Source organism: Perognathus longimembris, chromosome 22, assembly GCF_023159225.1.
Source record: "Perognathus longimembris pacificus isolate PPM17 chromosome 22, ASM2315922v1, whole genome shotgun sequence".
NCBI lineage: Eukaryota > Metazoa > Chordata > Mammalia > Rodentia > Heteromyidae > Perognathus > Perognathus longimembris.
Window position 1 is genome coordinate 36,974,034 of NC_063182.1, and position 144,179 is coordinate 37,118,212.

General features: G+C 39.1%; 3 protein-coding genes and 1 long non-coding RNA gene across 21 annotated transcripts in view; 3 read left to right on the plus strand and 1 right to left on the minus strand.

Moving 5' to 3' along the window:
- Positions 1 to 4,078: 4,078 nt before the first annotated feature.
- Positions 4,079 to 98,302, plus strand: Apc (APC regulator of WNT signaling pathway). 17 transcript variants are annotated; one of them, XM_048331527.1, is made up of 17 exons: positions 4,356 to 4,473; positions 40,836 to 40,988; positions 49,418 to 49,502; positions 50,673 to 50,874; positions 53,885 to 53,993; positions 57,377 to 57,490; positions 62,950 to 63,033; positions 68,197 to 68,301; positions 71,438 to 71,536; positions 74,730 to 75,108; positions 76,831 to 76,926; positions 78,165 to 78,218; positions 82,723 to 82,862; positions 83,744 to 83,821; positions 84,643 to 84,759; positions 89,177 to 89,391; positions 91,056 to 98,302. In XM_048331527.1, exons 2-17 carry the CDS (start codon positions 40,854 to 40,856, stop codon positions 97,624 to 97,626), a joined length of 8,583 nt encoding a protein of 2,860 aa, XP_048187484.1. In that variant the 5' UTR covers positions 4,356 to 4,473; positions 40,836 to 40,853; the 3' UTR covers positions 97,627 to 98,302. The 17 variants fall into 17 exon arrangements, with proteins under 17 accessions (XP_048187485.1, XP_048187482.1, XP_048187494.1 ...); XM_048331526.1 differs by lacking the exon at positions 4,356 to 4,473 and adding an exon at positions 26,501 to 26,634; XM_048331538.1 differs by lacking the exon at positions 4,356 to 4,473 and adding an exon at positions 26,501 to 26,634 and having other exon boundaries at positions 75,033 to 75,108.
- Positions 98,303 to 106,207: 7,905 nt separating this feature from the next.
- Positions 106,208 to 114,634, plus strand: Srp19 (signal recognition particle 19). 2 transcript variants are annotated; one of them, XM_048331402.1, is made up of 5 exons: positions 106,208 to 106,315; positions 106,851 to 106,926; positions 110,998 to 111,069; positions 111,193 to 111,304; positions 114,356 to 114,634. In XM_048331402.1, the coding sequence occupies exons 1-5, from the start codon at positions 106,275 to 106,277 to the stop codon at positions 114,487 to 114,489; spliced, it is 435 nt and encodes a 144-aa protein (XP_048187359.1). In that variant the 5' UTR covers positions 106,208 to 106,274; the 3' UTR covers positions 114,490 to 114,634. The 2 variants fall into 2 exon arrangements, with proteins under 2 accessions (XP_048187359.1, XP_048187360.1); XM_048331403.1 differs by lacking the exon at positions 110,998 to 111,069.
- An 8,181-nt stretch (positions 114,635 to 122,815) lies between these two features.
- The window catches only part of Reep5 (receptor accessory protein 5), a 30,046-nt gene continuing 8,682 nt past the window's right edge, over positions 122,816 to 144,179 (minus strand). Inside the window, exons 3-5 of the mRNA XM_048331288.1 lie at positions 137,500 to 137,638; positions 125,964 to 126,132; positions 122,816 to 123,144 (exon numbers count right to left, since the gene is read on the minus strand). Coding sequence (XP_048187245.1) covers positions 123,095 to 123,144; positions 125,964 to 126,132; positions 137,500 to 137,638 — 358 coding nt within the window. The 3' untranslated portion in view covers positions 122,816 to 123,094. The remainder of the gene's footprint in view (positions 123,145 to 125,963; positions 126,133 to 137,499; positions 137,639 to 144,179) is intronic.
- On the plus strand, positions 131,944 to 132,740 carry LOC125339916. Its single transcript, XR_007208657.1, has 2 exons — positions 131,944 to 131,996; positions 132,219 to 132,740. It is a non-coding gene; the product is annotated as an uncharacterized LOC125339916 (long non-coding RNA).

Consider the following 144,179-nt stretch of genomic DNA (forward strand, 5'->3'; position numbering starts at 1 on the left):
GAGGGAGGAGGAGTGCACAAATGTCAACCTGCTATTCAGTATGTGGAAAACGCACTATGTAACTTGTGAGCAGGGACGGGAGGTGGAAACTGAGGGAAGGTCAAAGAAGAGGAGACACTGTCCAAAAAAAAGTACTCATTATCTGACTTATAAAATAGTAACACCTCTGTAAAACAACTTAATAATAATAAAATTATATTAAAATTTTTTTTCGTTTACCATTTTCTCTTCTCCATAGTCCAGTCTTGTGTTAACTTTATCTTCCACTTATAAGATTACATGTGAACTCATGCCCTCCTCATGAAACAGAACATACCTCTCACGATGGAAACTAAATGTCTATTTATTGTACTCATTTTCCAAACATGCCTATCCATTACAGCTGTGCTGCTAAATATGCTACTGAGCCCTTGAAGTATGTGTAATGTCCATGCTAAAATGACAATGTTTTTTTTAAATGAAATTATTAGAATTAATTTCACCTGTTTTTCAAATCTTGGTTAACATGGCCACTAGAAAAATTTAAATTACACATGTAGCTTGCATTATGTTTCCATTAAAGAGCACGCAGGTAAATTGTTTAACTACGACTTTACGGTGTCAATCATTAACCCTCATGCCAGGCTTGTTAGTGTGTGAAGATCAAATGACTGTCCATTCTGTTGAGAGAAGTGACAGCAATGGTAATTATACCTGTTTCCCAGGAGCAGCAGTGACATCATCCAGAATCTAGGTTAATTGTATTGGCCTTTTAGTTTTGGGGTGGCTTCTTGGGACCATTTGTGGGCCTAACGTTCAGCATTGTTCCCCCAAATCCTGTGGGTATCTAAGATCGTGCTAATAAATACTTTCTCTGTGAGGGCCCTTAATGAAGTTGCCCTCTCTATCAGTCTACAAGGTCTTTTCTTGTTTCAGCATCAAAAGTGAATAAGATCCAAACCACAAAATTGGTGCTTGGCCTTATCATAGAAAAATGCCTGTCTTCTCAGCCAGAATGTAGAATTCCCTGAAGCAGGAGCCCTGATTTTTGCATAATTATTTCTTAGTCTCTGTCAGACTCTTTTTGTCATAGCATCACTGGACAAATACGTGTTAGTTATCATTGTAGATCTCCAAGGTAGGCAGGGCAGCTATTATTATCCTTGTTTGTACAGATGAGAAAGGCGTTATTAGCCTGAGGTTTTAGAGCTGGTTTGCTGCCAAATTGGGGCAATAGTCCAGATATTCTCGCTGTCTGCCCTGTATGCTTCCTCTGTTCTAGGCCTTGCATATATATTGCATGTATATATGTGTATGTATATATATATATACACATATACACATACATACACACATATATACAATATATACATATATACCCATATATGCATATATATACACATATATGGTATATTAATATACTGGCACCACTATAATAAAGTACCGATTGGTTGGATTAAAACAAGAGAAATTTATTGACTTACAGTCCTAAAGGATATAAATCCAAAATTGGGTGTCATCAAACCATGTTTCCTCTGAAACTTGTGGGAAAATCCTTAGTTGCCTTTCCTTAAAAGCAAGCAAGCAAGAATTGTTTGTTGATAACATTTGGTATTCCTTGGCTTGCAGCTGGCCTGACTTCAATCTCTGCCTTTGTCCTCACTTTAATTTTCTCTGTCTCCACACAGTAATCTTCTATGGACAATAGTCCTATTGGGTTACTTTCTCTACTGTGTTGTGACCTAGTTTTAACTTAATTATATCTGTAATGAACATATTTCCGATTAGGGTCACATGCTTTGGTGCTAATGATAGGACTATCTCTTTTGAAGAATAAAGCAATTCAACTGTAACAGATGGTAAACCTAAGAGAAGAACACAAGGGAAACTAAAGACATTGTCATGTTCTTAGGATTTAGTCCAAGGATTATTCTATAGTGAGAATGCAATAAAGAGTTTTGTAAGGTAAATAGTCCCACCTTACTGATTTGATTGATGAACATGTGTCATAATTTTTTTTTTTTTTTGTCAGTCATGGGGCTTGAAGTCAGGGCTGAGGCATTGTCCCTGAGCTCTTTTGCTCAAGGCTAGTGCTTTGCCACTTTGAGCCACAGCTTCACTTCTGGTTTTTTGGTGGTAAATTAGAGATAAGAGTCTCACAGACTTCCCTGTCCAGGCTGTCAGATCTGAGCCTCCTGAGTAGCTAGGATTACAGGTGTGAGATACCAGCATCTGGCTCATCATGGGTTTAATGTTGCTCTTACTTCCTTTACGAACTGGATGGATCCTAACATAAGGCAGCAGCTCCATCCTTTTTTTAGCAGGTCCTCCCAGCCATCTTGAGGCAGCTAACCTATATAGAGGGAAATAAGATGTATAATTCAGGAAATGTCAATAGAACAATACATGGAAGAAACATAGATGGGGGAGTTAGTGAGACACATTTTACACATATTTCTTCTTTTCCTATACTCAAATGCATATGCAATAATAAAAAAAATACAGCATTTTAAAAAAGGAAATGGTTTTAAAAAGAATTCTAAAGAATGACAGAAATTTCCAATTAGGCCTTTGAGACTGTACACAAGAATAACAATATGGCTGGAATTCATAAGTGCAGTAGTTGAAATCTCTAATGGAAGCTTTTTAGTGACACAGAACCAAATCACCAAATAAGACTACCATCAAATTCGATTTCTCTAAATGGGAAGGGGATTGGCTTTAGGGCCAGCCCTCTCTCTCCATGGATCCCTTGGGCAAGGGACTCAAATCACTGTACTTGCCTACCTATAAAATAAGGGTAACCATCTGGCAGAGGTGTGGTGAGGATTAGGTTTCTAGAATAGCATACAGTACCAAAGACTGACGTTCCATCAACACTCACGAATGAGTGTGGCAGGTAACAGGAGCAGAAAGAGCAAGCCGCACAGACAAGGCAGGAGGCGAGCGGAGGCAGGCAGGGCTGGGATCAAGGAGGTCCTTGAAGCCCAGGAAGCAGTTGGATTTAATTCCAGTAGGCCCCTCTAATTTGGCACTGCTCTCCATGATTCATGTTCAAACCCTTTTCGCTCCCGAGGCCTTACTGCTTTGTACATGTGATTTGACTACCTATAAAACCTTCCATTAGTTCTTTATATGTATAACTGCTTGTTATCCTTTAGGTCTCATTTAAATGTCACCTCCAAAAGGCCATCCTTTCCTAAGTCAGTCTCCTTCTGGCTCTCCCCCACTGTTCTTTGATAGCACTCAATATGATTTTGAACATGAGAGAGTGTGTATCTGTGTGTGCATGTGTTTTAATACAGGGCTCACAATGTACCCCAAGCTGGCCTAGAACTTGCCATCAGTCTGCCTTAGCTTCCCAAACGCTGACATTACAGGCGCACATCACCATCCTTAGCACCTCAATGCACTTCTAAGTCATGTATTTATTAATATTTTACTGTCTCTCCACTAAGCAATGAATTCTGTACCAGGGAGATGATTCACCCGTGAATACATAATGCTTAGAACTGTGTCTGATATACGTGGTAAATGTTGGCATTCAGCAAATGTTGCTGGACTTAATGATCTGCCCTCATCGAAGCAGTATGCACTATTGTTTTGTCCATTTGTGTATTTTTTTTAAATTAAATGCAAGTAATTCCTATTTATAGATCTTCCCCACTAGATTCTAAATATAAGCCTTAGACAGAAAAAGAAACTAGGATGGAGAAGGGTGGGACAGTAGGCAGAGATTATGTTGCACATTGTTTTAGAGCTAGGAAAAGGAATGATTGAAGTGAACCAGAAGAGCAGCCCCCAGACAAGAAGGACGCTCGTCATCGTCCTTTCCACTCTCTCAGGTGTTCCTTAAATGCCGGCTAGGTTTTATTCTTTTCCCATGGTCAGCCCTTAGCTCGGGCCCGGGCCACATGGATGTCTGCACCTGCAGCGTGCACCCAGAGGTTTCCCGAGGGGACTGCCGGCAGCCCAGCCCGGGGAGGGCGGGCCGGGGCCCGCGGGCCCGCGGCGGCGCGCGGCCGGCGCGCATGCGCACCGCGTCCGTCCACGCCGGGCCGCGGAAGGCCGCGCGCTCCCGCGCGCGCGCCTGCGCGTGGCGCTCTGCCCGCCTCCGGCAAGATGGCGGAGGCCAAATAGCGAGGGGGCGGAGTGCGGCCGCCGGAAACCCCGCCGCTGCTGGAGGCGGGGGAGCTTCGGGCCCAGGCCCGGGAGCAGCGGGCCGCGGCGGGCAGGATGCTGTTCCCGGGGAGCGCGCTCGGCCGCTCGTGAGGAAGGGGAAGCGCGGAGCTGCCTTTCGCGGGCCCCCGGCGCCCCCCTATGTTCGCCTTTCTGCGCTCGGGGCCGGCGGCCGCTTTCCCTGGGTCGCTTCCGTCCTCGGCTCCCGGGTCCTGGAACTCCGGCGGCGGCGGCGGCGGCGGGGGCCGCGGCGGGACGGAGGGGAAGCGCCGCGGCGGCGCCCGGGCTTGGGGCTGCGGAGCGCGCGTCTGGCAGGTGAGTGAGGCCGCGGGCCTCGCCGTCCCCCCGCCCGGCCGGGGGCCCCGCTGCTCGGCCTCGCCCGGCCCGGCCCCCCGCGCCCCCCGTCCCCGCGGCTCGGCCTCGCCCGGCCCGGCCCCCCGCGCCCCCCGCCGCTCCCCGTCCCCGCGGCTCGGCCTCGCCCGGCCCGGCCCCCCGCGCCCCCGCGGCTCCCCGGGCGGCTCGGGGTCCCCGCCCGCCGTGCGGGAAGCTTCACCTTCGCGAACCTTCCTAAGCCCTTCGCCTTAGGTGGGTGGGTCGAATGCCCCGAGGTGTGTTCTTCGTCGCCCCCTCCATCTCCCGGGTTTTGGTCTTCTTGCTTCCTTGATCTTCTCTCGGTCTCTGTCTCTCTCTGTCTCTCTGTCTGTCCCTCTGTCTGTCTCTCCCCTGTCTGTCTCTGTCTCTATCTGTCTCTCTGTCTCTCTCTCCCCTCTCTGTCTCTGTCTGTCTGTCTGTCTCTCTGTCTCTCCCTTCTCTGTCTCTGTCTCTCTCCCCCCTCTCTGTCTGTCCCCTCTCTGTCTGTCGGTCTGTCTGTCTCTCTCTCTCTGCCCCCCCCCCCCCCCCCCCTCGTTGTATATTTTGGAGGTTTTTCCGGCTATATTCCTCTAGCCGAGATTCCCGGACAACATGTGCAGTTCTCCAGAAGTCGGTGGGTTCTGTTCACCTGGAGGAGAGAATCACATCCTCGGCAGGGTGGGGTGGAGAATCTGATTCTTTGACCCTGAGAACCCCTGCAGAGTGGAGGAGCCGTGCTGGTCGTGGCAAAAATGATTGTTCGCTTAAATCTTTCAGCTCTTTCTGAGCTTTTGAGGTGGCGGTGTAAGCATTATAGGTCCAGAGAGAGAATTGAAAAGTGTTACTGTGTTCCTTAAAAAAAAAACAAAAACACCAAAAAACAACTACATGTAACACGATCAAGTAATGACACAAGAAAGGACAAGTGATCTATTCAATGTTAGCATAAATTGCAGACTGAGGCTTTAAAATCCGTACTGTACAAGCTCTTTGTTTTGTTTAGAAAGGACAAAAGTGGAGAAAAGCTTTTTAAGCTTAAGACTTCTCAAATTTCCTATAGTCTCAATCGTGGCAGTGTTTTAACAATTCTTATATGTAGTATTTGATATTTTTTATAAACTGTAAGCTTGTACCTGTCTCAGCCCTTTTTCTTCCCTGTAATCACAATTATTGATACAGAAAGTGTAATAAAGTAGTTCCTTGCCAAAAGCTTCTAAGCGTTCAAACTGCAGAATCAAAGTGGCTTTGGAGGGCTGGGGATGTAACTTCACTGGTAGAGCATTTACACGTGCTTGACAATGCTTGGTTGGATCACTGGCAAAACAATCACCAGCAGCAACATAAACATATCAACTTCCTGAGGAAGTTGCCTTGGCTGAAGGTCACTGTTTAGTTGGATAATATGTCAAGAGCCTCAAAATTAGAGAAATGGGTCTAAAAACATAAATGATACCGTTCGCTCTTTAAGATGGCAAATATGGGGCCCTTTGCCCTTAAAAGAAGAGATTTTCACTTTATTTTTGTAGTTAGTAGTCTTTACTTATCCACAACCAAAGCTTACATATTTTTAGCTCTTGTAGGGTATGTCAGTTATCTGATTTCAATTTGAAGAAACAGTAGGAAGGTTGGAGATGCTGAGCTTAAGTCAGTGGTGAGAAAATCTCCACCATTGTTTTCTTTATATTATCTCCTATTTACTCATATCTCAGCGGAAGTAAGGTGTTTGCTTCTTTTCAAAAGCAGTTACTCCAGATATATCCATGCCCATGTCTTTCTCTCTCCACTTGTAAAAATTCATTCTTTCATCTCAGGTGCCTGGTAGTTTGAGCCAACTAGACTTTTCAGATTTGGTTTTGAAGTCTGTTAAAAACCACTTACTAATTATGTGGCTGTGATCATGTTACTACTGAGGCTATTCTGTATCTATAAAGTAGGATGAAATTCTTAACTCACTAAGTGGATATTGAATAAGGTGATAGATGTCAAATGTCCACTTCAGTGTTTTGGTACATTGTGGATGTTTTGTGCCAGTTCTGTGGCACAAAGTTCTAGCTGAATTTAGGGCCTGGGCACTTTTTTTTTAAGTCAGTCATGGGGTTTGAACTTAGGACATGTGTCCTGTCCCTGAGCTTTTTCACTTAAAGCTAGTGCTCTAGCACTTTGAGCCACAGTGCCACTTCTGATTTTCTGGTGATTAGTTGGAGTGTCTCACCAGGCGTTCCTGCCTGGGCTGACTTTGGACCACAACCCTCAGATCTCAGCCTCTAGAGTAGATAGGATTACAGGTGTGAGCCACTGGTGCCTTGGTGTTACTGAACATTTTTGCTCAAGGCTGTCATTCTACTTCTGGCCTTTTTATTTTTTATATTTCATTTTATTTTTGTTGGTTAATTGGAGATAATCGTTTTCAAACTACGATCCTCAAATCTCAGCCTCCTGAATAGATAGGATTACATATATGAGCATTGGCATCTGGCACATTGTGGTTCTTAATAAATTCATCATTCCTTTTCATTATGACTTTACATTTTTACAAATGGAACTACTATCTTAAAAGTCACCTCTGGCCAAGATGTTCAGAAAGACTCTTACCTCCAATCAACCACCAAAAAGAGGATAAGAGGGTGGAAGTGGAGCTGTTTCTCAAGTGGGAAGAGTGCTAGCCTTGAGCAGAAAAGCTCAGAGACAGTACCCAGGCCCCGAGTTCAAGTCCCAGGACCAGTACATACACAGTTACCTGTGACTTACTCATTACTAAATCCAATGGCCTTTGTGTGTTATCTTTAGTTTCCTTATTATTTGTAAATACTTTGTTGTACAGTAATAAAAGGACTTATTTCCTTTGTTTTTCATTTTACTTCCTGATTTCCCATGTCTCTGAAGCTTTCTTCATTTTTTACAGTCTTGATTTTATTCTTTCCTATAAATATAGTTTCCTATATCAGGTAGGCTGCAAACAATTTATAAATGCTAGTAGTGTACAGTTCATGTAATTAGCAAGTACATAGAGATGACTGGAATCATGGTTTGTTCAAAGATCATGTCATCAGGCCTGAGATCCTGCTATTTTCTTAACATTGTCCTGTTTGGGCTTCATGCTCAGACTGGCTTCCCTCCTAATAAAAGGAAGCTACCAGCAATATTCATGTCATAGTTACCTTCATCTACTTCCAAAGAAGAGAGGACTTCTTTCCTAGCATGCCTTAAAATCCTCAAATCTCCTCTCATTGAACATAGACTATCAAGCTGCCAGGTCTGTAGCAATATCTTCGTCCAGAGTCTAGCCTGTGGAGTGAATTATCTAAAAATAATTACTGCAGTATAGTGTTCACAAGGTGAAATGGGTGGTAGGAACGTAACCAGTGTCCTCAAGGTTCTATGTTTTTCACTTTGCTTTCTTAGTGGTCCTGTTCTTTTTTTCTTTTTTCCATTTCTTTATTGTCAGAGTGATGTACAGAGGGGTTACAGTTTGATATGTAAGGCAGTGAGTACATTTCTTAACTAACTTGTTACCTCTTCCCTCATTCCCCCCCTTCCCATTTCTTCTTCTCCCCATGAGTTGTGCAGTTTGTTTACACCATGTAGTTTTGTAAGTATTGCTGTTGCATTGGTTTGTCTTTTTATCTTTTGTTTCTCCATTTTGGTATTCCTTTTCCCTAGTTACAATACATGTATATATCCAAGGTACTAAAATCAGTTACAGTGGTATCAGAGGTAAAACCATGGGAAAGAAATACAGAAGAAAGGGGCTGGGAATATGGCCTAGTGCCAAGAGTGCTTGCATATACATGAAGCCCTGGGTTCAGTTCCTCAGCACCACATATATAGAAAATGGCCAGAAGTGGCGCTGTGGCTCAAGTGGCAGAGTGCTAGCCTTGAGCAAAAAGAAACCAGGGATAGTCCTCAGGCCCTGAGTTCAAGGCCTAGGACTGGCAAAAAAAGAAAAAAAGAAATACAGAAGAAAAAGGGCATAATTTCACATGGCATGTTGAAAATAACAAGAACAATGCTATACCACTTATTTCTATAACTTGGAATTCATTTCGCTTAGTATCATTTTATGTGTTTATATAGACATAGTTATTTAGCTATTGTGATCTGCTAGAACTATCTCTTTCCATTTCCTTACGAATGGGGCAATATCATTCTTTCTGATAGAGGCATAAAATTCCATTGTGTGTATGTGCCACATTTTAGTGTGTTTTAGTGTGGTCTTTCTTTTTTTGTTCTTTATGAAGTACTTCATTTCTGTGTGGATGTTTCTTATTTCTATAACTGGACTTCCCACTTCCATTGTTTGCTGTTATGTCTTTATTAAATGTACTGCTTTAGTTGTAACTCATACTACACTGAATCAGTTTGATCCATATCCCCCAGCCTCCACTTTATATGCACATTTATATGTTTGTGTTCTTCTTATTCCTGATTTACAAATACCTTTCAGCTATTCAGTCTTGAAAACCTTAAAGTAATCTTGGTTCTTCTTCCACTGTCAGTATCAGATCTTAAATATACATTAGGCCTCAAGCTATACAATACTTACCTAACTGATTTAACCTGTATCTCACATAAAAATATGTTCAAGGGCTGGGAATATGTCATAGTGGTAGAGTGCTTGCCTCGCTTACTTGAATCCCTGGGTTCAGTTACTCAGCACCACATACAGAAAAGGCCAGAAGTGGCAAATGTGGCTCAAGTGGTAGAGTGCTAACCTTGAGCAAAAAGAAGCCAGGGACAGTGCTCAGGCCCTGAGTTCAAGCCCCAGACCCCCACACACAATAGGAATAATATAATAATAATAATATAGGAATAATAAAAACATGTTCAAAATTGGATAACACATTATAATAATCTAATGATGATATAGGAATAATAAAAACATTCAAAATTGGAGGATTCCATGAGTAGTCAATTCTGGTGCTTTCCATCTTCAAGCTTCACTCTCCTTGGTGTGCTGATCTTCACATTTAAGACTTGTCATATCGGGGTTGCGGCTTTCTACCCCAGGCATCACCTCAGAAAGCTACCAAAAATAGGTGGTTGTTTGCCTTTTCATCTTTCGGTTAGCCAAATTAACCTCCCAGAGAAGGTGCAGATGTACATCCTACTACAACCATGCCCTACTTGGAAGGAGGCAGGAAAGCTAATATATGGCTTTTAAGTAAAGGAAGCAAGTAGACGGATGACTGAGGGGAAGATAGCAAAACATTTTCTGTGAAATGACAATAGTATTATACAGAGAAGAAAGTTTAAATAAATGAGAATTTTCTAACAGTAGTAGTAAACTTAAAGCATTATTTGCCCCAAGAGTTGATGTAAGTATTTACGTATTTATTAGTACTGGGGTTTCAGGGCTTTGTGATTGCTTGGTAGGCACTCTGACCCTTGAGCCATGCCAATGGCCCTTTATACTCTTGCTATTTTTGAGGTAGGGTTTTGCTTTTTGCCTGGCCCACCCTATACCTTGACTTTTTAATTTATTCTTTGCATGGTAGCTGGGATAACAGGAACAAACTTCCATACCCAAATTTTCTGTTAAGATGGTATCTTTTTTGTTTCTTTTTGCCAGTCCTGGGCCTTGTACTCAGGGCCTGAGCACTGTCCCTGGCTTCTTTTTGCTCAAGGCTAGCACTCTGCCATTTGAGCCACAGCGCCACTTCTGGCCGTTTTCTATATATGGTGCTGAGGAATTGAACCCAGGGCTTCATGTATATGAGGCGAGCACTCTTGCCATATTCGTAGCCCTTTAAGATGGTATCTTACAAACATTTCTACCCCTGGTTGGCCTAGAATGGAATCCTTATGATCTTACTCTTCTTCATAGCTAGGATGACAAGAGCATCTCATCATGCTGAGCTATTGATTGAAATGGGGCTTCATGGACTTTTCCTCTTAATCCTCTCTACTTCTATCTTCCAAAGAGCTAATATTACAGACAAGAACCACTGGTACCTGGCTTAAGATTGGGTATTAAATACCTTTAAGCATACCCAGTGGAGCCACAATGAGAAACACATGTGTAACGATTATTACAAAATAGATTTGTGGTTCTCTCTTGGGTAAGATATTTGGAAACACATGGGGACAATTTGGTGTCATAGTAACTGTCAGGTCCCACTAACAGTGAGTAGAGATTACATTTGCTGTTTGATATAGTCCTACAGAACAAAGAATATTCATCATCCATCTACATGTCTATACATTGAAATAGGTGACTATTTTGCCTTTTGGGATAATTTGCTGAGATTCATCTACATTATTATTATTCCTATTGTGTGTGTGCTCGTCCTGGGACTTGAAGTTAGGGCATGGACACTGCCCCTGTGCTTTTTTGCTCACACAGCTAGCACTCTTACCACAGGAGCTAAGCTATAGCTCCACTTTAGGCTTTTTAGTTGTCAGTTGGGAGATGAGAGTCTCATGGACTTTCCTGCTGGGGCTGGCTTCAAGCTCCTGTCCTCAGATCTCAGCCACCTGAATATTTAGGAATACAGGTATGAGCTGCTGGTACTGTTATGTTTGAAGTGACATAGAATTAAAATCAATCTAGCTTCACAATAAAAGGGAATGATTAGATCTTGTAGTTCAAACTTTAGCTAAGGTATCATCCAGTAGCTTATAGGAAACCATCAAGAAGAACTTGGCTGAATTTCTCTGAGATTTGTTCTGTTCTGTCATTCTCTTTGTTTGGATTTCATTCTTGGGCTAGTCTATTTCATGGTAGCAAATTCCTGTAGCACTTTCAGACTTTCATTAACACTTTCATTTTCAAAGTAAAGTAAATCTCTTACTTGATTTTGTTAGTATTCGTTGAATGTGAACAATGCAGAAACTTTGTCTAGACACTGTTCCTAAAAAACTGATAAACTCTTCCATCATGCTACAATTTTGCAACTGTGCTTTTATTACGTATCAGACTCTAGAGGTATTGTCTATGTCTCATGCATTACTGTACCTTGTCTTAATTACCTTTTTGCTCTTAAAGTCTGTTGTCCAGAATATTCTCTGGATTAGTAGTATTGCCATGTAATGGACAGAATTAATGATTTCCTGCATAACACAGAAAGGAAGGTTGTAGAAGAGCAATGAAATAGAATTCTCTCATTCCTCCAGAAGTTGTTACTGAACTCTGAATTATATACATGGTACCCTTAAGCATGAATGTGATATTCTAGTGGTTAATACAGTATAAGTTTTTTTGACAGCTTCTCTGAATTCTAGTAGTGGTTTTGTCATTAGTCATCCTTTGGTATCTGGAGGGATTTGTTCCTAGACTTTTCCTTAAGTCTCATATGAAGTGGTATAGAATTTGCAGACAACCCATGTATGTCATCCTGTACTTTAACTTTTCTCTAGCTTACTTATAGTGTATTGGTAAGCATCCTTGATTTGAATACCTGAGATCACATGCTCTAAAATCTGAAACTTATTTTGCATATAAGCATGACACCAGCAGTGGAATTCTACCTCTGACCTCATGTGTCACAGGCAAAATGTGGTTGCACTAAAAATTGTGTAAAATAAACTTTGGCTTGTTTGTATAAGGTGTGTAACACATAAATAAGTTTTATGTTTAGACTTTGATCCCATTCCCTAAGATGTTTCATGCATGTATAAATACTCTAAAATCGGAAATCTGAAACACTCAAACCATTTTGGATAAGGGGTAGTCCTCCTGTACCTAATACTATGTAGTTACTAGACTATATTATTTAGGTAATAATGGCGAGAAAAAAAGCTGTAGATGTTCTGTGCAGATGCAGTTTTTCCCCAAATATTTTAAATCTAAAGGTTTGTTAATCCCAAGGATATAAACCCTGTGTGTATATATAGTGAGAGCTAACTGTTTTTTCAATTAACAAAACTAAACACAAATGTAATTCGTGTAACAGATAGTTTTAAGGATTTAAGGTATAGCTTACATGCAAGACCATGGAATCCATCGTTAATGACCACAAAAAAACCCTTAAATATTATTTTTATAATTCACTTAAAATGTTTTTGAGTTTTTTTATGGTTTGACTTTTGGGCTATTTGGAAATACTATAGTCTCAATTTCTAAACATACAGAGATTTTCTGCTTACTTTGTTTTTAAATTCTGTTAGAAGTAGCCCGGGATGTTGGGGTGTCACATAGGAATAAAAACACCAACTTGAAAGAAATCAGCAAGGCAAAGTTTGTTTCTGCAAAAGGGTGCTCCAATGGCCAAAAATTTGGCAAGCAAGCAGACAAAGGTGGCAGTCTGCTCCCTTTTTATTCCTAACCTAGCAGGCCCTGCCCCTGTGCTTATAGTAGCTGCAAAAGGATGTGGCTTAATTATAGGATATAATTAAAATTCAAGGAACTTCTAGCAGGTCAAGGTGTTCAGGAAAAGGATGTGTGTAACTAAAATGTAATTAACAAGGGCCAAACCACCTGACCAAAGCAGGAACCTTTCAGAAAAACAATTCTCTCAAGATTACCAGAAAGGAAGCAAACTACTTTTGTAGAAAAAACATTTTTCTCATATAACATCATTACAGTGTAGTCCACAGGTATACCGTGTTTCAGACTTTGATCTCTGTGTTGTGGCCGCAGTTCAATGCAGTCCTTGCCAGTTATCTGTAGGAATTGGTTCCTATGTTCAAGTTCCTATGTAAAAATGGTATAGTATTGGCATATAATTTTGGCACATCCAGCTACATACTTTAAATCATCTCTAGATTACTTGTAATACCTAATATGATGCTGAATATATAATACCTAATAGGTTAATGCTATTTAACTACTTGTTACACTATATTTAGGGAATAGGGACAGAAAAAATATCTGTGCAAATTCAGTTACAGACATAATTTTTTTTCATATAGTTTTGATTCATGGGTGCAGAATCCATGAATACAGAAAGCTAGTTATATCTTTTTCCCTCATAACCATTGCAGGTAATGTTCTGTATTTTTTTTTAAATCAGGTTATGTCTGTTAATCTAGTGAAGAGTATTTTGAGATATTTTATATGATTAAGGATTTTATTTACGCTTGTAATTTTTCCAACTTTTACTTTATAGATATTAGAGGCTGTGCTTGCACAGAATTGTATAATACTTACATCTTGTCAGTGACTTAATGTTATTAAATACTCTTTCTAATTTTGGTAGTGCTTTTTTCACTAGTCTAGTTTAACTAGGATTAGTTTAACTCTAACATGGTATGTGTTTATTGTGTATGTATGTATTTTTATATTCTTGTACGTCTCCAATCTTTCTGTATTCTGATGTTTTAGATAGGTCTCTTACATGATATAGTTGAATTTAAATTTTGCATATTATATACTTTATGTTTGCATTGTCTGTTAGTTTTTTCACCTTTTTAGCTGTTTCATCGTTCAGATTTTTGTCTTCATTTAGAGGTTGTGACCTTTTTTATCTTCATATAAAGTCTCATGTTAATTGGTAGCTTTATCCTTTCCCAGATGACACATGTAGTTCTGTTTACTCTAGCTTTATATTTTACATTTTTACTATTCTCCTCCCTTATTATTGCTGTTACTCTTTTAGACTGTCAGTATTTTGGTAAACTGACAGTATAACAACTATTTACATAACATTGACATATTAGGTATGATATATTAGGTATTCTATTAGGAATTATAAGTAATGTAGAGCTGATTGATTTGGTTGGATGTGCCTGTTGTACATGCCAATTCTTGTCTCTTTGTATTCTTAGAGTGCAGCCCTGGAGAATCTTAATCTTAGTTCAGAACCTAAAGCTATTTTCATTGTAGTCTTCACCCGTGGTGGGTCTGGAACTCTTAAATATGGCTCCCAGTCTTTCAGTGCAAACTGCAAATAGTTACTTTTCATTGATAAATTCAAAAGGCAAAAATTAATAGAAGTTGGTTCCTGACTTATAGTGGATTTCAACCGGTTATTAATTTCTCATTATGTTGTCAGCTATTTGGTACTTTTAAGATGGTTTAGTATCTGACCTAGCTTTTTAAATTGTTTTCAGAACGATAGTTGATTGTAATCAACCTGACTTGCTGTTTTTACAAGCAGAAATCCAGTAATTTCCTTTGATTATTCAAGGAAGACTAACATGTCTACATTAGTTTTTCTTTGTGTTAGTGCTTCTTTTGTGGCATACGTTATTTACCTTAGAGGTTAAACAATTATGTTATGGTTGTTTTAAAATACTTTAACATATATTATTTACCAGATGAGGTCCTTTTTGTTTTCAGAGGCGTAAGGGAAGAAGGCAGAGGGCATTTTAATTGAGGAAGTTAAAAATATTTGTAATGTAGCAGAGATGGAGGCCCGGCTCAGTAGAACACCTACCTGCTTAGCAAGTGCGAGGCTGTGAGTTTAATCTTTAGTATGGCCAACACAAAAAACATATGCATGTATATATTACATCTATGTGTATACATATATTTGTAATGTGAAATTGTAGCATGTGAGTAGTACATCACATCTGGGCAAGCATTGTCTTCCATGTGAGCAAGCAGAACAGTATGAACTTCCTCTCTGCCACTTAAGCTCCCTCTCAGTCCTCTGTGCTTCAGGTATTTTAAAAATAGGGTCTGTGTTTATGCCCAGGGCAGCCCTGAACTGCAGGGGTATGCCATTAGGCCCTGCTTTTTATTGGCCGAGATGGGGATCTCAGGTGTGAGCCCAGCAGCTGGCACTGAGCTGAGAGAGGACTACAAACTTGTTTCTTGGTGTTTTTGTTGGAAATCTGATTTTATTTTCAATAATTTAATGTTAGGACTTTATGCTATGTAGATGTTACAGTTTTTATTTTTTTAACATTTCAGGGACAAAATGTGATTTTTAAATCTTACATGTATTTTAAATGTTCTATTTATTATTTGCTTTCTGAGTTAAGTCCATTAAATTAGGTGTTCAAACCTATAGGTAAAAATTTTAGGCAAAACAAGTTATGGTTGTCTTTACATTAATGCACATTCTCCTGTGTTTGGGCAGTGTTGTTGGTAAGGGATAAAGAGCCTAACAGCTTAATACTATGCCCTTATGAATGCATAAGATCATGCTAAGTGAAATGAACTCCATGTTATATCACTGTTGTAATTACTTTCAACATATCATGTGAAACCATAGCTTCTATTGTTGATGATCCTCTTGTATCCCCTTCCTGTGGTTGTACCCGCACTATCACTGTATCATATCTGAGTACATTGGAAACTGTATATACTGGTATTAGAACTAGAGAGGTGAAAGGGAATATCAAAATCGAGAGAGAAAGGATAAAAAGACAAACAACTACAAAAGCAATACTTGCAAAACTGTTTGGTGTAAACCAACTGAACAACTTATGGGAGGAGAGGGAAAGGAGGAGGGGGGAGGGGGGAATGAGGGAGGAGGTAACAAACAGTACAAGAAATGTACCCAAGGCCTAATGTATGAAACTGTAACCTCTCTGTACATCACTTTGACAATAAATGAGAGAGAGAGAGAGAGAGAGGAAGTACAAGAGGCCAGGCACCAGTAGCATATGCCTGTTATCCTAGCTACACAGGAGGCTGACATCTGAGGATTGTCATTGAAAGTCAACCCAGGCAGGAAAGTCCGTGAAACACCTATCTTCATTTAACCACCCAAATGCCAGAAGTAGAGCTGTGACTCACGTGGTAGAGCATTAGCTTTGAGCAAAAAAAATGCTCAGGGACAGCACCCAGAACCAGAACACACACACACACACACACACACACACACACACACACACACACACTATAAATTATAAAGCTTGATGCTGGTGGCTCATGCCTCTAACGCTAGCTACTCAGGAGGCTGTGTCCTAGAGGATCTTGGTTTGAAGCCAGTGAGGACAGAAAGTTCCCAAGACTCTCCAATTAACCAGAAAAGGCCAAGCTGGAAGCATGGCTCAAGTGGTACGGTGCCAGCCATGAGCAAGCAAGCTGAGTGAGTTCAAGCCCTGTTACCACCCAAAAAACCCCAATGAATTAGAGGGGGCTGAGCATGGTGGCACACACCTTTAATCTGAGAATTTAAAAGACTGAGACAGGAAGATACAAGTTCAAGGACACCATAGGCTACATGGTGAGACCTTGTCTCAAAACAGGAAAAAAAGAATTAGAGATGAGAAACTGAAGGGGTGAAATGGAAGCCACTTAATCAAGATATCTTGATGTGAAATTGAATCAGGAAAGATGAGTGATACTAGGGCATGACTGTTTGTGACAGTGATCCAGTGGAGAAAAAAATGTATGAGAGGGAGTAATGAAAGTTGACTTAAAAATTATCTTTAGTTGTACAAAGGAAGTGTCACTTAACAAAGCAGTACATAAATACAATGCATCTTGATCTGTGTTACCCCCTTCAATCTCATCCCTTTGGATCCACACTTTCCCTTGCCTTTCTTAAGGAAGTTGACTTCTTAAAAAAAAAAAAGTGGTTGGAATTCATTGCACAGACCTAAGCACTGAACTTTGATAGGAGCATGAGAACTTTAGAGGGAAGGTACATAGAAGAAATGTAAGAGAATCTTCCCAGTAATTTTTGTGTTCTCAGTGACGTAGATCTTTAACTGAGTGTGCCAAAGGTAGTAAAATCATATGTTGTGGGTTTGAGGAGATATAAAAGGACATGAAAAAACTTAGAATGTAGGAAAGCAAATGTGCTAAGAAGTAGAGTATTTCTGCTGTCAATATGGAGTATCTTTTCATGATGGTAGTCTTGAGCTCAGGGCCTCATATTCTCCCCCTACTTGCTTGCTCATGGCTGATAGTCTACCATTTGACCACACCTCCAGCTTGGCTTTTTACTGTTAGTTGAAGAGTGTCCTGGCTACCTAGGCTGGCTTCAAGCTATGATCCTCCAAGTCTTGCCTTCTGATTAGCTAGGACTACAGGTGTGAGCTACTGCTTGGCTTCTATTACCGGATTTTTTATACCTCTTGATTTGTGATAAGTTCCTCTGGTGCTAGCATGCAAAAGTAGAACAGTTCAACTAGAGTTGTGACATTACCATGTAGTAGAGGAAAAGAGGAGAGTATGGTGTATGCTTTGAAAGGGAGAGGTTACTGTTGGGTTTAAAGAGGAAAGTATGTTGCATACTTTGGTTTGCTTGCTTGTTTTGTTGTTGTTGTTCACATTTTTTTGCAGTTCTAGGAAGGAACCCAGGGCCTTAGGCATGCTAGGCAAGAGCTCTGCCATTGAGCTACACCCTACTCCCAAGGAAAAGAAAGAGAAAAGTACTGAACAGTGAAAAATGATGCGAACATTTTTTATTTGATTAAAAAACTTAACAAAGTCAAAGAAGGTTGAATGTGCAGATGGTAAATGAATTCTAGAGGGCAGTAAGTATGGTTCAAAGACCAGAGATTTGATTTTTTACTTTGGGTTAAGATTTTAAGAGTTGGTACAGTTACTGATGACAGCGTCCTCAGTGGATCACAGGAGTGTTAGGGATACAGAACTTAGGAGAAAATGAAGCTATTAGAGATAATGCATACAAACTTTGAAGTCACTGATAGTGATGATGTGGTTAAGAATGGAGAGAGAAAAGTGCTGAGGGAATAGAGTGTACATAACTTATTACCCTCATTACCAAAAGAGCGTAGGAAGGGGCTAGCAACTAGCTGAGTGGTACTGTACTTGCCTAGCATGAGTGGGGTCCTGGGTTCAGTCCCTTGCACTGGAGAAAAAAATTCTTGGGTGTTTAAGGAAGTAGTAGAAATGGCTTACCTAGTATTAAGAAGCCAGCCTGTGCAGACAAATTGAAGAGACTTATCTCCAATTAACTAGCAAAAGGCCCGAAGTGGAGGTGTGGCCCAGGTGGAGAGCACTAACCTTGTGTAGAAAAGCAGAACAAGAGTTGCATTGAGGGCTGGGGATTATAGCCTAGTGGCAAGAGTGCCTGCCTCAGATACATGAGGCCCTAGGTTCGATTCCCCAGCACCACATATACAGAAAACGGCCAGAAGCGGCGCTGTGGCTGAAGTGGCAGAGTGCTAGCCTTGAGCGGGAAGAAGCCAGGGACAGTGCTCAGGCCCTGAGTCCAAGGCCCAGGACTGGCCAAAAAAAAAAAGAGTTGCATTGAGGTTTAGGTCTCAGTATTGGCCTGTTTTTTTTTTGTTTTTTTTTAAGTGGTAATTGGAATCAAGGAACATTCCTCCTAGACTCTTTGAGCCTTCCTCTATTCCTGTCTCCTTGACTAAAGTGCATTTGATACAAGAGAAAGCTCAAAAGAGAATGTTGTCAGATTTCAAATAAGATACATAGATAAATAGATTCATTGAATAGTTTAAAGTTATAAGGATGTTAGTTGATATAATATGGTAGTACTAAAGTATGTTGTTTTATGAGTTACATAAATTGCTATTTTATTAAATACTATAATAGCAGTATGTCCATAATAGCATTAAGTATTATATTAAACCTGTTATGAAATTCCTGCCTGTGCTGGCTTTGATTCACGATCCTCAGTACTCAGCCTCCTGATTAGCTAGGATTACAGGTGTGAGCCACCGAGTGTCTGGCTTTACATTTTTTAGGGTTTCAGTTCAACAACTCAGTTCTTAAAATTTTTTTAAGGTGTGTTCTTTTGCTCACCAAATATTTAATTTCTACTGGGTCCTTGGAACAGTGCTGGTTATTTTACAAAAATGAAGGCAGAACTGCTTGTTCAGGAGCTCACAATCTAATGAAGAAAAATAGGAATCGTTGCCTTGGCGTTTGATTTGCATTCCATTGAAGCATTGAGGGAGAAGCACCTGACTGCTTGGAATAGAGACAGCTTCTTAGTGTTTGGATTTCTACGAACCAGGCAGAATAGACCACTGTTGACAATATTATGATGGCATTACAGGAGTCTTGATCTCAGTAGGTTAGTGAGAAAGACAAATATGTAATCTGAAGTGTGTGATAAATGAAGGAGCTGTTGGGGTGGAGGTGTGGCTCAGGTTGTAGAATGCCAGCCAATGAGCAAAAGGGAACATCAGCTATCAAGTTCAAGTTCTGGTCTCAGACAAAAAACATAAACAAACCAAAACCGATAGCTGGAAAATTGTGCTGGAAGCGTACCGGAAAGATCTATAAACTCTAGCAACATAAGGGAAAGCTTTGGAGAAATAGCAACTAAACTTAGTCTTATAAATGTGTCAGCACTAGACAAAAAGCAGGAGTAAGAACCTTCCAGTAATTAAATATTGAGTATATTAAGTACAAGTGTGGCCAGAGTACTTAGGTGACCATAGAAAAGGGTGGAGAGGTATGAAGGACCAAATCATAAAGGACCTTGTTTGTGCTACAGGACTTCAGATTTTTACGTTTTATGGTTATTTTTTCCAGTAGCTGATAATTACGGATGATTATTTCTTTTACTTAGTACAGGCAATACTTATTTCTAGCTCTGTGTTGTTAATGTAATAATATACTATCCAGGCAACAAAGATTTAAACAATAAAAAAAAGGACCACTCAATTCTATTTCTCATTGGAAACCAAGTTTCCTGAGTATTCTGAAAAATATTTGAAGTATCATACTGTTCTTAACACCAGCGTAATATTAGAAAGAAAAAAGAAACTATTTCAAAATGAGCAAAAAAGTATTCTGGCTTTTGGGCCAGTGAGATTTTATATAGGCTGTTTCTATAAAATAGTTACCAAATCTAACCAAATTGTCATCACTGCATACAAGCCCTTCCTGCCTGTCCTTCCTTCCCTCCCTCCCTCCCTTTCTCTCTCCCTCCCTCCCTTCCTCTCTCTCTCTCTCCCTCCCCCCCTCTCTCTCTCTCTCTCTCTCTCTCTCTCTCTCACTCACTTATAATTATCTGTAAGTGGTTGTAAAAAAAAAAAGTGTTTGGGGGCTGGTAATGTGCTTGCCTAGCGTGCATAAAGCCCTGAGTTCGATTCCTTAATACCATATAAACAGAAAAGGCTGGAAGTGGTGCTGTGGCTCAAGTGATAGAGTGCTAGCCTTGAGCAAAAGAAGCTCAGAGACATTGCCTAGGCCTTGAGCCCCAGGACTAGCAAAAAAAAAAAAAAAAAAAAAAAGGAGAGGGGTTTGAATTCAACATGTCAGTTTATGAGTATAATGCATCTTGATCATTGTCACCCCTTCCATCAGTCTCCCTCCATCTGTTTTCTTAAAAAAAATAACTTTGTTTCCTATTATAAAAGAAGATATATTGAAAACATCTTTTTCTGTATTTATTGAGAAAACCTAGTTGTAGTTAAATAACAGACCATCAGATTGAGAAAAGGCCTTTTATCATATTGTATGAAGTACAAAAATTTCAAGATCAGGATGCTTCTTGATAGAATGAATTGAGAAACATAGTTGAATGTGAAATGATGCTTTTAATTTTATTATTATAGTTTCTTTTGCTTTTATAAGAGCAGTGTGGTAGCAGGTGCTAAAGGCTCATACACTGTAATCCTAGCTATTCATGAAGCTGAGATCTGAGGATCCTAGTTCAAACCCAGATAGAGCAGAAAATTCCTTGAGACTCTTATTCCGAATTAACCAGTAAAAAATCAGACTTGAGGCAAATAGTAGAGCACTAGCTGTGAGAGGAAAATGCCTAGTAAGAGCTCAAGAGTCCCTAGTTCAAGTCCCTGTACCAGCACACACAAGCTATGAGATGAAGATAATTCTGCCCAGTCTTGGAATACTGGGTTGGGGGTGTTATAGTGGTAAAGTACATGCTTAGCATTCAAGAGATGCTGGGTTTAGTACCAAAAGAATTTAATCATCATCTATACTAAAAAATTCTGTATATTTATTAGGTTGCCTTGATTTTTCTCCTCTCTCATAATGTAATATTAAATATTCAGTATGAAATCAGTGATTAGGTTACTTGGCCTCCTAGTTCCTAAAATGAACCCATATATTAAGTAGTACTACTAGAGGTAGTCCATGTGACCAAGAGGTTTCTTATTTAATTGACAAAATCCAGTAATGCGAAGTACACTTTTTATTTGAAGATAAGTGTGGCTGGGTGGTAGAGCTCAAAAGGTTAATATATATAAAATAATCCTTTTTATTATCACATGAATTATGTAATTTTGTCATATTATCTTCTATAACATTTTAATCAGAAGTATATACTGAAGTACATAAATCAAGCTCTTGTTAATAGTTATGAAATCCAAACATTTCAATAGTGTAAGTAATGCTGAATATCTTTGACTTTCGAGTTTTAGTGCATGTATTTTATTATACATGGGCTAATTTATTATAACTGGTCATGCTTAGTATAAGCATTTTAAAAATCTTCGAAAGGTAGATAATGCCTAGTTTCATGTACATTCAGTGACCCTACAGTATTATTTTAAAATATGTTTACTTAAAAATAAAAATGGTACTCTCATTTTTATTTCTTTGGTTTCTTAATACAATGAATCATTCTCTCTCTCTTTCTCTTTCTCTCTTTTTCTCTTTCCCTTTCTGTGTGTGTGTGTGTGTGTGTGTGTGTGTGTGTGTGTGTGTGTGTGTGTGTGTGTGGGGGGGTATGGATTGAACTCAGTGCCTTGTGCTTGCTAGTCAGGCCCACTACCCCTTGAGCCATACCTCTGGGCCTTTGGCATTGGTTATTTTTATGGCAATGTTTTACTTTGGGCCTGGGCTGGCTGACTGTAATTCTCCTACTTCGACTTCCCTACTGCTCTTATTTATGCTTCTCTCTCATTACTGGGGATAACAGGCATGCACTACTGCAACCAGGCATTGATTGAAATGGAGTCTCTTGAACTTTCCTGCCTCAGCTGACTTCAGACTACAATCCACCAATCTCCACCTCCCCAGTCTACATATTTATTTTCATGTTAATTGCCCATATGTTCACAAGATACCTTGAAAGCTTTTTGAGAGGAGAAAGTCAGGGTTTTTTTTTCCTCTTGTAACCAGGGAGTAAGACTGTGTAGCACTTTAAAAGGTATTTCAGACCGGTTTCCTGTGGGGGACTTTGAAGCATAATCTAGAGCAGGGCTTGGTACTTCTCACCCCGGTACATACCAGTGATTGAGCCTTATTCTCAGTGATCACCACTTAGATGTATTTTAAAGTCTCCTCAAGCTACTAAAGGGATTCTGCCAGTGCAGGCTCTTAAACTTAGTTTCATAGCTGTAACATTTTTTTTTTCACCTACAGGGGCCAGAGTTTTATTCTAAAATCCTGTTCTAGAATTTAGCACTTGCTTAGCAGTTGCTTTACTTTTATTCTATAAATGTGTCTTCACTAGACACTTACAACTTGTAAGATTAATTTAAAATTATCTCTTAAACCAGTACCACCATTTTTTACTTTATCATTTGAATCTAATTTCAAAATTACATGTAGTCTGCTTAAGAACTCTTTTACTAAATAATAGCTTGAATTATAATCTTGATTCATAACATCTCCTACAGTTAGAATAATAGACTTAATTGTTTCTTAGGGTACCATGAAGTTATTTTAAGCAACTTGTTCTTTATTTTCAAATGATGCTTTCTTATAAGTTGTAGGCTTTACGAGAAATCCTGGGCTTATCATAAATGATGACTTTATAACAAATCCTGTGCACTGAATCATGCACTGTGAGTAACAGAAACTTGAAAGCCTTTTGTAAAACTAAATCATTGTCGTAAGAGTTATTTCAGATGGAGAAAAATGTATTCATGTTCCTCTTTTTTTCAGATATGAAAGGAAGACAGACACTGTGGCTATATTTCTATAACTATAATTCTAGTTAATTTGGGAGGCTAAGACTGAGGATTGCAGTTTGAGGCCAGCCCAGGCAAAAAATTCAGAAGACCCTGTATCTCAGTCAATAGCTAGCACAGATTGGAAAGATTGCAGTGCTAGGAAAGCCAAGGCAAATAAGTTTGTGAGACTCTATCTCAGTGAAAGAAGCTGAGCATGGTTTTGCGCACCTGTCATCTAAGCTGTGACAGGAAGCTTAAACAGAATTATTATCCAGGTGTTGAACCTGGGCAAAAAGTGAGAGCCTATCTCCAAACAGCCAGTGTTAGAAAGGGCTGAGGCCGGGTGCCAATGCTTGTGTCTGTAATCCTAGCAACTTAGGAGGCTGAGGTCTGAGGATCTCAGTTTGAAGCCAGCTAGGGCAGGAAAGTCTGCGAGAGTCTTTAAAAAAAAAATTTATTGTCAAAGTGATGTATACAGGGGTTACAGTTTCATACGTAAGGTCTTAGGTACTTAGGTACATTTCATGTACTATTTATTACCTCCTTCCTCATTCCCCCCTCTTTCCTCCCCCTTCCCTCCTCCCCCACATGAGTTGTTCAGTTGATTTACACCAAATGGTTTTGCAAGTATTGCTTTTGTAGTCGTTTGTCTTTTTATCCGTTGTCTCTTGATTTTTGATATTCCCTTTCACTCCCCTAGTTCTAATACCAGTATATACAGTATCCAGGATACTCAGATGAGATACAGTGACAGCGCAGGGACAACCACAGGAAGGGGACACGAGGATCATCAACAAAAGAAGCTATGGTTTCACATGGCATGTTGACAGTAATTACAACAGTGATATAACACTCAGTTCCATAACATGGAGTTCATTCCACTTAGCATCATCTTATGTGTTCATAAGGGCATAGCTATTGGGCTCTTGTGATTCTCTGCTGTGACTAACCTAAACCTGTGCTAATTATTCCTTATGAGGGAAACCATAGAGTCCATGTTTCTTTGGGTCTGGCTCACTTCACTTAGTATAATTTTCTCCAAGTCTTTACATTTCCTTATGAATGGGACAATGTCATTCTTTCTGATAGGGGCATAAAATTCCATTGTGTATATGCACCACATTTTGCTGATCCATTCGTCTACTGAGGGCTTCCATATTTTAGCAATGACAAATTGTGCTGTGATGAACATTGTTGTGCTGGAGGACCAATGCAACAGAAGTGTGAGACTCTTACCTCCAGTTAAGCACCCAAAAAGACGGAAGTGGAGCTGTGGCTCCAGTGTTAGTGTTTTAGCCTCAAGCACAGAAGTTCAGAGACAGGGGCCCTGAGTTCAAGCTCCAGGACTAGCACCAAAACAAAAAACAGGACTGGAGGCATAGGTCAGTGGTAGAGTACATACCTAGTAAGCTCATGGCTCTTGAGTTCAAACCCAAGACCCACTCCCCTTTCCCCCAAAATGAAAGGAAATTTAAGTCCAGTTATAGTGATACGTGGCAACTGGGAATCATGAATTTGTTCATTCAGCAGATACATGGGTTACAGTATGTAACCCACACATACAGTATGTGTGTTTGTTTATGCATGTATTAGAGGTTTATAACGGAGAAAAAAATCCAGAGTACATCATACCTTCCAAACGAGACCCCTGAAGTATTTTGATATGTCTTTTGTTTTTCATATACCCATTTTTTTGTTTGAGGACAAAGTCTGGCTATGTAGCTCAAGCCATTCTAGAACTATATAGGCCAGGTTTACCTTGAACTCATGATGTTCCTGTCTCAATCTTCTAAATTTTGGGAGTATAGGTATGTACCACAATGCCTGGCTATAAATAATCTTTAATAACTGTCTCTAACATACTATTCAGTAGTTTGCTTCTTGCCATACTATTAGTTTGAAAATATCAGATTTTAGTAAATATGTTTCATTTTAAGTGCTGTTTGGTATTCTTTCAGGTTATAAATAGTGGAAATCTGCCCGTCCCCATGTTTAAAAGTTAAAATCAAACTTTATATTTTCTTCTAAGTTTAGATCTGGTCATAATTCATGAAATTAGTCATTTAAATTTCATGTGGTTAGATTTAAATGAAATGTAGAATTTGCATTAAAATAGTACATTTAATAGAACAGTAAGACCTGTTGAAATTGTTGTGAGAAGGGAGAGGATGCAGGAGGGAGGTGGAGCAGGTAAAGTTGATCAGGGTCTATTATGTATGGGAAAATCACAAGGAAACTCCTTAAGCAACTAATGTGTGCTAATAAACTATTTAAGCCTCAAATTTATGTATCAAGAGCTGCTCTAAATATTGTCCTATTTATATTGCTCCTGTATTTTGTGCTTCTATTTTCATTTGTATAGGACGGTATTGACCTAGGGTTAGGTGAAGTGACTGGCGCCGCCCGAGGGGCAATGAGCAGATTTAACCCTGGCTAACCCGCCAAGGTTCTGGCCCCAGTCGCTGGGCTGGGCTGGGCTGGGCTGGGCTGGGCTGGGCTGTGCGGTGCGGTGCTGGGCTGCGCTGGGCTGGGCTGGGCTGTGCGGTGCTGGGCTGTGCTGGGCTGTGCGGGGCTGTGCGGGGCTGTGCGGGGCTGGGCTGTGCGGGGCTGTGCGGTGCGGTGCTGGGCTGGGCTGGGCTGCGCTGGGCTGGGCTGGGCTGGGCTGTGCGGGGCGGTGCGGTGCTGGGCTGTGCTGCGCTGCGCTGTGCTGGGCTGGGCTGGGCGGTGCGGTGCTGTGCGGTGCGGGGCTGGGCTGGGCTGGGCTGTGCTGTGCTGCGCTGGGCTGGGCTGGGCTGTGCGGGGCTGTGCGGGGCGGGGCGGTGCGGTGCGGTGCTGGGCTGGGCTGTGCTGGGCGGTGCTGGGCTGGGCTGGGCTGGGCTGTGCTGGGCTGTGTGGTGCGGTGCGGTGCTGGGCTGTGCTGTGCGGTGCTGTGCTGCGCTGGGCTGGGCTGGGCTGTGCGGTGCTGGGCTGGGCTGGGCGGTGCGGGGCTGGGCTGGGCTGTGCGGTGCGGTGCGGTGCGGTGCGGTGCTGCGCTGTGCCGCGCTGCGCTGCGCTGCTGTCAGGCCTTTTCAAGCATAGCTGGATTGGATGCCCTTCCCGGGGCTGTGGTTTTCTCTGACACACTCGAGCCAGTCATCCCTGGATGAGGTTTCATTGGCTGCGGTCCTGCTCACCTCCGCACCACCTCACCGGGCTCTGCGGGTCAGCCGCCGTCGGGCTCCCGGGCTCGCCTCGCCTCGCGCGGGGCCTGGCGGGTCTCGCCGCCCTGCGGTGGAGGGGTGCGTGCGCGGGCGGTGGGGTCGGGGGACTCGGGGTCTGGAAGCCGAGCTTCGCCGCGCGCGGGCCCGGCGCGCCCCCTCCCGGGAGCGAGCCCGCGGATTGGCTGGGCGCGAGCTCACGTGACCCCCGTGGCCGTCGCGGCGCAGCCCGCCGGGGTGTCACTGGAGACGGAATGGAGGCGCTGCGGGGCTCGGCGATGGGGTAGGTGCTGGAGCGCCGGTGGCCAGGCGTGCTCGGAGAGGAGGGAGGAGGCCGTTTTCCACGGACTGCCTTCCACGAGCGGCCTTCCCCTGGCGCGGTGTCCGCGGCCACCGGCCAAGCCCCAGAGGCAGGGGCGTCGCCCCGCTCCGCTCCCCACCCCCACTGCAGCTCGGGAGAGCGGTTTCCGGGGCTTCCGACCCTGGGCTCTTGACAGCAGAGGGAGATAGGGGGAAGGGTGGCGTGTTCCAGGGAGGCCCTGGAGAAAGCTGGCCTTAAAGCCAGCAGGGGTTTTGTTTTTGTAATGCCTGTTGACAGTGAAGTAGAATAACAGTATCTAAGGAGACCAGTGGAGGACAACAAAGAATGGAGGATATTCATGGCGAGGAGCAAAAAAAGCTTGAGTCCATTCAAAGGCTGCCTTTCCTCCCATGCCTGGGTAGCCGAAAGCGGGGATACAAAGCAGCTCTTCGGATGGCTGATGTGGAGTCGATGGAAAGGCTGCTGGGGTGGGAAGAAAAGGAGACAGGTACTGCCGAGCTTCGGTGATGTTTGGTTGACCGGTGAGGTATGGGTCACTAGTAATGTTCCTGCTTTTGGAAAACATCTGAGAAAACTCCTGGCAAATAGGGTGTGGAAAAGGTACCAGTGTCTTTGTTAGTTACAACCGCAGTGGTAGTGGCTTTTTGCAGATGACTGCAGCAGCGCTTTTCTCCCCGTGTCAGGCCGAAAGGACAACTGCAGAGGAATAAGAAACCTTGCAGTAAATGCTAGGGATAGAAGTCTATTTATGAGAAACCATAAGTTTATAATTGCAGCCTAAAAGGGGGGGGGGAATGTGTTTTTTCTAGTAGGAAAAATAGGCTATGAATGTTTTGATCATGAACTGCATCACACTTTGATTCGACATCACAAAAGAGATGCTCATGCTTGAGTTCTTTGATTTAACACAAATCTTATAGTAAATCTTAATAAATTATGTATGAAACAATGAGTCTTTTCCTTTGTAGCTTTTATTGCCATTAATTAAATCATTCCTGAGCAAAACACTTCATAATATAAATTACTTTGTAATTTTTTGGTGAAAATTTTTATGATAAATTTTTCATAGGCCTGATGTTTAATATTGTATTTGTTAAGTAATTTTCTTATTCCTCTTTTGTCACTCTAGATATCAATGAATAGTCTACAGGAAAATATTTCAAATCATAGCACCATTCTTTTTCTTTTAGGTGACTAAATTTCTGTTTAGTGAATACTTATAAGATACAATCTTGATATAAAGTGTTTTTCATTGCTTATTTGGGCCTTTAGTTGAATGTCTACAAATGAATGTTTTCAGATGGAACATAATTTTAATGCCTTATTTTTAATGCATATTTATGGTAGCCTGTCTACCACACCTCCTCACTCCCTGACCTATAATGACACCACGTTTCATTGTAAAGCCCTCCAGGATCTGTGACAAGAGTCTCTTAAATAATGTTTGTATAATAGTGCAAAGAGACCATATCATTTGATTGCAAAAAATTTTAAGATAATAAATTGGATATACAATTTTTAAAATTATTTCTGCTTAAAATTAATCATAGATTAATTAAGCTAGAATTAAAGATGTCACATTGAAATTTGTAATATAGCTGGTATTCAGTCCTTTGAGTCACAGTTTTTGGTGTTTATAAAATTCTTTTACATTAATTTTGTCATTCAACCTATTTAATGTGGCATTATTTTCATTTGACTCTTGAGTATGCTGTGACTTTTTCCAAGGTCATATATTCTGTAAGGATGTGAAGGACTTAAGCCTTCTGTTTTTAGTTCTATAAAATTGTTTTATAATGCCTCTTATTATATAGCATACAAAATGTATAACAAATCATTTGAAAAACATAAGTTGCTGACATCATTCAAGTGAATAAGAAGTTCATGATTGTGGGTTTTTTAGCTACAATATAAAAATCCTTTAATAAAATACTTGGTAGCTATGCAAATGAGGATGCAGCAGTTTTCACAATGATATTCATGAATACATCTTTAAGGATTATTTTATTAATCCTGTAATGTTAGATTGAAATATTTTTCCAAAGTGAAGAAATAAAGGATTAAACCTTTAAAAAGTTTATTTCATTTTTTCAGAGAGTAAAATATCTTACACGTGACAGAGTTGGTGGCTTTAGTGGTCTTTGAAATTATTTGTTTCATTTTTGCCATTTTCTCTGCTTTTTAAGTACCGAGATTTATTTTATTTATTTATTTATTTATTTTTTGGCCAGTCCTGGGCCTTGGACTCAGGGCCTGAGCACTGTCCCTGGCTTCTTCCCGCTCAAGGCTAGCACTCCGCCACTTGAGCCACAGCGCCGCTTCTGGCCGTTTTCTGTATATGTGGTGCTGGGGAATCGAACCTAGGGCCTCGTGTATCCGAGGCAGGCACTCTTGCCACTAGGCTATATCCCCAGCCCCAAGTACCGAGATTTAAATCAAGAGTCTGCTTGCCAGGTAATGCTCTACTACTTGAGAACTACATTGCGAGTTCTTTTGCATTTAGGTGTTTTTTGTTTGTTTTTTCAGATACAGTCTTGTACTTTTGTCCAGGAGGTCCTTGGACCAAGATTCTCTTACCTCCACTTCTCCAAGTAGCTGTGTCTATGGGCATGCCTCCCCACACCAAGCTTATTTTTCTGTTAGGGCTTGCTCATGCTGGCCTTGAACCAGAATTCTCCTGTTGGCCTTTTGAATAGCTGGAATCACAAGCATATACCATCACTCCCCGTCCTTAATTTCATGTAATTTATATTTTTATGTGTTTACTTTTTTCTTCAATTTTAATTCCTCCACACCGTCATTTTTTAAATTAGAATACAATGAAACTTCATTGAACAAACACATAAGATGGGGTAGAACAATATGATTTAGAAAAGGTGAATACTGGGAGAATTGTATTCACTACTTATTTATCCGAATTACCTATCAAATGCCAAATCTATGAAAAGCGATGAAGAATAAAAATGATACATGATAACTGAGAAACTCACATAGAATTATGTGAGTACTGATTTTTTGCAGGTTCAACATTGATTACTATGGCTACTTCTAGAAACTTCAGATTTCTTAAGTCTGAAATATTTTCTAATTTGGGAGTGAAATATTTTCTAATTTGGGAGGGGGTTATCTTTTGAAATAGTGTGCCTTTTTGTAAAAATCTACTGTCCTGGGGCTGAACTCAGGGCCTGGGCACTGTTGCTGAACCTCTTTTGTGTTCAAGACTAGGGCTCTACCACTTGAGCCACAGTGCCACTTCTGTTTTTTTTCTGAATAGTTTATTGGAGATAAGAATCTCACAGACTTTTCTGCCCAGGCTAGCTTCGAAACAAGATTCTCAGATCTTAGCCTGTCTAGTAGCTAGAATTACAGGTGTGAGCCACTGGCACCCAACTACATCTTTCAATTCTAATAGTCAATAGTAATATATGTTATGTCTTATCTCTTTAGTGTTAACTATTATAAGGATAGGTATATACTAATTCTTATTTTGATAAAGGTGACATTTATGCTTATTTAGTTTTTACTTTTTTTGTTTTTCAAATTTTTTGTTTTTGTAAATTTGACGATGACATTAGTACATAAGAGAAAACCTCTCCTTTATTCTTATATCCGCCTTCTCCCCTTGTAGGCATTCACTCAAATGAGGGTTTTGTTTGTTTATTTATTGTTGGGGTTTAATTGGGTTGGTTTCTCTTCAGCAATGCTGCAAATTAAACCCAGACCTTTGTATATTCTATATAAGTCTCTGCCACGGATGCACAACCCATGCCCCAGAATGTATTTTTTTATTTGTGATACTGGGGTTTGAACTCAGTACTTTGTACGTGATAAGCGGGCTCTCTACTACTTACTTCCTTTTGTAATTTTCCAAATAGAGTCTCACTTTTTACTCAGGCTGAAATGGACTATGGTCCTCCTATTTAAGTTTCTGATGTAGTTGGGATGACAGGCTTGAGCCACTAAGCCCAGCTTTCATTGGTTGAGATGGGGTTTTGTGAACTTTTTTTTAAGCTTGGACTAGTGAATTCTGATCTCAGGTTTCTGAGTAGGATTGCAGGCATGATCCACTTCTCCCAGCTTTTTATGCATTTTTTAAAAAAATCAGTTACTTTTGTATCTTTCAAAAATATTTTACTGTGATAAAATAAAATTCACCATCATAACTACATGTAGTGGTACATTTATATTATACAGCTATAATCACCATCCATCTCTAGGGCTTTCTTATGTTTCCCAGTTGAAATTGTAAGAACAAGAACTCCTAGTTTCCCCCTTTCCTCATGGGAGGCAGCCACACTCCATATCTCTATAAACTTGGCAATTCTAGGAACTTCAAATAAGGTTTATATAATGTTGATCCTTTTATGCTGGTATATTTGACAGCATCATATTTCCAAGGTTCATTCATTTTGTAATTATATATGTATTAACTTTTCAAGGCTGAATGATATTCTGTTGCTTGCATATAACACATTATCTATTTTAAATTTATCTTTTGAGTTCATGGTGTTAATACTGCTATAAAGTATACCATTGCATTTATCACTACTTTAGTGGTGCATTCGAATCCTTTTCTCCATAAACACTGTAATGGTGTTAAGTCCTTGTTCATGACTTCTTATGGATTTAGTTACAAGTCACTGTATAACACATCATACTAAAACTTGGTGGATTAAACAATAAACACTTATTTCAGAGCTTCTTTGAGGCAAGAATTCAGGAATATCTTAGTTGGGTTGTCTAATACATGATCTCTCATGAAATTGCAGTCAAGATGTGAGCCAGGGCTGCAGTCATCTGAAAGACTGGATCTGTTTCCATGATGGCTCATTGGCATTGTCTCAGTTTCTCCCTTGCTCTCAGCAAGAGGCTTTAGTTCCCTCCTGTGGCCTCTCGTCCTCTCAATGGGGCTGCATGAATGTGTTCGTGACCTGGTAGCCTTCTTCCCCTAAGGAACACAACAAGAACTTGAAAGAAGACATTTCTGACCTAGTTTCAAGCTGCACACCATCATTTCTACCCATATTATCTTCATTTGGAGTCACCAAGTCTGGGCCAAAAAAGAAATGAAGTAGGCTCTACCTCTTAAAAGAGTAGAATCAGCAAATTTGTATTTAAGTTTTAAGATCATCTTATAGACCAGTAAGAGGATTCACTGGGATTTAGCCCTAAAAGAGGAGCCCTGTGTTGGCATTGCTTTCTGTTACTGTTGTAACAAGTGACCACAAAGTTTATGGTTTAAATAAAAATAAACATACTGTTTTCCATTCCTGGAGGTCAGAAGTTGAAAATGATTTTCACCAAACCAAAATCCAGTTATCAGTAGCAGTACCTTTGTGTAAAGGTTATAGAGAATAATCCTTTTTTTTTTCTTTTTCTACCTTCTAGAAGCCTCCTGGGTTTCTTAGCCCATGGTGCCTTATGAATGGGGCAGTGTCATTTTTTCTGATAGAGGCATAGAATTCCATTGTGTATATGTACCACATTTTCCTGATCTCATGTACTGAGGGGCATCTGGGTCGGTTCCATAGTTTAGCAATGACAAATTGTGCTGCGATGAACATAGTTGTGCTGGTGGCTTTAGTGTGGTCTTGCTTGTAATCTTTTGGGTAGATGCCCAAAAGTGGGACTGCTGGGTCGTAGGGGAGCTCTATGTTTAGCCTTCTGAGGAATCTCCATACTGCTTTCCAGAGTGGTTGAACCAGTTTACACTCCCACCAACAATTTAGTAGGGTTCCCTTTTGGCCACATCCCCTCCAGCATTTGTTATTGTTAGTTTTCCTGATATGGACATTCTTACTGGGGTGAGGTGGAATCTCAGTGTTATTTTGATATAGAGCACTTCTTCATGTGTCTCTTGGCCATTCTTATTTCCTCTTCAGAGAAGTCTCTTTTTAGGTCTTTAGCCCATTTGTTGAGGGGACTGTTGGTTCTTTGAGGATTTGTTTTGGAGGAATTTCATTTTTTGAGTTCTGCATATATTTTAGATATGAGGCTTTTGTCTGTTGTATGGCCGGTAAAGACCTCCCAATCTGTGGGCTTTCTGTTTATCTTGAAAGCTATTTTTAGGTTACTGGTTTTATCTTCATTTAATTTATGTAAAGTATATTATCTACTTCTGACATAGTCTGTAATAATTGTTGAGAAATGTTAAAGCAAAATGCCCTTACATAGTTTCCCTTTGTAATTTTTAGGTCTGTTACAATACTCCTTCTGTGGATACTCTATTCAAATCCTAGCCTCCTGAAAATGGTGCTGTGGCTCAAATGGTAGAGTGCTAGCCTTGAGCTGTAGAGATCAGGGACAGTGGCCAGGTCCAGAGTTCAAGCCCCCAGGACTGACAAAAACAAAAACAAAAAAACAAGTCTTAGCCTCCTTACACTACCTAGTCAACCTAGCCATGTTGTTTCAATTCACACTTAAACCTTTACCTCCCCGATTACTTTATACTATCTTTTACTTAAAATCATGTTTGTCCACAGTTTTGATGTGTGTTCTTTTTTTTGCTGGAATACTGTCTTGTACTCTCTTTCGAGTTGGTCCACAACTACGTTATAGCCGGATGTGGTAGTAGTTATAATTCTAGCACTTGGGAGATTAAGTCAGAAAGATTTCAAGTTATAGAATAGCCTAGGCTACATAATAAGACCCTGTATCAAAAACCATGTATTCAGCCAGGCACCAGTGGCTCATGCCTAAAATCCTAGTTACTCAGGAGGCTGAGATTTAAGAATCTTGGTTCCAAGCTAACCCAGGCAGAAAAGTCTATGAAACTCTCATCTCCAGTTCACCACCAAAAATTGGAAGTGGAGCTGTGGCTTAAGTAAATGGTAGAGTGCTGGCAGTGCTCAGGCCCTGAGTTCAAGCTCCAGGACTGGCACTAAAAAATAATTTACTCAAGGCCAAGTTTCTAGTGGCTTATTCCAGTAATCCTAAATACAGGCTGAGAACAGGAGGACCACATTTGAAGGCCAGACGGTGCAGGAAGAGTCACAAAACCTCTCCTCCATCCATAGCTGGGCATGCCTGTCATCCTAGGTACATGGAGGCTGAGCTTGGCAGGATTGAGGTCTCAGGCACAAGTCCAGAGATAAAGTCAGAGTGATTCATCGTAAAGGAAAAATGGGAAGAAAAAAAGAGTGAATAAGGACTTATATTGGTTGTTAAGGAGAAAAAAAATATTAAAATGACTTATGTATAAGGGCATTTGGCATTAAAACCTTTTTTAATGGTGTATTTATTTAGAATGGGGTAAATTGTTCAGTTTTTGTATTTGTTAAGATTCTTGTTTTGTTCCTTTTCTAGTCAATCATTTGCACTTTAAGATCTTAATTGTGATTACTAGAATTGCTAGGATTGTGGTAAATAAAAATGGTGGTGATTGAACTAGGAATGTGACTTAAAGTGCTTGCCTAGTATGCATGAGACCATTGGGTCTGATTCCACAGTACCACATAAAAAATAATATTAAAAAATTGTGATATTTTGAAGAGAATGCCTCTTCATTTTAAAGAGAATGTGTCTGATATTTTAATGTTAAGAATAATGCTTAGGGGCTGGGGATATAGCCTAGTGGCAAGAGTGCCTGCCTCGGATACACGAGGCCCTAGGTTCGATTCCCCAGCACCACATATACAGAAAACGGCCAGAAGCGGCGCTGTGGCTCAAGTGGCAGAGTGCTAGCCTTGAGCGGGAAGAAGCCAGGGACAGTGCTCAGGCTCTGAGTCCAAGGCCCAGGACAGGCAAAAAAAAAAAAAAAAAAAAAAAAAAAAAAAAAAAAAAAAAAGAATAATGCTTATTGTAGGTTTAGGTGTCTCCTTCATGGTTCTGTTTTACCTTATAAACAGTGTTCATTGTGGATATTGACTTTTGTCAAATTTTTTCTTTACCTGTAGCTTTTTTCTTTATTTAATGTAGTAATGACACTGGCATTAATCTATGTTTGCATTATTAGAATAATCTTACTTTATTTCTGTGCAGCAGTTTCTTTACTCTGTATTGTATATTTGTTTTCTGATTTTTGTTCACATACAATAATACCCTATAATTCTTTCGTGTAACTTTTGACTTTTATATCATAATTATATTGGCAGTATTAAATGCACTATAGAATATTCTTTATTTCTTCTAAGAAGACTTTAAGGCTAGAATTATTTTTGCCTTAAAATTTTGGATAGAGAGCTGGGCACTGATGGCTCATGCCTGTAATCCTAGATACTCAGGAAGCTGAGATCTGAGGATTGCAAGTTGGGGTGGGAAAGTCCATGAGATTCTTATCTTCAGTTAGCCACCAGAAACCAAGAAGTAGAGCTGTGGCTTAAAGTGGTAGAACACTAGCTTTGAGCACAAAAGCTCATGGATACAACCAGGCTCTGAGTTTCAGCTCCATGATTGACATCCCCCCCCCCCCAAAAAAAAAAAATTGGTAGAAAGTGTCTATGACACTTATTTCCCTCATGTTTTGGGAGATTGGGAGAATGGGGGGAAATGTCCACTGCATCTAGAACTATATAGAACTGTAAAGACTTAAAAAAAATTTCTTCTGGGGTCAGTTTCTCTTCCTTTAAATTTCATTTATTTTGTTTGTTTTAATTTTTATTACAGTTACATATGTAAGGTGTAGTAAGTACATTTCTTGTCAAACTTGTTACCTCCTCCATCAAAATTTCATTTATTTTGTATCTTTTGGCTGCCCGCTCTACTGAACAAACTTTTCATTTTGATCTTCAAACTCTACAAAAGGGTATACAATAAAAAGGAACACTTCTTATGATACCTCAGACCTCCTTTCTAGAAGCAGTTTCTACTTATGTGTAGCTTTTTTAAAGTAATTTTTTTATCCTTATTAATCCTCTCATCTTTATTTAAGATGGATGTTATATAAGACTCTAATGGTTGCCATCCTTCACTTAAAAAAAACAGTCTGTATTTAAAATATGCTGGGAATTGAATCCAAGACCTTGAACATGCTAAATAAGCAAGTACTCTTACCACTGAGCTTCACCTCCATTCCTGTCCTCTTGTGGTGGTGGTGGTAGTGGTGGTGGTGGTGGTCCAGGACCAGCCATTCTTTTATTTTATTCTATTTAAATTTTTTTTTTACTTTATTTGGCAGTACTGGGGTTTGGTCCTCAGGACTTTGTGCTTGCTAGGTAGGCATACCTCCAGTCCTGAAATCTAAATAGCTAGGATGACAAGTGTGTATCACCACACTTAGCCTTTGTTTGTTGATAGGAAGTCTTGTGCACTTTTTGTTCAGGCTGGCTTTGATCTTTACCTCGTAAGTAGCAAGGATTAAAGGAACGAGCCACCTTGACTGGTTCAACCTCGTTTTTCAAATGTTTTTGTACCTTACAGCAACCTTTCGGTTTGAAGGATCCTAAGAATTCAACTGTTCTAATCTAGTCAGAGACATCCTCACTTCAGAAAACTCCATTTGGGCCATACACCCAGTTAATAACAAAATAATTAACATAATGCTCCAAACCACCAGAAGAAGGTCTATGCCATTTGACTGTCTTTATTTAAAAAGAAACCTATTGCCACAATTAAAGTTAAATGATTTTATTTTGTCAGTTGTGGGGCTTGAACTCAGGGCCTGTGTGCTGTCCTTGGAGCTCTTTTGCTGAAGGCTAGTGCTCTACCACTTTCCAACAAAGCACCACCTCCAGGTTTTGAGTAGTTAATTGGAGATACGAGTCTCATGAGAAGACTTTTCTGCCCAGCTGGCTTTGAACCAGGATCCTCAGATTTCAGCCTTCTGGGTAGTTAGCATTACAGGTGTGAGGCACCAGCACAAATTATTTGTTTTCAGTACTGAGGATTAAACCTAGGGACTTACACATTCTAGGCAAGCATTCTACCACTTGAACTACACCTTTTCTTTTTTCTTTTTTGTTTATGAGACAGGGTCTTTCCACTCTTATCTTCACTGTGGCTGGCCTTGAACTCTAGATCCTCCTTCCTGTGCCTCCCAAGTAGCTGAGACTGCAGGCCTGAACCACCACGTCAAACCATTATGTCCATTTCCTAGGATTGTAGGTGTGGCCACCCATGCCTGGCTGAAATGAAATATTTTTAAACATTTAAATCTGTTCCAGGGATGTAGATGAGTAATAGGTGATTTTTTTTTCTTTTTCCTCATGGCATCTGTTTCAATACCACTCATTTAAACTTCCATCTTTTCATAGGTATTTGAGATTGTTATCTTTATCATACTAAATTTACATTTATTCTTGGATTTTTAATGTTCTGGTAGTTACCCGTTTACATGTTAATATTGCAGCTTTTAAAAGTTTTTGAGTATCATTGGACTTAAAGAAGATAGAAAAAATAGTATGAAGTGTTTGTACTTTCACGGATATTAACATCTTACATATCCCAGTTATAATCTACAAAATGGAGACGTTAACCTATTAGTACAATATAGTTAACTATATACTATTTTAATTATATAGGCTTGTACTGTGTTTTAATATGTAGCAGGTGTACTATGATGGGTCTTTTTCTTTTTCCTCACTTTTTTTTTTGAGTTTGAACTCAAGGCCTCGTCCTTACTATGCAGTCACTCATGACACTTGAGCATACTCCCAGCCCTTTTGATTTAGTTAGCCCTGGCTTGCCTGAACTTCCGTCCTCCTATTAACACTTCCCATGTATACCCAACTTATTGGTGGAGATGGGGTCTCAATGTTTTGCCCTGACTTCCTTCATACTCAAGTCTTTCTGATCTATGCCTAGGATGACAAGCTTGAGCCACCTGACTTTTGTCCTATTTGTTAGGCTTTTTGTTTTTTTTGGAGTTGGGAGGAAGACAACACAATATAGTTACTGATTCTGTAAAACTTAGTTTTACAGGAAAAAAAACTGCCAACTGTTCTTTTTTATTTCATAATTACAACAAAAATTGCTATTGAATTTGTAAAACTTTTTTTCATCATTTTCAGAATGATCATTTTTTTTCTGTATAGATATGTTAATATGTCAAGTAATACTAATCAGTTTTCTAGTAGTACAGCTTATTACTATAAAACTTATTAGAATTCTTTCATTTGTTTATGGGGTCAGTTTTGGTTGTGCTAATGATCTTAAATTGTATTAATCACCTTAAGTTGCAGTAAGTTGTGTTAAATATCTTTATATGTAGGTTTTCCATATTGTTTGCATAGAGTTAAGTGGTCTCTGAGGATTCATCTGGTTTCCTGCCTTTCTATTTGTATTTTCTTATTTTAGGGCAGTCTGAAAGTGCTGACAGATATATCTTTGTTTTTTCACCCAAACAATAAAAACAGTTCTAATAAAAGAAAAAAAAAAATCCAGGCCCATTGCTGGTGGCTCACACCTGTAATCTTAGCTATTCAGGAATTTGAGATCTAAGGATCACAGTTTGAAGCCAGGCCAGGCAGGAAAGCCTTTGAGACTTTTTTTTTTTTTTGCCAGTCCTGGGCCTTGGACTCAGTGCCTGAGCACTGTCCCTGGCTTCTTCTTGCTCAAGGCTAGCACTCTGCCACTTGAGCCACAGCGCCACTTCTGGCCATTTTCTGTATATGTGGTGCTGGGAAATCGAACCCAGGGCTTCATGTATATGAGGCAAGCGCTCTTGCCACTAGGCCATATCCCCAGCCCGCCTTTGAGACTCTTAACTCCAATTAACTACCCAAAAAGCTGGAAATAGAGGTGTGGCTCTAGGCCTAGAGCACACTAACTAGCCTTGACCTTCCTAGCAGATGATTACAATAGCCCAATACATAGTCCAGATGAACATATAAGATAATGCTAATTAAAGCGATCTCCAAATTATGGAAATCAGTGGTTTATAATTGTTGTTATTTTCAGCATACCATGTAAAATTATGCCCTATTCTTTTGTCTTTCTTTCCCATGGTTTTACAACCCTGATATCACTGTACCCTGGATATTGTATATATGTATATTGGAACTAGGGAAGGGAAAGGGAATACCAAAATGGAGAGACAAAGGATAAAAAGACAAACTAATGCAAAATAGCAATACTTAAAAACTATATTATGTAAACCAACTACACAACTCATGTGGGGGAGGAAAATGGGGAGGGGAGAGGCAGGGGGGAAATGAGGGAGGAGGTAATAAGTTAGGTAAGAAATATACTCACTGCCTTAGTCATGAAACTGTAACCCCTCTGTACATCAATTTAATAATAAAGAAATGAGGAAAGAAAAAAAAAAAAAAAGCTCTGAGACAGCACCCAAGCCCTGAGTTCAAGCCCTGAGACTGCCCTCCCCTCTCCTCCAAAATCCCCAGAGTTGCTTGTAATAATGAACCGCTCACATTTAATCCTAATTATCCTTTGCCTGTGTGAAATCTTTCTGCCTTCTTGCTTTATTATTACAATTGTTATGAGTTTGTTTTTCAGTAAGCATTTGGATAACAGTCTAATGGATAGCTGCTTTTTGCTTTCTTTTCTCCTACTACATACTTATATAATGCAGAATCTCCTTAAGTAGAAAACTACAGAAAATATATTGATATTTTTATGTTTTCAGTATATTTAAAGTTAGGTTTTCCCCATTTCACATTTCATGTAATCACATGACTTTCATTCATTTATTCCGTTAATTACTTGTGGTACTGGGGATTGAACTCAGGGCCTTGTGCTTGTAGGCAAGTACTCTGCCACTTAAGCCACACTACCAGTCCTCAAGATCTTTGAATATTGCTTGTGTAAAAATGACATGATACTTTTAGCCTTTAAATAAGAATTATTTTTAACCAGTTGTGGTGTTGTACCCCTTATAAACTCATCACTTAGGATTAAAGCAGGAGGATCACAAATTCAAAGACTAGCCTGGACTACATAGGAAATTAATTTCTTTCTTTCTTTTTTTTTTGGCCAGTCCTGGGCCTTGGACTCAGGGCCTGAGCACTGTCCCTGGCTTCTTCCCGCTCAAGGCTAGCACTCTGCCACTTGAGCCACAGCGCCGCCTCTGGCCGTTTTCTGTATATGTGGTGCTGGGGAATCGAACCTAGGGCCTCGTGTATCCGAGGCAGGCACTCTTGCCACTAGGCTATATCCCCAGCCCGGAAATTAATTTCTTAAAGAAGCTGGGCACCTACATCTGTAACTGTTACTACGCAGTAGCATGAGATCTGAGGATCACAGTTTGAAACCAGCCCAGGTAGTAAAATCTGTAAGACTCTATCTCTAGTTAACCAGCAAAATGCTGGGCTGGAGGCATGGCTCAAGTGAAAAAGCTGCATGAGATCTGGAGCTCTGAGTTCAAGCCCTGGTTCTGACGTACACACAACAATGAATTGTATATTCTTAATTTTATTATTTCTAAAATGTTTGACATTAAACTAAAGAGAATCTGGGTCTCTTGAATCTGTCTTGGCTAATCCTAAAACATCTAATTCTTCATGCCCTATTATATGGCTATCTTCTCTATCTTGTCTTCTTTCTTTTTTCAAGGTCATATAAATGCCACGCTGAGGTTCACTTCTCTTTGCCCTCCTGCTCCACAGATCATCTATTTTAAGTTAGCTTTCAGCCTCAGTTTGAATATAGTAGGTCCCTAGACTACATATTCAATAGAGTAGTCAGTTATCTTCATCCTACCAAAAATATTGAGTCTTTATCTGATACTTTACTTTGTGACCACTTTGTAAAATCTTAGATCTTTACAATGGTTTTTATGACTGGCTTTCATTAAATAGGAAGTAAGATGAGTTATATAATCTCTTTTATCTACTCTGGCCCTAAAAATATGTAATTGTCAAATCAAAAAATCTCCAAATAAATTAATATTACTACCATATCTACCTCCTTATCCATGATTATTTCTTTAAGTTCATCTATAAGGCCTTCTTAAATATCTCTCTTAAATATCTCTAACTAGAAAAAAAATCCTTTTAAAAATTTCATCCACCTATACAAAGGCAAAAGTATTCTAACTACTAAAGTTCTGTCTTCTGTTTTAATCTTACTTGTCTTCAACTAAGAGACAATATTACATCCTCTTAGAAAGATGCTGCTTGAATTATATTGCTTTGAGACCAAATGGGCACATTAACACAATTTTTCTTGTTTCAAGTGTCTTCAGGGTTGTTTCCTTTATTCCTTTCTTTGAAACAGGCAGCCACTATATATTTTAGTAGTGAATTTCAAAATCCTTTTTAACCTTATAGGTCCAAGGGTAGCCAAGGATGGCTGCTGCTTCATATGATCAGTTGTTAAAGCAAGTTGAGGCACTGAAGATGGAGAACTCAAATCTTCGACAAGAGCTAGAAGATAATTCCAGTCATCTTACAAAACTGGAAACTGAGGCATCTAATATGAAGGTATCAAGACTGTGACTCTTAATAATAGTTTATCCATTTTCAAATCCTCTTGTAAGTGGAGTAGGTAAGACAATTTATGATAAACATATAAAAATGCTTTCTTGAAAAGTTAAGATGTGCTGAGTTCTTTTAGTGGATCATAAAAACAAGATAAATGTAAAAACCTTAGGACAGCCCAGGTAGGAAAGTCCATGAGACTCTTATCTCTAATTAACCACCAAAACATCTGGAAGTGGAGCTGTGGCTCAAGTGGTAGAGCACTAGTCTTGAGCAAAAAAGTTGAGGGACAGTACGGAGAATTCAAACCAGGCACCAGAGAGAGACAGAGACACAAAGAGAGGGGGTCTGGGGAGAGATAGGAGACTATACTGGGGCAAGGTTTTCTGTGTAGTTCCTGGAAACCAGCCTCACATTTTAGGGTACACCTCAAATATTAAATATCACCATCCTCTTCCACTCCTTCATGTCTTGTCAACTCTGAAATGCTGCTGTTGATAGATGATCTAGGAACAAACCTGGAACTGAAAGTTCTGTTCCTGACTTTGCCACAGTCGATCCCTGGTACTTGTGAGGATTTAAATTGTATTATTTGGGAAATACAGGTAGCATACAAGATGTTTTTTTCTTTTCTTTCTTTTTTTTTTTTTTTTTTTTTGATCCGTTATGGGGCTTGAACTCGGGGCTTGGGTGCTGTCTGTGAGCTCTTTTGCTCAAAGCTAGTGCTCTACTTCTGGTTCTGGTTTTCTGGTGGTTAGTTGGAGATAAAAGTCTCACAGGGACTTTCGTGCTTGAGCTGGCTTTGAACTGTAATCCTCAGATCTCAGCCTCAGCTAGGATTACAGGTGAGAGCCACCAGTGCCCAGCTGTCCAAGATGATTTCTATGCCACCTTCAGGCCTTGACTGATTTGCCAAAAAGCATTGAAAATGTGTGATAACATTCAAGAAAAGTTATATTCAGTCTGCAGTGGGGAAAACATATTCTAGATTCAAAATAATCAAGATTAAAACTGTAGTTGTTTTAATTTCCAGTTACTTAGTTATATTTTCCTTTTGTAGAATTTAATACTTTTATGGAATTGGAGATTATCAGCGAAAATGTTAACCTCTTCTGCTGTAAGAAATTCTTCCTACTTTTTTAGTGTTTGTCAGTTTCCCTACTTTTTAACATCTTAATTCTTGACTGTTCTTTCTGCCAGGTTTCTACTCTTACTTCTTATTCATTTCCTAGTTTATCTAGTTGTTTTTCTATGCACTTCAAAGTCTTCTCTTATTCTCCATGCTTTTGTGTATTCTAGAAGTAGCTTCTTGATCCTTTCACCCTTTATACTTAATACCATAACATTAACCTTTTGCTCTTACATAAAATTATCCCTATCTTCATCATTTTATTGGTTCTTCACTATTCTAATATTCTATTTCTGTACTAAAACTCCCCAATAATAACTACAAATGTTCTTTTTTTTCCCAATCCCACAAACTATTTAATCTATTGCCTTAAAAACACTAGAGTCAGGACGGGGGATATAGCCTAGTGGCAAGAGTGCCTGCCTCGGATACATGAGGCCCTAGGTTCGATTCCCCAGCACCACATATACAAAAAACGGCCAGAAGCGGCGCTGTGGCTCAAGTGGCAGAGTGCTAGCCTTGAGCGGGAAGAAGCCAGGGACGGTGCTCGGGCCCTGAGTCCAAGGCCCAGGACTGGCCAAAAAACAAAAAAACACTAGAGTCAGGGCTGGGGATATGGCCTAGCGGCAAGAGAGCTTGCCTCATATACATGAGGCCCTGGGTTTGATTCCCCAGCACCACATACACAGAAAATGGCCAGAAGTGGCGCTGTGGCTCAAGTGGCAGAGTGCTAGCCTTGAGCAAAAGGAAGCCAGGGACAGTGCTCAAGCCCTAAGTCCAAGGTCCAGGACTGGCCAAAAAAAAAAAAACAAACAAAAAACACTAGAGTCAGGCGGAAGTCTGTGGCTCATGCCTATAATCCTAGCTACTCAGAAGGCTGAGATCTGAGGATTGCAGTTTGAAACCAGCATGAACAAAAAAGTCCATGAGACTCCAATGAATCACTCACACACACACACACACACGCACGCGTGCGCGCGCCAGAAGTGGAGCTGTTGCTCAAATGGTAGAGTGCTAGCTTTCAGTACAAAAACTCAGTGACATTGCTTAGTCCTTGAGTTCAAGCCCAGGACTGGCTGGCACGTGCGCACACATACAAACACACACAACCACTGGAGTCAGTTATCTAATGGATTTTGATCTCATATAATTAAGCAATACAGTGCACCTCAAATTACTGTATATGGCATATAGTTTTTTGTTTGTTTGTCTTTTGCCAATCCTGGGGATTGAACTCAGGGCCTGGGCTCTGTCCCCGAGCTTCTTTTGCTTAAGGCTGGCATTCTACCACTTGAACCACAGTGCTACTTCTAGCTTCTCCTGTGTATGTACTAAGGAATCAAACCCAGGGCTTCATGCATGCTAGGCAAGCACTCTACCACCAGGCTACCTTCCCAGCCTAGGTATGTATTTTGAATGTATAAAGAAGCACAAGAAAATGCTCTTGTATCTCCTTCAATATGGTATATTTTCTCAAAGAACTCAGAGCTAGTCTATATGAATAGTAAATGCCATGATTTACAGTGTGCAACTCCTAGACCTCTTTTTAAAGATTTTATTTTAACTACTTGAACAAACTTAAAATTCATTTAAAAACTTATTGGGAGCTGGGTGCTGATGGCTCACACCTAGCTCACATAGCTACTCAAGAGGCTGATTTTGAGAATCATGATCTGAAGCCAATCAGGCCAGGAAAGTCTATGAGAACCTTATCTCCAGTTAACCACTATAAAGCCAGAAGTGGAAATGTGGCTCAAAGTGGTAGAATGCTAACCTTGAGCAAAAAAGCTCAGGGATAGCACCCAGGCCCTAGGTTCAAGCCCCAGGACTGTTACACACAAAAATATATTTGGGGGAGATACTTAATCTTACTATCTGCATGCCTGAGTTGAATGTCTGATAATACAAATCACATACTTAAATTTCTATAGTGAAATGCAAGTTGGTTATACATCAGAAATACAGAAACTTTTAGGATATGTCTGTATTTAATCATGAATTGGCTTGTTACTCATCACATGGCTTCTGCATTTTTTAAAGTCCATATATTAAAATTTGGCTTCCATTTTTATAGCAATTACAACCATAAAATTGTTTATGAATCAAATCCTTAAAATATTTCATGCTGCTAAGGAATAGGAACCCAGTACCTATTTATTTTATATTAGAGTATTGATTTGTAAAACTATACTTTTGGAACAACTATTACTTAATACATTGGATTAAAATTAATGCAATAAAGTGGCTCTTCTCACCAAAAACACTAGACTTTGGAATGCATAGTATGGGATCATGCTTCTTTATCATTATTTACCACCAACCAAGGCTAAGCCTGTCTCCATCCATTTTATTTAAACTCAGGAAGTCTAAAATGTATGTAATATTACCATCTAGTGGCAGAAAAGGATACTGCCTTGCTGCTGATTAGTTACCCTAAAAATATTTTGCCAGATGAAAATATATGTATATATCATATAACAGAAATATGAACAGATGGTATATTTTAGGATATTAAAGAAATATTTTACTTTTTAGACATAATGACACCATTGTGATTGTGTTCAGAAAGGTTCCCTACTGAAATATAATTATTGAAATATTTACAGAAGAAATGATGTTTGAGATTTGTGTTCAGATATATCTGGAGTAGAGATGTGGAAATGGAGGAAGTTGCTATGGATATACAGATAAAACAATATTGACTAAGAATCATTATTAAAATGAGGTTTGATGATACATGGAAGTTCGTTATAAATACCATACTTATGTATGAGTTTGAAATTTTCTGTGATACAAAAAACAGATTGTAATGGGATTTAAATGAACTGGAGCCAGATAATACAAAATTGTAGCTAAGCTTAGAAGAAAGTTGGTGTAATGTGTGTGTTGTGTTAAATACACAAATATGTATGTATGTATATATATGTATATATGTAATGTAATGTATATCCAAATGACTGGGACTATAGGTACAACCCACCCCATTCTATATACTGTATTTTTTTTTCCCTTCAGGGGTAGATCTCAACTTAATTGACTTAAAATTAGTCCTGAACATAGCAATAAGGTAATATGGTTATATAGACCTGTAAATCATTCAAACTAAGAGATGGCATAGTGGAGGAAGAATTGTCTGTAGGCCTTTTTTCCCCCATTGCTGGGGCTTGAAATTTAGGGCCTCATGTCCTTGATAGACTTTATATCCATGCCTGACACACTACCAGTTGAGCCATACCTCTGCTTACTGTTTTTTTGGAGATAGAAATCTCTTGGATTTGTCTGGTTGGGCTAATTTCAAACCTCAGTTCTCAACTCCCAGCCTCCTGACTAGTACCTGGCTGTAGAAAAATTATTAATGAAGCATTTATATCTCAGCTAGAATGCAGAATCTATATTGCTCGATAAACTACAAAACCATATATATGTAAAGTATTTTTTTCAGAGTGTAAGGAAAATAAAACAATAAAAGTTCAGATTGGCACAGTTCATAATTTGAAGATTTATTTTTCAAAAGTGTGTTAAGCTATTCTTTAATCTTAAAAATAAGAGACTCAGGGGCTAGGAATGTGGCTTAGTGGTAGAGTACTTGCCTAGCATGCATGAGGCCCCGGGTTAGATTTCTCAGTACCACATAAACAAAAATTTAAAAAGAGAGAGAGAGAGAGACCCAGACAGGCACTGATTATTCACACCTGTAATCCTAGAATTTAGGAGGCTGAGAATTCCTGAAATGGTAACCCCAAAAAAAGAATTTTGAAATATATTCTACAATCTTGAAGACAATTCAGAAAGGAAGATAAATGGCCAGAAAACACATGAGAAGAGGTTCAGTAACATCTGTCATCAGGAACATCCAAAGAGTGTTTGATTCCTACTCAGATGACTTAAATTCAGATGATTAACCATGCCAAATCTGGAACACTGGAATGCTATTACATTGCTATGAGGAGTATTAAACACTATTTGGACAGTTTCTTTTAAACTTTGATTCTGCATTTGAACTCCCTAAAATGTACTCCAGAGAAGTGATTGCATTTATCCATTAAAAGATATATGCAATAATATTCATGGTATCCTGATTTGAAGCATGGAACAAATGGTAAAGCACTTGCCATAAGCAGAACAAGCTGAGTGAAAACACAAAGCCTTCAGTTCAAGCTTAGATACTGGCACAATAATTAACAATAATACTGTTTACAATATCATTCTTTAGTATAGCCTCCAAACTGGGAACCACCCAAATAGCCCATCAACAGAAGAATAAAACGAGGTCTTCTTTTTTTTTTTTTTGGCCAGTCCTGGGGCTTGGACTCAGGGCCTGAGCACTGTCCCTGGCTTCTTTTTGCTCAAGGGTAGCACTCTGCCACTTGAGCCACAGCGCCACTTCTGGCCATTTTCTGTATATGTGGTGCTGGGGAATTGAACCCAGGGCCTCATGTATACGAGGCAAGCACTCTTGCCACTAGGCCATATCCCCAGCCCCCAAACGAGGTCTTTTTATGAAGTGGCCTACTATACAGCATTAAAAAATAGTGAACTGATAGATGCAGTAGCTTGGATGCATCTTGCAGATAATTATATTAAGTGAAAAACAAACACAAAAGTGTTTATTGTATAATTTCATTTTTATGATGTTCAAAAGCATGCCAAGCTCTTCAAATGCTATCCTAAAGTCATAGTAATGGTTATTTATGGGGATTTAAGACTGATAAGTGTTTGAGAGAACCATCTGAAATGTTAGAAATGTTAGTTTCTTCACCTAGGTAATGATTACACACATGTAAAAATTCATCAGGTACTTAGGATTAGAGTACTTTACCTGTATGTAAAACTGAGTAATATAATTAGACTTTTTTTCATTATAGAACAGCCAGCCGTATGCTAGACATAGCAAACTAGTGAGTAATGTAAGGTATCCCTGATGTCACATTAAAGCAAAGAAAGTAGATGTGACGGTAAGTTAATATGTCCCCCTTTTGTTAGTGAGCCGCATAATTCAGAGTACTCACAAAAATAATTTCAGGGACACATCATTGAGGTAAGTTAGTAACTTTCAAAAATGGCTACTTAGAAAGCCTTCAAAAATTTTTACCATATATTTCAATGAACTTATTTGCTTAAAAGTTGCTGTACATATTGATTCACACTGTAATTTGAGAGTCACCACTAGTAGGCATTGGAGAAAAAGTTTTGTAAAGAGAGACCTGACCAGAGCTTTACTTTGAAGGAACTATTTTGACAGTTCTGTGCAAAGTTGGGGGTTCTTCAGGGGATTATTTTAATAGTTTAGGTAGGCTCAAATGATGGTAAGAATAAACTTGAACCTAAATAAGAACAGCAAGAGTAAGAGATAAGAGTAATGATAGAATTTGATATAAGGAGGGAAAGTAGGACTACTACAACTAAGTAGTAAGAATAAATGGAAGGAGTATTGAAGGTGCTAGACAAAAATGGGTAGCTCATAATGATAGTTTTCAAACTCTCAAAGAAAATGGAATAGCCAAAAGTCCATAGTAGACCTTTTAGTGAGGCTCCATATTCATTGCAGAGAAGGCATCATTTTCTCATATAGGGAATACTGTCTCAATGTGAATGCTAGTCACCTTCATGTTCACACATCTACATACTCAAGCCTTTCAAACTACAGCCTGGTCTATTATTTAAAGGTCACATCCTAAGATCACAGGCTAGTTATTGTTAAATGGAGATTATGTTTTTATTACAGAGTTGCTATCTTGATAGTTTACCAAGCTATCTTGATAAACCATTTAAGTTGTCTTTTCTTCATTTACTCACTGTTGGACAGGTATTGTTTCCAATGCATTTATAGATTACTTTTATTCTGTAGGATAACACTACTCTTAAAGGTTGTGAGTGTTTAAATACAAGTACATTTTAAAAATCGAATTGACCAAACAAAGGACTTACGCCAGGAGCCAAAATGGAATGCTTTCGTATATGAAAAGTGTAAATCTAAATTACTGTTAAGGAACATTCTATTCTAGCCTTACAAAAACAAATTTAAGTCTAGATAGAGTAACTGTTAAATGAACTTCCAATATTCTCTGAAAAACTTTATCAAGAAAATTTCTGTTAGGGGGCTGGGGATATAGCCTAGTGGCAAGAGTGCCTGCCTCGGATACACGAGGCCCTAGGTTCGATTCCCCAGCACCACATATACAGAAAACGGCCAGAAGCGGTGCTGTGGCTCAAGTGGCAGAGTGCTAGCCTTGAGCAGGAAGAAGCCAGGGACAGTGCTCAGGCCCTGAGTCCAAGGCCCAGGACTGGCCAAAAAAAAAAAAAAAAAAATTTCTGTTAGGAAACAATGACATCAAAAGTCAGGAAGCAGAGCCCATTACAGTTCTTTGACTATCTTATACTATTTTAATAGATTATACTTAAATGTGGTACATAAAAACTTAAATATCGAGTTGTTAAACAGCAGAATATAATATGTTTGTTTATGTGGTATTTTCCTTGGTCAAGTTGATACATGGATTCTACACGTAACCATTTGTTGCAGCTTTAAAAATTTTTTTAGTCTCTATTTATTTGAAAAACAAAAATGATTAGCCTTAATAGTTAAGATATAATTAATAGCCAGGCACTGGTGGCTCATGCCTGTCTGTAATCCTACCTACTAAGGAGGCAGGAGGCTCAGATCTGCGGATCACAGTTCAAAGCCATTCCAGGTAGAAAATCTGTGAGACTCTTAACCTCCAGTTAACCACCAAAACGTCAGAAGTGGAGATGTGACTCAAGTGGTAAAATGCTAGCTAGCCTTGAGCAAAAAAGCGCAGAGACAGAGTCCAGGACCTGAGTTCAAGTCCCAGGCCTGGAACAAACAAAGTAAGATATAATTGATGTATTTTTAGTTAGAATATATTAAGTATACAAAATAATGCTTCACTATGACATTCTTATACATGTGTATAATGTACTTTGATCATATTTATGCCCCCATTACCCTCTTTTATGTGTACCATGTAAGTGTCTTGAACAGAAACTCCTCATAGTCACCATTATCAGAAGCTATCACTATTACTGTAGTAATAATAATATCAGATATATGATATATAATGAATAATAGGTATGTATATATATAGTGTGTGTGTATAAAGGTATATATATGTAAAGGTATACACACAACTATTATATAAATGCTTATAGCTTAGAGCATGTTTCAGAGTGATTTAAAATACTTCCCTCCCCCCAGCATACCTACATGCCAAAAAACATAGAATCATATGTTCAGATTTTCTGGAGTTTTTTCATGTCAATATGCTGCATTTTTTTTTAACAGGAAGTACTTAAACAACTACAAGGAAGTATTGAAGATGAAGCTATGGCTTCTTCTGGACAGATTGACTTATTAGAGCGTCTAAAAGGTAGCTCTTTCAAGTGTTTCAATCTTAACTTTTAAAATCCAAATTTATAACCTTTAAGTATATAGATTCAAGTATAGCTCATATTGATTTGAATGTTGGTATCAGGTTTTTTGTTTTTGTTCTTGTTTCTTGGTATATCAGTCTTGCCTATTAGACTGTAAAATACAGAAAAGTATATATATATATCAGTCTTGCCTATTAGATTGTAAAATACAGAAAATTGTATTTTGGGGTAAACATTTGACTGGTTTTAATTAAACTATTTCAGATTTCTTTTAAAAGTTCATTACTATTCTGCCAATCACTAAATAAGACTTTTAATATACTGTAGACCACAGACTAAGTAGCGGCAGATATATTTTTAAAAAATTGTCTTTCATGTGGAATAGAAATGCATTGCCTTTTTATATAGTACATAAGCTGACTAATAAGCCATTTTAGTAGAATTTTTAAGGAATGGTTCTTTGTTTGCTTTAAAATATCAATGTCAAACAGTGAAAGTGCTTAGTAATAAGTGAAACTAGGCAGAGAAATTACTTTTGTTTCCAAAATATTATTTAAGGGGATTTAAGGGAATACATTTGTCTAATTTTAACATACTCCTGATTTTCTAACTCAAGCTGACGTTGCAGGAAAATACCCACTGTGATTCTTTTTTTTTTGTTTTCAAATTTTTATTATCAAACTGATGTATAGAGAGGTTATAGTTTCATACGTTAGGCATTGGATACATTACTTGTACTGTTTGTTACCTCGTCCCTCATACCCCCCCTCCCTCCTCTCCCTTTCTCTTTCCCCCCATGAGGTGTTCAGTTCACTTACACCAAACAGTTTTGCAAGTATTGCTTTTGTAGTTATTTTTCTTTTTTTACCCTGTGTCTCTCAATTTTGGTATTCCCTTTCAATTTCCTAGTTCTAATACCAGTATACATGGTTTCCAATATACTCAGATAAGATTACAGAGATAGTGTAGGGACAACCACAGGAAGGTGATACAAAAACATCATCAATAACCCACTGTGATTCTAAGTAATTTTCTTTTTGGTAATGTATATTGGTATCTAAAATATAAACCTAAGACTTCACCTTTCATATAACATAGTTTTAGTAATATTTTACATGACGAAAAGCAGTTGCTACATAAAGATGTATTGTTGATACATTATTTAGAACTTAATTTAGACAGCAGCAATTTCCCTGGAGTGAAACTACGATCAAAAATGTCCCTCCGTTCTCATGGGAGCCGGGAAGGATCTGTATCAAGTCGTTCAGGAGAGTGCAGTCCTGTTCCTATGGGGTCGTTTCCAAGAAGAGGGTTTGTAAATGGAAGCAGAGAAAGTACTGGATATTTAGAAGAACTTGAGAAAGAGAGGTAACTTCTGTTCATTTTATAGTAAATATTGACTTGTACACCCCAAGTTTGTTGATATTATTTTGTAAAGCCAGATATAGATTATGAATTTATGGTAGGTGACAGCCAACACTTTAAGAACCCATTACAACTTTGAACACAAACATAACGTATAATTGGTTGTACTTAAATCTAAAAAGAAATACTTTATTCCAAGGATTCTAAAGACTTCTACTTTATTACATGTCAGATCCTTTGCATTTTGACTGATACACGATCATAAATTTGGCTAACATTTGCAACTGCTTTTTAATGAAGCGTCTGGTTATTTTTTCAACTAAATTCAGTAACTGTTTGATCTAGTATATAGGTTTATTACAGGTGGCCAAAAATGGAAACAGTTCTTAATTTATCAGTTTCCATGTTTAAAAAAGCATCAAAATGGAATCAGCCTAGGTACCAATCAACTAGTGAAAGGATAGAGAAAATGTGGTCTACATATACAGTGGAGTATTATTCATGTCATGTTGTTTGCAGGAAAATAGTACTGGTGATTACTTTTTTTGTGTGCCTATCCTGGGACTTGAACTCAGGGCCTGGGCAATGTTCCTGGGCTTTTGTGCTCAAGGCTAGTGGTCTACCACTTTTAATCACAGCATCACAGTAGTTGATTGGAAGTAAGAGTTTCACAGACTTTCTTGCCCAGGCGACTTTGAACCTTCATCCTCAGAACTCCTCCTCAGCCTCCTGTGTATCTAGGATTACAGGTATGAGCCACCAACCCCAAGCTGTGGAGATCACTGTTTTAAATTATAACTGAGTGTCAGTGGCTCATGCCTGTAATCCTCGCTACTGAAAAGGCTGATTTCTGAGGATAGCAATTTGAAGCCAGCCCAGACAGGAAAGTTCATGAAACTCTTTTTTTTTTTTTTTGGCCAGTCCTGGGCCTTGAACTCAGGGCCTGAGCACTGTCCCTGGCTTCTTCCCGCTCAAGGCTAGCACTCTGCCACTTGAGCCACAGCGCCGCTTCTGGCCGTTTTCTGTATATGTGGTGCTGGGGAATCGAACCTAGGGCCTCGTGTATCCGAGGCAGGCACTCTTGCCACTAGGCTATATCCCCAGCCCCTCATGAAACTCTTTATCTCCAACTAACCAACAAAAATCTGAACGTGGATCTGTGGCTCAAATGATAGAGTAATGCTAGCCTTGAGCAAAAAAGCTGAGGAACAGCACCCAGATCCTGAGTTCAAACCCCAGGACTGGGGGAAAAAGGCAGGGGAAGGGAGATCTAGACCTAAATGTATATGTATATTTGTATATAACATGAATGTAAAATGGGAGTATTTGGTTGAGGGAGGGAACCAGTGGGAGAAGAAAGAGGAAAAGAGAGGGTGATAAAGACAAATGAGTATGGTTAATGTGCCTTCAGAGTGCATTATATATATTCAGGGAAATAGTATAATAATAAACCCTTTTGTTGCTGGATGCTGGGTGGCTCATGCATGTAATCCTAGCTACTTTGGAGGCTGAGATCTGAAGATAGGAAGCCAGTCCAGGCAAGAAAGTTCATGAGACTCTTATCTCCAGTTAACAAACAAAAATCCAGAAGTGAAGCTCTGACTCAAGAGGTAGAGCACAAACCTTGAGCAGGAAAACTTGAGGATAGTACCTATGCCCTGAGTTGAAGTCCCAGGACTGGGTGGCTAAATAAGTAAATAAACAAATACATTTCCACAAGAATATATGCTAACCTAAAGGAAAATGCTGTTTGAGATAGAGAGTAATATCATAATCCTGGTAAGTGTTCTACTCCTTTCATTCTGAAGTTAACATTCTCTTATTGTAGATAACAAAATATAGATCATTATCAAGAAATTTTTTTCAGAAGTGGAGTTATGGCTCAAAGTGGTAGAGCTCTAGCCTCAAGGCTCGCAAAAGAGCGTGGGCAGTGTCCAGGCCCTGAGTTCAAGCTCCACGTCTGACAGAAAAAGGAAAAAAAAAGAATTTTTTTCAAATGTTTCATTGTTTCCTAAAAAATAACTAATGCAGAAGTGATATCTAATTATCTTTCCTTATTAGAATTCCTAAAAGGGCTATTAGATATACAAAATGGTAAAGTATATGTTACATATTACTTCTGTGACCTTGGTCAGTTCATTTTTGTGTCAAGTTCTTCTGTGAAATGCAGATTTGGTTCAACCTCACGGATTTAAGAAAACCTAGTATTAATATTAGATACAGAAAATACTCAACATATACTGAGATAGACTGCTGTTGAGAATGCCATTAATTTCTCAGAATTTACATAATTTGATCTTCAAATTCACAACTAAGAGGTTTATCTCAGAGAAGTTTCTCTGATAATTTTCTCTTACTTCAATGTTGATATGTTTATTATTTTGGGTGCTAAGAGCTTAGCCATATTATGTAATTTCTAATACTCTCACTTTGTCTTCTGGCATCATTCTTTTCTTACCTTATTAGTATATTTTTTTTGTGGGTGGGTCAGTGTTGGGGCTTGAATTCAGGGCCTTGGTGCTGTCCCTGAGCTTTATTACTCAAGGCTAGAGCTCTACCACTTTGAGGCACAGCTCCACTTCTGGTTTTTCATGGTTAATTGGAGTGAAGAGTCTCATAGCCTTTCCTGCCCATGCTGGCTTTTAACTGAGATCCTCAGATCTTGGCTTCCTGAGTAGCTAGGATTATAGACATGAACCACCAGCACCTGGTTCTTATTAATATACTTTTTTATTCTTATACTAGTTTTAGATTTTGTTACATATAATAAAATAGCTGTACTTTTTGCTTCTTATTATATTCTTAGACTGTAAGCAAGAGGAAAGTGTTTGGTTGAAATGTAAGTATAATGATTATAATATATAAGTCCTAACTTCAAAAATCCAAATGATTTTTTTGGTTCATTCATTACTAATATTTTTTGTTTAAATAGAAAACTTCAGTAGCGGTTTAGGATTGCTCTTATGCGGTCTATATTAGCATTGTATAAATTTACCTTTCTTTAAAAAAATAGATCATTACTCCTTGCTGATCTTGACAAAGAAGAAAAGGAAAAAGACTGGTATTATGCTCAACTTCAGAATCTCACTAAAAGAATAGATAGTCTTCCTTTAACTGAAAACGTAAGTAACTTGGCAGTACTACTTATTTTAGAATTTAATAACTTCACTTTTAAACTTTCCTAAGTTAAAACGTTAGGTGCTGTGCAACTGTATACAAATGTGTTAATTGCAGTATAGTAGATTCAAGAGAGATCTCAAATAGTGTAACTCCTTAGCCAAAATCAAAGTTCAGCAAAATAAAACACCCGGAAGTGGGCACTTGAAAGGGACAGAATGTGGTAAAGGGAAAGATGTGGACCACTGAAGAGGAGCAGAAGGAGAAAATGCAGACAAGAATCCAGTGTGTGTCGTACAAAAAGTTTAGAAGAGTGAGGGAGGTGTAGGTAGGGAAGGGATAGGTGAGAATGTTGGAAGGGGTGTGGCATTGACTGTTGATCAAGAAATATTGTAGTTATAAACAGCTTTGTTAAATGGCAACTCCCTTGTGCAACTACTTAAAGATAATATTTATTTATTTATTTATTTATTGCCAGTCCTGGGGCTTGAACTCGGGGCCTGGGCACCTCTACTTCTTTTGCTCAAGGCTAGCATGCTACCACTTGAGCCACAGTGCTATTTCCAGCTTTTTCTCTTTATGTGGTACTGAGGAATAGAAACCAGGGCTTCATGCATGCAAGGCAAGCACTCTACCACTAAGCCACCTTCTCAGCCCCTAAAGGTAATTTTTAAAATGTATGTTTAAAAAAAACCCTTAAGTTGCTGGGTACCAGTAGTTTGTGCCTGTAATTTTAGCAGGAGGCTGAGATCCAAGAATCCCTGTTGGAAGCCAGCCCAGGCAGGAAGGTCTTTGAGACTCTTAATCTCCAGTTAACCACCAAAAGGAGGTGTGGCTCAAGTGGTAGAGTGCTTTCCTTAAGAACAAAAAAGCTCAGGAATAGTGCCTAAACCCTGAGTTCAAGCCTCAGGACACACACACATACACACACACACACACATACACACACACACACACACACACGTATTCAAAATTCAAGATAACTGAATTAGTAATTTGTAAATTGTAAAATCTTGCTAAAATCTTGCTAACCTGAATATGTAAGGTAATGATTTTTTATTTATACAGGTAAAACTTCATTATTCTCTAACATACTTACTCCCATAGTTGAGGAAATATGTTTTTTTATTAATTGAATTTCCACTGGGCAACCTTTTTTTTTTCATTTTGTTTTCTTTTTAATTCTTACATTGAATTTCCAAACACACTGTACAAATGTTTATTATTATTTGTCCTTTTTTTGTACAGTATTACAGATATCATGCAAGATAGTTTTTGTAATAAAAAATCTGAAGTTAATTGGAATCCTGTCCTTAGATATAAATGATAATAGGTATAGTCACATTCTTATTATTTGTTGTTGTTGTTCTTTTTGCCAGTCCTGGGGCTTGGACTTAGGGCCTGAGCACTGTCCCTGACTTCTTTTTCCTTAAGGCTAGCACTCTACCCCTTGAGCCATAGCGCCACTTCCAGTCTTTTCTGTTTATGTGGTGCTGAGGAATCAAACCCAGGGCTCTGTGCATGCTAGGCAAGCGCTCTACCACTAAGCCACATTCCCAGTTGTCTTACTATTTTTTTTTTTGTGAGATCCACCCTCCGTCTCGCAAATATATCTATGTAAAAAAAAGGCCTTCGTGTTTCCCCTTCACAACCTCTCTGTGTTAGCTATTTTATTCGTGGAGTGGCATAAATTAAGGGAGTTTCTGAAATACTTTTATCATCTCAGGCCTATGTATTTCAATTGTTACTCATCATATATATATATATATTTTTTTTCTTCTGTATCAGTACTTGGGCTTGAACTCAGGGCTCTTGCCTAGCTTTTTCTACCCAAGGTTGGAACTCTACCTCTTGAGCCATACTTTCACTTCTAGCTTTTTGCTGGTTAACTGGAGATAAAAGTCTTGAGGACTTGTCTTCCTATCCTAGTTTAAACTGTAATCCTCAGATCCCAGCTTCCTGAGTCGCTAGGATTACAGGTGTGAGCCACCCAGTACCTGGCAGATTTTTCATGTAATTTTGAAGAGAGAACTAATTAAAATATAACTACTCTTTCAGTTTTCTTTTGTTTTTTGTTTTTGTTTAGTTTTCTAGTAATAGCACTTTTGATATAAGGAGAAATAAAACTTTTCAAAACATGTAACTATATTTCCTGGGTGGAGGTTAGAACTGGAGGTTTAAATGCTCGTTTTCCTAGAATAATCACTGTTCCTCAACAATGTCCTTAAAGTCTTCCTGGGAGTTAAGAAGACCTAATTTGGATATGACATTCTGTATGGAATGGCATGTGTCTTACACATGAAAGAGGTGAAAACTGCTCTGACTTAAAATGATGACAGTTTGGAGTTCTTAGACTAGAATTCTATCCTGATTCAGAGATGTTTCATGCAGGTTCTCTATGGTCACATAGAGCATGAAAAATCTATAGCAGTTGCTTCTCAGCTTTTTGGCTAAGATCAAGTGAAAAAAATCAGTAGCATTTCCTCATTCCTTTTATAGTTATTCCTTTAGTAACTCTTATTACTATGATTTTATCTAGTTATATTTACCTTTTCCTCTTCATCCTTTGTAATCTTGGCAAACAGTGTCTGAAATTTTAATTAAAGCATTTTAACACTGTAATAAAGTACTTTTCATTTCTCTTTGATTTTGCTTAACCTTGAGGTTTTTACCAGAGGTTGTATTAATTGCATGTTTTCCGCTTTACAAATGGCAAAGTTCTCTTGTTTAGTGTATGTATGTATGTGTGTATGTACACATATATGCATATATACACATGTATGTGGTAATCCTTATCTTACAATATAAACTTACAGGTAATGTACTTACTTTTTGATTTTTCCATTTGTTTATATTAACATGCTAGTTTTAATAATTTAAAATAGTACCTCCCTAGAAAAATAATACCTCTTTAGAAAAATCATAAAGGAATTGAAGCTAGCTTACCCTAACTGAACTAGGTACATATTGTAAGAGTCAAATTTAAACCTTTTCTTGGGGGAGGAGGAGGTTTGGGAGGGAATAATATTGGGAGAAATCAAGGGAAGAGGCGACACTGTTCAAAAAGAAATGTACTCATTACCTGACGTATATAACTCTAACCCCTCTGTACATCACCTTTGCAATAAAAATAAATTTTAAAAACTTAAGCCATTTCTAACTTTGGGGCAACTGGTATTTTGACTCCATATCATATTAGGGACTCAGAGTGAGCCTAGCACCTGTAATCAAGTTTTTAAGATTCCTTAGAATAAAAATAATTTTCTCATGTGTAAGATTTAGTTGTTTATTCATTTTCTCTGTTTGTATTTATATAGTTTTGGGCTTTACTAAAATAAACACAAGCACAAGGAAATACTAAAATTTTTATATTATTTGTGGTTTTAAGTTTTCCTTACAAACAGATATGACCAGAAGGCAATTGGAATATGAAGCAAGACAAATCAGAGTTGCTATGGAAGAACAACTAGGTACTTGCCAAGACATGGAAAAACGAGCACAGGTAACTTATTTCTAAACTATAAAAATGACAACTATTAATTAAATTTTGTTATTAAAGGTATTTATGGGACTGGAGATAGAGCTCAGTGGTAGAATCTTTGAGTTCAGTCTTCACTATTTCAAGATAATTTCTCGTGAATACTGGCAATATAACCAATATTCACATAACATTATCTCTCTACCGTACTTCATTTCCCTTGGTGCCATTCTGTTCTGCCTTGTAGTCATAAGGGGAAGATGTTGATCATGGTACCTGATAATATGCTTCAACTCTCCTTTGATTTTTACGTCTTACAATCTTTATGTATAATGATATTGAGACTACATCATGTTTTCCGAGTCTTGCACCAAAACTAAAAAGGAAGAAAGGTAATATAACAAAACAAAAGAGATGAATTAAGTTTAGTGGAGAACATTTGCTTATTTCTGCACTGGACTATTGTCAAGAGGAAATGTTAACTTTGCTATCAAGAATTTTCATATATTATTGAGTTTAACCCTTCTGTGTGCATATATAAGGACACTAATTTTCTTAAGTCCCATAGAGCTTTGATGTCTAACTCGTCTGTTACAAAATAAGTTTAAGGAGTTTTCTTGCTTTGGTTTTTTGTTTGCTTGTTCAACTTTTGGCACACATTGGAAGGACAACATTTAAACGTTTAAGTAAAATAAATAGACAAATACTTGATGTATAAATATGTATTGTTTTTGTAAAATTTATTTCATAGTTAAAAAATATAATGTAAGGCCTATTCTCTAAAGTATGGGCTTTGTCTTTTATGTGGTAGCTTCCTAAATATAAGGTATAGTCTGTATTCAAATATGATTGTAGAGGAAGGTAATACTCAACACCCATACTGGGATATATTTCATAGTCTATACCTGTTAGTTCCTCAACTGTTTGGGGTGTAATTAGAGTATATGTGCCCATGTACTTGCATTCATGTATGCATGTATTACCATATTACAATATATGTACATAATATTGTTTTCTTGGCCATTCAGATAGATTGATGACTTAAACTTAGAAAGTGAAACTTTAAACCTTTTGGTTGAAAACATGTGAATGTTTCTGATTGAGTAGGAAAGAATTGCTTAAAACCTAAAACAGTAATTATAAATGAAAGACTAATAATTTTTGCTATAGTAAAAATTGAGAATTTATCTTCATCTTTCTTGTACCTTATAGAAAGTGAAAAGCCATAAACTATTTATTGTCATATGGCCTTGAAATCAATAAGATGAGATGTTAGGCATGAAGATTTTTGTGTAACACAAAATAAATAGGTGTGTTACCAAAATGTTAATCAATAACCCAAAAGAAAGATTAAGTTTTTTGGGGGGCATTTTGTTCACATATGCATTGGTAGAGCCATTTTTATTTAGTTATATAGTGCAGTGTTTTGCAACATGAAGTTTTACTTTATATTTTGAAAAACATCAAGCATTCTTTTTTTTAAATAACAATATGAATCTTAGGATTAATGACATATCATAAGATGAACAGACAAATGATGGAAATCTTGGTAATACGTGTGATAGAATTAGAATCTCTTCTATACATGTAGTGTGTTGCAGATTAATTGTAAACAAAACCAGATAGCAAAAAAGTCATATGTAAGTAAAGCATGGTAAGATGCACTCATACTCTTAGCATTCAGGAGGCTGAAACCAAAGGTTTGAGTTCAAAGACAGCCTCAAAATATTATATATCACGACCCTGCCGTTCATAAATAAATAAATCTAATATGAATAATCTCAACATAAAGTAAGTTCAGTTGGTTATTAATAAATGTGAAAAATGTTTAAACAGTAGTAGTCAAGGGAAATATAACATAAGATACTATCTTTTTGGCCTATCAGGCTGGCAGAATCAATGCCATTGGAAAACACTCCATGTTGATGAGAATATCATACTAAGAAGCAGTATCTTTATTGATGGAAGACAGTTTGTGCTGTCTACCAAAATTAAAATGCTTATTTCTCTGACTCTGTAATTCTATAGTATTTCTAGGAAGCTGTCCTTCAAAAATACTTGCCTTAGGGTACAATAATAGAGACATTACATATTTTATGATACTCATTATAACCCTGTATAAAATCTTAAAGGGAGACAGCTTAAATGCTCATTATTTGGATATGTATACAGTAAATCATTATGTCAATATTCATCTGTTCAAATTAGTAAGATAGTGGAAATGTGGTAGCCAGATCATTCCTTCACCTCCTAACTCCTGCTTGAGTGGGAAGAAGCAGGAAAAACGCAGGAAGGCCTGAAACGATGAGAAAATATTGTGGATCTCATTTGCAAAGAAAAGGAATGGATAAGAATGTCAAACAAAATTAAAATACAGGTTTTTAAACACAAGTGTTTATGAAAAATCATAAATTTTAGGTTAATTCAAGAAAATAGGGAATAATGGGAGTGTATTATTTCAGATAAATTATCTTCATGTAAAAAATAAGCCTAAAATTGAGCCTGTGGCTCAAATGGTAAAGCACCTGCCTAGGAAGTGCAAGGCCCTAAATTCAGACCCTAGTACCACCAAAAAACAAAAGGAAGAAAATAGAAAACAACAGGTGAGGCCTCAAGGAAGAATGGAAAGAAAAGAAAGTAGTGGATATTGAGATTTATTTTCTAAAATTTTAAAGTACTTATCCCACCAAAGATTAAAAGGGGAAAGGTTCAAGGCAAGATGACAGATTGAAAGTATCATTTTTACTTCGTGAATGAGAATAATCTGGTGACATAGAAGTGACCAGATTCTGTGAAGGGAATAAATAAAAGAAAGGAGAAAGAACAACGAGTTCTCTAGGACTTAGGAGATTAAGAGAAAGAATCCCAGGAGAAGAAAATGGGCAAAGAGTTTGGAATTGGTGTCTAGCTTTCCTCGCTTAGGATGGAGAAATCAAAGACACCGCCAGTATCTTCCTAGAGTAATTATATACATTAGATCCAATATTCATCTAAAAAGACTGGAGCATTAATGGTGACTGTCTTCATTAGAACTTACCACAACCACAAAACCATACTTTACCACCTGCAATAGCCTTTGGGAACAAATTTCCACCCTCTGAATGAAGAGTCCCATACAGTGTCTCAAGCATTGACATCGACTAATTTTCAACTGAGGCCCACTCTTCTCCCAGATCTAGCTATCACCCTATTTTAAGGAAGCTGTAACCACCAGCAGAAAATATACAAGAGACCTGCATAAACTCTGATAATAAAAGGTCACAAAATTCATAAACAAGGCAACAACAAATCTCCCTCAGTAATGTCACAATAGAGGATTTCAATGAAAGTAAAAATGAAGAAAGTTTAAAGCAGTGATCTCAATGAAACATTGATAAGAATGACTAATGAAATAAAGGAATTCTTAAAAGCTGGAAAAATTCAAAGAGGATTCAAACAAATAATAAGTGAAGTCTACCAAGAGAATACAGACAGCTGAATGAACAACAACAAAAGCAATACAATATGAGACAAGAATTCAATAAATAGAAATCTTGAGGGGAACCCCCAAAAGTCTATAAATGAAGAGCTCAAGACCTCAATTTTAAAACTCAATCTAAAGCTTAGGTAAAGAAGTTGAAAACAGGGTATTAAAGGAATTGGATCAAACAGCCAAAAGACTTTTTTAAAAATTTAATAAAAGACTAGAAGACTTACCCATCAAAAAGGTCAAGGCTACATAAATCATGGGTATAAGCAAGGAAACACCAGAACTAAAAGCATCGAGAACCTATTCAATGAAATTATGCCAGAAAACTTCCCCAAACTCAAGAAAAGGAGCTCCAAATGGGCAAAATCAGAAATCACTAAGTGAGCTGGGAATATGGCCTAGTGGCAAGAGCGCTTGCCTCGTATACATGAAGCCCTGGTTTCGATTACCCAGCACCACATATATAGAAAACGGCCAGAAGTGGCGCTGTGGCTCAAGTGGCAGAGTGCTAGCCTTGAGCAAAAGGAAGCCAGGGACAGTGCTCAGGCCATGAGTCCAAGGCCCAGGACTGGCAAAACAAAAACCCAGAAATCACTAAGTTTACAGAATTTATAAAAATTCTGTAAAAAATTGAACCAGGCACTGATGGCTCAGGCCTATAATCCTAGCTACTCAGGAGGCTGAGATCTAAGGACTGTGCGTTCAAAGCCAGCCGGGGCAGAAAAATTGGAAACTCTAATTAACCACCAGAAAACTGCAAGATGAGCGGGAGCTCAAAATGGTAGAGTACTGGCTATACGTAAAAGAGCTCAGGGATAGTGGCCAGGCCCTGAGTGCAAGCCCCACAACTGACCCTCTTTACATACTGAGCCAGATTCCCTGGCTTACTCTTACTAATGCCTGTCCTGAGGCTTGAACTTAGGGTCTGGGTACTGCCCCCGAGCTTTTTCTTCTTTCTTCGTTCAAGGCTGGTGCTCTACCATTTCTGACTTTTTGCTGGTCAGTTGTAGGTAAAGAGTCAGTCTCATGGACTTTCCTGCTCAGTCTGGCTTTGAACCAAGATCCTCAGATCTCAGCTTCCTGAGTACCTAAGATTTTTTAGGCATGATCTATTGGCAGCTGGCAAGCTCAGAAGTGTTTTTTTGTTGTTGTTCAGTCGCAGACTTGAACTCAGAGCATGGACACTATCTCTGAGCTTTTGTTTTTTGCTTTTTTTTTTTTCCTCAAGGCTAGCTAGCACTCTACTACTTTGAACCACAGTACCACTTGCAGTTTTCTGGTGGTTAATTTGAGATAAAAGAGTCTTTCCTGCCCAGGCTGGCTTTGAACTGTGATCCTCAGATCTAAGCCTCCTGAGTTGCTAGGATTACAGGTGTGAGCCACCAGTGCCTGGCTAGTTTCTAATACTATTTTGCCTCATTGCCACTTCATTATTATGATGTTAAGTGTAGGATTATTGTAGAAGATGGTACCACCATTTTAGTACTTCTTTTTCAAACCTGTGTAATGATTGTTGTAACCTTAATTTTAGAAACCAACTTCAGTTTACATTATTTAAAATAATTAGGTTTTTTTCCCACCTTTACTAGTATTCATAAAAAATGAAAACAAAATCTTGCCTTAATAAAGGAAGCATTTTTCCTACATTATTTCACCTCCATATGGTTGAATCTGTAGTTACTTATTTGTGGTACCAGATGATCTCCTTACAGTAGGAACGCAAAAGCTACACAACCTTTGTGATCTCTTTGTTTTGAAGATAAAAGTAATACTTAGTTGAAGTAGGTATTTGGAAAATGTGAAAAATATTACTAACTTTTATCAGGAGTTACTTTGGGGGGGGTTGCTACTACTTCTTAAACGTTATTTTTTATTAAAACAAATCTATGTATACATCTAATTGCTTATGTAAGAAGGAGTTTAGCATACTCTGAGCTATTAAGCAATGGCCATAGAGATTATTTATACTTATGTGCTTAATAAGAACATCTCTAATGTGGTGTCTTTATTGTAGCGAAGAATAGCCAGAATTCAACAAATAGAAAAGGACATACTTCGTATACGACAGCTTTTACAGTCCCAAGCAACCGAAGCAGAGGTTGGTAAATTGCCCTTTTTTGTTTGTGTGTAAATATAGATAGTTGTTCTAAGGCAAAAAGTATAATTAATTGAAATATGGATATTCTTCTGGATCTGTTGTTATTTGTTTTTTGTGCCAGTTATGAGGCTTACACTCAAGGTCTGCGCTCTGTCCCTGATCTTTTTTGCTCAAAGCTAATATTCTACCACTTGAACCACAGCTCCACTTCCAGCTTCTTTTTGGTTCTTTTTTGATTCTTAGTTGGAAATGAGAGTCGCATGGAGTGTCCTGCCCAGGCTGGCTTCAAACCATCATCATCATATCTCAGCCTCCTGAGTAGCTAGGATTATAGGCATGAGCCACCAGTGCCCCAGTTGAATTGAGATACTTTTTAAGTTTGTTTTTTTTTATGAAATTAAACTATCAAAAACCTTGACCATTGGGCTGGGGATATGGCCTAGTGGCAAGATTACCTGCCTCATATACATGAGGCCCTGGGTTCGATTCCCCAGCACCACATATACAGAAAATGGCCAGAAGTGGCGCTGTGGCTCAAGTGGCAGAGTGCTAGCCTTGAGCAAAAAGAAGCCAGGGACAGTGCTCAGACCCTGAGTCCAAGCACCAGGACTGGCCAAAAACAAAACAAAACAAAAAAAAACCTTGACCATCATGATTTGTTCATAGTATCTATGCCAGTGTGTGTCTGTGTGTGAGTGTGTGTGTGTATGTATAAACAGCTTAATTTAGCTATCATTGCTCTGTAAGTCAGCCTTTTCCTTGTATGTAATCCATAGTAAGGATTGGTTCTACATTTTCACTTGTGTTTACACTTCAGATACCATTAAAATGACAGTTTAAAACATAAAGACCAAGAGGTGTAACATAAAAATTTAAGGATCTGTAAAGCAGGTGAAAAATTATAGCTTCTATTTTAGCATATTGTAGGAAATTTACTTTTTAAGTCAGCAATAGAAAAATCATGAAAAAAGCCACAGTATTGTATTGTGTTCCAAAAGATTCAGAACTGGCTTCCACTAGTTAGCTCTGAATATATGCATTTTTTAAAAGTCTGAAAGCAGAAAAGATGATTGAAAAGCTGCTAAGAAGTAAATGACCCTTCCTAACCTTCCAGTGACCACACAGCTAGTAGATGCTCCTCCTTTCTAATCCTAACAAAAATGACATTTTGTCTGTAAAGGATGATGGTCTTTGGATAGAGGTAAGTTTATATCCAAGCTTGTGGATATCCTAACAAAAAGTTGATTTTACTTGCTGAATTCTCCCATCTCCCAGGATCATGGTTTGAAACCAGCCTGGGCAGGAAAGGAAAGCTCTTGAGATATTATCTTCAGTAAACTACTCAGAAAAAGCCAGAAGCGGAGCTGTGGCTCAAGTGGTAGAACGCTAGCCTTGAACACAAAGAGACTCAGGGACAGTGCCTGAGCCCTTTTTGTATCTCTTTTTGTAGCACTGTTACAAGTTGATTTTGGGTTGGGACTTGTATGTTTTTGTGTTGTTCTTTAAATTTGGGAAACACTTGAACATGTTTAGCAGTTTCTCAAAATATTAATTACCAACGAACCCAGTAGTTCCATTCCTAGGTATCTAAGAGAAATGTTTCTAGAAGCCTTATTCATTGTAGCTCAAAATACAAACCATGCAAATGTGTATAAACAAAATATGGTATATCTTTATAATAAGACACTGTTCTGCAATAAAAATACTTGTTCAGCAGATACTGATACATATCATAACATGGATGAACCTTAAAAATCTGCTAAATAAAATAATCCAGACACACAAATTCATTTATATGAAATGCCTGGAAAAGGAAATTTATAAAGACAGAAAGTAGATTAGTGGTTGCCTGAGTCTGTGAGTAGGACTACTGTGAGTATTAACTGAAAACCGGCAAGAGAGATCTTATTGGATTGATGAAAATATTATAATACCCGATTATAGTGATGCTTGGTACATTTGCTGAAAAATACCACTTAACTGAATAGCTTTTCTGGCATGCAAATTCCTCAGCAGAATTATTTAAACAATTTTTCCCAGTCCTATCATCTAGTGTAGACAACCTTGGAAAAGTTTCATCAAGTGTGGGAATAAGGAACATCATTATGATTATTTGTATTAGGAGCCAGCAGCGTTTTATGTCTCCATTGTTAGTTGTAATTTAAGATCTAAGATGAAAGTGGGCCTGTAGCCTAGCTAGGATCATTGGAAAAGTTAAGGAAAATAAGAAAGGAGGAAAGAAAATTTTAAGTGGCAATTGGGCTCTAGAGTCAGACTGCCAAAGTTATCATTGTAGCTTTCCCATTTACTAGGTATACAACTAAAAGTATGTAACTAAAACATCTTCAGTTCTCTGTGCCTCTCATTTCTTTATCTATACAATAGGAGTTGTGATAGTAGTAGGGTTGGTAGGAGCATTAAGTAAATCAAATGAGTAGTGTATTCTTAACCTATGTAACTGAAACTCCTTTGTACATCACCTTTATTTATTTCTTTTTCTGAATAATTATTTATTGTCAAAGTGATTGTACATCACCTTTATAATTACAGAAAGCCAAATGATTAGTGCCTAATACATACTAGATATCCTAAAAACTTTGTCATAGTCATTGTCATTACCATGTCACTTTTTTAAAATTTTGCCTTCTTCTTGGGGACCTTGGGCTTATTCTTCTGTCTGAACATTAATTATAGTTACTGATTTGGGCTTTTTTTTTTTTTTCTTGGTGTCTTCTCTCCCTCTGCCAATATCACTAATGCTTAGGGCTTTAGTTACCATCTATATGCTATTGATACTTATTTTCTAGCCCTAAGCTCTAGATTCCTAAATCTACGTACAACCACTTAGATATGTGAAACCCACTTTAAGTTCAATATATCTAAAACATAATGATCTCCTAAGTACTCTTTACTTCCTACCTTCCCCCCCCCCCAGGAAAAAACAAAACAAAACATATTCTCCTTCATTTGTTGAATTGTGAGCTAAGAAACATAGGAGTAATACTTTACACCAGATCTCTTCCTCCACTTCCCACAATCAATCTAGCACCAAACTATCAGATTTACCTATGTGGCTGTACTTTTATGTGTATCACTCGTTCCCTTTTGCACAGGGAAGCATTTATATTGATAGCCTCCTAACTACTGTTTCCTGCTTAGTCAAACCATTTAAAATTTGACTTAAAAGTCAGTTTGAGCCAGGCACTGGTGGCTCATGCTGTAATCCTACTTACTCAGGAGGCTGAAATCTGAGGGTAGTGATTCAAAGCCAGGCAGAACAGGACTATTCAGAAAAAGGTGGAAGTGGCACTGTGGGTCAAGTGATAGGTCTTGAGCAAAAGAGCTCAGGGACAGCCCCCAGGCTTGACTTCAGGCCCCAGAACAAGGTCAGTTTGTATGCTTATTAACATAGTGACGTTAATTAATTAGTGGGAGAAATAATGACATGGCCTCAGCACAGCTTAGAAAAGACAAGAATGCCTTTTGATTACATACAAATTCAACTGAAGAAGATTTTTTTTCTAATCTTTTTTTCCCCCTGATACCCCCTTAGTTTTGGTACTCCAGTCATACTATGATTCTATGGTGCATCATAAGCCACATGTTTCTCTTTCCAGGCCCTTTGCGTATTATATTTTGTTTACCTAGGATATTTATTCTCCATTTCTTTACTTTTTCCTAATTATTGCTTGCTCTTCCCTAGCACCAAGCCTGTGTCACACTCCTGTGTTGCATACCCTCATATTACCCTAGGCCTTCCTCTCATAGAAGCACTTGCTTAACTTTACTTTTTCATTATTTCTGTGTCCAAATAGACTGTAAGCTTTGAGCAATCATAGCATTGTATTTCCTAGTACTTACAGCAAGGAAATGTTAGTAAGTACATTTTTCTGGAAATATGTCTCATTATGTTATCACATCTTTATGATCTTAGTGGTCTTTCATTTATTTCATGTGTACATTGATATCGTATATTTTTGATCTTGTTGATTTTGTTGAGTTTTAGGGTGTGATTTTTAAGATAGTATTTTTTTCTTCTCTGCATTATTGTGTACTGCCTCACTTTTGCTTACATGTAACTGTTTCTATTGGATGAAAATATAGCTTGTAAATTAGTGTAAGTCATAGTTTGAAATGGTCTAGGCAAGCTTCAGGTTTAAGAAAACTCCAGTGGATGGGCTGGGGATATGGCCTAGTGGCAAGAGTGCTTGCCTTGTATACATGAGGCCCTAGGTTCGATTCCCCAGCACCACATATACAGAAAACGGCCAGAAGTGGCACTGTGGCTCAAGTGGCAGAGTGCTAGCCTTGAGCAAAAAGAAGCCAGGGACAGTGCTCAGGCCCTGAGTTCAAGCCCCAGGACTGGCCAAAAAAAAAAAAGAAAAGAAAAGAAAAGAAAAGAAAACTCCAATGGAAACCATTTTGTAAGGTAATTACTAACTACGGTGTCAGATTACTAAAGCATAATTTTTATTTTAAAATACCATTTTTCAAGAGAAAGCACACCAGTGTTTCTGTAAAGATAGTGGAAAATTATTTTCTTTGGCTCTGCAGTATTGTTTTTACAGCAACTTCTTTTTATAATCTATTTTCAAAATGATTGCTTTTACTGGGTATAATCTGGCATATTTAATATAACAGATGGTAGTTGCATTAGAGTTTGGGTTTTATTCATTATCAAAATCTAAACGCTTGTCCTTTGGTTTCACATGGCTTTTCTTGGCTGGAAATGTATTCTGTGTTTAAATATGCCTACTCCAAGGTGTTTGTAAGCTTAGGTGATAGTTCAGCTGTTACATTTGCAGCTCCATTAACTACTAGAATCATGTGACCTTGCAGGAAAGACAGTTATTTGTTCTAGTTGGGTTGTCTTCCTGATAGTGATGTGAGCACAGCTGGTGGTGGATGGTGTTTCTGTGGGTCTTAGAAAATCCTTTGTCTTGTGCAGCCCCAATCCTCCAGGGACGCAATTCACACTTTGTTCTTGCTGAGATAGTCAGCTGCTGGCCATGCTTGAGGTTGTGAAGTATAACGCAGTTTCATGCCTTTGTCAGCCTGTATCATTGATAATTCAAAGCTTTATAAACAAAAAAGAAAAGAAGCTGTGGGCGCGGAGAACATATTCCATTTTTGTATGTAATGATGCTAACTCCATATTAACAGAGGTCATCTCAGAGCAAGCATGAAGCTGGCTCACATGAAGCTGAGCGGCAGAATGAAGGTCAAGGAGTGGCAGAAATCAACATGGCAACTTCGGGTAGTGGTCAGGTAAATATATTACCATGTTTTTAAACTAATATCCAAAAAGGATGATAGAGTGTAATGATTCATAAAATGATTAGTAAATCTTAGGATGGATATCATTTTTCATTATTACATTAATAATGATGCTTCCTAAATTTCTAAGTATATCTTTATAGCCCTTGATCATGTTTCTGTTTTACTTAAATGCTTCTTGATGTGCATAGGTTTTGGGGTTTTTTTTGTTTTTTGAAAAATAGTTTGGTTACATGTGTGCTTGACCTAGATGCTCCATTGAATAGGTTTGGTCTTTCTGTAAGGCAGTCTGTAAAGACATTTTCATGTTTTATTAGTGTTTTTTTTTTATCACAAGGCCCTTTCTTTATAGCTCTAATTTTGTGCTATAACTAAGATCACACAAATGTAGGAAGCCAAATTTTACTGGAGAAAAGAATTCTAATGTTCATAAATAGTAGAGAGATTAATCAGGTTTAACTATTCACATTTTTAGTATCAGTAGGAATTGTCACCAATTTTCTATTAAAGTTTTATTGAAACGCAGCCTAATGTGACAAAAGTTTTCATTGGGATGTTTTTGTATTCTCCAAATTTTCTTCAGCAAATACATTTATGTTTTAGCTTGAGTGACTTTTTAAAAAATGTAATTTCACTAAATTGGCTGTAAGATTATTTCCTATTGCCAACATAAGAGATTTCTTTGGCCTTTCTGTGTTTATTCTGATAATACTGTTGATTTTTTTAAAAAAAGAATATGCTTCTAATAGCTCATTAAAATGTAATGCTTAAAATGTTCCACACTTAGATATTTAAATTTATTTTACTAAAGTAAAACAAAGGTAATGCTTCCCTAAGTATTACTAGTTAGTGGAATTCAGAAAAATTCTTAAGTAGAAAATTAGGACAAAAGCAATTAAATTTAAATAACATTGGAGATGTTTCTCTGTCTATTGTTCATTAGTAAATTCTTTGGGAAGGTTACATATTTCTGCATGTGTGTAGAAGGAAGAAAAGTTAAGTCATTTGACAGAAACAAGTTATTTGCTTAGTGTTTCAGGTCATATTCTAATTGTTATGTACTTTGAAATCTTTATATACCCATGATAATTCAGATCTATGTGACACTTGCTATAACAAAGTATATTCTAAGTAGGTTATTACATTTAATATAAAAAATGAAGGTACTAAAAGTAAAAGAATTAGAAGAAAATGTGGGTAGAATTTTTATAATGGTTAAGTAGGTGGGAAAACCATAAAGGAAGGGTCAGTAGGCTTTACATAACAATATGAAACTTCAGTATGCCAGGAAGTCATAACAAGAGTACAAGAGAAAAGTCAAGATCGCATTACTTGCAAACAGTTATGACAAGCAAAAAATTAAAATTCTGAATACATAGCATGTTTACAAATTAACTACTAAAGACTTTAAAAGTGAGCTATGGAAATGAATAGGATATTAAAATAGTAAATATGTGGGAAATGATTAGCTTTACTAGTAATGATATCTTAGGTATAAATTACAGCTAAAAGGAGATGGAAGCTGTTGGGTTATCAAAAACCAATGACAATATTGATAAGAGTAAGTTCACAAATGCCATTTGTACCAGTCCTGGGGCACCCAAAAGGCCCTTCCTAGGCCTGGGTACTATCCCTGAGCTTTTTTGCTCAAGGTTAGCACTGTATCACTTGAGCCACAGCTCCACTTCTGCTTTTTAATTAGAGATAAGAGTCTCTTCCTGGGAAGCTTGCAGTGATGGGCAGCGTCCCTCTCATATTGCTTTTATTTGTATGAATGAAAGGAAACCACTTTTCTGGACAGCAATTTTGTAAAAACATATTAAAGAATCATTGCAATATCTAAAGTTTTATGCTGAGGAGATAATGAAGTCAACCATCATAATTAGAAGTAATCTATAACTAGTATATAATGGGTTAAATTATCATTCCATGATAAATAGTTAAGTGGCTTTAGTTAGGAAACCTAAAAATCCCACTCCTTGGCCAACTGGCATAGACCTTGTAACAAATTATGAGCTTCAGTGTTCCTTTTGCAAGTACAGTGATAGTAACACCTCCCTCATAAAATAGTTGTGAGAATAAATAAATGCAGTATGTACTTAACACAATTTGTGTTGTACAGTAAATGTTCTCCATATGCTTTCCATATTTATACCTTTGCTCTTTCCATCAGCTTATCTCATTACCTATTTAAAGCAGTATAGCATTTCATAACCCTAAATGATTCGTTGCTTTTCCTATTTCCCTACTTTTTAAAAAAAACATTCTTATGCATTGGTGTAGAATCATACAAGAATGCAGTTATTTATATTTTTGTGTCTTTTTCCCATAGAGTTTCAGTGGGCTTTCTTTCAGCTGAGGTCTTGGAAAACTTGGTCTGTCCTAATCGCACCCATAGTATTTTGGCAATTGGGAACATTTTAGAATTCCAAAATTCTTTCATTGTTTTCTGTCAGTCAGCTATGATATCATTTCTTTTCTTCCATTGATTTGTTTTGTAGTGCTGATGATTGAACTCAGGGTCTTATGCTTACTAGGCAAGCACTCTACTAGAACCTACATTTCTTTAAACCTGTGAAAATATATTACTCTATAATTTCTTCAGTATTTTTTATTTACTTCCACACTTGTTTTAAATTGAGCCCTTCAACAAGATCTTTTTTCTTCTGTTTTTCTCTAAAATATATTTAATGAGTTTATAGGGGATTGGCATGGCTCATGTGGTAGAGCACCAGCAAAAATATATCATCAGATAGCAAGTTCCAGTCCTGGTCTTGGACAAAAGAGAGAGGGGGGGAGAGGGAGAGAGGGGTTTACAGGTAAAAGTATTCATTTGGAAATGGTGTGCAGCTTGGAGATAGAGTACATGCTTAGCATGAACGAGCCACTGGGTTCAATTCCAGCAGGAGAGAGACAGACAGACACCTCTGTAGAGCTGGGATATGGATGGATATCAGTATCTCTACAAAGATATATCTATAGATATATGTCATATAATCACAATGATTATACTTAATGATATATTTGGTTGTTTACCTTAAGAGGTGGGTCACTTGGAATACCTGCTTTCATGTGAAGTTATGTGTATTTACAATCTAAAATACAGTGTAATTTGCTTAATTTCCAGGGTTCGACTACACGAATAGATCATGAAACAGCCAGTGTTTTGAGTTCTGGTAGCACACATTCTGCTCCTCGAAGGCTGACAAGTCACCTGGGAACCAAGGTAACAGAAGATTACAAACTTTGCTTGTTACTGCTAAGAGATTCTTTGGTTTTCTCAAGAATTTTTATTTGATCCCTTGAAGAAATGAAATTATTTCTTTTAATAAAAATATAAACAAAAGGAAAATAATAATAAAAGCTGCTAAGTTAAGTAAATATTAATTTCTTTTTCAGCCTTATTATTCATGCCTCTGCAAGTGTCCTAAGCACCAGGCAAATTGGCTTTCTTTTTAAACACAACTTATGACTTTGTTTCTTTGCCTTATCTCCACTTTTTACCTTACCACAAAATGGCTATCACAATCCTAAACAGTCTTCTTAGACTTTGCTTCTTCAAAACATTCCTTTTGATTCCAAGGTTCTTCTTAACACTCTTGTAATCCCTTTACCATCTCCTTTGAATCACTTAACAATTTGCATAAAGCTCTTTTTTAGAAAACAGACTGTTTTTTTCTATGTATCTTTTTCAGCAACAAGTACAGTTTGCCTGCATATAATGAATGTTTGATATTTATTGAAATGGATAGAAAAGCTATTTAAGTTGCATGCTAGCCAATAGTTATGAGTAAGCTTTCTAGGGTTTCTTAGATGTTAGCAAATATTGTAGGATTGAGAAAGAGATGTTTGTAAAGAAAATTATTTTGTTTTTGTTTTAAAACAAGACGCTTTACTTAATATATTAGTGAAATACATTAGCTAAAATGAAATTCTAATTTAACTAAACAGTGTATTTTTTTAGTTAGTTCTAAAGAATTGTCTTCACAGTATACTCTATATTCTAAGTACTCTTTATTCTAAATAATGTGACACTTTTAAAAAGGAAACATGCTAAAATAAAGGTTTATTTAAGAAATGGATTTTTAAGCCTGACTCTAGTGGCTTACGCCTGTAATTCTAGAGTTAGGAGGCTGAGATCTGAGGATTGTAGTTTAAAGCCAGCCTGGGCAGAAAAGTCTCAGTGAAACCCTTAGTCCAATTAACCTCTCAAAAACCAGAAAGTGGCCCTGTGACTCAGAGTGGTAGAGCGCTAGCCTTGAGCAAAAGAGCTCAGGGACAACACCCAGGCCCTGAGTTCAAGCCCCACTGACAAAAAGGAAAGAAAAGAAATGGATTTTAGCCAGATGGAATGGCTCATACCTGTAATCTTAGCTACTTGAGAAGCATCAGGAACATCATTGTTTGAAGCCAGCCTGAGCAAAAATGTTAACAATACCCCTGTCTCAAAGTTGTGACATGTGCCTGTCATATCAGATACACAGAAGCATAAATTATGTAAAGGATCACAATCCAGACTACCTGAGCAAGAAAAGCAAGACCCTGCCTGAAAAATAAATTAAATAAGAAGGACTGAAGGTGTGGCCCAAATGGTAGAGTGCCTGCAAAGCAAGCACAAGATCTTTAATTCAAACCTTCATACTGAGAGGGAGGAAGGGAGGGAGGAAGGGAGGAAAGGAGGGGAGGGGAGGGAAAGAGAGAAAGGAAAAAAGGAAGGGGAGGGAAGGAAGGAAAAGGACTTTTTAATATTAAAGTTTAATATTAAGGCTTTACTGTGTATTTTGAGTGCCATCTTTGGATTGTTTCATTTGATCCTATACATAATTTCATTTAATCTTTATAGAGACAACCCTGTTAGTTAGGTAAGTTGTTTCTTTTTTTTTTTCAACACTGGAAACTAAAGCTCACAGAAACCATGTAAGCTAATATCACAGTTGCTTCTACGCAGTGGAGTCAAAATAAAAGCAATATCTGGTTAAACGTATTTAAAACCCTTACATTGCCTTCTTCATACTTTAATATCTAAGAGAATGTGTGTATTTCCACGTTCAGAGCAGTATTTCTCAACATCAGCACTAGTACCTAGATACCTTTGTTGCACTGTAACATGTTAAGGAGCATCCCTGGTCTCTATCTGCTAGGTGTCCATGACACCTCCACTGAATGATTGTTAGAACCACAAATGTCTACATAGTCGAGAACCACTTACCTAACACATTTTTATGTTACAGCCACTAGCTATGAAATGAAGCTGATGATGATCCAAGATGTGTTGTTTTCCTATGTCTGATAAACTTCTAAGTAAACCATTGAACTTATTGTGATCATACCATTTTTCTCTTTGGGAAGTTGTGGGGAAGTACTGAGGTTTGGACTCAGCTTTGTGAGTAAGTGTTCTATGAGTTGAGTCACAGCGCCAGGCATTTTATGTTAGTGATTTTTCAGATAAAGTTTCATGCTTTTTACATAGGACCAATCTCAGATCACAATCCTTCTGCCTATCTGTCTCATGTAGCTATGATTATAGGCATATATCATCATGTCAGGGTTGATTGCGGAAATAGATCTCACCAATTTTTTTTTTTTTTTGCCTGGGGTGGCCTTGAACTGTCTTTTTTCTATTTTCTGCCTGGTAAACAGCTGGGATTACAGATGTGAACCAATGTGCCAGGCTGGGTTTTTTTCTTTTGGTTTAATTTGGTTTGGTTTTGATTTTTGCCACTCCCAGGGCTTGGATGCAAGGCTTTGCCCTCATTTAGCTTGCTTGCTCCCAGCTGGCAACACTGCCACTACCTCCAGCCCAGCTTGTTTGCTGAGAAATTAGAGATGGAGTCTTTGTGACTTTTTCTGCCCAACCTTTCATCAAATTTTAGTCCCCGGTCTTAGAGTCTTGAGTAGCGAGGATTACAGGTGTGAGCCACTGGTGCCCAGCTTACGTTGAGTCACATTTTAATAGCTTCAAAGCACAGAGCTATATACAATGAAAAATTAAGCCCAAAGAAATAAATAATTTTAACAGTCTAATGAGACTTAGTGATTGGTGAGAATATTTAGCAAATTAAAATTGTTGCAAACGTTTTATATTGATTTTAGCTCTAGATTAAAAGTAAAAATTTTAAATTCTATAAGTTTAAGCACATTCCTTTGTACGTGAGAAAGAAAATTAAAATAAAATTTGGTCTAGCCAAATAGCAGTTTAAACATGGCATAAACTACTTTCTCTTTCAACACTATATAATGCCATTACTATTTTTATTTATTTACATAAATTGTTGATGTTATTTTGAAATAACACATTATTTCATCCTATAAAGGTATTTGTTACTGAGTTACAATAAATATCCCATTCATCACTTCATTACTTTTGGCTTTTGGATATTAAAGTCATAATTTTGTTTCTAAACTCATTTGGCCCACAGGTGGAAATGGTGTATTCATTATTGTCAATGCTTGGTACTCATGATAAGGATGATATGTCGCGAACTTTGCTAGCTATGTCTAGCTCCCAAGACAGCTGTATATCCATGCGACAGTCTGGATGTCTTCCTCTCCTCATCCAGCTTTTACATGGCAATGACAAAGACTCTGTGTTGTTGGGAAATTCCCGGGGCAGTAAAGAGGCTCGGGCCAGGGCCAGTGCGGCACTCCACAACATCATTCACTCACAGCCTGACGACAAGAGAGGCAGGCGTGAAATCCGAGTCCTTCATCTTTTGGAACAGATACGAGCTTACTGTGAAACCTGTTGGGAGTGGCAGGAAGCCCATGAACAAGGCATGGACCAGGACAAAAATCCAAGTATGTTCTCTGTAGTATATATCACATTGCATGTTTCAAAACAAAGTTTCACATTATAAATCTTTCTTGAGACAATATTGTTTTTATGACTACAGAGGAAATTTATATTATTTATATATGCTGCTAGCATTTTCAGGCTTAACTATATTTCCTTAGGGGAAAAAAATGAGCAGAGGGCAATATTATGTGAAATATTTCACTACCACAGTAGAAACAGCAAATTGAAAGAAATGTATAGAGTCAAAACTTACAGCTACAAAGAAATATGAACAACTAGATTGACCTTATCTTTCATTCTATAGATGAACCTTGGAAAAATAACTTTACACAAGTCAAACTATATAATTTTTTTACATTTCATGTTAGTATTTTCAGTGGACAGCTCTACTTATTATTTTTTATCTCTACAGCCTTGTGAAGTAGAAAGTGGGAAGGTTTTATTGTTCCAGTTTACAAGTGAAACAGGCTCAGAGATGCTTGTAGCTTTACAACTAGTGAGAGCCAAGAACAGACGCCAGATCTGCTGACTAGCTCAGTACTATTCTTACTGTACCATCTTGCTCCAGACAGTGGAGCCCTGGTTACTGGAACCATATGTCACCACCCAGCTTTGCACTTGCCCTTTCCCCTTAGGAGTAGGAAACATCGGAATTGAGTCTCAACTTCATTCTAGTAGCCAAGAACCAACAGTAATAAGTATGTAAGGTAATACTTTGTTTTCAGTCAGTAAGAACTCACAGAGATAAGTAGAGGATTCTGTTGAATTAATGTATTATTTGGGGAGCAGGAAGACAAATGATGGTGAAGCATGTCTTAGGAAGCTATAACAGATTTTTTTCTAAACTTAAGTATAAAGATTATTTTAAAATCTAAAATATATTTAAGAACAAGGAAAAAAAGCAGAAATCATGCTTAATATCTACTAGTCCTGGTATGAAAAAATTCCTTCATGGAGAAAATTGTATTTCTGGATGATTTTATTTTTCTGTCCACTATTATGAAATGACTCATTACTTTTTTTTTTTTTTTTTGGCCAGTCCTGGGCCTTGGACTCAGGGCCTGAGCACTGTCCCTGGCTTCTTCCCGCTCAAGGCTAGCACTCTGCCACTTGAGCCAGAGCGCCGCTTCTGGCCATTTTCTGTATATGTGGTACTGGGGAATCGAACCTAGGGCCTCGCGTATCCGAGGCAGGCACTCTTGCCACTAGGCCCCCAGCCCCATGACTCGTTACTTTGAAAAAGGGTTTTTTAATAAATATTTTGTGTCAAAAGTGATTTTTGCAACCTTTCTCATAGCATTAAATAGCTATGGAGTTACATTTGGCAAACTTTCTTTACTAGGCATTACATTTCTATACAGCCATATGCTTTCAACCCACATAACAGTAGTCAAAGTAGGTACACCAAAATGTTTTAAATTCATCTATCTAATGAGCATCATTTTAAATTAGTGGATATGTGAGTTACAGTATAAACCTATGAAGGACTTAAAATAACAGACTGGATCTCACACATATGAGTAGTAAACATTTTTATTAAAGAACCAAGAAAAAGCCCTTTACTCATTTGTAGTGTTTGTTCATCCATTCAGCATATCTGCTAATCCACTAAACTTTGGTACATTAGGGATATGTTAATGACTCTTGCATACTTTCAATGTACAATAAAACAGTTACTGTTGAAGTAGTAAAATAACATGGGACATGGTGCTTTTATTTCTTAGTGCCAGCTCCAGTTGAACATCAGATCTGTCCTGCTGTGTGTGTTCTAATGAAACTGTCATTTGATGAAGAACATAGACATGCAATGAATGAACTTGGTAAGACAAAGTGTTTCTTAATGCCGTTAGTTTATTTTTAAATCATAGTTGAAATTCATCATTGTAAATAGAGATATTTAATAATTAATGAATTGAGAAATAAGATCACTAACTTCTGTTCAGCTGCTGCCTCTTTATAGCAAAATATTGTTTCCTGGTTCCTATGGGAGAAAGGCTTCTGAATCACAAAAACTGCTGCCTTGTTACAAACTAACTTTAATTGTCTTCCCTAAGATTTTAAGACTTAGAAATATACCACTCCTTGTCCCTGTTGCCAAGGTAGATACCATGTGACAATTAATGGAGAGCATAACTTGAATTATTTTTTAAAATGTAAAGCTATTTCATTTACCTTGGAATCTGTAAATCACTTTTGATTAATACCAAGGGGAATTGTTGTTGTTATTATTTTATTACTTCCATTTATCTTCATGGTTATCAGTCTTTTACTGGATTTTTACAGGGTATATTTGAAACTAGGTAATGTAGAAAAATTAAATTTTGAAACAGTTACTCTTTTGGGTATGTGTTATCACATTTCAGACTTTATATAACCTGCATTATAATACACACATTTTCTATGTAATGGTTTTTCTTTGATTTCTAGGTTCATTTTGTGGTATTTATAAATTGCATCAGGCTGAGCCATCTCATATGAATTGAATTTCTGTAGTCATGCCACAAGCAAAAAACATACACTGAGTTTCCATCTTAGTGTAGCTTTATCTTACTTTTTATACTGTTTGTTACATTACATTCCAGCCTCCACTTTGTATTCCTGCCACCCTCATCATTGTCATTTATCACTTATCTTAAAAATGATAAAGTCATGAGCCTCTTAAACACAGAGAACTTGCACACCCCGAAGTGAATGTTGTCCCTTTCAGAGTCATCACTTGGGGAGGCTCTGTTACGCTGAGAGATGTCAGGCCTGTCCTGCAGCCATGCTTTTCTTCCACGGGCCTCCATGATTCTCTCCTCCCTCAGGACTTGTAAAATCTCAGTTAATCTTAGGAGATCCCCCTTCTTCAGTATATTATTAGCGTTTGTAAAAATTTTAAAAAAGTGTAATGCTAATAATTTTGAGAAAGTAATAAAACTAATGAACAAAAATTCAATTTTAGTATATTACAAAGGTATTCTGCAAATGTTCCATTGAACTTCTAGGACTGACACATTAATCATCTGAATTTCAAAATAAAACCTAGACTCAGTATTTGTTCCTCTTCCTTCTTCAGGTAGGAAGGCTACCCGGGGCATTTCATCACAGGAGCTAGGGCAGGGGCTTTCAGGTGAGGAGCAGGATGGGGCTTCTGGGGGTGTGACTGCTGGGGACATAGCCGTAGATGTGACCTTCCTCTAATTTCTAGTCTCCATTTTTGCACTGGGGAAGAACAGGGTTAAAGTTTGTGAATTCAGGCTGGAGATAGTAAAGACAGCACAGGTATCTGGCAGTACTAGGAATAGGGAAGAAATAAATTCCATTAGGTGAACATATATTCTTAAGCCCAGTCATCTGGAACTGCCATTTGTACATATATGAAGCCCTCCAGATGCCAGGTCTAAATTTGTACATATTAGTACTGGAAGTTTTCAATTGTAACGTTAGTGATTTTTATTTCTTAATTCCCTAGTCAGTCCCAGAAACCATTGCTAGGTACTAGAATTTTGTAATGGCAACAGTAGGATCTTGGCTTCCAAGGATCTCATGATTTACTTGCATTAATATTTTACAAAATTTCTGGATTGTAATAATCACCAGAGGCATTTGTCAAACCATATAGATTCCCTGGTCCTGTGGCAAACAAAATCCCTGGGGGAATGGCCTAGAAATCACATTTAATAAGTAGCTCCATGTGATATTTACCCTCAAGAAACTCTGAAACACTGATCAATATAATATTGACATTGACCTCCCCAGTATTTATTCTAGGATGGGGTATTTCATGCAGATGGTGGCTATGAAAACCAAACAAAAGTAATACACTTTAAGAAATTAAATTCATCTCTCTGTTAATTTTTAAGACATTTAGTCTTTATTAAGAATGTAAGGATTCTGAGAGGCATTGTTCAGTTCATGCTTGTTACTCAGGAGTCTGAGATCTAAGAGTTCACAGTTTGAAGCCAGCCTGTGCAGGAAAGTCCATGAGACTCTTATCTCCAGTGAATCTCTCTCTCTCTCTCTCTCTCTCTCTCTCTCTCTCTCTCTCTCTCTCTCTCTCTCTCTCTTCTCTCACTCTATCTCTCTTTCTCTCTGTCTCTCTCTCTCTCTCTCTCTCACACACACACACACACACACACACACACACACATGCCAGAAGTAGACTTGTGGTTCAAGTGGTAGAGTGCTAGCCTGGAGTAAAAAAGTTCAGACAGTGCCCAGGCCCTGAGTTCCAGCCCCAAGATTGGCACCCAAAAATAAAAAAATAAAAAAAATCTAAGAATCCTGTTTAATGTCACTTGAAGCAGTTGGTCCTCCATTATCAGTAAGGTTCCAAGATAACAAATGATAATAATTAAGTTCATCTGGACCATTGCTTTCTAACATAGGCACCAAAGAAAATGGAGGACATGCTCATCATCTTTGTATTGAAATACCCCAATTATATTGGGCAGCCTTTTATTCTATCAGCCACGAGTTTGCATCATACCTCAGGAAATCTATTTATAGTTTTAACCTATGAATTATATTCTTTGCTTTAGAATTTACTGATTTTTTTCTTTTTATTTCCCTTAAGTCATAAAGGCTTCCCTCTTACCTTTTTTTTTTTTTTTTTTTTTTTGTTGTTGTTGTTGTTGGTCATGGGGCTTGAACTCTGGGCCTGGGTACTATACCTGAGCTCTCTTCAGGTCAAGGCTAGTGTTCTGCCACTTGAGCCACAGAGCCACTTCTGGCTTTTTCTGTGTATGAGATACTGAGGAATGGAACCCAGGGCTTCCTGCATGCCAGGCAAGCATTCTACCACTAGGCCACATTCCCAGCCCCTTCCCTTGTTATCTTACACTCCAAATTTTATCATTTTTTTATTAGACATGTTATTCACGTGGTTTTTTTTTTTTTTTTTGCCAGTCCTGGGCCTTGGACTCAGGGCCTGAGCACTGTCCCTGGCTTCTTTTTGCTCAAGGCTAGCACTCTGCCACTTGAGCCGCAGCGCCACTTCTGGCCATTTTCTGTATATGTGGTGCTGGGGAATCGAACCGAGGACTTCATGTATATGAGGCAAGTGCTCTTGCCACTAGGCCATATCCCCAGCCCCTATTCACGGTTTTGTTTTTGTGTTTTTTTTTGTTGTTTTTTTTGCCAGTCCTGGGGTTTGGACTCTGGGCCTGAGCACTGTCCCTGGCTTCTTTTTGCTCAAGGCTAGCACTCTGCCACTTGAGCCACAGCGCCACTTCTGGCCATTTTCTGTATATGTGGTGCTGGGGAATCGAACCCAGGGCCTCATGTATATGAGGCAGGCACTCTTGCCACTAGGCCATCTCCCCAGCCCCCCTATTCACGGTTTTGATAGGATATCCTCCATATCCTTCTTGAATCTTGGTTTTCAAAATCAACTTCTAAAATGTGTAGTTTTTCCATATGAGTGCTCATCAACTCCTTGACAATTTAGTGTTTCGTGGGACCTTCCTTAGATGCATTTTGCCTTTCTTGAGAAAGTATTCTGGATATTGCTATTTCATGAAGGATTTTATTTAAAACAAAACATAGTTACTTTTTATCTCAATATTGATAGTCTGCTTTATAATACTCATAATTTTGGGGTTGTCAGTATCCTGAGTGACTCCCATATCAATATCCTGAGCAAAAACTCAAATATCAATAATGGCATTCCTTGAATGCGTTTGGCTTTCTCTAACCCTGTGCAGTGTTATCTATTCTCAAGTTACTATGTTAGAGTTAATGTTCACTTAGTGTTTTTCATATTTGTGTTTCAGCACAGATCTCTCCTAAGTTTTAGACACATTTTTATAATACTTATCTGATATCTTCCTAAAGGCAATATTCCAAACACTTTTAAACTCAACTGTCACTAACTGAATTTGTTACTTCCCACATCCCCTAATCAAAACTAAAATCTTAAGAAATCATCCATGGCTTTATCATTATCCCTATATCTAGTATCTTTAATCCTGCTTCTCAGATCACTGTTCTTTTCATCCTGAGTGCAAGACCCCATTGTCTCTTGTTCTGTAGTACTTTGTCCTGCTTTTTCCCCTATGAATTCTGTACACTTTATCTTGTAGTAATCTATTGAGGATGTGCGTCTTATTAGTCTTTCTTCTGCCTAACCTCCTTAATGTGGCACAGAAGGTTGTAACATGATCTGGTGTCTGTCCATTTTTGCAGCCTCATCTGGGAGTCCTTTTCTTGTTGATTTGTATTTCAAGCTCAAGGGGTCTTAAATATACTGTGTCCTTTTCCTAGAATGCTTCTTTTTTATCCTTGCCAGACCTCCATAGATACTCATTCATCTCTCAAGTCTCATCTTAAATATTACTTCCTCAGTCTTTTTCTTGGCACTGCAATCCAACTAGGTCTAAATTCAGTCCACCGGTTACCTTAACCATGTTTTCCAATGTCTTTGTTCTCCCTTATAAATAAGCTCCATAAAGACATAAAGATTTGTTAGTTCACTGTTTACTGTACGTTTTTCCATTATCACAAGTGGATGAAGGAAAATCTTCCTAAATATGACTTGGATTTTCTTTAGACAGGTTAATTTTCATTTATCTACATTTAGAATCAGCTTCTAGTTATAAAGATTTTCATGTATTTTCTTATAGTTAAATATCTTGGTCTAGAGTTCTTGACTTAGGATGGAACTTAATTCTGTAAACTTGTAAATTTTTCTGTATGCTAATCCTCACAGATCATTTCTAAAATTTATTGGTCCTCTTGCAGATTAATGACCTGACAAGACTTAGTGTGCCCAAGGATTTCCTTTTTTATCTGTCAGAGCCACTTCTCAGAAACAAGCAACAAACAAAAAGTCCTAAGACCTGTGATGATCAATGTTTGATGATGAATGATATTTTAATAGCTCCATGTGCATTTTTATCTTTCTTTTGTTGACTCCCTGGACACTTTACATCACTTTTTTGTAAACCTCTTCCTTTATTGTCTTTCCTTTGCCCTTGTTTTCTTTCTTTCCTTCCTAGTGCCAACCACTGTGGGCATTATTGAACAAACCTGATGATAAGAATCAGGAAGAATGAAAATACTGTATCTTGAGATAGTTGGTATTTAAACACTATTAAAGAAAAAAATTTAATTCAGATAGTAGTAATATGAACAGATAATTCTTTTTTATGAAAAAAATAAGCTTTGTTTCCTGCAGTTTTGTTTAAAAGTTTCACTATTTCTAAAGGTAATTATTCCAAAAGGAATTATTTGGCAGATTTTTAAAAATGTTAAATGATTTAGGCCACAGTGGGTGACAGTGAAGAGTGTAAAGTTCTAATAATAGTAAAGTTGCCTTTTTCTGTTTATGTTTAGGAGGACCTAGAATTAGAAAATGCCCTTCTTCATTGTTGGCAATAAATAGAAAAAACTATTTCAATCAGCAGAGCAAAGGCTTGGAGGGTGGAGAAACTGGCAGTAATGGAATAGTTGTCTGGTGTACTTTACAAATACACTACATAGAAGTCCTTTATAACCGTTTTTTTGTGACATAATTTTAAAGGCAAATTTGTATTCTCTTTTGAGACTTTTCCCTAATATTTAAGTTATCAACTAGACACTAATTAGTTTAATTTTAGGTTATTATCTTTTTCCTCTTGCCCTTTTTAAATTAGGGGGATTACAGGCCATTGCAGAATTATTGCAAGTGGACTGTGAGATGTATGGGCTTACTAATGACCACTACAGTATTACTTTAAGAAGATATGCTGGAATGGCTTTGACAAACTTGACTTTTGGAGATGTAGCCAACAAGGTATGTTTGTTTGTTTCCCATAGATCTATTTCTTGGGGTTGGAGACATGGCTCAGGTGATAAAATGCCAGCCAGTGTGCAAAAGTAGATCTGTTTCTCATGAAAGCTCAAGCATGCCGAGTGCATGGCTTAAACTTGTAATCCTAACTACTCTAGCCTGGGCAAGAAAGTCTGTGAGACTATCTCCAATTAAGCATCAAAAAAGTCACAAGTCAAGCTGTGGCTCAATTGGTAGAGCTCTAGCCTCGCGCAAAAAAAATTGAGAGACAAACCCCAGGGCCTGAGTTCAAGCCACAGGACTGGTGCACACGCATGTACACACACACAATGATAGCCCAGGTTCGAGTTTCTTTACTTTTATACAAACTACTTTTTCAAATAATTGGGACAAAAACTACTGAACGCTTTTAGCATTTGTCTCCCCTCTCTGACTAAACAATGACTATACTTCACATTCAGTACATACCCTTACTAATTTGGTTTTCTTGTGCCTCAACAAAGACAAAAACACATCTACCAGTGCAATATGATAAGGAATTTATGAAATTGTATTACCGACACTGTTCCTAGAAATGAAGGCAAAACTCTAAAAATGCTGATAATATGCAAGTGTTAACATATGAACTGATTCCATTCAGATAAAAGACTTTAAAACCTTTTGCTTAACATTTCTTTTTGCTTTATTTTCCAGTTTGTCAAGGAAAGAAAGTAGCAATTAGGAGGCTTCTGCCTTTCATTTAGATAATTTTGGTCTGGATCTTTTGTAGGTAAAATATCATTTATGATTGAAATGAAAACTAGGATTAAGGTTTAGTAGCCAGAACTGAAGCCTGGCTTCAGATTGCCTTGTTGGTGACATTGTTTTTTAATCTCATTTTACAGGCTACGCTCTGCTCCATGAAAGGCTGCATGAGAGCACTTGTGGCCCAACTGAAATCTGAAAGTGAAGATTTACAGCAGGTACTACCTAGAATTTCATTTGTTTTTCTTGGATATTAACTAGTTACTGCCCTGACTTATATTAATCTATGGCGCAGTAAATGTTTAAAGTGTAGTTCTCTTAACAATAAAGAGAAATAATTATATTGGAAGAATTATATTTGGCATTTTAGCAGCACTTTTAAGAGAAATTTCTTTAGTACACAGACAGGACATTCCTGTTAGGATTGTCATTATTCAATCATGTTCATTGTACAAATAATGAGTTTCCCTGTGACGTTTCCATACGTGCATATTATGCTTGGATACAGGTGAAGCATTTCTTAACCAAAATCCAAAATGCCCCAACATCTGATTTTTTCCCCCTTTTTAAAAATTGTTAATTACAAAGGCTGTATAAAGAGAAGTTACATAAGTCAGGTAATGAGTACATTTCTTTTTTGGACAATGTCACCCCTTCCTTCGCTCTCTCACAGGTTTTCCATCCTGTCCTCACACAGAAGTTAACATCTGAAATATTTTGAGTGCCAGTATGATGCCACAAGTGAGAAATCAGTACCACTAAACTCAGTTTCATGCACAATATTACAAACATAAAGTTACTTTCAGGTTATATCTACAGGTTATATATGAAACAAATGAATTATGTGTTTTGACTCGGGTCTCATGCAAGATTGTGTGTGTGTGTGTAATACAAAAAAAAATTTAAAACACAGCATGTTGGATATACACTGTATATATATACTATAATACACGTTTTTTACTTCTAACATTAGAAACAAAAAAGACAACTGATATGATCATTTCATATTCAGATTTCTCTAAAATTAATTTATTTGCAGGTTGTTGCAAGTGTTTTGAGAAATTTGTCTTGGCGAGCAGATGTAAATAGTAAGAAGACATTGAGAGAAGTTGGAAGTGTAAAAGCACTAATGGAATGTGCTTTGGAAGTTAAAAAGGTACATTTGAAAACATTCAGTATCATTCAGTACTTTTTTATTTCCTTCTTTCACTCAGTATTGTCCCTAACCTAAGGTCTCTGACCTTATCTCACCAGTGCATTGTTTTAGTTCAGATTCACACAGTAGGACTCAGGAAAGATTGTAAGAGTCACCCTCAGCATTAGAAACATTTTGTACCAGATAATGCCTTGCTTTAGGCTGACCTGAGCCTTGGTAGGATACTTAGAAGCCTTCCTAACCTTTGTCCTCTAACTGCTAGTGCATCTTCCTCCAAGTTGTGACTCAATCAGAAATGTTTCGAGATATTACTGCATGTTCTTCCCTCCCCCAGAGGTGGAAGGGATAAAAAAAAAAAATCATCCCTGATTGAGAAATCCCTGGTATAAGTATTACCTATGAGTTCTCTAACTATCAATCCCCTAAAGTTCTCCAAGTTCCTTGATAATTTTATCAAGGATTGTTGAGACTGAAGAGTGAGGAATCCCCAAATAATAATGTTTATAGAAGGTTGGTTATCTATTTCAGAAATTGGGCTATTTTTCTTTTTCCTTTTTTTAGGTTTTTACTTTAGTTTTATTTATTTCTCTTCCAGTGCTCCTCATTACATTAAGTATATTTAGATTTCTGACCTAGAGCATTTCTTTCTTTTTATAAAAAACAACACTTATATAACACTTCTAGCAAGATAGAACAACTCATATTTCACCAATTTTTGTCAAAGGAAATCTATTTCTCTTTGACTTTTTTTTTTTTTGTTTTTGGTGCCAGTCCTGGGCCTTGGACTCAGGGCCTGAGCACTGTCCCTGGCTTCTTTTTGCTCAAGGCTAGCACTCTGCCACTTGAGCCACAGTGCCACTTCTGGCCGTTTTCTATATATGTGGTGCTGGGGAATCGAACCCAGGGCTTCATGTATACAAGGCAAGCACTCTTGCCACTAGGCCATATTCCCAGCCCTCTCTTTGACTTTAAAAAAACATATTATTTATTGTCAAAGTGATGTACAGAGGGGTTACAGTTTGATATGTAAGGAAGTGAGAACATTTCTTGTTCCACTTGTTACCTCCTCCCTCATTTTTCCCTGCCTCCCCCCTTCCCTTCTTCCTCTGCCCCCCATGAGTTGTACAGTTGGTTTACACCAAATGGATTTATAAGTATTGCTTTTGGAATCCTTTGTCTATTTATCCTTTGTCTCTTGATTTTGTTATTCCCTTTCCCTTCCCTAGTTCTAATACATCTGTATACAGTATCCAGGGTACTCAGATGAGATACAGTGGTAGCAGGGGTACAACCACAGGAAGAGAATATAAGAGAAACAAAAGAAATGGTTTCACATGGCATGCTAAAAATAATTACAACAATGGTATATAACACTTATTTTCTAGGCTGTTTTTCTTTTAGGTAAACTTAAAAGTCAGGCAAAGTGACTCATGCCTATAATCCTAGCTACTCAAGAGGCTGAGATCTGCCAGCCCAAGCAGACAAATTCAAGACTCTTATCTCTAATAAACCAGCAAAAGCCAGAACTAGAGAGGTAGCACAAGTGGTAGTGTTGTGCTGCAAACCAACCATCGAACCATCTTAATGCCCTCCATTCTGTTCTGGGTTTTTTTTTTTTTTTTTGGGTGGGGGGGGGTTGTTGTTGTTGGTGGTGGTGGTGGTGGTGTGTGTGTGTGTGTTTGTGTGTACTGGAGCTTGAACTAAGTCCTTCTCCCCTCCCCCACCTTTCTACTTTCTTCTTTTTTTTTTTGCTGGCTACTTGGAAAAGGAGTCTTGAGGGTCTTTCTGCCTGGGCTATGTATGAACTATAAGCTTCAAATATCAGCTTCCTAGTAACTGGGATTATAGTTGTGAGCCACTGGCACCAGACTTAGACAGAATTTTTGAAATAACAATAAAGCTGGACACCTGTGGCTGAAGCCTAGAATCCTAGCTACTCTGGGAGTAAGATCTAAGGATCAAGGTTCAGAGCCACCCCAAGCATATAAATCTGAGAGACCCTTATCTCCAGTTAACCACTAGAGATAATCAGAATTGGAAGTATGGCTCAAGTGGTAAAGCTTTCTATTTGAGTACAAAAACTAAGCAAGAACCAGAGGCCCTGAGTTCAGGCCCTAGTACTAGCACAAAACAATTAAAATAACAATACCAGAGTTGTTCTGCTCATTTCAATTTAGTCCATTCTGTTCTCGGGATGCTTGACTGTCCCACCTTTACTACAGTCACAGTGTAATTAACACTGAGTTCTTCTCACATCTGAATTGTTGAAAGCACTGCCTTTCTGCCTCTTTTACATTTCTCTGACAGTTTCTCCGTCAGCCAAATTTTTTTTTAACAGTACTGGATTTGAACTCAGGGCTTTGCACTTGTTTGGCTGGCACTCTACCACTTGATCCACAACTCCAGACCAGCAAAAAGCTGGTTATTTTGAAGATGTAGTCTCCAAGACTTTTCTGCTTAGGCTGGCTTTATTTAAACAGCAGTCCTCTGGATTTCAGCCTTTCAACTAGCTAGGATTATAGGTCTGAGCCATTAATACCCAGCTCATTTTATTTCTTAATGAGGCCAATAAAGTGTTGAGCTATTTGTTGAGTTAGGCCCCAAATGTTTGTTGTAGCATTCAAAGACTACTTTTGACATCTCTGAACTTAATTTCTACTGTTGCCTATCATGGTCTTCCATCTCCTTTTGTGTCTTTTCTGTCCATCAACCCTCCCTTGCTGATCCCTACTCCCATGCCTTTTCTTGTTCTACTTTCTGTGCCAGGAGCCACTGTCTTCTCTTATTTCTGAATGTACAGGTCTCATCTTCCCATGAAATGTTTGATTTAATTTAATAAATTCAGGCTGTAGTAATATTTACATGCTAGGCAGACATTCTGCCACTGAGATACACCCCTAGCCCTGCAACAATAACAATAATCTTTGTCTTAGATTACATTGTTATTTTGGGGTTGGGAATATGGCCTAGTGGTAGAGTGCTTACCTCGTATGCATGAAGCCCTAGGTTCAATTCCTCAGTATGTGGAAAAGCCATAAGTGGCGCTGTGGCTCAAGAGGTAGAGTGCTAGCCTTGAGCAAAAAAGAAGCCAGGGACATTGCTCAGGCCCTGAGTCCAAGACCTAGGACTGGCAAAAAAAAAAAAAAAAGATATTTTATCTGGAGGAGTACCTCTACTTATGATAACAAAAGTGTACCTTTGGGATTTTTGTTGTTTTGTTTCTTTGTTGTGCTACTGGAACTTAAACTCAGGGCCTCACCTTGGTAGTGCTTTACCACTTGAGTTACATCCCAAGCGCTTTTTGCTTTCATTATTTTGCCCAGACAAGCCTGGATCATGATCTTCCTACTTATCACCTCCCACATAGCTGGGATGATAGGCATGTACTATCTTGCCCATCTTTTTTGTTGTGACAGGTCTTGGTAACTGTTTTGCCTGGTTGGCCTGGAACCTCAGTCCTCCTGATAGTTACCTTCAAGTAGATGGGATTACAGGTATAAGCCATAGGGGCTGGGGATATGGCCTAGTGGCAAGAGTGCCTGCCTCATATACATGAGGCCCTGGGTTCGATTCCCCAGCACCACATATACAGAAAATGGCCAGAAGTGGTGCTGTGGCTCAAGCGGCAGAGTGCTAGCCTTGAGCAAAAAGAAGCCAGGGACAGTGCTCAGGCCCTGAGTCCAAGCCCCAGGACTGGCCAAAAAAACAAAAAAAAACAAACAAACAGGTATAAGCCATAGTACTAAGCACATAGGTTTCTAATGAATGTTTCTTGATTATGTAGTAAATACCATGGCAAATTGAAACCAAATATCTCCAATTATTTATCAGAATATTTCTATGGTAATTACTATATTATACTAAGGGAATGTGACTTTTTGTAATTCTTTTGTATCTGAAATTTTTAAGAAGTTATACTTTCCCCAGTACCTTTCTTCTTGTCAGAAGTTACTTAAATCAACCACATATAGATATATATGTACGTTTTTAATATAAATAGAATATTGTATCTTGTTTTTAATTTAACAATAGTTCTTAGATATCTTTCCATATCTATATGTAGTGTATGAAAGTTTTTAAGTTGAGCATTTATCCTACGAATGTGATCTTTTCATAATGTACATCGATTCTGTTTAATAATCTTTATAGAAAGAATTAAGAATTTTTAAGTATCATCTAAACACTTAAGATAAAGATCTTAGTTTAATATATTGTGCTTATTTTATAGATATGTAACTGACTTAAATTCCATTTGGCATTCTATGAAAGTTTTTCTAAATGAGAAGTTTCTAACTTACCAATGAGGAATCCATAGTAAGGGAAGTAATTTATCCAATACAAGTAAATGTAGTAGAAGTTACAAGCAATAAACTCTAATTCTTAAGTAGGATTTGACACATATTCTGTTTCTTAATAGGAATCCACACTCAAAAGTGTATTGAGTGCCTTATGGAATTTGTCGGCACATTGCACTGAAAATAAAGCTGATATATGTGCTGTAGATGGTGCACTTGCATTTTTGGTTGGCACGCTCACTTACCGGAGCCAGACAAATACTTTAGCCATTATTGAAAGTGGAGGTGGGATATTGCGGAATGTGTCCAGCCTAATAGCTACAAATGAAGACCACAGGTATATACGGAGTTTTGTTATATGTTAAAATAATTAGTATAGAATTCATTTCCTTTGAAAGGCCTCATTACAAATAATATTTTTGTGTAATTATGGAAATTCTAAGCCAAAATATTAATACAGTGAAAAGATCTCCTACTTTAACTCATTAGTTTTTTCCTTCTAATAAGGTTATAGTATCTTAAAGGAATCTGGAAATAAATGATAATTGAGAGTAATGACCTATATTAGAGGAAAAATAAAAGTTACTAATATTGGGAAAAAAATCCTTATCTATTTATTAGTATAATATAAAAGAATATGGGTCTTGTTTTAAAAACAAGGCCAAAAAAAAAAAAAGGCCAAAACTATGAGCATGATTCAGTAAGTAAAGGTTCACATGTTTCTAATGGCATCTGGTGGGGGCGGGGGGAAGAGGTGGAGGAGGTGCCTGTCCTGGGACTTGAACTGAGAGCTTAGGCTCTGTCCCTGAGTGTTCTAGTACACAGCTCCACTTCTAGCTTTCTTTTAGGATTACAGGTATGAGCCACCAGCACTCACATTCTAATGTGTCTTAATGTCAATAATTACTTAACTACCGGCTATTCATTAAGCTACTTGATCTGTGAAACCTAAGAGATCACTACAGATAGATTCAGGGTACAAAAAATATAGGGATCTTTCACAGCTTAATATTTGTTTAACTTCTCTAGTATTGTTCCTTTGTTGTTCTCATAAAGAAGGTGAGGTTATTTTAGCAAAAGAGCCTATAATGATATAAACATATTTTTTCTTTAAGCTTTTGATGCACTAAATATAGCTTGATAACCCTTTCAAAGAAGACTTCTTGAACTTTACAAAGTCCTCAGTTGACTACTAGACTACTGAGAGAAAACTGCCATATTAAAGCCTACTGTTTACTCTTAACTATTTCAGAGCCTACTAGAGCAATATATGCTGTCATTGAGTGTCAGTTTGCTCCACATTAAACACTATAGCTATTTGAAGTACTAGAGGGCATTATATTGATTGCCAGCCCTTGTATTTATATGTTTTAAATGTTTTAAACACCTTTCAATGATATATTTTAAAGTAATGACTACACATACAGTCTTCCAGAGAACACTTACTTGTCAGGGAGATAGCAATATCCCAAAATCGGTCCAGAAAGAGGTAAACTACTCTAGAAAGTAAGTTTGTTAATTTAGGAGCATACATTGTGCTTTTTGACTACATAAAAATCAATTAGTTCTTTCTACCTTTTCCAAAATAGCTCATATGTCAATTTTGTGGCAGATATCTATAGATTAAATTACCATAAAGTCCCTATTCAGTTTTAAGATTTCATAATACATGGTCTTTAAATTAGAAAAATGTCACTGTATGAGTATAGTACATGCATCTGCTCAAAAAAAGTTACTTTAAGCTATTGAATCAGAGCAGAGCATATAGAATAGATTAAAATAATGTTTTTACTTCTTTTGATGTGACAGCTAAATACTTTAAATATTAACTGTACTAAATTAACCAAGGGAGATAGAGAATACTTGGAACTCCTAACAGTGTAGTCACATTGTCCTTATTATTTTTGTAATTATCTTTAGAGCTATAATATTTTTGTCCTTTTGTCACCTTATACATTTTTTTAAAAAACTTAATTCTGAGATTTCTTGTTTTGATTTCAGGCAAATCCTAAGAGAGAACAATTGCCTACAAACCTTATTGCAGCACTTAAAATCTCACAGCTTGACAATAGTCAGTAATGCATGTGGAACTTTGTGGAATCTCTCAGCAAGAAATCCTAAAGACCAGGAAGCATTGTGGGATATGGGAGCAGTTAGCATGCTCAAGAATCTCATTCATTCAAAGCACAAAATGATTGCTATGGGAAGTGCTGCAGCTTTAAGGAATCTCATGGCAAACAGACCTGCAAAGTATAAGGATGCCAATATTATGTCCCCTGGTTCAAGCTTGCCATCTCTTCATGTTCGGAAACAAAAGGCCCTAGAAGCAGAATTAGATGCTCAGCATTTATCTGAAACTTTTGACAACATTGACAATTTAAGTCCCAAGGCATCACATCGTAGTAAGCAGAGACACAAGCAAAGTCTTTATGGTGACTATGTTTTTGATGCCAATCGGCATGACGACAATAGATCAGACAATTTTAATACTGGAAACATGACTGTTCTTTCACCATATTTGAATACCACAGTGTTGCCTAGCTCTTCTTCTAGGGGAAATTTAGATAGTTCTCGTTCTGAAAAAGATAGAAGTTTGGAAAGAGAACGAGGAATTGGCCTAAGCAGCTATCATCCTGCAACAGAAAATCCAGGAACCTCTTCAAAGCGAAGTTTGCAGATCTCTACCACTGCAGCCCAGATTGCCAAAGTCATGGAAGAAGTATCAGCCATTCATACCTCCCAGGAAGACAGAAATTCTGGTTCTACTACAGAACTACATTGTGTGACAGATGAAAGGAATGCAGTAAGAAGAAGCTCTGCTGCCCACACACTTTCAAATGCATACAGTTTCACAAAGTCAGAAAATTCAAATAGGACATGCTCTATGCCTTATGCCAAACTAGAATATAAGAGGTCTTCAAATGATAGTTTAAATAGTGTCAGTAGTAGTGATGGTTATGGTAAGAGAGGTCAAATGAAACCTTCAATTGAATCCTATTCTGAAGATGATGAAAGTAAATTTTGCAGTTATGGTCAATATCCAGCTGACCTAGCCCATAAAATACATAGTGCAAATCATATGGATGATAATGATGGAGAACTGGATACACCAATAAATTATAGTCTTAAATATTCAGATGAGCAGTTGAACTCTGGAAGGCAAAGTCCTTCACAGAATGAAAGATGGGCAAGACCCAAACACATAATAGAAGATGAAGTAAAACAAAGTGAGCAAAGACAATCAAGAAGTCAGAATACCACTTACCCTGTATATCCTGAGAGCACTGATGAGAAACACCTCAAGTTCCAACCACATTTTGGACAGCAGGAGTGTGTTTCTCCTTATAGGTCAAGGGCAACAAACAGTTCAGAAACAAATCGAGTTGGTTCTACTCACGGAATTAATCAGAATGTTAACCAGTCTTTGTGTCAGGAAGATGACTATGAAGATGATAAACCTACCAACTATAGTGAACGTTACTCTGAAGAAGAACACCATGAAGAAGAGGAGAGACCAACAAATTACAGTATAAAATACAATGAAGAAAAACATCATGTGGATCAGCCTATTGATTATAGTTTAAAATATGCTACAGACATGTCTTCCTCACAGAAACAGTCATTTTCATTTTCGAAGAATTCAACTGCACAAAGCACTAAAACCGAACACATCCCTTCAAGCACAGAGAGTGCATCATCCACACCTTCATCCAATGCCAAGAGGCAAAATCAGCTGCATCCAAGTTCAGCACAAAGTAGAAATGGTCAGACTCAAAAAGCTACCACTTGCAAAGTTCCCTCTATCAACCAAGAAACAATACAGACTTACTGTGTAGAAGACACCCCAATATGTTTTTCAAGATGTAGTTCATTATCATCTTTGTCATCGGCTGAAGATGAAGTAGGATGTGACCAGACAACACAGGAAGGTGATTCTGGTAGTAAGCTGCAAATAGCAGAAGTAAAAGAGAACAGCGTGACTAGATCCACTGAAGTTCCTGCAAGTGAAGGCCCAACAGTGTCACAGCATGTTAGAACCAAATCCAGCAGACTTCAGGCTTCTGGCTTGCCCACAGAATCAGCCAGGCACAAAGCTGTCGAATTGTCTTCAGGGGCCAAATCTCCCTCTAAAAGTGGTGCTCAGACACCTAAAAGTCCACCAGAGCACTATGTTCAGGAGACTCCACTCATGTTCAGCAGATGTACTTCTGTCAGTTCACTGGATAGTTTTGAGAGTCGTTCCATTGCCAGCTCAGTTCAAAGCGAGCCATGTAGTGGAATGATAAGTGGTATCATAAGCCCTAGTGACCTTCCAGATAGTCCCGGACAAACCATGCCACCAAGCAGAAGCAAAACTCCACCACCACCTCCTCAGACAGTTCAAACTAAAAGAGAAGTACCAAAAATTAAAGTACCCACTGCTGAAAAGAGAGAGAGTGGACCTAAACAAGCCACTGTAAATGCAGCAGTTCAGAGAGTCCAGGTTCTTCCAGATGCTGATACTTTACTACATTTTGCCACAGAAAGCACCCCAGATGGATTTTCTTGTTCATCTAGCCTAAGTGCTCTGAGCCTCGATGAGCCATTTATTCAGAAAGATGTGGAGTTAAGATTAATGCCTCCTGTTCAGGAAAATGATAATGGGAATGAAACAGAACCAGAACAGCCTGAAGAATCAAATGAGAACCAAGAAAAAGAGAAAGAAGAAAAGCCTACTGATTCTGAAAAAGACCTGTTAGATGAGTCAGATGATGATGATATTGAAATATTAGAAGAATGTATTATTTCTGCCATGCCAACAAAGTCATCACGCAAAGCCAAAAAGCTAGCCCAGACTGCTTCAAAATTACCTCCACCTGTAGCAAGAAAACCAAGTCAGCTGCCTGTGTACAAACTTCTGCCATCACAGAACAGGTTACAGGCACAAAAGCATGTTAGTTTCACACCAGGAGACGATGTGCCACGGGTATATTGTGTAGAAGGGACACCTATAAACTTTTCCACAGCCACATCTCTAAGTGATCTAACAATAGAATCACCTCCAAATGAGCTAGCTGCTGCAGATGGGGTTCGAGCAGGGGGCCAGTCAAGTGAATTTGAAAAACGAGATACCATTCCTACGGAAGGCAGAAGTACAGAGGAGATCCAGAGAGGAAAAGCCTCATCCATAACTATGCCTAACTTGGATGACAATAAAACCGAGGAAGGTGATATTCTTGCAGAATGCATTAATTCTGCAATGCCTAAAGGAAAAAGTCACAAGCCTTTCCGAGTGAAAAAGATAATGGACCAGGTCCAACAAGCATCTATGTCTTCATCTGGAGCTAACAGAAATCAAATAGATAGTAAGAAAAAGAAGCCTACTTCACCAGTAAAACCCATGCCACAAAATCCTGAATGTAGAACACATGTAAGAAAGAATACAAACTCACAAAGTAACTTAAATCCTGAACGAACTTTCACAGACAACAAAGATTCGAAGAAACAGAACTTGAAAAATAATCCCAAGGACTACAATGATAAGCTACCAAATAATGAAGATCGAGTCAGAGGAAGTTTTACTTTTGATTCACCACACCATTACACCCCTATTGAAGGAACTCCTTACTGTTTTTCACGAAATGATTCTTTGAGTTCCCTAGACTTTGATGATGATGATGTTGATCTTTCCAGAGAAAAGGCTGAGTTAAGAAAAGGGAAAGAAAGTAAGGATTCAGATGCTAAAGTTACTGGCCATCCAGAAGTAACCTCAAGCCAGCAGTCAGCTAATAAGTCACAAACTGTTACAAAACATACAGTAAATCGAGGTCAGTCGAAACCTGTACTGCAGAAGCAACCCACCTTCCCCCAGTCATCCAAAGAAATACCAAATAGAGGAGCAGCAACTGATGAAAAGTTACAGAATTTTGCTATTGAAAATACTCCTGTTTGCTTTTCTCGTAATTCATCTCTAAGTTCTCTCAGTGACATGGACCAAGAAAACAACAACAACAAAGAAAACGAACCTATCAAAGAGACTAAGTCTCCTGACTCACAGGGAGAACCAAGTAAACCTCAGACATCAGGTTATGCTCCTAAATCATTTCATGTGGAAGATACCCCCGTTTGTTTCTCCAGAAACAGTTCTCTCAGCTCTCTTAGTATTGATTCTGAAGATGATCTGCTGCAAGAATGTATAAGTTCTGCAATGCCAAAAAAGAAAAGGCCTTCAAGACTCAAGGGTGATAATGAGAAACATAGTTCCAGAAATGTGGGTGGCATATTAGCCAAAGATTTGACACTTGATTTGAAAGACATACAGAGACCAGATTCAGAACATGGTTTATCCCCTGATTCAGAAAATTTTGATTGGAAAGCTATTCAGGAAGGTGCAAATTCCATAGTGAGTAGTTTGCACCAAGCTGCTGCTGCTGCATGCTTATCTAGACAAGCTTCATCTGACTCTGATTCCATCCTTTCTCTAAAATCAGGAATTTCTTTGGGATCACCTTTTCATCTTACACCCGATCAAGAAGAAAAACCCTTTACAAGTAATAAAGGCCCGCGAATTCTCAAACCTGGGGAGAAAAGCACATTGGAAACTAAAAAGATAGAATCTGTAAATAAAGGAATCAAAGGAGGAAAAAAAGTTTATAAAAGTTTGATTACTGGAAAAGTTCGCTCAAATTCAGAAATTTCAAGCCAAGTGAAACAGCCTCTTCAGACAAACATGCCTTCAATCTCTAGAGGTAGAACAATGATTCATATTCCAGGAGTTCGGAATAGCTCCTCAAGTACAAGTCCTGTTTCTAAAAAAGGCCCACCCCTTAAAACTCCAGCCTCCAAAAGCCCCAGTGAAGGTCAAACAGCTACCACATCTCCTAGAGGAGCCAAGCCATCAGTGAAATCAGAATTGAGCCCTATTACCAGGCAGACTTCCCAGATTAGTGGGTCAAATAAAGGACCTTCTAGATCAGGATCTAGAGATTCTACTCCTTCAAGACCTACCCAGCAACCATTAAGTAGACCTTTGCAGTCTCCAGGGCGAAACTCAATTTCCCCAGGTAGAAATGGAATAAGTCCTCCTAACAAATTGTCTCAGCTTCCCAGGACATCATCACCTAGTACTTCATCGACCAAGTCCTCAGGTTCTGGGAAAATGTCTTATACATCCCCAGGCAGACAGATGAGCCAACAAAACCTTACCAAACAAACGGGATTATCCAAGAATGCTACTAGTATCCCAAGAAGTGAGTCTGCTTCTAAAGGACTAAATCAAATGAATACTAGCAATGGATCTAATAAAAAGGTAGAACTTTCCAGAATGTCTTCAACTAAGTCAAGTGGAAGTGAATCTGACAGATCAGAAAGACCTGCATTGGTACGACAGTCTACTTTCATCAAAGAAGCTCCAAGCCCAACCCTAAGGAGAAAATTGGAGGAATCTGCCTCATTTGAATCTCTTTCACCGTCTTCCAGACCAGATTCTCCCACTAGATCCCAGGCACAAACACCAGTTTTAAGTCCTTCTCTTCCTGATATGTCTCTAGCTACACATTCCCCTGTTCAGTCTGGTGGATGGCGAAAACTCCCACCTAATCTTAGTCCCACTATAGAGTATAATGATGGTAGACCAGCAAAGCGACACGATATAGCACGCTCTCATTCTGAAAGTCCTTCCAGACTTCCAATCAATAGGTCAGGAACCTGGAAGCGGGAGCACAGCAAACATTCATCATCCCTTCCTCGAGTAAGCACTTGGAGACGAACTGGGAGTTCATCTTCTATTCTTTCTGCTTCATCAGAGTCCAGTGAGAAAGCCAAAAGTGAAGATGAAAAACATGTCAACTCTGTTTTAGGAACCAAACAAACTAAAGAAAACCAAGTACCCACAAAAGGAACATGGAGAAAAATAAAAGAAAGTGACATTTCTCCTGCAAGTACTTCTCAGACCACTTCCTCGGGTGCTACAAATGGTGCTGAATCAAAGACTCTAATTTATCAAATGGCTCCTGCTGTTTCTAAAACAGAGGATGTTTGGGTGAGGATTGAGGACTGTCCCATAAACAACCCTAGATCTGGAAGATCTCCCACTGGTAATACTCCTCCAGTGATTGATAGTGTTTCAGAAAAGGGAAATGTCAAAGATTCTAAAGATAATCAGGGAAAACAAAATGTGAGTAATGGCAGTGTTCCTGTGCACACCGTGGGTTTGGAAAGCCGCCTGAACTCCTTTGTTCAGGTAGATGCCCCAGACCAAAAAGGACCAGAGACAAAACTGGGACAAAATAATCCTGTCCCAGCAGCAGAGATGAGTGAAAGTTCTATAGCAGAGCGCACTCCATTCAGCTCAAGCAGCTCCAGCAAACACAGTTCACCTAGTGGAACTGTAGCTGCCAGAGTGACCCCTTTTAATTACAACCCAAGCCCTAGGAAAAGCAGCGCAGATAGCACTTCAGCCCGGCCATCTCAGATTCCCACGCCAGTGACTAATAACACCAAGAAGCGAGATTCAAAAACTGAGAGCACAGAGTCCAGTGGAACTCAAAGTCCTAAGCGCCATTCAGGATCTTACCTTGTGACATCGGTTTAAAAGGACCTGGAAGGACAAAACTATAAAAATTAGGCGTTAATTACAATTGCTATAGAAATTTTGTTTCAAATGAAACTTTAAAAGATTGAAAAGTTTTGTAAATAGGTTTGATTCTTGTTAGAGGGGTTTTGTTCCGGAAGCCATATTTGATAGTACATTTTGTCTTCACTGGTCATATTTTGGGAGGCACTCTTGATAGTTATGAGGGAAATGGTAAAGCCAAGTATATTTGTACAGTATGTTTCACATGTATTTAAGTAGCGTCCATCCCATTATCCTTTAATTATCACTTGTCTTAAAATAATGAACACTACAAATAGAAAATATGATATATTGCTGTTATCAATCATTTCTAGATTATAAACTAAACTTACATCAGGGAGAAATTGGTATTTATGCAAAAATATATGTTTTAGTCTTTGTGATTCCATCTAACATAATCATGTGACTGTGAAATTCACAGTAATATGGTTCCTGATGAGTAAGTTTACCCAGCCTGCTTTGCTTTGCTGCATGAGTGAAACTGGTGGTTCAATTTCAGAAGTAATGATGAACAGTTCTGTGGTCACATGATGTGCATAGAGATAGCTACAGTGTAATAATTCACACTATTTTGTGCTCAAAAACACTGTGTAACTGTAAAACATTGAATGAAACTATTTTACATGAACTAGATTTTATCTGAAAGTAGGTAGGATTTTTGCTATGCTGTAACTGTCATATATTCTGGTATCTGAGGCGAGGTGGCTGCTCTTTTATTAACGAGACATGGATGGTGTCTCAACAGAAACTTAAGTGAACATTTCAGAATAAATTATTGCTGTATGTAAACTGTTACTGAAATTGGTATTTGTTTGAAGGGTTTTATTTCACATTTGTATTATTAGCAAAAGGGCCTATTTTAAAAGCTTATATAATTTTTTCCTTCAGATTCTATGCATTAAGAGTAAAATTCCTAGCCAGGCATCAGTGGCTTGTGCCTGTAATCCTAGTTACACAGTTCAAAGCCAGCCTGAGCAGGAAAGTTCATGAGACTCTTTTCTGCAATTAACTACCCCAAAAGCTTAGAGTGGATCTTTGGCTCAAGTGGCAGAGTGCTAGCCTTGAGCACAAAAGCTCAGGCAGGGACAGCCCCCAGGCCCTGAGTTCAGGCCCCTGAGCTGGCACCAAAAATAAGCAAAATTCCTCTTACTGTAATAAAAACAAATTGAAGAAGACCATTGGCATTTAACCATTCCTGACATTTATTTTGCTGTAATTAGCAATTCTTGATACTCTTATTTTTCCACATTTTAAAAAATCCACTGGAGTTCAGTCAGTCAAAACAAATGCATATAATAGCAGTGTAGACTACCTAGCACAGGACTAGGTTTTGAACATGACAGGCTCACGTAGAATGTGTCCTTTTCCTTACTACTAGTCTGTACTTGGAAATCTGATTATTACAGGCACAAATGATCTCTTCCTAACTTTATTGTCTTGCTCCATCTTCCTGTTGCTTTTGAGTCTGAAATGAATATCTGTATGTTAGGGCAAGTTTTCTGCAGCCAGATATCACCACTTTGCCATATTCCTGATATAAATCACATGCAACTTCAGAGATAGATTTACTACCATTAAGATACCCAAAAGAATATTGTAAAATCCCTACCTGTTAAGGAAAGCTTTATTTTTTATGGCTACAGCACTAGGATGCTGTGTTCAATGCCCACTTCATACAGAAGGGAGGAAACGTCCATGAAGAAAAATTAATTTACTAACAAAATAATATGCATGTAATGTATCTTCTCTGGATTTGTTCTAAAAGATCAAAGGGCAGTGTGGTGGTAAATACTCATATTTGCTGAACAAATGGAAGTTTTATTTTTGTTATTGTTTTTGTTTTTTTGCCAGTCCTGAGGCTTGAACTCAGAGCCTGAGCACTGTCCCTGGCTTCTTTTTGCTCAAGGCTAGCACTCTGCCACTTGAGCCATAGCAGTACTTCCGGCTTTTTCTATATATGTGGTGCTGGGGAATCGAACCCAGGGCTTCATGTATACGAGGCAAGCACTCTTGCCACTAGGCCATATTCCCAGCCCGGAAGTTTTATTTTTTTTATTTTTTTTTTTTTCTCAAATTTTTATTTTCAAACTGACGTACAGAGAGGTTACAGTATCATACGTTGGGCGTTGGATACATTTCTTGTACTGTTTGTTCGGAAGTTTTATTTTTAATGATAAATTCTTAACACTACATTTGGAGAAGGAAAAGATTTTTAGACATGATGAAGTACTGGGAAGAGAGGTGAGAGGACAAGCGCAACGATGTTGTGCCCTAGAACTTACATCATAGCGTTATCTTACCTCTACTTGTTTTATGGGTGATAACACTGTAATTTAGAACACCAGAAAATAAACTGCTTTGGTTTGAACTAAGGTAGTTTACTCCAATGCCTACCCTCTTTCTGTTGTAAGCACCTCAGTTTATGTATCTTTGGAATGTATCTGTATTTAAATTTTTGTCAGCTTTTATCCAAAGTTTTTTCGTGAACAATATTCTGTTTAGAGTGTTCTCAAAGGCTGCGATAAACTAGGAGACATAAATATGGGTTGTATCTGATGTTGCCTTTTCTTTTTTTTTTTTTTTTTTTCTTTTGCCAGTCCTGGGGCTTGGACTCAGGGTCTGAGCTTCTTTTTGCTCAAGGCTAGCACTCTGCCACTTGAGCCACAGCCCCACTTCTGGCCATTTTCTATATATGTGGTGCTGAGGAATCGAACCCAGGGCTTCATGTATACGTGGCAAGGACTCTTGCCACTGGGCCATATTCCCAGCCCCTCAGTCCTTAATTTTTTAATTGTTGCATGCCAGTTTTTATAAGCCACTTTAAGTATTTTTATGGAAAGAGATGGAGTGTTTCAGGTTTTTAAGTATTTAATATTGGAATGAAAGAAGAGTTCATTGCATGTGCTAGTAGTCGGAAATTCTTGCAGACAACACAATTAGGCCTATTATCCCCTGAGAAAAAAGGTTGCTGGATGAGACCCTTTCATCATCAGAAATAGAGGCTCTGAATTAGTAAAGAGGTAGATCTCAATTCTATCTTGAGAAATTCACGGGGTGCTGCCGTAACTGTGACAGTGGGTTAAATATTTCCAGTGTACGCTTGTTACAAATAACTTACTAAAACTCAGTATTGGGGATTAGTTAATAGTTGGGATGCCTATTAAGACGGTTGCTATTTAGCTTGGACTGCAGCAAAGAAAGCTTAAAGCAGTGTTTTTTTTTGGTGGTTTTCTTCCACCAAAGGTGTTATCAAATCACCAAAAGTGCTAATTTAAAAACTGTGTCATGCACCCCAGTTTGATTGAGTCTAGAGTGGGCTACACGAATTTGCATTTCTAACCACGTCAAGGTGATAGTGAAGCTTCTGATCGAGGAACCATACTTTGAGAGTGTCTGTAGTACCACAGTGAAACTCTAGTGGTGATTGTATTCTGCTCTAGCCATTCAATAGTTAGATCTTTAATCTACCAGGAAATAAACTCCATCCCCTAAATATGAAAGACTTGAATACTGAGCTATCCAATCTGATATACCAGTGGGAATAAACAATGGATGAATGACATCATTCTAAAGAATCAGCTAATGTTCCCTTTGACATGATTATCGTAGATGACATTTATTCTTCAACAAATACCTAATTTGGATTTGCATAGAAGACTGTGAAAAGACTATAAAATGAGGGAAGGATGGTTTCAGAGGCAAAGATGAGCCCTGTATGGTCCACTGTAAGTGCTGTCAGTTTCTTGTTTATTTAGGATGAGTGTTGCTGAGGATGGAGCCAAGTGCACTACTCGTGAATTCAAGTAATTACAGGGCTTTTAGCACTTAAAGGAAAAGGAAGGGTAACAAAGCTAAGTGAATGCTAGGCCTCAAGTTCAAGCTCGAAAGCTGGCTTTTTTTTTTCTTTTTTTATGGAAAGGAAAAAGAACTGCCCGAAATGCAGAGGAAATTACCCAGAATGATAGAGCATTAAAATTTACTAAACATTTTTTTGGTTATTCCAGTTGGCTGAAAAGGGAGCACACATTATTTTTCTCACTTCCTAATAAGTGTATTTCCCTCAGTTTATGCTGACTACTATTATGTAATGTGGAAATCTATGGACTCTGGCTCCTGTAAACCCAGACCATCTTTCTGCTGTTCTCATAACTGTGGTCTATAAAAAATTATTCTGCTTTTTGTTAGGCCATTGATGCTTCTTTCAATTTGTATGTTTTATATGTATAATAATATTCTTGGTGCTAAATATACTTTCTTTCCTTTGATATTCAGGATAATTTTTTCTCTACATTTATAACTGTTCACTTGTTTTTCTTGAAGTTATCTGATTGTTAACTTTTCTATTAAAAACACTAATGTAAACTAGTGAAGGTGACCGTTGAATATAGCAACACTACTGAGGTAACTACTGAAAGAATGCCAAGTATTACTTGCCCTGCCTTCCTTACACTGTCTTTTGGGATGTAAACACCCCTATTGATGAGTCACTGACCCTTGTACCCAGTCTTTGCCCCTGACCATTGCTGTTTTAGCTACACTTGGATCCATGAGCTATAAAGGAGACTCATCAGCTGGACAGTGACCAAAGACTTGTATTGCCTGGCTTTGTGGGCAAGAGAGGATGACTACTAGTGCAGTCTGACTGCTGGAACTAGAAGCTCACATAGAGTGAATAAGATGAAGATTAAGCTAACTTGAAGCCAGCCAGTTGAGAAAGAGAAGGGAACATTCAGGAGGGAGGCCTAAAGAACAAGTACAAGTAAGAGACAAGTCACTAGCCACTACAGTCACAGTCACAGCCATCTCTGACACCTACTTCAATTCCTCCTGCCTTGGGGGGTGGGGGGGATGGAAGTTGTGAATCCACCTCAATTTGCTCCTGAGATAACTTGAAACTAGCAATCATATTTAGATGCATCCTAAAGAGGGTTGTTCATGTGATGATGGAGACCAAACCCAAGTCCTCACATTTGCTAAGCAAGTCCTTCCTTTTCTCCCTCCCTTCCTCTACCCCCACCCCTTCTTTGTTCTTGTGCTGAGCCACCTGCAGCATTTGTTTTTCAAAAACTATAAGATTCTGAAAACCCATTAGTGGGAGGGTAGTAACAGGTTGCCCACAAAAATAAAAAGTTTGCTTCAGGTTTCTGCAGATCACTGCCATGAAACAAGTTACCAAAGAATTCCAAAGCCAGCAAACAGTTCATTTATCTGACATATATCCTTGCTGGTTACCAGTGGTTCACACCTATAATCCTAGCTGCCGGAGGTGGAGATCTGAGAATCACAGTTCAAAGCTGGGAGACTCATCTCCAGTTAATCACTAAATAGCTGGAAATGGGGCTATGGATCAAGTAAGTGGTAGAGCGCTCCCTTGATTACAAAAGCTCAAGGACAGTACCCAGGCTAAGGTAAAGCTTCAGGAGCAGTTCTCTTGCGCGCGTGCGCACGCGCACACACACACACACACACACACTCGGAGGCTAGGAAAATAAGCCACCTAGCAGAAACAATACTCAGATCAGGCCATGTGTATATTGAGACTACTCAGTAATACCCAGGTGCCAGTCCTAAATGTGGGTCCCTCTGACAGGACTGGCATAAAAAATACATGTGGTATTTGCTTCCTCGTGCTGCTTACTTCCAAACTGAAGTCTTTCTTGGATGGACATGATTAGCAGAGGATAAGTTACATGTCTTTGTAATTTGGGAAAGCTATTAGTTTTCAGCTGTTTTTGGTTTCTCTAGCCTGGAGGCTAGACTCAACTCTTCAGATCGTCAAGAGGCATTTCAAAAGCACTGAACAACCAAGAACCATGACATTTCCAACACAGCGAAGACTCGGGAGCTGCCACCATAACCCCCAGCAGTCTTCAAATTGGGGTTTATAAAGGTAAAAGCGTAGCACAGATATAAGGGGTAGAGCAAGCAGCAAACAGGCCATTTACAGAAGCAGAATTTTGGGATCAGGTTGACTTAATCTACTCCCTACAACAATAGGAACATTAACCAACCAGTTAAACTGGTGGAATAATGCCAGACACATGTACTAATGTGGCCTAGTGGTAGAGTGCCTAGCATGCACGAAGCCCTCAGTTCGATTCCTCAGTACCACATTAACAGAAAAGGCCAGAATCTCTGACTCAAATGGTAGAGTGCTAGCCTTGAGCAAAAACAGCTCAGTGCCCATGCCCTGAGTTCAAGCCTCAGGACAGGAAAAAAATTAATAAAATGAATGATTCAAGCTGGTGGTGAATCTGTAATCCTAGCTACTCAGGAGGCTAAGATAAGAGAATCATAGTTCAAAGCAGCCCAGGTAAGAAAGTCCACGAGGCTCTCTTCTCCTATTTACTACCAGAAAACTGGAAGTGGCACTGTGGCTCAAAGTGGTAAAGTGCTAGCCTGGAGCAAGAGTTCAGAGATGTACTCCCAGACCCGGAATTCAAGCCCCATTACCACCACCCCCAAAAAATGTGTGTGTGTAAACACACACATATAACAAAATACTTAAATAATGGAAAATAAAACTACAACCACATCGCCACTGGCAAACAGTAGTAGTAGATTTATTACATTCTAGAAAAATGGCATTAAACGTGAAAAAAATGAACAGTTATAAGTGCCAAGTGACATAGTATCAAATGAAGGGCAATAACCACACACACACACACACACACACAGAGAAATTGATCTAGCTCGATGGTGCACATCAGTAATCCCAGCACTCAGGAGTTTAAGGCAAGATTTAGAGGCCAGCCTGAGGTATACAGCAAAAGTTCATATAATTTGTATATATGGAGTAGGAAAGTGGACCATGCTTTAAATCTCAATCCCAGCGACATAAAAGTCTATCAGTAGGCATATTTAGATCCGTGGCCAGCTCAGGCCAAAAAAAAAAAAAAAAGACTATATGAAAAAAAAAAAGCAGAAAAGGGCTGAAGATGCAGCTCAAATTTATTTTTTCTGTAAAAACAAAATTTTATCCAGAGAGGTAACTCTGGAAAAGTGCCTGATTTGCCTGAATTCAATCCCAGTACTATCTTAAAACATTCTATAGATGTTTAATTAGCATAAGTATAACTGTTTGATCTCCCCCCCCCCCACCAACCCTGTCCTTTAAAATTGAATCTTCAGCGTGTGCGTGTGTGTGTGTGTGTGCGCGCGTGTGTGCGTGCGCGCAGCTCCTGGGGTTTGAATTAAGAGCCTGGGCATTATCCTTGATCTTTTTTTGCTCAATGCCACAGCTCCACTCCGGTTTTGTTTTTGCTGGCTAATAGGAAATACGAGTCTCCTCACAGACATGTACAGTGATAGCACCATGAAGGCACCCAGTCTCCTCTGAGCTCAGAAGAGTTTCAGCTTTGCTGTCCTCCCTTGGTAGCTAGGAGGACCACAGGCATGAGACACTCAATCCTTGAGTCTTCAGCAAACGTTCCCACGTGGTCTCTCTTGTTATTGTCACCCCTGTCCCTTCCTTCCTCTCAGTATTAGAAGTCAAGCTTATCTCTGACCACAATACTATATACTAACCTAACAATAATGTAGGGTTTAAATAAGAGTATGGCTCTGGCGTAAAAATGATTCAATGATGTTAGCTTCAGTACCTTTGCTATTAATTTCCCGAGTCCGAACACACAATCATCTATTTTATTGTTCCCTTTTTCCTTTTTCCTTGGTTCCAGTCCTGAGGCTTGACCTCAGGGCCTGTCGCTGAGCGTTGGTGCTCACGGCCAGCACGCCGCCCCTCAGCCACAGCGCCGCCTCTGGCTTCTTCTACACGTGGGGTGCTGGGGAATCGAACCCAGGCCCCCTTCTCGGCCGCACCGACGGGCTTTCTTGTCTGCGGCGACCGCTAGGCTGAGATCTGGGGTCTGGGGGGGCAGGGGGAAGCCGGCCCGGGGCGGCGGGCACGGGCGGCGGGCCCGGGCGGCGGCGAGAGCGCGGCCGAGCGAGAGGGGAGGAGACCGGGGCTTCCGCGGCCGTGCCCTCCCCGCCGCGCGCGCACACACGCACGCGCACGCACGCACGCGCACGCCCGGCGGACTTCAAGACGTTCCCCGAAGCGTGCCGTCGGGCTCCTCACGTTCGCACGGTGGATTCCAACACACAACTTCGCTCCTTGCAGCAGGGCAGAAATCCCAGTGCGCGCGACGGGACTGCCGACCCCCGGGGGCGCTGAGTTCAAAGCCAGCGAGGGCAGGGAGGAAATACACGTTCCACGTGGCCAATTTCAGAGCCAGCAGATCACGGACGTTAACCTGAAAGGCATCTTGCTTGCCTTGTGCTTCCGGGCCGCACGGCCTCCGCCAGCGGCTCGAAACGAGAAGGGAAGCGCGGACCACGGGGACGAAAACCAACGAAGGCGCATGCGCCTAACCTGCGGGCGGGGGCGGGGGGGCGTCCTCTCGCGAGAGGAGGAGAGGCTCACGGACCACGTCAGAGCGGGGATCCCGGTGCCGAGCGACAGGCGTCCAAACCAATGGGCGGGGAAGCTAGGTGAACGTGGTAGGACTTCCGCCGGAAGAGCGCGCTGTCTCCGAAGGCCGACTCCACTTCCGGCCGGCCTCCCTCTCGCGCTTCCGGTGTGGGCGCCGGGGGTCCTGGTGGAAATGGCTTGCGCCGCCGCGCGCTCCCCGGCCGACCAGGACCGGTGAGTCCTGAGGCCGACGGGGCTGGCTGGAGGGCCCGGGGTTCGTCTTCGCGCCCTCGCCCCTGGAGCCGGGCCCGGCGCCCGTCCCGTCCCCGGACCGTCGTGGCGGGGGAAGCGGCCCTGCCGCCCCTCGCGGGGCCGGGGCGCGCCGAGGACCGGCTCGGGCGTGGGCACGGGCGCCCCTCCTCAGGGCCGCGTTTGGAAAGGGTCGCCGGCGCCGTCCGACGCCGGGCTGCGGGCGAGCGCGCCCCGTCCCACGGAGCTTGCTGACCGCAGCCGCGTCGAACCTAAGAGTTGTCTCATGGTTTTGTCTCCTTTATTCATTTTGAATTCTCTCTAATTGGTGATGGGTTTTTGCTTTTTTTTTTTTTCCCCCCATCCGCGGTAGTGAATAGTTTTCTTTGTTAATGAGTTTAAGTAAGACAATTTAGAAAAAAAAAACTATTGAGCAAATAATGGCTCATAGATGTACTTTCCATGAAAGCAAGTGGATGTAACCTATGTAATTAAGCGACTATGCTTTTTTCTGTGGCAGGTTTATTTGTATCTATCCTGCTTATTTAAATAATAAGAAGACCATCGCAGAGGGAAGGCGGATTCCCATAAGTAAGGTGAGCAGTAGCTAGCAGGCCTGTGAAGGGTTCCAGGATACACTTGCAGTTTTTAAAAACATTCACGGAAAGTGAAACCTTACTGAGTTTTATCATTTTTTTTTCCCAAAAGAATAACCCTAATTTAAAGTCAATGCCTTCTTTTTGTTTTTAGCTAGTCATGGGGCTTGAACTCAGGGCCTGGGCACTGTCCCTGAGCTTTTGCTAACAGGCCTTTTCTGTTTATATGGTAATGAGGAATCCAGCCCAAAACTTCATGCATGTTGGGCAAGCCCTCTACGACTAAGCCACATTCCCAGCAAAATTAATACTTTTTAAAAGTAGAATATGGAGGAAGGGACCCTGAGGGTGTATGTAGCTTAAAGAGTAATTTACATTTCATCAAAAAATGACAGCTTGAAGATAACTTGGAGGCAACAAATTAATTTGTTTTGTTTTTTGCTTGATTTTGAATGTAGTGGGATTTGAACTCAGGGCCTGGGCGTTGCCCCTTAGCTTTTTCACTGAAGACTGGCTCATGTTCTACCACTTGAGCTATAGCCCCACTTCTGGCTTTTTTGATGGTTAATTGGAGGTAAGAGTCTCACAGACTTTCCTGCCCAGGCTATCTTTAAACTATGATCCTCACATCTCAGCCTTCTATGTAGGTAGGATTACAGGTATAATCCATCTCTGTGTGTGTGTGTTGAACTCATCGCCTCTAACTGTGCCTTTTAATTCAGGTGTAGCACTCTTGCTTCTTAAACCATGCCTCTACTTCTGGCTTCTGTTTATTTGGAGATAAGAATTTCTTGGAATTGCCTACCCATGCTGGTTCCAAACTGTAATTCTCATATCTCAGCCTCTTCAGTAGCTAGACTTACAGATGTAAGCCACCAGCATAAAACTCAAATTTGCTATTTTTGTATTGATATATCTCTCATTGTACTTGGTTTGTAAAGAAAAGTATGCTCTGCTGCCTCTGAGGAAAAGAAAGATACTTAAAGTATTTAATCAGAATACCCAAATCAAACCAGGATGACAGGTTTTGGGGTGGTTTTTTTGTCAGTCCTTGAACTCAGGGCCTGATCACTGTCCCTGGCTTCTTTTTGCTCAAGGCTAGCACTCTGCCACTTGAGCCACAGCGCCACTTCTGGCTTTTTCTATATATGTGGAGCTGAGGAATCGAACCCAGGGCTTCATGTATACGAGGTGAGCACTTTACCACTAGGCCATTTTCCCAGCCTAGGATGACAGGTTTTAAACTCAGATTCTTCCTGGAGTAGAACAGAATTTTTTTTTTTTTTTCCAGTCCTGGGGCTTGGACTCAGAGCCTAGGCACTATCCCTGAGCTGCTTTTGCTCAAGGCTAGTAGTCTACCACTTGAGGCACAGCACAGCTTCTGGCCTTTTTTATATATGTGGTGCTGAGGAATTGAACCCAGGACTTCATGTATGCGAGGCAAGCAATCTACCACTAGGCCATATTCCCAGCCCCAGGAAAGAATAGTTAAAAAAAAAACCACAAAACTTTATTGATGTATAGAAAACACTGTTATTGTTGTCTTGCTTTTTTGCCAGTCCAGGGGCTTGAACTCAGGATCTGGGCAGTGTCCTTGAGCTTCTTTTGCTCAAGACTAGCGCTTCATGCATGCTAGGCAAGCACTCTAGCACTAAACCACATTCTCAGCCCCATAAATAAGTAATACATCTTTAATTTATGATTTTTATGTAGAATATACATCTGAGTAACCAGTTCCCAAATTAACAAAAAAAAAACAAAACATCAGCATGTAGGAAAAATCCTTTGTCTTCTTTCATGCACTGTCCCTTCACAAATGAGGATACCTACTATCCTGATTTCTAGGATACTCTGCTGCTTTGTTTTAAATTTTTTTAATTCTTAATTTTTTGTTATTATAATGGTAATGTACAGAGTAGTTACAATTACATAAGTCAGGTAAAAAGTACATTTGTTTTTTGTTTTTGTCAGTTCTGGGGCTTGAACTCGGCCTGTGCACTGTTCCTGAGCTCTTTTTGCTCAAGGCTAGTGCTCTACCAGTGAGCCACAGCATCAGTTTTGGTTTTCTGATGGTTAATTGAAGTTAAGAGTTTCACAGACTTTTCAATCTGAGCTGGCTTTGAACTGCCATCCTCAGATCTCAGCCTCCTGAGTAGCTAGAATCATAGGCATGAACCACCAGCACCCAGCTAAGAGTACATTTCTTTTTGAACGTCACCTCTTCCCTCCCATTTTTTTCCCTCCCATATGTTTTAGTTTATATGAATAGAATTACTGACTATGTACTTTTGTGGCTTTTCAATATTTTTTCACTAAATGTTAGCTTTGATAAATGTCTTAAGTGTAATAATTTTGTTTTGGTGCTGGGGATTGAGCGCTGAGCCTCATATATACTAAGAATGCACTCTACCCCTGAGAATACTCTGAGTGTAGTTTAATTCACATTGCTATATAGCAAGCTTCCCAACAGCAACACCATTGACATTTTGAGCCAGGTAATTCTTTGTTGGAGAAGGCTATCCTGTCTATTTTAAGATGGTAGGTACTATGTACTAGAGAATAGCTCCCCTTCTTCCAACCAAAAATGTCTCCCAGGCATTCCCAAATGTCCTGAGATGTGATGAAACTCCCTACTAAGTACTACTGCTCTATTGTATTGTAATGTGCGAGTGTGTCATGATTCCTTCTTCTGTTGATTGTAAGTTTGGTAGCTTCTAATCTTTGCCTGTTACAAAGAGTGCTACTTTTAATACTCTAGAACTGTTCTCTTGATGAATTTAATTTCTGCATTTCTGTTGAATATACCTAGAATAGAATTGAAGGGCTATAAAGAATCATGTGATTAACTTTAATAGATACTACTGGTTTTCTAAAGTGGTTGCATGTATAATTGTTTCTAACCATTTAATCATTGAGCTCTTACTACATTGATAAGTGATGGAGAATATACTGACAAAGTCAAACATCAAAAAAAAAGAAATGTACTCATTACTTGACATATGAAACTAATCCCTCAGTACATCACCTTTATAATAACAAAAAAAATTTTAATACAGTTTGCTAGGTGCTGTAGAATATACTGACAAAAGTCCTTTCTCTCATGAAGTTTATGTTCTGTTAAGAGAGAGCTTGAGAGCTGGGAATGTCACCTAGTGGTAGAGTACTTGCCTAGCATACATGAAGCCCTAGTTTCAATTCCTCAGCACTATATATATACAGAAAAAGCTGGAAGTAGCACTGTGGCTTAAGTGGTAGAGTGCCAGCCTTGAGAAAAAAGAAGTCAAGGACACTGCTCAGGCCCTGAGTCCAAGCCCTAGTACTGGGAGGGAGGGAGGGAGGGAGGGGGAGAGAGAGAGAGAGAGAGAGAGAGAGAGAGAGAGAGAGAGCGAGAGCTTGAGCCAGGTGCTGGTGGCTCACGCCTATAATGCTACTCAGGAGGCTGAGATCTGAGGATCACAGTTCAGAGCCAGCCCAAGCAGAAAAGTCCCATGAGACTTTCATCTCCTATTAACTACCCAAAAAGCAGAAGTAGCAGTATGGTTCAAAGTGGTAAAGCACTAGCCTTAAGCAAAAAGAGCTCGAGGACAGCACTGAGGCCCTGAGTTAAGCCCCACTGCTGAGAAAGAGGAGAGGTGCGGGGGGGGGGGGGGCACATTAGTGTTTTTATTCTTAGAAATTAAAAAATTACAATTAACTCAGGATGCAGTTGTACCTAGGGTATTAGCCTGGACAACTTAGGATTTAGCCTGTGTATTGATCTTAGTAGTCGAAATTACTTATACAGCAGTATAGAACTTACCAGTTAAAACTATTTATTTAGGGTCTGGGAAGGTGGCTTAGTGATAGCGTGCTTGCCTAGTGTACATGAATCCCTGGGTTCGATTCCGCCATACTACAGATACACAGAAAAGGCTGGAAGTAGCTCTGTAGCTCAAGTGGTAGAACACCAGCCTTGAGCAAAATAGAGCTCAGGGATAGTGCCCAGGCCCTGAGTTCAAGCCCCAGGACTAGCAAAAAAAAACAACCCAAACCAAAACTATTCACTTAGTATTTTTGTTTTTAACTATTCAGGCTGTTGAAAACCCTACAGCTACAGAGATTCAAGATGTTTGCTCAGCAGTTGGGCTTAATGTATTTCTTGAGGTATGATATGATTCATCACCATTTTCCATATTTACCTTATTGGTATAATAACACTTTTTTGGGGGGGGGGGGCTCCGGGAGATAATAACACTCTTAAAGCCTATTTTGTTTTACTCATGCTAGAAAAATAAAATGTACTCTAGAGAATGGAATCGCGATGTTCAATACAGAGGCAGAGTCCGGGTCCAGCTCAAGCAGGAAGATGGCAGTCTCTGTCTTGTACAGTTCCCATCACGTAAGTTTGGTTTTTTTAATGAATACCTAAGATTCAGGGGTAGGTTGATCCTCTAACACACAAGAAAAAAGCTTTTAAAATTGACTTTTGAAAGATAATAAAGGAATTTTCAGTGTACAGGTTAATTTAGAGAAAGGACTACTGCTAATGGAAAGAGGTGCTTCTTTAGGTTAAGACCTTTTTGAGCCGGGTGTTGGCAGCTCACACCTGTACTCCTATCTTCTCAGGAGGCTAAGGTCTCAGGATCATGGTTCAAAGCAGCGTGGGCAGTAAAGTCCATGAGACTCTTACCTTCAGTTAACTACTCAAAAAAAAAAAAAAGCTAGAAGTGGTGCTCTGTGGCTTAAGTGGTAGAGCACTAGCCTTGAACAGAAGAAGAACAGCACCCAGGCCCTGAGTATAAGCCCTAGGACTGGCATAAAAAACAAAACTGTGATGATGTAATGAAAACGAATGGTTCTCCAAAGAAATTGTAATGTGAACATTTTGTAAACTTCTAGAAGGCCATCATTGCCCCTAGGTTGAGTATAGAATTACTATTAAATGGATGGATATTAATTGCTATTTCATATCGTAAAGAACTTGGAAGTGTGTCAGTGATTTCTCATTAATAAAACCAGAGAACAATAATAGAAAAAAACAAATAGATGCATAGTTTGGTACCGCTCAAATAAATTTAAAGATAAAATATTAATTTTTATTGATAGGTATATACATTGTTTGTTGATAGGAATGTTTTTGAAATAGAATGGAAGGAAACCACTTGTCAACTGCTCCCTTAATGGTGAGCCATAGGAGTGGGAAGTAAAGACCTAGTGGGCTGGTGGTCAAAGAAGGCCGCATTATCTCTTATTTCTTGAGAAACAAAAATGGTGATACAAACTAGATAGCAGTATAATAAAATGCTAGCTCTGGGGAGTAAGTGTGTGGTTTCAATGGTGGAGCCTCTGCCTAGCAAGTAGGAGGCTTTGAGTTCAGACCCCAGTACGGCATTGCCCCCCACAGCGTCCCCCCAAAAACGTTCTGGGTATTGGAATGATAAGTATTAATGTTATTTATTTTTATGAACTTTTTTATTTCCAAAAAAACATATTTTAAGAAATGGAGTTACTCACTTCATTTTTCCTTCAGTTTAATAAGATTCCAATTATTTCAGTTGAAAGCAGTATGATTGCTTTTAGTCAAATTCAGTTTTGATTTTTTTTCAATGCTAAGGTTTGAACTCATAGCCTCCTTCTTGCTAGGCAGGCACCCTACCACTTGAGCTGTGCTTCCTCAAATAGATTTGTTTTAATATACCAGATCCTGTCAGGATTAGTTAGTGTTGTCAGAAACTTACACATAGCTTTTGTTTTGAAAGTGAAGTAAAAATTGTGGTTAAAAACAGCAACAATAGGGGGCTGGGGATATGGCCTAGTGGCAAGAGTGCTTGCCTCGTATACATGAGGCCCTAGGTTCGATTCCCCAGCACCACATATACAGAAAATGGCCAGAAGTGGCGCTGTGGCTCAAGTGGCAGAGTGCTAGCCTTGAGCAAAAAGAAGCCAGGGACAGTGCTCAGGCCCTGAGTCCAAGGCCCAGGACTGGCAAAAAAAAAATCCCAAAAAACAGCAACAATATTGCTTTGTTTCTAATAAGAAACTAGTAAGGCAGGTCTATAATACCAGTTACCCAGGAGGTGGAGATCAATCAGGAACATACTGGTTTGTAGCTATCCTTGTCAAAAAGTTATTGTGGAGGAGGGGAGGGGGAGAAAATGAGGGGGAGCTAACAAGTTTGATAAGAAATGTACTCACTGGGCTGGGAATGTGGCTTAGTGGGAGAGTGCTTGCCTAGCATGCATGAAGCCCATAGTTCGATTCCTCAGTACCACATACACAGAAGAAGCTGGAAGCAGTGCTGTGCCTCAGGTGGTAGAGAGCTAGCCTTGAGCAAAAGAAGCTCAGGGACAGTGCCCAGGCCCTGAGTTCAAGCCCCAGGCCTGGCAAAAATAAATAAATAAATAAAAATTTAAAAAAATTTAAAAATGTACTCACTGCCTTACATATGAACCTGTAACCCCTTTGTACATTACTTTGACAATAAATACATTTTTTTAAAGTTATTGTTACCTCCATCTCAACCAGTAAGGTCGGGCATGGTGTTATATACTTAACATACTAGCTATTCAGGAGGCTTAATAGGAGGATCACAGTCCAGGCTATTACAGACAAAAATGTGAACCCCCAGCTGATAAATAATAAGGCAAAAGGATATGGGCATGATTCAAGTGGTTATGAGGCCATGAGTACTCCAGTACTGAAAAAACAGCGGCTAGTTAAAATAACAAAAAAGAACAGTGTTAGCCAAGCACTGGTGGCTCATGCCTGTAATCCTAGCTACTCAGGAGGCTGAGATCTGAGCCACTGTGGTTTGAAGCCAGCCCAGGCAGAAAAGTCTTCGTGAGACTCTTATCCCAATAAACTACTCAAAAAAGCCTGAAGTGTTGCTGTGGCTCAAGTGGTAGAGTGCTAGCCATGAGCACAGAGGCTCAAGGACAGCAGTGCCCAGGCCCTAAAGTTCAAGCCTAGGATTGGCCAAAAAAAGGTTGAAGAGTTTTAATGTGCTAGAGTAGCTGGTTCTGAGTTGACAGCAGGAACGGATGTTTATTGGTCATCTGGACTTAAAAGTAAATTGTGTTGTAGCTTAATGACCTTTGGACTTTGTTACTCTGGAGATCCTTTTCTGTAGGTTAAGGCACAATGATACTCTGATTTGGTTTCCATTTTGTTGTATTTACATATTTTCTACTGATTTTCAAGCTGATTACTAGACCAAGACTAGAATTCTTGTTTTAATCTTTGTTTTACATTCTAAGTGTTTTCAGCACTATTCTCACTCTGAGTACATTTTCTTCAGCAGAGGGGCACCCACTGTCTTCACAGTCATATTTAAAATTACTTCCTACTTTTGATGTGCTCATTTCTTGTACCTAATGATATTCAAGTTAATGACTTTTTATGTTGCTTTTTTTTTTAGTATTATACACTAAGCCTAACTTCTGGTTCCTAGGTAAGTCAGTAATGTTGTATGCAGCAGAAATGATACCTAAACTAAAAACAAGGACACAAAAAACAGGCGGTGGTGACCCAAGTCTTCAACAAGGAGAGGGAAGTAAAAAGGGGAAAGGAAAGAAGAAGAAATGATCTGGCATGAGCATCAGATATGTGGTTCTACTGTAAGAGACATGAATGGAGGCTCCTTTTGTTCATGTCATTCAACTGAACTACAAACATTTGTGCCTCTCATCTTCATTGCAGTTAACAGTGAAATAAATTTACGTAAAACGTTTGTGGCTAACTTATGCAGTATAATTTTTTTTGTTGTCTTTCAATGAGTTCTTGTGGAAGAAAGAAGACTTAATGGACGGCGGACTTCCCTATAAGTTGCTTTAAATTCTGTAACTGATATTCTTTGTCAACATTTAATTTCACATAAGTTTAATAAGATTTGAAATACTTGTTTTGTTTTGTCTTTTAAGTTAATGAAATAAAAACTTTAAACTGGCTTTTGTAGCTTTTGCTTATGAAGTAATTGATGCCAGTAAAATAGAATAAAATAGGCTGTGTAAGCTTGGAAGGTAAAACCTAAAACAGAAGAAAGTGACTTTAAGGCTTCTGAGATGAGGTCAATGAAAAGTCAGTTTGTAGATCCTACTCAAATTGTTCAGTTGCTGAGTTTTTTGTCCTATGGAAAATCCTAGGTTTCAAGTTTTCAGTTTGCTTTCTTAGCTTCATCTCTGGGCCTGGTGTGTATCCCTGAGCTCTGTCCTCAAGGCTAGCACTCTATCACTTGTGCCATAATTCCACTTCCAGAAGCTTTTTTGCAGGGCTGGGATGTAGGTAGCTCAGAGGCAAAGCGCTTGCCTAGTAAGTGCAATGTCCTGGGTTCAATCCCTAGTACCAAAAAAGAAGACAAAAAACAAAAATACAGTTTTGAAAAAAGGAGAAGCTCTTTGGTGGTAAGTTGGAGATAAGAGTCCCATGGACTTTCCTGTCTAGGCTGGCTTTGAACCTGTTTCCTGGCTAGCTAGGATTACAGCCATGAGCCACTGGCACCCAGCCCAAATTCACTTATTTTTAAAATAAGTAACCTATTATGCTTTGGCAGCTTGAAGTACTACTTCTCTGAAGAAACTAAATTGGGAAGGTTTTGAATTCGTTTCAAAGCACTCCCTGAAAGTGGTAATGAGCTGTCTATTCTTCCTGAGTACCTGTTTAGTTCTTCCTTGAGTTCTGTGAGCTATCTCAGATATTTCTAATAAATTTGTTTTTCTATTTTAATTACTTGTGATCAAACAATCTCAAATGATGTCAATATAGTAGGTAAATCCAAGGTTGCACAGTTAAATGGCATTGCACATCCAAGCTATATGAAAAGGATCCATTGATGTGCCTTTTTTTTTTTTTTTAAGCTGGATAAGGTGGCACATACTTGTAGCTCCAGATACTTGAGAAGGCCGAGCAGGAAAATTACTTGAACCTAGGAGTTCAAGTCCAGTATGAGTCTCAGAAAAAAGAATGCTTATATAATTTTTGTCACTCAAAAATTTTTTTGTTACACATTATAGTGAGCATCATATACCAGCTTATATGAATAAATATACTCCCAGGCATGGGGAGTATATGTAAAACATGGGTCAGAGTTGCCTCTTTGGAACAATAGATCACTTAATGAATGTTTGGTTGTAGAGTATAAAATGAGGAATTTCGGGATTATTTTAAAACTATGAAATTCAAAGGAGGTTGTTATAGGTGTTGGTTTGTGTCTTTGCACTCCATTATCCAGAACATGTTTCTAACATTCTTCCATTCAGCACCTCAAGCTTGAAAAGGAGCTGAGGCAGCATTAAACATTTATGTGAGGTCAATGCAGGAAGAAATGATGGCTGTGCAAGTTACCTACGACCACCAAGCCACATTCCCAGCCCTTATGTCCACTTTAAAAAGAGTCTTCAAGCCAGGCACTGATGGCCCACGCCTGTAATCCCAGCTTCACAGGAGGTTGAGGTCTGAGGATCATGGTTTGAAGCTAGCCCAGGCAGGAAAGTGCGTGAGACTGTATCTCCAATAACCAAAAAGCCAGAAATGGAGCTGTAGCTCAAATGGTAGAGTGCTATCCTTGAGCATAAGCTCAGGAACAGTTCCCGTTCTCTGAGTTAACACCTATTAACTACATATTGCTACTTACATCAGCACAGATGGAACTTTTTTACCATGCTGGTGAAAAATGGAATCTTTCAATAATGTTGAGTATATGCTGAAAGGCTATTGTGTCATTTCAGTGAAATATGCTCATTTCCTTTGTCACTTCTCAAGGACTGTGTTGTTACCTGCATTGTCTAGAATTTGAAAATATGGGTAGTTTTGATTCAGTTTTAGGCATTAACTTCCGTCAAAGAGGGCCTTGACCATTCCTTTAAGTAGCAAAGGTATTACACGACTCCCAATTCCCCATTAAACCAAGACTGATTGGCCTTTCTAGGGAACGCTCAGTGTTCTGAGAGTATGTTAGAAGGCATTCCAAACTCCCAATCCTTTCGGGGTCTCACAGCTTGGATTTTTCAGGCTCTCACATACATGGGTGTCCACATTTTTACCAATGTTTTCTGCTAGTTATTTTCTCTGCTCTTAACATTTTCCTTCTGACCTGGTACTATTAAAATGTGGATGTTCCTTCATTTAGTGACATCCCAAGTCTTGAATTCTTTATCCTTCGGGTCTTCCTTCCCTTTCATTTTTTTTTTTTTTTTTGTGTGTGTGTGTTAAGAATATACAGGGGCTGGGAATATGGCTTAGTGGTAAGTGTTTGCCTCGTATACATGAAGCTCTGGGTTCAATTCCTCAGCACCACATATTTAGAAAAAGCCAGAAGTGGTGCTGTGGCTCAAGTGGCAGAGTGCTAGTCTTGAGCAAAAAGTAGCCAGGGACAGTGCTCAGGCCCTGAGTCCAAGCCCCAGGACTGGCTAAAATAAAATAATAATATACAAGATTATATTCAAAGGTAAAATTGAAGGAACATACAGTATCTTATGAGTGCTTATAAAGCAATTATAAAAATATGGATAACGGCTAGTTATGTGACCTAGTGGTAGAGTGCTTGCCTAGCATTCATGAAGGAAGCCCTTGGTTCAACTCTTCAGCACCAGATACACAGAAAAAGCTGGATGTGGCGCTGTGGCTCAAGTGGCAGAGTGCTAGCCTTGAGCAAAAAGAAGCTCAGGGACAGTGCTCAAGCCCTGAGTCCAAGCCCCAGGACTGGCAAAAAAAAAAAAAAAAAAAAAAAAACAAACAAAAACAAAACACATATATGGATAACAGTGTAATATGCAAGTTATATTGGTTTTGATGGGGGAAAAAGTACCTTTGTGGTAAGCCAAGGGGGGAAAATACTTTTTTCCCCTAGTAATAGGGCTTGAACTCAGGGCCTGGGCACTGTCTCTGAGCTTGTTTTGTTCAAGGCTAGTGTTCTACCATTTGAGCCACAGTGCCACTATTGGCTTTTTCTGTTTATGTGGTACAGAAGAATTAAACCTTGGGCTTGATGCTTGCTAGGCAAGCGCTCTACCACTGAGCCACCTTCCCAGCCTAAGGGGAAAAGAAATTAGGATTTAAGTTTCCTTTATTTCACTTTGGATTAATTTGACTGGAATATTTCAAAGACCTATCTTCAAATCTAGATACTCTTTGCTAGTCTATTGCTTGTTTTCAACTACATTTTGTTGTTACTATTTTTTTTTTAATTTAATGCTGGGGTATGTGAAACTGAAGTGGCTTATACATGGAAGACAAGTGTTCTACTATACATTTGGTCCTTAAAAAACAAAACAAAAAAAAAACCCATATATATATATGGGTTTGGGTTTTTTTTTTTTTTTTTGCCAGTCCTTTCTTTTTGCTCAAGGCCAGCACTCTGCCACTTGAGCCACAGCGCCCCTTCTGGCCTTTTCTGTATATGTGGTGCTGAGGAATCGAACCCAGGGCTTCATGTATACGAGGCAAGCACTCTTGCCACACTAGGGCATATTCCCAGCCCCTTTAACAATATTTTTATTTGAAATCTTTTTCCGCCCAGACTGGCTTTGAGCCACAATCATCAGATCTGTCTCTTGAGTAACTAGGATTATAGGCATGAGCTGGACTCAGTACCCAGCTTGAGTGGATCTTTTTTTTTTCTTTTTGCCATCAGTTGTGGGGCTTGAACTCAGAGCCTGAGCACTGTCTCTGAGCTCTTGTGCACAATACCAACACTTTACCACTTTTGAGCCACAGCTCCACTTCCAATTTTCTGGTGGTTAACTGGAGTTAAGTCTCATGAACCTTCCTGCCCAGGGTTGGCTTCAAATTGCAATCCTCAGATCTCAGCCTCCTGAGTATTTAGGATCACAGGCGAGAGCCACCAGTGCCCAGCTGATTGGATCTTTTATAAAAATATTTTTGCTGAATTTCTTACATGCATTTTGTGTTGTCCTCCTAATCTCTTAACTGTTTATTTCTGTGGAACCTCACTAAACTTTATTTACTTACATACCTATTTGCTTACTTTTTTACTTTGGTGGTAGTGGGGCTTCAACTCAGGGCCTGTGGTTACTAGACTGGCACCATACCACTGAGCCCTACCTCCATCTCTGATTTTCAGTTTCTTAGGACATTGCTTTCCATCCTACTGAGCCACAATCTACTTTCAATCTTCCTGTTTTCACACTGGGATCTCAGGCACATACCACTCTGTGGATAGCCTCACTGACTTACGTGCCTTGGTGGCTGGCACGCCAGTGCTCCTAACTTCAGCCTCCTGAGAAGCTAGGATTACATGCATGGGTAGCTGCTGCCCAGCACTCATACAACTTTCAAAATAATCCTTCCAGGTTTTATTTTGTTTGGTTTGGGCCTGGTTCTCCCTCCCTTTCCCAGACTCCTTCAGATCCCTAACTAGAATTAGACATTCCACACCTCCACATCCAGATACTTTTTAAATTGCCAGACATTTCATACAACTCAATACTTTTGGATTCTGTTGCTGGAGATTTATGTTCTTCTTCAAAGGTCTTTCAATGTGTGTTTTTTTTGTGCTCTGTTGAAATTGCACATCTGACAGTTCTATTTGCCATTTTTATGGGATGATCTAAAGTAAGCAGCCTTTCCCCAAAGATGTGGTATTATTTACTATTTAATGCAGACTTTGATTCTAGTTAGGCACTGTGTTGTAGTCTCCTCAGAGCATCTTTGGCTTTCTTGACTGGGCACAGTGGGTACCCTGTCAGAAAGAACCAGTCTCTCTGCAGACTCCACGAGAGTGGGGGCACGGACAGTTCAAGCAGGTATGGCACTGACAGCAGTAGGTTTGGGGTGCTGTGCAGCTGCTCATATAGTGGGGTTGAGTGGTAGACTACTAGACAGTGGCCATTTCCTTAGGCCCATAGTTACCTGTGCCACTAGCAAGTGCCTCTGGTATTGATGGCTGTAGCGTTGCTGAGGCACTTGTCTTCTAACCAGTCAGTGGTGTGGGCAGTTGCTGCATGGGAATTAATCACAAGGACTTCACCCTTATGTGGCATTCACACCCTGTCCTGATAGTGGTGCATGGTCATACCAAGTAAAAGGCCAAGGTTGCAGGCAGATCCTTGCAGGTGATGTGCAGCAGGAATCACGTATTTGTTTCTGATGATTTGGTGGCAGTACCTACACAGGAGCAGGACTTCACTGGGCAAAGTTCCTCTTAGGGGTCCACTTCCCCTGGGGACTTGGAAGTCAGTTGGAAAGACAGAATTGCCACAGAAACCCCCATAGCACCTGTGGGCAGGACAGCAGTGGCAACCATCGTGTTCCTTTGCCACCCTTCAGTAATAGATGCCTGAATTTAGGGTAGGGAGAGGCACCAGAAACCACGGATGGATGACATGCTCTGTTTTTGTTGGCTACTCCAGGGGCTGACTTTAAACAGAGATCTTCAGATCGCAGCCCCCTGAATAGCTAGAGCTGCAGGTGTTGAGCCACCAGCACCCAAATGGTATGCTTTCTTTATGGAGTCTTGACAGAAACCATTAGGGGAAAACTACAAGCCAGGCGAGGGATAAGGTTAATAAAATTCAGTTATTATTTGACTGTTTCATTTTGTGAAGCTCTTCTAATTCATATTTACTTGAGCAAATTTTAACTATATATATAACACAATAAATGAATACTAAGCCGTGCTTTATATTTAGTGGTGCCCTTATCTGTGGTTTCAGTCAACCACAGCCTGAAATACAGTACAGCAGGGTTAAGAGACACCATAATCATACAACTTTTATTGCAATATAAGTTCATGATAATTTCTTAACCTAATTTATACACTTTATCACAGATATGCACAGGGAAATGTGTGTTTGTGTGTGTGTAGTTCAGTCTTACCTGTGGTTTCAGGACTCCACTTGGTACTACATTATATCCACTTCTATTCAGTATATCACATCTTCAGATAGGTATTTGTAAACTATGAAAAATTTCTGCAGAGTAGGTGGTGGACTTACTCCAGAGTAGCAGTAATCTTGCTGATGTGAATGATAAAAGCTTTCAAGTAAGGGGAGGATTGCTGCAAGGAACTCTTCAAGAGAATTTTAAATATTTAGTAGGAATCTTGTAACTTTCTATACCTCAAAATAACATTCATAAACAATAACATTATATCTTCTAGGCAGACACAGGCTCGATTCGTTTTTCACTCTAGTCATGACAGTATTTTATTTGGGAAATCAGAAAATTCAGCTCATAACTTCTACCATTAACATACACTTCAGCTGCCAAAAATAGCCATTCAAATTTCTTGCAGAATGCACTGTAAAGAGAAAACTGATATCAAGGCAACAAAAAAATTACACTTTCTATTTTTACTGTAGTAGTTTCTATATTGACAATTATGTGCAATACTTTATGCCTTCTCATCTTGCCTGACAATACATTCTCTATACTAACAATCTGATGATATAGTCTGTATTCTAGAAGTCACTAATTTTCATCCTTCTGCTACCAAGAGAAATGTACTCTGGGGAGAAGGAAGGTATGTTTGCCAGTCTTGGGGCTTAAAATCAGGCCCTGGGTGCTATTCTTCAGCTGTTTTGCTCAAGGCTAGAACTCTACCACTTGAGCTATAGTACCACTTCTGGCTTTTTGGTGGGCAATTGGATAGGAGTCTCAGACTTCTGTGCCTGGGCTGACTTCAAACCATAATCCTCAGATCTCAGCCTCTGAGTAGCTACAAAAATTGATGGGAAATGAAAGTACGTTTTGATATTTTTTTTATAAACCCAAGGCTTTATTTTTCTCCCAATAATCTGTTTTCTAAACTTTTTTTCTTCAAGTAATATGAGGCCTAATACTTTTTCCCAGGAAAAATTAATGCTCTGTGATAATATCTTGGTGACATCTCTTTTTGATATGTTTAATGCTTTTACATCTGAAATACCATTATGATCATAACTAATTATTACCAGGAGTGAGCCAATCATCTTGATTCAAGAATCAATTTAAATATTTTATCGTTTGCAAAAACAAAAAATTGAGATGAAGGCATTTAAAATGGAGTACAAATAATTGTGACTTAGAAACTAAGAAGGCCTCTTGAATTTAACCTTAAAGGCCATAGTTAAAGGTAAAAGCAGTTTGAATTGACTACTGCCAGCCCAATGATAGGTTATATAGTAGTTCTTTTATTCTGCCAGAACTGCTCTCAGAGCTAGGTCATTACTGACATGTTAGGAGGGATATAACAAGAACATACACACACACAGATACACATATATATCAGAAGTGGACATGTCTTGGGAGGCTCCTTAAAGTGTTGCTTTAAAAATGATTGTATAAGATAAGGGTAATAACATGAAGCCAAATATATTACTTAGTAGAAACGGTTTCAAAATTAGCATCATAAAAACAGACAGACAAATCCAAAGCTTTTAAGCAGAAAAGACAATATTACTATTTCTACAGGGAACTGAGGGCTATAGATTACTAGTACATGTATAAGCTTCTCCATTTACCATTAGAGTGACTAACTGAGCTACAAAGTTTTTCTGGAATTCAGGTCCACATTGTTAGAAAAAAACAACTAGTCCATCCTCCATTTAACCTCACTTATGTTTATTTGAATATTACTCATTATTCTAATTTTCTGAAGACCTTAGAGGATCATGCCAGCAAACATACTATCTTCAGTTTTTAGCATGTAGTTTTATTGTACAGGAATTATAAATTTCATAGGTAACCTTCTGTAAGACCCTTCCCCAAAATAACTGTGCTATAGTAACAATTTCCTGTAACTATATATCTACCTATGCAGACACATTAAAACACTTCAGAATTATATGAAATTGAACCATTACATTAAGTAGAACCATAAAGATTTTCCTAAATATTAAGTATAGAGAAAATGCATGCAGAATGAACCCAGTAAAATACAAAGCCTGTGGGATACGTAATTTTATTTTTAGTTTTGTATTTCCTGCAGGGTAGGACATTTGTCTTTTCCTACTTTCCTACACAGAGGCAAAATATATTTTCAAAACTTTAGATATTGCCCACTGCATTAAGTTTAAATTAAAATGCTTCCTATGCATACAGACAATAAAATTAAAACACATAACACATTCCATTCTTTATATATATCAAAAATGTTTCCAAGGCAACATTATTAAAATGACTATGCCACAGTCCCTAATATAACATCAAGCTCTAAAAAGGTACAGAGGGCAGGAAAACTCGACGGAGTCAGGGTTTAGGTGCTTTTCTTTTCTTCACCCAGCAAGTTCACAGTAGCTTTCTTGGCTGTTTGGAAGGAAGTAAAATTATATCAAAACTTTGTGTAATAAAAAGCTCAGTGTCGGGCTGGGGATATGGCTTAGTGGCAAGAGTGCTTGCCTCTTATACATGAGGCCCTGGGTTCAATTCCCCAGCACCACATATACAGAAAATGGCCAGAAGTGGCGCTGTGGCTCAAGTGGCAGAGTGCTAGCCTTGAGCAAGAAGAAGCCAGGGACAGTGCTCAGGCCTGAGCCCAGGTCCCAGGACTGGCCAAAAAAAAAAAGCTCAGTGTCTGATGTAGCTAGTAGAGAACAATGCTTGGATGACTTGTGTGCAGTTGACAGTATACTGAAGTTTGTGGTCAGGTCTAAGAGGGGTTTCCAGGAAACAGATAAGGCACTTCCTTCAGAGCACAGATCCTGAAGACTTGAAAAATACTTTTTTTTTGGCTAGTTCCCAGGCTTGAACTCAAGGCCTAAAAGTGGTCCATTAGCCTTTTTGCTAAGGGTGGCACTGAACAAAATCACTGAAAGTAACCTAGCCCCACCTCTCTGTGACAGTGTCACTTAAGACTATCGGCCCTCTGTCCTGCATGTGTGTGCGCATGCACGCGCATGTGCCTGTGTGTGCCTGTCCTGGGGCTTAAATTCAGGGCCTGGACATTATCTCCTAGCTTCTTTTTGCTCAAGGCTAGTTCACTATTTCCAGGTTTTTGAAGGTAGTTTTTTTTGGACTGCCCAGGCAGTCTTCAAACCAAGATCCTCAGGTCTCAGGCACCAGAGATTATAGGATTATAAGCGTGAGTCACTGGGGCCCAGCCCTCTGTCCTACTTTCAGCATTGTACAATTAAACTTTCATTTTACTCACTCCCCCCCCCTCGCCCCTGCTGGTCCCGGGGCTTCAACTCAGGGCCTGAGCACTGTCCCTGGCTTCTTTTTGCTCAAGGCTAGCACTCTGCCACTTGAGCCACAGCACCACTTCTGGCTTTTTCTGTTTATGTGGGACCGAGGAATCAAACCCAGAGTTTCATGCATGCTAGGCAAGCACTCTAAGCCACTTTTCCAGCCTAGCCACTATAAACAAGCACAGGCCCTCCACAATTGTGTTTGTTAAGCATCTCACTCCCAACCTTCACCTATTATCTTTGTAGCTCACTCCCTCTATTATCCATTCAGAGCCCTACTCCCACATTTCCCTCCTGCCCAGCTTAAGTGTCATCACCAAACATTCATTTGCCTAAATATACAAACTTGACACAACTTTCTCCTTGCTCTGTAGCTAATGTGTAGATGAATATAGCTGGAGAAAACACAAACTGGTTTCACTTTAAATTTATAACCACAAATGTCAAGTGGGCCTTCATCTCTGACCATCACATGACTTTCCCCTACTGTCCTAAAGGGGCCCCCAAACAATCCTTATGTATGTGAAGACCTTTTCACACCAGTGAGAAAACTTGAGAAGTTGCAAGAGAAACTTGAAGGCCCCATAACGCCTCAAGTATTTACCTGACCCTTACAGAAAATTTTTCAGTCTTTCTTAATAATACATACCTCTCCATTTTCACCATCACCTCCTTTCTTTCTTCCTACTTCACTGAGAAATTTGAAGTAATCAGAGTATCACGTCTCACTAGCTCCTAATAACACATACCCGCCTATCAAGCATCTCTGCCCGTAACACTTGACTTCTCTTCTGTTACATAAAGTATTCCAGTCAGTTCCTCTCCTGGCATTATAGAGCCTAACACTGGATTATAAAAGGGCTTTTATACAACTGTGCTCTCAAGAACCACAAATCAACATCTTTTGCTCACTTCTGGATCTCTCCCATTGATTTTCAAACATGTTTTGTTCCTCCTACCTGAATTTGAAAGTTTAAATATTCTCCAGACTTCAATTCTTTCTTCCAGTTACAGCCCTGTTCTATTCCTGAGTTATCTATTCTCTTATGTATTTTCTCCCATTTCTCTCAAATTCTTGCATGCCACCAAATCATTTTTCTGAAGGTAACTAGTGCCTCTCTCTTTGCTAAATTCAGTAGTCAGCTGTCAGTCTTCATTTCACTTACCCAGTCTTCATCAGCACGTGACACAAGGGATTCCTTCTTCCTCTTTCACTTGGCCCCAAGGATACCACACTCTCGTGGTTTTCTTGCTACCTCAGTTGGCCTTTCCCTATCCGTCTACTTGGCTGATTACTTCTAATCGCTTGTCTCTCCATTCCAGACCTTATTCCTGAACTCATGTCTTTATCCAACTGGCTATTTCACTACTCTGTATTACCTTAAAGATACCTCAAACATATGTCTAGAACTATTTTCCCCTACCTAACTAAACCTGTCCTACTCAAGTCAAGGGAGCTGGGCAAAATCAATCTGAACAGCACACTAAATAGCTCAACCTGGTCTGAATCAAAGACTGTATTTATACATAATTAAAGATGAATCTCTGCCTACAGTAAGGAAGTGATTTTTCCTAATAATCCCTGCTGGTGCAGGTGGCTTATACCTATAATACTACTCAGGAACCTGAGATTCAAGGATCATGATTCCAAGTCAGCCTGGGCAGAAAAGTCCCCAAGAGACTCATCTCCAATTAACCACTCAAAAACTGGAAGTGGAGCTATGGCTCAAAGTGGTAAAGGCTAGCCTTGAGCAAAAGAAATCAGGGACAGTGCCCAGGTCCTGAATTCAAGCCCTATGACCAAAAAATAAAAAAAAATAAATCCATTTAAGGGCCTTGGCATTTGACTGAATGAAAGCTGAGAGGGCAAGGACTACAAGAAGCCTGGTATTTAATCCTAGTGTATCACATGATAACCTAGTGGTCCCTGAGTCTTACCTTCTTTAGTGATGGCATCTGCAGTCTCTTTGGCTTTGTCTTTCAGGTCCTGCACCACACTGTCTACCTGGGACTGGTGCTTCAGGAAGAAAGGACGGATGATGCGCCTGTAGAGCAGTTCTGCCCCGTTAGAAGGGCTCGGGGCCATGCACCACAACAGGAAGCCACACTGCACAGAACAGAGCCAGAACTCGTTAGGGGAGAGCAAGGAACATCCTGAGAATCCACCCTACCCATTACTGTTGTGACGGGTGTTGAGTCTAGTAATTCTCTAGTACATTTCCAGTGTTTTCTGCAGACTCATTAGTATATAGACTTCCTTAGATGAAAAACAGGACTACTAATGAGCTGGTCAGAAAAAAAACCAACAACTTAAAAAGGCAAGAAGCATGCCAGGTCCAAGAGCTTTTATTATTTTATTTACAGCTTTTTTTTTTTTTTTTTTTTTTGGCCAGTCCTGGGCCTTGGACTCAGGGCCTGAGCACTGTCCCTGGCTTCCTTTTGCTCAAGGCTAGCACTCTGCCACTTGAGCCACAGCGCCACTTCTGGCCATTTTCCATATATGTGGTACTGGGGAATTGAACCCAGGGCTTCATGTATACAAGGCAGGCTCTCTTGCCACTAGGCCATATTCCCAGCCCTTTACAGCTTTTTGTAACTTTTTTTTAATTTATTTTTTTGCCAGTCTTGGGGCTCGAACTCAGGCCCTGAGCACTGTCCCTGGCTTCTTTTTGCTCAAGGCTAGCACTCTTGCCACTTGAGCCACAGCACACTACTTCTGGCTGTTTTCTATATATGTGGGGCTAGGGAATCGAACCCAGAGTGAGTTTCATGTATAGGAGGCAAGCACTCTACCACGAAGCCACATTCCCAGCCCCTGCTGTTTTAATGATGTTACTCTGTAACTTTTCTTTCCAGATGATTGAGAAGCTATGAAGATTTGAACTCAGGGCCTCACGCTTGCTAGGCAGGTGTTCTAACAGCCCCTTTTGTGTTATTTTTGAGATAGGGTCCCCCTATATGCACTGACTCTGATCCTCCAATTTGTGTTTCTCTTAGTCTCTGGAGTAACACACATACACACACCCCAATGTACCTAGTTAAGACGGAGTTTCACAAATTTTATGCCTGGGCCAGCCTGGACTGTGATTGTGACCCCCTGGTATCTACCTGCCAAGTAGTTAGGATTGCAGGCTTAATCTACTACACTCAACTACCTTAAAAAAAAAAAAAAAGGTATGCTAATGTTTGCATAATCTTTTTTAGCTGACTACAGAACCTGGAAAAGCTGCTGCTTCTAGTGATGCATAACATGTTAACTGCTATTACTGGCTTAGTAAGTAGTGTGTATTGTGTGTGTGTGTGTATACTGTATACACTCCATACATATACACTATATACACACATATACATATACACGCTAAGCAAGAATATATTTACACGCATATATAAGTATACTTAAAATTATCAAACAACATCTCCCAAAATAGCTCATACAGTAATAATAAACATTACTAACAAAAATATAAAAACTAGAATAAGGAGCTGGGAATGGAGCTTAGTGGGTACAGTGCTTGCCTAGCATGGGTCAAGCCCTGGGTTCAATTCCTCAGCACCACATAAACAGAAAAAGCCGGAGGTGGCGCTGTGGCTCAAGTGGTAGAATAGTAGCCATGAGCAAAAAGAAGCCAGAGACAGTGCTCAGGCCTTTGAGTCCAGGACTGGTGAAAGAAAGGATGAAGGGGAGGGAGGGGAAGGACAGGGAAGAGAAGGAAGGGAGGGAGGGAGGAAGGGAGGAAGGAAGGAAGGGAGGGAGGGAGGGAGGGGAGGGAGGGAGGTAAGAAAAACAAACCATCAAGACAAATTCTTGAATTTATACATTTTTTTGAAAATTTTAAAATAACTTCATGAATACTGTAATAAAATTATATGTATCTTTGTGTAATTGTGTAATTTGGTAACTTTAATATATATTTAGATTATAGTTATATACACTTCCCAAATAGTTTTAAAATATGTAAAATTAAGTCAGTGTTTTACATATAGGTATAATTGTATATTTTAACACTTCTATCTGAAACTGGAAATTAGCAAGAATACAGAACAAAGAATATAAAATTTAAAATCTTGATCTAAAGACAGAATTTTTTCCACCCAACAGAGTTTTTTTGTTTTTATTCTTTAAGAAGTGAGTATTGTTATATTGCCCAAGCTGACCTCAAACTCCTGAGTTCAAATGGCCTTTTCCATTTCAACCTCAGCTTCCTCAGCAGCTAGGATAACAAGCATGGTCAACTGTACCTAGCAAAAAACAGTGTTTATAAGACTTAGCATAGTACAGAGGGGATAAGAAAATAGACTCACAAAAACTGGTCCCAATCCTGGTTCTACCACTTACTAGCGGTATAAGTTCTTAATAACCTAATTCAACCTACTCTAAAGTAGCCTTTGAATTTGTTTTAATCTACTTTGTTACAACTCTGTTTAAAAAAACCTATTTGGAATACTCATTAACATACTAGGGGCTTTGTTTAAAAAAATGCGCCTTTGACCAATATTTGTTAGTGTTTTTTTGTTGTTGCTGTTGTGCCAGACCCGGGGCTTAAACTCAGGGTCTGGATACTGTCCCTTAGCTTTTTTTCTCAAGTCTAGTACTCTACCAATTAAACCACAACTCTGTTGGGGATTCAGCTTGGCCTTCAGGGGGGGAAGGGCGACGAGGGCTCCCTTAGAGCCCTGGGGCAGTGTGGAAGGTAGTCCCGCCCGCCTTCAGTCTCGGCCACGTGTGTAATGGCGGGGACCCCAGAACCCCGGTCCTTGGGGGGCTGTGGTCTCGGCCCATAGAGGAAGTTCAAACGTTAATATCCAGTAGCCCCTCTCCTGCGCCCGCCTTTGGGGTATAAATTGTTGGCCCCTCCCTTTATGAAACCAGAACGCCCACGAGGCTTCCTCCGGGACACCCACACGTCTGTGTCTTCCTTGAGATGGGAAGGGGGCAGGGGTCCCGCGACCACACGCGAGCTGAGGCTACCTGGGGTCTCCGCTCCCGCGATTATAATCCCTAGTGGGGGACGTCCCCCTACAGGGGACGCGAGAGAGCCGGCGAGGACCACAGGAAGAGGCGGACACGCCCAGGACCCCCCCACATGGATGGGGGGGGGGGGGTAGAGGGAAGCCCGGCACAACGCTACCTCTGGTTTCCTGGTGGTTAATTAGAGCTAAAGAGTCTCTCAGACTTTCCTTCCTGGCCTGGCTTCCAACTGTGATTCTCAGGTCTCAGCCTCTTCAGTAGCTAGGATTACAGGCATGGGCCACAGGTACCCAGCAACATTTATTAGTTTTAAGTAGAGTAAGAGCAAAGCCCAGGACCAACAGTATTTAAACACTCTGTAACACTCCTTTTACTACTTGAAACTCAAAGTAATGGAATACTTACACACATAATTACAATAGGGAACAGTAATTTATAATTAGTCAATATGTAAATACAAAAATTATGTATCAAAACACGATACTCAAAAGAATCAGTGATAATAGCTATAAATAAAATTCATTTTTTCCAAGTTTTAGAATTTCTAGGTTACAGGAACCATATACACATCCTTCTTTCCTTATCAAAGCACTCAACCCAGTGCAATTCAATGCTATTCTCTCCAAGTTATAATTTTACTTTTCCTACCCTTCACATCTCATGAACTGGAAAAGCTTGTTAACTAAGCACAGATCTTGGAAAACAGGATGTTTCCAAGTGTGGAAAGCACAGGGGAAGAGAAAGGCTGGCCACAAGAGAGGGAAGGATGAAGATTCAGACTAGCCTAGCCATCTAGTATATTCATACTACCCATCCACAAAACACTACATACATGAACGGACACACAAAATCTCCAATCCCAGGCTAAGGTTTACTTCAGAGTAGAGAGCCTGCCTAACAATATGTGAGTCTTTGGGCTTCACTCCCAACACTGCAAGGGGAAGGTGGGAAACAAACCACCCATGTGCCCTTCCATACAAGAGCAGACGAGGAACTTCTGTTGTTAAAGGTCCAATCACTCCAATGAAGTCCTAGAGATATGCTCCGTGAGGGGTTGGATGGTACAGGTAGAGTATAAGTTCCCTCCATTTTATGTTTTCCCAGAAACTTCTCTAGCCTCCCTAGAGTTGGCCACCAGCAGATCTCAGTGAATTATCAGAAGGCTGCCAAAGAGAACCTTGGTTTCCTGAGCTGCCTATCTGTAGTAAGTAAAAATAGAGGACTGCATATATATATTTGGCCAGTCCTGGGCCTTGGACTCAGGGCCTGAGCACTGTCCCTGGCTTCTTTTTGCTCAAGGCTAGCACTCTGCCACTGGAGCCACAGCACCACTTCTGGCCGTTTTCTATATATGTGGTGGTGGGGAATCAAACCCAGAGCTTCATGTATATGAGGCAAGCACTCTTGCCACTAGGCCATATTCCCAGCCCCGAGGACTGCATTTTTATAGGTTTCATTTCCTCCTACTAATGCCAGGTTAATTACAGCAGATGCTGTAGATCATCTTTCTGGTTAAAATTTCCCAATGTAAGGAAATGCAAATAAAAACAACCCTGAGATACCACCTCACCCCAGTTAGAATGGCCTATACTCTGAACTCAGGCAACAACAAATGCTGGAGGGGGTGCGGGCAAAGAGGAACCCTTCTCCATTGTTGGTGGGAGTGCAAATTAGTACAACCATTTTGGAGAACAGTATGGAGGTTTCTCAAAAAGCTCAATATAGACCTACCCTATGACCCGGCCATAACACTCCTAGGCATCTATCCTAAACAGCAAACCCCAAGATATCAAAAAGACATTTGTACTTCCATGTTTATCGCGGCACAATTCACAATAGCCAAAATATGGAAACAACCCAGATGCCCCTCCACAGACGAATGGATCCAAAAAATATGGTACTTATACACAATGGAATACTACATAGCCATTAGGAATGGTGAAATATTGTTATTCGCAGGGAAATGGTCAGAACTCAAACAAATAATGTTGAGCGAGACAAGCCTGGAACACAGAAAACAAAGGGGCATGATCTCCCTGATATATGACTGTTAACAAAGGGAGACGGAGAGACAGTAGAGACCAAGTCTGTGAAACCAAAAACTGCTTGTCAAATAGTATTCCCCACAGGATTGGGGCAGCGACCCAACAGTATGTAACTAAAACCAAACAATTACTCAACATATAAAGCTCAAAAATTGACCTCTCAGGGGAATACAACATCTCAAAAGCTATGTATGTACGTTCATATAAGACTACTGTCGACGTATGGTCTAATATCGACATTACATTTAAAGCCCTAGGCGAACTTTCTTGGGCGTGGCCACGTGGCTATTGTATATGTTCTTGATACATTGTATATTGTATATATGTCTACCTGACCTAGAGAAGAGATAGAAAAACAGGGCGTAAGATATCACAAGAAATGTACACACTGCCCTACTGTACCTTTTTGCACAACACCTTGTCAAAAAATTTGTGTTCAATTAATAAGTAAATTTAAAAAAATAAAAATAAAATTTCCCAATGTAAGCTTTTAAGTTTGTTTTTGCCAGTCCTAGGGCTTGAAATCTGGACCTAGGCTCTGAGCTCTTTTTGCTCAAGGCTAGCACTCTACCACTTGAACACTACTTGTGGCTTTTTCTATAATGAACTGGAATTAAGAGTCTCATAGACTTTCTTGCCCAGGCTGGCTTTGAACTGTGATCCTTAGGATTACAGGTGCGAGCCCCCAGCTCCTGGCAGCTTTTAGGCTGTTTTCTTGTTTTTGATTTTTTGTTGGTTGTGGGGCTTGTACTTGCCTGGGCACTGTCCCTGAGCTCTTTTGCTCAAGGCTACTAGTGCTCTACCATTTGGAGTCACAGCACCACTTCCATTTTTGAGTAGTTAATTGGAGCTAGAGTCTCAGGGAGACTTTTCTTCCTGGGCTGGCTAAAAACTGTGATCCTTTTCCTGAGTAGCTAGGATTACAGGCATGAGGCACCTGCATCCAGTAGTTTTTAGGTTTTTGTTTTTTTTTTGCCAGTCCTGGGCCTTGGACTCAGGGCCTGAGCACTGTCCCTGGCTTCTTTTTGCTCAAGGCTAGCACTCTGCCACTTAAGCCACAGAGCCACTTCTGGCCGTTTTCTGTATATGTGATGCTGGGGAATCGAACTCAGGGCCTCATGTATATGAGGCAAGCACTCTTGCCACTAGTAGGCCATATCCCCAGCCCCGAGTTTTTAGGTTTTTAATGCACAAGTTTCACATGTTTTCATGGGGTCACTTATAGAGGAAATGATAATACATATCCCAAATTCCATATGTTGCATTAAGCAAAATATATGCAGGGAAAGTCCTGAGTCTCCTTATGTAGTTCAGGTCTAGAACGCTTGATCCTCCTGCCTCTGTGTCCTGAGTGCTGAGATTACCTTGTGGACAGCTTGTGGAACACACACCATGCCAAAGGGGGATAAGAGGAGGATGTACTGTGTACTACCATACACAAAGCAGTCATTTCTTACCGACCATATTAATTATATTGGAGAGCAGGAGGTGTTTTCAGCAACCTAATATATTTCCTACTTACATAGATATAGTTTGCTTTGTTTTATTAATATGCAATACATTGACTGGATGTTTCAGATGATCTATATATAACACATCTAAACTTTTTTCCGTTAAAATAATGGACCCAAGTGCAATTGTGGCTATCAGGAGGATCTGAGCTCAGGAGTTCAAGGCCAATCTAGAAAACATAGTAAGATACCAAAAAAAAAAAAAAAAAAATATATATATATATATATATATATAAAAAACCCAGCAAGTTTCTGGCTGGTATTCACAAATATCTGCTTTTCAGGAATGGATTACTCAGAGAGAGACACATGCCCACATCAGAACTAGAGCCATCAAGCCATTAGATTAAAAAATCAGGAGAGGAGGGTCTGTTCATACTTTAGGTAAATCAGCCTCTTCTCTTTAAGAGTCCATTTTTTTTCTCCAGTATGGTATTAAGAAAGTCATAAGTTAACTTACTTGAGGGAAGCATATTAGAAAGCACACCTAAACTTCTATCATTGAAAACCTCTGAAACAATCCAGCCAAGCTGATATCTTTTCTGAATAAATTAAAGCAAGATTTCCAGACAGGACCAGTCAAGTGACAACATTTTTGTATCTCTTCAGTGTGATTACTTTGTACCCTAGAATCCAAACTGCTAATTTAGTACTTTCTGGTACTCTTGTCTTGAGACAGTGAAATAATTACTGCTCTACCTAAATCTCTAGCATTTTCCAATTCTCACATGAAATTATTTTCTTATATTAAAACCAAAGTTAATTACTGTTCAATTCTCATGGCAATATTCAGCTGTGAGCTTTCATAACTCCTTCCTCTTAATCTATGTAATTACTCTACAGCCCAGGAATAGCAAGTTTATTAAAGTCACCCACACAAATGTAGCCATCTTTATCATTAAGCTGCTTCCAAATTCCAGTTGACAGTTCTCCTAAGGGCACTCATAAGGGCATTCTTACTGCAGTTCAGACACAGAGCAAGTGCTATTTTAACTGGACTCTTGTAACTATTAGTACTGATGCAAAGAATTCATAAATTAAAACAGGCTGGATAATTCTGTCTGTGGTTCCAGTACTAACATCATGTAATTTTCCTTCAAAAGAGGGAGGAACATGATTAACACATAGCAAACTATCCTATGCAGAACTGAGAGTTAATGTCAGGAAAAAAGTATACTTTAACATTTACTTCCTATCAGAAAGCAGTCTTAAGAAAGCATTGTAATATAGTCACAAATATAGTGATAGGCTAAATTTAAAACCAAATGCTTAAGCTGGGTACAGTGACACATGTCTGTGCCCAAACACAAGGCCCAAACACAAAGATCACTGTAGCCCAAGAGTTTGAAGCCAGCTTGGGTAACACAGTGAGATGCTATCTCAAGGAAAAAAATAAACAAAAACAACTGCCCAACCTGTATACATAAGAGCTAACGTGAACACAGTAAGGGGAATGTTTTTTTTTAAATCTGTTTTTGAACTTCTACAATGACTTAAAAGAGAAATTCATGTTCTTTGTCAATGGGAGGAACAGTATAGGTGACAATCTGGATCAGGTTTGAAACCTGCCAGAATTTACGCAATCTTATTCTAGAAATAAATGTAGAAAATGATTTAAAATGAAGGCGACGCATTGCAATAAGGAATATAGATATTCATTTCTCAATAGGGATATAGGTAAAGCCAGGCACCAGTGGCTCATACCTGTAATCCTAGCTACTGGGAGGCTGAGATCTGAGGTTTGTTGTTTAAAGCTAGCCTGGGCAGAACAGGCCATGAGACTCTTATCTCCATTAAACTACTTTAAAAAAGCAGGAAGTGGTGGTGTGACTCAGTGGCAGAGCACTACCCTTGAGCACAAAGAGGTTAAGGGACAGTGCTTAGGCCCTAAGTGTATGCTCCAGGACCAGCAAAAAAATAAATTAAAAAAAAATTGTGAATCAACTTCTAAATACATATGGGCCTGTTCATTCCACTTAACTATGTTGATATACTGTTAGTTGATGGATCCTTCAGTTGATCATTTGTAGATATAACAAAAATTGGTATAATGAATATCCTTTTGCATTGTGAATTATTTCCTTAAAATAGAATTGTTAGGTTATAATCTTTCAGTTAGTAAGGAACTATTGCCTATTGTTTGCTGATTCACACCAGCAATTCCAGATACTTTAAGAGGCCAGTTTAAAAAGTTAGGGAGACTCTAAAAACCAAGCCCGTATGTACAACTACTTAAAAAAATTAAACAAATAAATACATATATTTAAAATAGATTTATCATAGCCCCAATTTATCCCAAACAATTAGGTAAATAAAATATGCATTTTAATTTTTTTAAACCAGGTTCAAGCCACAATACTGGCACAAAAAAAAGTTCACAAACACATAGACTATGTAGCACAAACTGAAATAATAAGGATATTTTAAATAGGTCCTGTAAATAAAAATGATTTGTTGCAAAGGAAATAAACTATAGGAACACTATATGTGAAGAGCCAGACTAAAACCATTTTGAAGTCAGGCCTCACTTTACTACGCAAACCTGAGATAAGCAGGCCCTGAGAGCAAACCCAGGCCACCAATTATCCTGGCTAGCAGAACGAGCTTATTAGGGCCCATCTAGTCAGGAAACTCCCTGCTTAACTCTAATCACTCTGGAATGTCTCTAGCCCTGAGAACACCTGATTGCTGTAACTTTGGTTTTATGCCTTTATAAGCCCTGTGCAATCGCAGCTCGGGGCTTCCTCCTAACCTCTGCTGTGTTGGTGGGTAAGACGAGGCTCGATCTGCAGCTTGCCTGAATAAAGCCTTGCTTTTACATTTTGGAACGTCTGGCTCTCGGTGGTCTTCTTGGTGGTCTTCTCGCGACTTGAGCATAACACATGTATACTGTGCTCAAACTACAAGAGCATTTTCGAAGTCTGTGGGAATTTTATTTTGTTTCATTTTTGCGGGTACGTGGATTTGAACTCAGGGCCTCTATACTACTCGGCTTGTTTGCTCACCTTGCTTGCTTGGCTGGTGCTCTGTCAATTTGCCCATACCTCAAGCCTAGCATTTTGTTGATTTATTGGAGATGGAGTCAGATAGACTTTTTTGCCCAGGCTAGCTTCAAATTGAGATCTTCCAGGTCGCAGTTTTCTCAGTAGTTATGATTACAGGCCTAAGCCACTGGTGTCTGACGCAAGGTCATAATGTTCTACACAATGAATTTTTTTTTCTTAATTATTACTTAATGTAAGCTTTATTCTAGTAGGTAGCTGATGAAGAACACCACGTGGTATTCAGGCAGGAAGAGAAAAGTTTATTCCTGAACTTCTGGTCTGTGGCCTAGAGGAGGCATGGCCGGAGAGAAGGGGCTACTCACTCCCCACCCATGCCTTCTCTAGGGCGGGGGCGGGGAGGTGTGGCCAGGTGAGGGGAGGTGGCTCCGTCTAGGTATGCCAGTTACCTAATGCAGGTACTGGGCAGAGAATTCAAGTGTCAGGGCCAACAAAAAAAAAAAAAGGGAAGGGAGGCAGCGAGGAAGGAAGGGAAAGAGGGAGAGAGGAAAGGAGAGGGCGAGAGGGAGGGAGAGGGCGGGAGAGAGGGAGGGAAAAAGGGAGGGAGGGAAAAAGGGAGGGAGGGAGGGAAAAAGGGAGGGAAGGAAGGAGAGCATAGGAATGTGACATTTTACGGCAGGGATGAGGAATGAAAAAGACAAATCTCTACTGTCAGTGGGCATCAAGGGTTAATGTATAAAACAGAAAAATAGTTGACTAAAGCATTGGTTGTTCATACAGAAGTTAAAAACAAAGCAAGCTGGCTGGGGATATGGCCTAGTGGCAAGAGTGCCTACCTCATATACATGAGGCCCTGGGTTCGATTCCCCAGCACCACATATACAAAAAATGGCCAGAAGTGGCGCTGTGGCTCAAGTGGCAGAGTGCTAGCCTTGAGCAAAAAAGAAGCCAGGGACAGTGCTCAGGCCACTGAGACCAAGCCCCAGGACTGGCCAAAAAAAAACAAAAAAAACAAAGCAAGATTAATTGCCATAAGTAAACTGAAGATGGAAAGATGCAGAATTGGTTTTTCTTTAAAAAAATCTTACAGAATTATTTGAATTTTCATGTCATGTATAGCCTTTATTAAAAATGAATACTTCATGATTCATGACTGTAAGTCAAACAAGAGATTATTCTACCTTGAATGTGTAAAATACCAGAATATATATCCTAAAAACATGAAAAAAATGAATACCAATAGAAAAAGTAAGAAGGGAAAGAAGACAACCCTTCAAGGCTAGACATGTACCTTCTCTAGATGTTCAGTATACAGTCTGCATTGTTCACATCATACCAACCAATGCGAAGTAAGACTTGTTTGGAAGATACTTGAATCATCTGAAGACAGCCTGTTCCACTTAGTAAAAAATAGCCACTATAAGTCATGAACTTTTTCATATTCACTCACCCCTAGTACAAATCAGAAGTCCCATTAGGAATGAGTTTAAACTTCTTTTCCCATTTCCACAAATGCTAACAATTAAGGCTAGTTAGTCCTGGGCCAACATAAGGTTTGGAAGAGCTGATCCCCAGCTACTCCAACTGCCAAAGTCACTGCAGTGACTTTCTGAAAGAGATAACTGTACATCTTCCTCCAAACTTTTTTTCTTCTAGAAATAATGATTCCTGCCTCTCACCATGAATAACTGATAACCTGCTGAAATTTACAGTGCTTCTACTCACATGTGGACATTTCATGAAGATGCAAACTTAGCAAACTAACACCAGTACTTGTCCTTGGTTGTAGTATGTTTATTACAACCTTTACTATTACTAAACACATCTTGAACACAGAATTGCTTTGGCTATTTCCTAGACAATACATAAAAGAAAGTGGACTTGGAATCCTATCTTATTTGTAATCAAAGATTGTGGAAGGAAACAGCAATTTAAAAGCCAATGTACCTTTAGCATGTAGTAGAAGGGGAACCAGGAGAGGAAGAGATCAGAGAAGAATTCGGCAATGCTGAACACACCATATACTACCCAGTAGGTCAGCCACTGGGTATCATCATCCTTGTTGGGACTCTCTATGGCCTTCATTCTGAAAGGCAATGCAAAAGAAAGTGTATCATTTAGTAAGATCTCCATGACACATTTCCAAACATTATTCTTTCACGGGATGTTACTACTACTGAGAAACATATGCACACATCACTAGCTCTAAGAAATACAACATAAAGACACAATGTGAAGACACCAGAACAAGCTACTGTCAATACTTGTTTCCAGCTTCTGGCTGGCACTAGCCATCACTGCCCATGGATCTGTAGCCTGCCGGCCTCCCCATTTTCTCATCTAGTTCCCGAGAACTAGAGCAGTTGCCACTTCCAGGCCAGGGTCTAAGTATATCAGGAAGAATTATCTAATGGTAAGTAGATTCTTAGAAGTGTGTGTGCACGCATGCAGTGCTACTGGGCTTTGAACTAAGGGCCTTGTCCTCTTTCTCAACTTTTTAACTCATAACTAGTACTCTACCAGTTGAGCCTTATCACAAGTCCCACATTTTGGGTAGTTAATTGTAAGTAAGAGTCTCAAAGACTTTATTTCCCATGCTGGCTTTGGACTGTGCTCCTCAGATTTCAGCCTCTGAGTAGCTAGGATTACAGGCATGAGCCACCAGCACAGGCATCTTAAGTACTTTTGACAGCTGAAATACATCACTGAGAAGACCGACATTCTCATCAGGGAACTCTCAGAAGGCAGGTCAGGCACTGCCCAAAGTCCATAACATACTACTTAATAAACAGGGAAACCTCAGAATCTCCATTTAGTTCAGACTGTCTTTGTGTGATCTTCAGGCAGTAGACCATCCTCGGTCATCATGACATGACAATCCCAACCTTAACTACTAACTTAAGACAAAACTCAATCTGCAAATGGATGAAATTCTTTTTTTTTTTTTTGCCACTCCTGGGGCTTGAACTCAGGTCCTGAGCACTGTCCCTGGCTTCTTTTGCTCAAGGCTAGCACTCTGCCCACAGCGCTACTACTGGCCTTTTCTGTATATGTGGTGCTGAGGAATCGAACCCAGGGCTACATGTATGTGAAGCAAGCACTCTACCACTAGTCCACATTCTCAGCCCTGAAATTAAATTTTAAATATTCTTTTACTTCTGAACCACAGAACTGTCAGTCCTAGGAATTTTTTTCTAAACCCTTTCTTATGCTAACCTAAAATATATCTGTATATCTATCATAGCTGAGTTGCACTATAACCATAAAGTAGAAGAAATCTGAATTTCCTTTAGCCCGTAACATAAACTACTGAAAATACATTGGCTACTCTTTTATTTTTTTTTTTTTTTGCCAGTCCTGGGACTTGAACTCGGGGCCTGAGCAATGTCCCCAAGCTGCTTTTCCTTAGGGTTAGCACTCTATCACTTGAGCCACAGCACCACTTTCAACTTTTTCTGTATATGTGGTATTGAGGAATTGAACCCAGGGCTTCATGCATGGTAGGCAAGCACTCTGCCACTAAGCCACATTCCCAGCCCCTGTTCATTTGTTAAAAAATTTGTATTGTCAAGGTGATGTACAGAGGGGTTACAGTTACATTCGTAAGGTAGTGAGCAGCTCCTCAAAGACACAGGCTGCTGAATCATGCTGAGTCACCCACTAAGAAAGCCCTTGTAAAGATAATTAGAAGCAGTGGTACATGCATATGTCTGTGCATATATGTATTTAAAAAAATAACCACGGGGAGCCCAGACAGTGGAACATTCCTATAATCCCAGCTGCTCTGGTGGACATTGGGAGGATCATGGTTTGAGTCCACTTGTGGCAAAAAGAGTCCATCTCAACCGAAACAACCAAAAAAAAAAAAAGACCATAGGTGGTACCATACAGAAGGTATAAATAGGATCATCATCCAATGAGTTGGCATAAAAACAAAACAAAATTTATTTTAAAAAATAACTAAAGGGCTGGGAAGAGTGCTTGCCTCATATGCATGAAGCCCTGGGTTCGATTCCTCAGCACCACATATATAGAAAAAGCCAGAAGTCGTGCTGTGGCTCTAGTGGCAGAGTGCTAGCCTTGAGCAAAAAGAAGCCAGGGACAGTGCTCAGGCCCTGAGTCCAAGGACCAGGACTGGCAACAAAACAAAACAAAACAAAAAAACTAAAAGCAAGGGCTGGGAATGTGGTTTAGCAGGAGAGTACTCGTGTAGCATGCATGAAGCCCTGGGTTCGATTCCTCAGCACCACATAAGCAAAAAAGCCAGAAGTGGTGCTGTGGCTCAAGAGGTAGCATGCTAGCCTTGAGCAAAAGGAAGCCAGCGACAGTGCTCAGGCCCTGAGTACAAACTCCAGGATTGGCAAAATAAAAAAATAAAAAAATAAAAATCTAAAAGCAGAAAGGGCTGAGGGCATGGCTTAAGTGGTAGAGAGCCTGCCTACCAATCACAAGACTCTGAGCTCAACTTCTCCACAGACAGAGGCTAACTGATATAAAAGGCCAAAGGAAAAGGGTAGACATGTTAACCAAAGAATGTGTAAGATTTTGTTTTCCTCTGTATTTTATTTGGTTTAGTATGGCTATTCTACAGTTAAGTGGATGTTTTAAATTATTAGTATAATAAAAATGTGTTTATTATACATTTATCCTGGGCAGATAAATTATATATTTATCACTTAAGGTTTTAGTATGTGAACCAAAACATTCCATGACTAAACTATCAACAATATAAATTCAAAAGTTTCCATGTTAATACATTGCAACAACATATAGTAATACTACAAAAGTTAAAACAAAATAACTCAGCCCAGCACTCCTGGATCACAACCTGTAATCCTAGCTATTCAGGAGGCGGAAATCAGGAGTATCACGGTTCCAGGGGAGACCAGGCAAAGAGATCCTATCGCAACAGAAAAAGCTGGGCACAATGGCATAGGCTTGATATCCTAGATATGATAGTAATGTAAACGGGGGGGGGGGGGGTCACAATGTAACCTGGCCCCATCAAAAATACCAAATATCTCAAAAATAACCAGAGCAAGCCAGGCACTGGTGTTTCAGACCTATAATCCTAGCTACTCGGGAGGCTGAGATCTGAGGATCCCAGTTCAAAGCTAGCCCAGGCAGGAAAGTCCATGATACTTACCTCCAATTAAGCACCAAAAAGCCAGAAATGGAGGTGACTCAAATGGCGAAGTGCTAGCCTTGAGCAAAAAACTCAAGCCCCAGGACTGGCAATAAGTAAATAAAAATCAGAGCAAAAGACAGGAGACACATTTAAGTGATAGAGCTTGTCTAGCAGCATAAAGCCCCTGCTTTTCTAGTAGCATTAAAAAAAAAAAAAAAAGTCTACCAGACTTTCTATAACTACTACTTCCTATGAGACTAATTGTCTCTTTAGGGCTTGTTAAAAACAGTCAAGTGAACATCAGACATGTTCATTTGGTTTCTCTCTTGAGGAAACACCTAATGATTTTCTTACAGACTTCTTAACAATAGACATAAAAAAAAGGCCTTCAGAACATACACATGCATTAGAGAAGTATCCAACCTATCACACAGCAGGTGGCTTATACCTGTCATCCTACCCAGGAGGCTGAGATCTGAGTATCTCAGTTCAAAGCCAGACTGGGCAGAAAAATCTGAGACACATATCCCCAACTAGTTACCAAAAAGGCAGGAAGTAGAGCTATGGCTCAAATGGTAAAGTGCTAGCCTCGAGCAAAAAAGTTCGGGGTCAGCACCCAGGCCCCGAGTTCAAGCCCTAGCACACACACAAAAAAAAAATTGACTCACTTGAACTATGTACAGCTTGAGCCACACTCCCAGCCCTTTTCTTGTCTGGCATCAGAATTGAATCTAGGACCTTTCACTTGTCAGGCAGGCACTCTGCATGAGCAACATCCCGGCCCTAAGCTATACATTTTCTAAGGAAGTTGGGTGACAACAATGAGTCAACATAGGTTCATCAACACACATAGCTTACTGGTAGGGAGGTGTCCAGTAGAGGTGCCTATGCACGGGGGCAAGAGGTATAAGGGAAAAATACCGGTACTTTTTGCTCAATTTTACTATAAATCTAAAATTACTCTCAACAAGGGTATGCTTTAATGAAATTGATTATTTTTAATTTTTACTTTTTGGTGAGGCCTTGTTCTTTTTTTAAATGTCTTTATTGTAAAGGTGATGAACAGGGAGGTTACAGTTACATAAGTAAGGTAATGAATGTAAAAATCTATTTTTTTTAAAGTTATTTTAAAAGTAATGGGTATGAGGCCCTGGGTTTGACTCCCAGAATCATGCAAAAAAGGTTAAGCAGTTTGCAAATATGAAACATAATACGTCAAATATACTACCCATTTTTATCTAATATTTATTACTGTAAATTCATTTAAAAAATTACGACAAGCCATACCTATAATCCTAGCTACTCAGGAGGCTGAGATTTGAGGATTATGGTTCAAAACCAGCTCACGCAGGAAAAGCCATGAGTCTTTTATCTCCAATTAACCACCAGAAAACCGGAAGTGGTGCTGTGGCTCAAGTGATAGACTGCTAGCCTTGAGCAAAACAGCTCAGATAGCTCCCAGGTCCTGAGTTCAAGCCCTATGACTGACTCCCCCTTCCCCCAACAAAAAATTATGACAAGCCGTGTGGTTGAGCCTATCTATCGTCCCTGATGTACAGGAAATGTAAATAGGGGGGTTTCAGTCTGGTCCAGACTAGGCAGAAACAGTGAGGCTCTATTAAAAAAACAATAGACATGGCTCAAGTGGTCAAGCACCTGCCTAGCATACGCACTGAGTTTAATACAACACCCGCCCTCCAAAAAAGAAAAACACAACACAAACCTTCACAACAAGACTAGAGGCATTGCTCAGTGGTAAAGTGCTTACCTAGGAAGCACAAGGCCCTGAATCAATTCCACTACTGAAAAAAAACAAAAGTCAAAATAATACATCTGATAGTAATTTAAACCCTGGAGTCAAGGACCAAAATGAGCTCAGGGACCTAAAAATCTTGTAAAAGGCAGTTTCAGAGCCAAGCCACAACATATTTGAGGGAGTGAAAGAGTAAAAGAAAATATGACTGGGAGGTTTTTCCTGAAATTGCTTAAAAGGTCTGTGAGTTCAAGTTAAAGAACCATAGGTATGATTCAGTTTCTTTTTATTGTTAATAAAGGTAAGCACCCTTAAGGAAGAACTTACAGAAAATTCTATCCTGTTTGACATGTTATCGTCCCCTTTTACATATGAGAAAACTGAGTTTATGAAAGTTGGGCTGTTTGCCCAAGGAGTAATATACCTACTAATGATCAGTTCCACCTAAGTATGCTTCTGAATACTCATACCCAATATGCTGAGATATCTACCACCTGCACATGGCTCATAGAAAGTCATCATAAGGCTAAGAATGTGGCTTAGCAGTAGAGTGCTTGCCTGGCACGCAGGAAGCCCAGGGTTTGATGCCTCAGTACCACAGAAACAGAAAAAGCCGTAAGCGGCACTGTGGCTCAAGTGGTAGAAAAGAAGCCAGGCCCTCGACACTCAGGCCCTGCATTAAAGCCCAAGGAGTGGCAAAAAACAAAAACAAAAAAAACCCAAAACATTATAATTTACATAGAATTCACAAACAGTATGTCTTCAAAGCATTGATTTTACCAATTCTCCCTCATCCATGAGTATTGTAAAAAGTCAATTATATTACTGGAGAAAGTATCCAAACAAGTGGCTCATTAAAATAAAAAAATAAATCAATAAATAAAAGCTAGGTGCCAGTGGCTTATGCCTATAATCCTAGCCACTCAGGAAGCTAAGACCTGAGGGTCACAGTTTGAAGTCAGACTGGGCAGAAAAGTCTGTGACACTCTTCTCTCCAATTAGCCACCAAGAAGCCAGAAGTAAAGCTGTGGCTCAAGTGATAAGAGTGCTAGTCCTGAGCAAAACAGCTCAGGGATAGCTCCCAGGTCCTGAGTTCAAGCCCCAGGACCAGCACACATACAACAAAGGTAAGGGTGTGTTAGTAGGAAATGACAGAAATAAATTTGCCTCTGATCCATCCGCTCTATGTTTAATTTTTGATATGCTAAGTAATGTTTAATAGCAAATATTCTAGTGTTCAATGTGGATTGTCTGAAGCTTGAATATGAATATAGGACCATAAGGTTTATTATCCTTTTTGTTACAGCAGAAATAATATGGTCATCCACCACAGCTAAATGCATAGGAGTTTCTGACAACTCAAAAATGATTTTTCTGTATCAGTGCTTCATATAAGGAAAAGAAATCATATATTTTACAACAAAACCACTACTTTGTTTCTATGCCAATGGGGAAAGGTTTTTTTCTGCATAGCAAAAAAAAAAAAATTATGTGCTCTTCAGTGAGAGCAAGAGATGACTAACAGGCAAGAAACGAACTGAAACTGTTTGTACTATGCATCTCCATACCAAAACAACAAAAAAAGATATAACTAGAAGATCGTTATGCTTCTTAAGCATATGGAAACTATGTTCTAAAATGTCTATACAAAAAAAGTGAAAGAGGATACTATGCTCCTTTACTGTAAGATAGTATCTCTTACAGGATCAAGTAACTATGTTGGTAGCACTGGGGTTTGAACTCAGG

Excerpts from the sequence above, each read along its gene's own strand:
- Apc (XM_048331525.1), top strand. The coding sequence starts at position 4,300 with ATGTTCGCCTTTCTGCGCTCGGGGCCGGCGGCCGCTTTCCCTGGGTCG. Across the intron at positions 49,503-50,672 it reads CTTATTAGAGCGTCTAAAAG|AACTTAATTTAGACAGCAGC; the intron begins GTAGCTCTTTCA and ends TACATTATTTAG. Across the intron at positions 84,760-89,176 it reads GTGCTTTGGAAGTTAAAAAG|GAATCCACACTCAAAAGTGT; the intron begins GTACATTTGAAA and ends GTTTCTTAATAG.
- Srp19 (XM_048331402.1), top strand. The coding sequence starts at position 106,275 with ATGGCTTGCGCCGCCGCGCGCTCCCCGGCCGACCAGGACCG. Across the intron at positions 106,316-106,850 it reads TCCCCGGCCGACCAGGACCG|GTTTATTTGTATCTATCCTG; the intron begins GTGAGTCCTGAG and ends TTTCTGTGGCAG. Across the intron at positions 106,927-110,997 it reads GGCGGATTCCCATAAGTAAG|GCTGTTGAAAACCCTACAGC; the intron begins GTGAGCAGTAGC and ends TTAACTATTCAG.